Raw genomic sequence first — 144,179 nt, 5'->3', positions numbered from 1 at the left:
AAATAATTTAAAAAAAATAGACGTGGGGCTTCGCACTATATTTGTGTCCAGCCAGGTACAGCAGGCAGGAACGGGCTGCCCCCAACCACCAGCTGCCTATTTGTACCTGGTTGGACACAACAATATAGGGAAGCCCTTTTTTTCTTAATTATTTCATGAATTTCATGAAATAATTTAAAAAAAAAATACGTGGGGCTTCGCCCTATTTTTGTGTCCAGCCAGGTACATCTAGGCAGCTGGGGGCTGGAATCCGCAGCGCAGGGAGGCCCAAGCTTTCTGGGCCCCACCCGCTGCAAATTGCAGTCCGCAGCCACCCCGGAAAATGGCGCGTTCATAGAAGCGCCATCTTCTGGCGCTGTACCCAACTCATCCAGGGCCCTGGTGCGGTGGCTCACTGGGTAATAAAGGGGTTAAGGCCAGCTTGGCATTATCAGCTGGCCCTAAGCCCGAAATTCATGGGGTCACGCCAATATTAGACATGACCACCATGAATTTCTAGTAAAGTATTTAAAAAAAACACAACACCCAGAAAAAAGTCCTTTAATTGAAATAAACACACAATTCTTTATTGTTCTAAATTAAACTATACTTACCATCACGCCCATTCCAGCTGAAGCCAACGATCTCCTGCAATAAAAGAAAAATAGTAAAGCAACCTCATCCTTACCTTTCCATGGTTCCCACGACAGCTTCAGCTCTGCTACATCGAGATGACCGGCTTGACCGCAGCAGAACGCTGCCATCCAGCCTGTCATCCAGCAGACACTGAGAGGCGCAGGCTTGCTTGCGCTCCTCAGTGTCTCTCTGTGACGGCATAAAGATGAGCCGAGGTCATGTCCAATGAACTCGGCTCACCTCATGCACGTCACTGACAGCGTGGGAAAATTCTCCTGCACTCAGCGTTTCAGCGTGAGAATTCTCCCACGCTGTCAGTGACGTCCATGAGGTGAGCTGAGTTCATTGGACATGAACTCGGCTCATCTGAATGCCGTCACAGAGAGACACTGAGGAGCGCAAGCATGCCTGCGCTTCTCAGTGTCTGCGGGATGACAGGCTGGATGGCAGCGTTCTGTTGCGGTCCAGCCTGTCATCTCGATGTAGCAGAGCTGAAGCTGTCCTGGGAACCATGGAAAGGTAAGGATGAGGTTGCTTTATTATTTTTCTTTTATTGCAGGAGATCGTTGGCTTCAGCTGGAATGGGCGTGATGGTAAGTAGAGTTTAATTTAGAACAATAAAGAATTGTGTGTTTATTTCAATTAAAGGACTTTATTCTGGGTGTTTGTGTTTTTTTTTTAACTTTGACTATGGGGTTAGTAATGGGGGTGTCTTATAGACGCCTCTCCATTACTAACCTGGGCTTGATGTCAGCTGGCATTATAAGCTGACATCAACCCCAACCCTATTACCCCACTGCCACCGCTACAGGGCAGTGGGAAGAGCGAGGCTAAGTGCCAGAATTGGCGCATCCTATGGATGCGCCATTTCTGGGGCGGCTGACGGCTGGTGTTTCTAGCCTGGGAGGGGGCCAATATTCATGGCACCCTTCCTGGGCTATTAATATCAGCCCCCAGCTGTCTGCCTAGCCTTTGCTAGCTATTAAATTAGGGGGGACCCCACGTCATTTTTTTGAGGGAGTCCCCCATTTTAATAGCTAGTAAAGGCTAGGTATTCAGCTGGGGGCTCATATTAGTAGCCTGGGAAGCTCCGTGAGTATTACCCCCTCCCCAGGCTTCAAACATCTGCCCCAGCCATCTGCTTAACCTCCGCTAGAGACTAAAATTAAGGGGAACCCCACGCCAATTTTTTTTTAAATAAATCCTTTATTTTAACACTAAATGAGAAGTACAGTAATCAACACTGTCACTGTACTTCATATATATGTGACTGACATGTTTCTATCTATCTAATCTATGTGTGAAGCTCTATTCTGTCTGTTATAAATTGTCGGGTACCGCTGCTGAATTGCTGGCTTTTTTAAAGAGACAGTGCATGAAAACACAATTATTTTTTTAAATAAATCCTTTACACTAAATGACAAGTACAGTAAGCAACACTGTCACTGTACTTCATATATATGTGACTGACATGTTTCTATCTATCTAATCTATGTGTGATGCGCTATTCTTTCTGTTGTAAATTGTCGGGTACCGGTGTATGCCGCTGCTGAATTGCCGGCTTTTCGTGTAATACATTCTACATTATTCTTAGTTGTTTTACTTCATGTAGAATTAACCTACAAGGAAAGAAAGGGTTTATTTTCATTCCGATATTTGTGTCCCATTGACTTGCATTGGTTTCCGGTATCGGAATCGGCGATATCCGATACTTTTTGGGTATCGGTCCGATCCAATCCGATACGATATTTGCTGATATCGGAAGGTATCGCTCAACACTACTCAGTACCAATGCTTTCTGGCTGATGTTCTGGTCACTTTTGAATGTTGGTTGTATTTTCACACTCGTGGTAGCGTGAGACGGACTCTACAACCCACAGAACTTGCTCAGGTAGTGCAGCTCATCCAAGATGGCACATCAATGCGAGCTGTGGCAAGAAGGTTTGCTGTGTCTGTCAGCGTAGTGTCCAGAGGCTGTAGGTGCTGCCAGGAGACAGGCCAGTACACCAGGAGACGTGGAGGGGGCCGTAGGAGTGCAAAAACTCAGCAGCAGGACCGCTACCTCCGCCTTTGTGCAAGGAGGAACAGGAAGAGCACTGCCAGAGCCCTGCAAAATAACATACAGCTGGCCACAAATGTGCATGTGTCTGCACAAACAGTTAGAAACCGACTCCATGAGGATGGTATGAGGGCTCGACGTCCACAGATGGGGGTTGTGCTCACAGCCCAACACCGTGCAGGAAGCTTGGCACTTGCCACAGAACACCAGGATTGACAAAGTCGCCACTGGCGCCCTGTGCTCTTCACAGATGAAAGCAGGTTCACACTGAGCACATGTGACAGACGTGACAGAGTCTGGAGATGCCGTAGAGAGCGATCTGCTGCCTGCAACATCCTTCAGCATGACCGGTTTGGCAGTGGGTCAGTAATGGTGTGGGGTGGCATTTCTTTGGAGGGCCGCAAAGCCCTCCATGTGCTTGCCAGAGGAAGCCTGACTGCCATTAGGTACCGAGATGAGATCCTCAGACCCCTTGTGTGACCATATGCTGGTGCGGTTGGCCCGGGGTTCCTCCTAATGCAGCACAATGCCAGACCTCATGTGGCTGGAGTGTGTCAGCAGTTCCTGCAAGATGAAGGCATCGAAGCTATGGACTGGCCCGCCCTTTCCCCAGACCTGAATTCGATTGAGCACATCTGGGACATCATGTCTCGCTCCATCCACCGTCACGTTGCACCACAGACTGTCCAGGAGTTGGCGGATGCTTTAGTCCAGGTCTGGGAGGAGATCCCACAGGAGACCATCCGCAACCTCATTAGGAGCATGCCCAGGCATTGTAGGGAGGTAATACAGGCATGTGGAGGCCACACACAATATTGAGCCTCATTTTGCCTTGTTTTAAGGACATTACATCAAAGTTGGATCAGTGTGTTTTTCCACTTTAATTTTGGGGGTGACTCCAAATCCAGGCCTTCATTGGTCAATAAATTTGATTTCCATTGATGATTTTTGTGTGATTTTGTTGTCAGCACATTCATCCTTGTACAGAACAAAGTATTCAATGAGAATATTTTATTCATTCAGATCTAGGATGTGTTATTTGAGTGTTCCCTTTATTTTTTTGAGCAATGTATATATATATATATATATATATATATATATATATATACTGTATATATATATATATATATATACAGTACAGACCAAAAGTTTGGACACACCTTCTCATTTAAAGATTTTGCTGTATTTTCATGACTATGAAAATTGTACATTCACACTGAAGGCATCAAAACTATGAATTAACACATGTGGAATTATATACTTAACAAAAAAGTGTGAAACAACTGAAAATATGTCTTATATTCTAGGTTCTTCAATGTAGCCACCTTTTGCTTTGATGACTGCTTTGCACACTCTTGGCATTCTCTTGATGAGCTTCAAGAGGTAGTCACCGGAAATGGACTTCCAACAATCTTGAAGGAGTTCCCAGAGATGCTTAGCACTTGTTGGCCCTTTTGCCTTCACTCTGCGGTCCAGCTCACCCCAAACCATCTCGATTGGGCTCAGGTCTGGTGACTGTGGAGGCCAGGTCATCTGGCGTAGCACCCTATCACTCTCCCTCTTGGTCAAATAGCCCTTACACAGCCTGGAGGTGTGTTTGGGGTCATTGTCCTGTTGAAAAATAAATGATGGTCCAATTAAACGCAAACCGGATGGAATAGCATGCCGCTGCAAGATGCTGTGGTAGCCATGCTGGTTCAGTATGCCTTCAATTTTAAATAAATCCCCAACCAGCAAAGCACTCCCACACCATCACACCTCCTCCTCCATGCTTCACGGTGGGAACCATGCATGTAGAGTCCATCCGTTCACCTTTTCTGCGTCGCACAAAGACACGGTGGTTGGAACCAAAGATCTCAAATTTGGACTCATCAGACCAAAGCACAGATTTCCACTGGTCTAATGTCCATTCCTTGTGTTCTTTAGCCCAAACAAGTCTCTTCTGCTTGTTGCCTGTCCTTAGCAGTGGTTTCCTAGCAGCTATTTTACCATGAAGGCCTGCTGCACAAAGTCTCCTCTTAACAGTTGTTGTAGAGATGTGTCTGCTGCTAGAACTCTGTGTGGCATTGACCTGGTCTCTAATCTGAGCTGCTGTTAACCTGCGATTTCTGAGGCTGGTGACTCAGATAAACTTGTCCTCAGAAGCAGAGGTGACTCTTGGTCTTCCTTTCCTGGGGCGGTCCTCATGTCGCACTGACTGACCTTCATTTCTTAACGTAATGATGGCCACTCATTTTTCTTTACTTAGCTGCTTTTTTCTTGCCATAATACAAATTCTAACAGTCTCTTCAGTAGGACTATCAGCTGTGTATCCACCAGACTTCTGCACAACACAACTGATGGCCCCCCAACCCCATTTATAAGGCAAGAAATCCCACTTATTAAACCTGACAGGGCACACCTGTGAAGTGAAAACCATTTCCGGTGACTACCTCTTGAAGCTCATCAAGAGAATGCCAAGAGTGTGCAAAGCAGTCATCAAAACAAAAGGTGGCTACTTTGAAGAACCTAGAATATAAGACATATTTTCAGTTGTTTCACACTTTTTTGTTAACTATATAATTCCACATGTGTTAATTCATAGTTTTGATGCCTTCAGTGTGAATGTATAATTTTCATAGTCATGAAAATACAGAAAAATCTTTAAATGAGAAGGTGTGTCCAAACTTTTGGTCTGTACTGTATATTTTGACAGCATGCAATAAAAGGTTTAAAAAGTCTAATTCCAGTTATGGTCAAACTTCATAGAACATCATAATTCAAATCCTTTAAGTGAAGGGTGTCATGTAGATATGTCAACGGTGGGGGTCTAATCCCTGGGGCTCAAATTGTTTGCTAAGATGATGGGCTGCTTTTTGTACCTTGCTCTTTTATCCTTTGCCAATGTTCTAGTTTTTATAGGACATTGATTATATTAAGAAACCTTTCAGTCACTGATAGGATCTCCCAAAATCCCGGAAAGAGCAGAGGTTTAAATGATTAAAACAAATTTTATACTGAGTCCTTTATCAAAAAATATATATCAAGCACACCCTGCTCTATAATATGGTGCTTGAAGGTTGGATTGCATTTTCATGGTGACAGGTTCCCTTTCAATGCAGCAATATTAATATTTTAGCTATAGACAAGTATTACTTATACTAATATTTCTTTCATTTAATTTTGTTTATCCAATCTGATCATACAATCTAAGCTGTCCATGATTTGTATCTAAGTCATCAAGAAAAACAAACATAACAGAAACTGACTGGAGACTTTATTGATCTGATTCATCAAAGATTTTATGCCAGTATTCTGGTGTAAAAAGATTTGAAAAGTCACAAAATGTTGGCGCAACTCAAGGCTGCGCTAAAATTTTGCGACTTTTGACGAATCCACGCCATTTTCACCCAACTCCTATAAAGTGGGTGGAGCTGAAGAGGCACGAGGACATGTCGATCGCCGCTTGTCAAATTCATTAATGAATAAGGAGCCTGTGACTCCAGCATGCTTTTTCTTCAAGACTAGCATGAACAATCCTGGCCTTGATGAATCGGGTCTAAAGTGCTTAGTCAGTCTTAGCTCTTAATAGTTAATATATGTTTTATGTACAGAGACAAGAATTCTTATTTTAATTATACTGTAATATGGGGTATCACAAAAGCTCATTCTAGTAAACTATTTAAAGGGTTATTACCACTATACTTATTGATGGCAATTGATGGCACAGTGCTAGAATCCTTACATTAAAGGTGTCAGAGTGCTAGAATCCTTACAGCTCGGTTTATTCTAAAGTTCCCTGTTGATCAAGAAACTGAGGATGCAAATGTGATAAAAATGATTGTTATTGTTATCTATTTTATCTTTTGGTTTATGTTATCAGCAGAATGCTATGGTATATAGCAGTGACATGACACACCGTTATATTAAAGAGAACCTGTCACCAGGTATGACCAATATGAGATACGGCCACAACCTTTCAGCCCTCATATACAGCATTCTATAATGCTGTATATAAGCCCCGATCCGACCTGCAAGACAAGAAAAAGAGCTTTTATTATACTCACTTGGGTGGCGGTCCGGTCCCAGGGGTGCCCATCGTCTTGGTTCGACGCCTCCCTTCTTCTTGCATTGCCGTCCTTCTTCTTGCTTTGTGTGGATGCATCATCCACACAGTTTCCCCGGCACCCCGCTCCTGTACAGGAGTACTTCTCTGCCCTGACGAGGGCAGAGCAAAGTACTGTGGTGTGCAAGCATCGGGAAAGGTCAAAGAGCTCCGGCACATTCGCACTGTTATACTTTACTCAAACCCTAGTCAGAGCAGAGAAGTACGCCTGCGCAGGAGCGTGATGCCGAGGAGATGGTGTGAATGATGTAGAGATGGGTCATCCACACAAAGCAAGAAGGAGGACAGCATCGAAAGAAGGAGGGAGGCACCAGACCAAGACGAGCAACACCCCTCGGACCGGACTGGCCCCCAGGTGAGTATAATGAAAGCTCATTTTCTTGTCTTGCAGGTCAAATCAGGGGCTTATATACAGCATTATAGAATGCTGTATATGAGGGCTGAAAGGTGGTAACCGTACCCAGTGTCGGACTGGGGTGTCTGGGGCCCACAGGAGGACTTGATCCTCAGGGCTCACCTACAGCAATATGCACATAACTGTTAGCCGATATACCCGTTATAGTGGAGCGTCGACTGTAAATCACAGGCGTCTCCTGCACATATACTGTGCACATGCTATAACTGGGATATACAATTATGGTAGTTTGCATTAAAGGGGTTCTTTGGTTAAAACAAGTTATCACCGATCCATAGGATCCACAGGATCGGTGATCACTTATTAATCGTTTGGGTCCGAACATTGGAAAACGCACCTATCGGAAGAATGGGGAAGTTTTATCCCTGACAGGACACTTATCCCCATTTTAAAATGCAGCGGCAGATGGGATAGCTCCATTCATACTCTTTGGGGCTTCCAGAAAAAAAACAAGAACAGCCACTGAGGGAATGAATGGATCAGTGGTCAAGTCGCACATGAGCTCCAGTCTAATGGGGATAAAACATTCTACCAATCGTTGCATGTCCCATCATTCAGACCCCCACTAATCAATAATTTATCACTTATCCTGTGGAGAGGTGATTACTTGTTTTCCCCAGAGAACCCCTGTAGGTGCATGTTGTTCCAAGTATTTAATCACTAATGGAAATAAAGAATCTTCTCCTAATTATTATCAGAGAGAACAAATAACCATCATACACAGCACAATCCACTATACCAAGGCCAATAGTACCACATACAAGGGAGAAATACTGTCACACCATGACTGGACTACATATTACCACCACATAGTGACCGAATAATACTACATACAAGGGAGAAATACCACCACACCATGACCACACCACATATTACCACCACGTAGTGACTGAATAATACCACATACAAGGGAGAAATGCCACCACACCATGACCAGACTACATATTACCACCATATAGTGACTGAATAATACCACGTACAAGGGAGAAATACCACCACACCATGACCAGACCAGATATTAACAGCATATAGCGTTCAAATAATTCCCCATCATTTCTCTACCCACCTCCATCATTGCTCTCCCCTACCTTCTCATCATTGCTCTCCCCCACCTCCTCCATCATTGTCGCATCTCCTCCATCATTGCCAGATCTCCCCCCACCACCTCCTCCATCATTATTGCCATATCTTCCCCCACCTCCTCCATCATCATTGTCGTATCTCCCCCACCTGCTCCATCATCATTGCCATATCTCCCCCACCTTCTCCATTATCATTACCATGCCATATCTCCCCATCTCCTCCATCACCATGCCATATCTCCCCCACCTCCTCCATCACCATTGCCATGTCATATCTCCCCCCACCTCCTCCATCACCATGCCATATCTCCCCCCACCTCCTCCATCACCATGCCATGCATATCTCCCCCCACCTCCCCCATTGCCATGCCATATCTTACCCCACCTCCTCCATCATCATTGCCATGCATATCTCACCCACCTCCTCTCTCACCATGCCATGCATATCTCCCCCACCTCCCCCATTGCCATGCAATATCTTCCCCCACCTCCTCCATCATCATTACCATGCCATATGTCCATCTCCTCCATCACCATGCCATATCTTCCCCACCTCCTCCATCACCATTGCCATGTCATATCTAACCCCACCTCCTTCATCACCATGCCATATCTCCCCCCACCTCCTCCTTCACCATTGCTCTCCCTCATCTCCCCCCACCTCCTCCATCACCATGCCATAACTCCCCCTCCTCCTCCATCACCATTGCTCTCCATCATCTCCCCCCACCTCCTCTATCACCATTGCCCTCCCTCATTTCCCCCTACCTCCTCCATCACCATTGCTCTCCCTCATCTCCCCCCCACCATCACCATTGCTCTCTCTCATCTCCCCCCACCATCACCATTGCTCTCCCTCATCTTCTCCACCATTGTTCTCCCTCATCTCCCCCACCTCCCCCATCACCATTGCTCTACGTCATCTCCCCCCGCCTCCTCCATCACTATTGCTCTCCCTCATCTCCCCTCACCTCTTTCATCATCATTGCTGTCCCCATTTTCCCCCATCTCCAGTCCAGTGTATTAGTTTAAAAAAAAAAACACTTATCTCTAAGCCCGCTCCCCCGCAACATCGTCCTCTGCTTCCTGCCCGTCATCTTTCTCCCTGACACAGGCTGCGCTGCATGATGACGTCATCAAGCAGCACGAGCCTGTGTCAGGGAGGAAGCGCCGGGCAGGAAGCATAGGACAGATCCCTCCGCTATGCTGTCATTTTCTTCCTGTCGGCAGCAGAGCTGGAGGGATCGCTCCCTGCCTGCCGCACAGGATGAGGGCAATCTGGCCATGGGCCCCCCCCCGGAGCCTGGCGTACCGAGAAGCAGGCCAGATTGCCCTAATCAGCCGCACTGCAAGGGCCCTCCTGACCCTCCAGCAGCCATGTTAACCAGGGGCCCCGTGTATCCTGCTCGGGGGCCCGCTGAGGACCCGGACCCACCGAAGTATTCTCCGGTGTCCTGGTGCCCCAGTCCGACCCTGGCCATATCTCATATTGGTCAAACCTGGTGACATGTTAATTTTAAAGGAATTTCTATTATTTACCTGTATCTTATCTATTGTGGCAGCATGTTTGCCCCACATATGCACATGCAGTTTTTATTGTTTCATTTCCGAGACATGTTTATAGTAAAGCAAATAAATAAATAAAAAAATAACATAATTGTTAAAGTATCAGCTGAAATACTTACTACATTTTTGGTTTATATATTTTTTTTAAGCCATAACCATTGTAATTTTTAAGGTCAGCTTAACAGTATTACGAAATTACCTTGAATACTAAAATGTACAAGATAGTGGCGATTTCTTTTTTGTCAATGATGTAAATAATAACGTATGGCGAATATCTGCAGCTCTAGAAGTTGCTTGTGAGCGGTGCTGCAAGTGTTACTTCTCTGAATGTGCATAAGGCATCTCTCCAGCAACTTCACAAAAACAAAGCCCTTAGAAAACAGAGATTATTAATTAAATAACCACAAGAAACAGCACGTACATCTCATGTTCTAATGTGTAAAATGTCTACCGGAGGAAAATAAACATATTTGTTCAGCACACTTTATTAATCAGTACAAACAAGAAAAATAACAGATAATTATATTGATACAAACAACATTTCTATGAAGCCGTAATGTTCTCTCAACCTTACATTAGATCAGAGAGATTTTCATTTTCATTTATTTTTCCACTGTGTGTTTTATATATGTTTAATTTTCATAATTAATTCCTTAAAGAGGATTTTCTGCTAAATATACTGTATGTCTAGGAAATATAAGCCCTTAAAGGGATATTCTCAAGTTCTTATATTGTGTTAACTAGTTAGACAGCATGAGAATAAGCAAATTTGCTATTGACTTGCTTTTCTATCTGCTGTCATTCTTCTGCAATGAGAGAGCTTATATTTTGTAATATACAGTTAGCTTCCTTGGAGCTCGGCCACCAGTGACTTCCCAGACCATGTACAAGAGTATGCAGTAATTACATTCCAGAAGAGGGGATAACTCCTAAAATCCCAGTCAGCTCTCTACAGTCCATTGATTTCTATACAGTAGTTAGTGGCTCCCCTTGTCCATCTTCCTCCTTTCCCTCTAAATTTCTGAAGAGATACAGTTATAAATCACCAGCTTTCTCTCTGTTGCTGTCCAGACCTGTGTGCTTGTTTAAATACCTTCTTATCTCTATGTAAATACAGGGATAACATTGTAGGTTCAGAACAAATCACTGATAGCTAAATGTGTTATAGCAGAACTTGTACTGGGCTTTATAGTCTTATTAATACTACAATTGAATTACCAGAGTTGTCACTCAATGAAGAGAGCCCACCCTGCTTGAAACCAGGAAACTATAAGGAGATTGCATTGCACTGAACTGCTCAAGAGGCAACTTGAAAATTCCTCTTTAAGTTGTCTTTTCTGTAAAGTTAAAAATGTATTATGATATTTTTTAGCTACATCTTTCACTGAGAATGCCAGGTAACAAGTAATATGTGCTACCAATACAGATACTGCACCTAGCATTCCAAAGCCTAATGGCATACAAACCATAGAGAGATACAATGGGCACATGCGATTCCTGCCCAGGTGAGTTGATGTTACACACCTGTCATGAGTATCCCTGGGTTTTCTTTCTTCCCTTGGGTCTACTGCACTTTGTTGTGTTCCATGTCTGTTTTTGGAAGTTGCCCAGCAGGGAGCTATGACATTATTTTCCTAGACCTATTTAAGGCCCATTAAGACACACACCTGTGTCTTGGGATTGAGACTCTATGTTTGGTGTGCTTCTGTAAATATTGTGCTTTAACTTGCTTCAATTCCTGTTGGGTTCCATTTTCATTCGTCCTGCTGCTTCTGAGGTTCCTGAGTATGCCAAGTCCTTCCTACATGCCTTCCTGCTATCTGCATCAATGCTCGGGGCCCATGTACCCACCCGAACGTGGCGCTTAGTAGATCCACCTCACAATGTGAGCCTAACAGTCGCATTCCTTTTCCTACCGGGTGGTTACAACTTGACTATATATGACTCCCCATTCAAAAGGAAATTACATTTTTATCCAAAAAGAAGGTTGGCATTTCCTGAGGTGTCATGTAAAGGATGGAGGGGAAAAACACCAGGCCCTTCTGTACAAGGTGGCAAAGCCTGACAACTAGCTTTCTGTTCTTGAATAATGCTAAATGTGCTTCCTTCCTCCTGAATCTAGTTTACTTTCCCTTCTTCTGCCTTCTCAGCCTGTTTTGCATACTTTGGGGAACTCTGTAGTATTTTAATGATGGGAGAACACATGCAAAAAATGAAATTGCCAACAAGTTTTATGTACAGCACCATGGAATCACGGCACTATATAAATAAATAATAATAATAAAAGAGTTCACAAAGAATACTAATGTGCAAATTTAAAACATACATGTAAGAGGTTAGGATCGATACCAGTTATATTACCCACTTGTGTACCTGCTGTCTGTGGTGATGGCATGGCATGGTTAAGAACTACACTGTTAGAAATTAGAAGGTTTTTATGAATATTTCATTGTACTCTGTGATTCGTTTTTGTCCTATTTTAATCATTAAATAAGGAATTTTTACTCACACATGGGCTAGATTGCGTTTTGGAGTCTCCCAGAATCCTAGATGTTTTCTCCCCCTTCACTGCTCCATTTAAACAGTGTACTCCAGAACCCCATTATTGCAAACTGTGGGATCATAGTTGTAAGAACCCCAGCAATCAGCAACTTTTCACGTATCCCATCAATAGATACTAAGTTAAACTCTTGGAAATACTTTTGAGAAAATGGCTAAATTACATTGCCAAAAGGAGAGTCATAATTGTTGTTATTTATCAAAAAGAAAAGACAATTAAGAGGGTTACCTGATAATAAATATTTGAAAGGTCTTTTTATAGATTTTTTTCATACATACAGCAGGTTTGTAACCATAACAAAGGAGTATCCACTAGAGCTAGAATCAGCATAATAGAAGGACGTTTTTCCTGTAAGCCCGTTAAAGTCATAAAACATTCCTTTGTAATGTGAACTGTAATGATGGGTAAATCATTACCATTGATAAATCATTAAGAAAATAAAGCTGAAAGGATTGTCGGAGACTTGGATGAATCTCCAAACAGTCAAAACCTGTAACAAGTAAAATGTTTTGATAAGTGTCATCTAGTTGGTACTATTCCTTGTAATGGCTACACCAACTATGTACTGCTCTCAGGATATTCTCATTTCAGAGTGGGATACTGTTTCATTTAAAGTCTATGACACTGATGGGAAAACAGAGGACTGCACTTAACTGTCTTCATCAATGCCATATTCTTTGAATAGGGTGCTTGCTCAACCATCGCTTTATTTAACCCCTTAATGACCGAGCCAATTTTGACCATAACCCTTCCACCCCAAAACCTGTTTTCACCTACCTGACCAGGCCAATTTTTTGAATTCTGACCACTGTCACTTTATGAGGTAATTACTCTGGAACACTTCAACGGATCCTGGTGATTCTGAGACTGTTTTTTCATGACATATTGTACTTCAAGATAGTTGTAAAATTTATTTGATATGAATTATGTTTATTTGTGAAAAAAATCAGAAATTGGCAAAAATTGTGAAAATTTTGCAATTTTCAAAGTTTTAATTTTTATGCCTTTAAATCAGAGTTATGTCACACAAAATAGTTAATTAATAACATTTCCCACATGTCTAATTTCCATCAGCACAATTTTGGAAACATATTTTTTTTTTGTTAGGAAGTTATAAGGGTTAAAATTTGGAAATTTGGCCTGCAATTTCTCATTTTTACAAAACCATTTTTTTTTAGGGACCACATCATATTTGAAGTGACTTTGATGGGTTTATATGACAGAAAATACCCAAAAGTGACACCATTCTAAAAAACTGAACCCCTCAAGGTCCTCAAAACCACATTCAAGAAGTTTGTTAACTCTTCAGGACCTTCACAGGAATTAATGGAATGTGGAAGGAAAAAATAAACATTTAACTTTTTTTCACAAAAATTTTACTTTAGAACCATTTTTTTTTGCTTTATTAATGGTAACAGGAGTAAATGGAACCCAAAATTTGTTGTGCAATTTCTCCTGAGCACACTTATACCCCATATGTCATCAAAAACTACTTTTGAGGTGTAGTGCAAAGCTCAGAAGGGAAGAAGCGCCATATTGGAGTTCAGATTTTGTTGGACTGGTTTGAGGGTGCCATGTCACATTGGTAGAGCCCCTGAGGTGCCAGATCAGCCAAACCCCCCATAAGTGACCTCATTCTACAAACTACACCTCTCAATGAATTCATCTAGGGGATCATATTGGCACCACAGGTGTGTCACAGCATTTTATACCATTGGGCAGTGAAGAAAAAAAAAATTAATTTTTACCACCAAAATTTTGTTTAGTCCTAGATTTTATATTTTCACACTGGGAAATGGTCTAAAAATGGCAACAAAATTTGTCCCACAATTTCTGCTGAATTTAGAAACACCCCATATGTGGCTTTGCAGTACTGCCTAGCCATACAGCAAGACTCGGGAGGGACGGAGCGCTTTTTGCCTCCTGGAGCGCAGATTTTCCTAGAATAGTTTGCAGATTCCATATACAGAGCCCCTATGTGCTAGAAGAGCAGAATCCCCCTCAAGTGACCCCATTTTGGAAATTATACCCCTCTGTGAATTATTCTACAGGTGTAGTGATGATTTTTACTCCATGGGTGTTTTCCAGAAACAAGCAGCAGTGGATTTGCTAAGTGAAGATTGCAAACTGCCATTGTAGTGACCAGTACGTTGTAGTTACCAGTATGAAGCTCGTGCTTCTGGAGACATGCACCAATAAATTTGGCAGGCTCTCATCGTCACAGGAATGCCAAACATGTGGACGCTAACTGCGGTTTAGGGGCACACTGGGGTTCAGAAAGGAAGGGGGAATTTGGATTCGGGAGCACAGAATTCGCTGGATTTCTTTTGGAGGGCGAGGTGCCATTTTGTTTTTCCAGAGCCTTTTTGCTACCAGTAATGTGAAAGCCCCCTATATTTCCTTTAACAGATGACGAACCTGAGTGGGGACTTGCTTTTTTGTGCATGGAGTTGGAGCTTTTATTGGGAACATTTAACGCAAAATTTGGGATCACATTTATCCTGCGCTCTACTGAGCACTTATATTGGGGTTTCCATCTAAATCTCGGAGTGACATGATTCAGATGAAATCCCCGAGAGATCTATTCACTATTATGAGACAGCAGAGTTACTCTGGACTCCGTCTGGCCTCTGTTCAGCTCCGTCCTTCTTTTCAGAAGTGCACAAAACTGTGGCCGACGGCACTTTTATGCACTCCTAATAAAAAGAGAGACATCGCCGGATCACAGGTCAGACGGCGTCCACAGTGCCTCCATCTGCCTCATTATAGGGAATCTTCTGCCGGGGTTCCATCTGAATCACGTAATTCTGATACTTACACCGAAACCCTGGTATAAGCGCTTGGTGTAGAGCGCAGGATACAGTTGTGCTCAAAAGTTTACATACCCCGGCAGAATTTTTCATTCCTTGGCCTTGTTTCAGAGAATATGAATGATAACAAAAAAAAATTTCTCCCCTAATGGATATTAGTTGGGTGAAGCCATTTATTGTCAAACTACTGTGTTTTCTCTTTTTGAATCTTAATGACAACCAAAAACATGAATCAAAAGTTCACATACCCCAGTTTTTAATACTGTGTATTGCCCCTCTAACATCAATGACAGCTTGCTTGAAGTCTTTGTGGTAGTTATGGGTGAGGTTCTTTATTTTCTCAGACAGTAAAGCTGCCTATTGTTCTTGGCAAAAAGCCTCCAGTTCTTGTAAATTCTTGGGTTGTCTAGCATGAACAGCATGCTTGAGATCTTCCCAGAGTGGCTCAATGATATTGAGGTCAGGAGACTGAGATGGCCACTCTAGAACATTCACTTTGTTCTACTGTAGCCAATGACAGGTCGACTTGGCCTCGTGTTTTGGATTGTTGTCATGTTGGAGCGTCCAAGTACATCCCATGCGCATCTTCTGGGCTGATGAGTGCAAATTTGCCACCAGTATTTGCTGATAACATGCTGCGTTCATCTTTTCTTGAACTTTTACCAAGTTTCCTGTGCCTTTGTAGCTCACACATCCCCAAAACATCAGCGATCCACCTCCATGCTTTACTGTAGGAATGGTGTTCCTTTCATCATAGGCCTTGTTGACCTCTCTCCAAATGTAACGTTTATGGTTGTGGCCAAAAAGTTCACTGTCACTTTCCAGCGCCTGCACAATAGAAACCGGTGGCGCAGAGCACAGGTAGACGAGGCCGGGATGAAGCAAAGCGCGCTCTATGTGAGCTGCACTTTGCGCATGCCTGGAAGTCAGGGAGCGCAGTGCATGTCACAGGGCCTGTCACAGGGCCTTGTAACGTTCAGGGGAGGGGGGATATGCTAATTAAGCAGAGAGGTGGGATTTAGGGGAATAATAAGCAGAGAGGTGGGGATTTAGGGGAATAATAAGCACATAGGCAAGGATTGCTTGGCGTTCCCTGGACACCAAGCCTGTGGAGAAAAGAATTGATTAAAGTGCTTTTCTCTTCAATCAGACCTCTGCTATGGGCCATACAGGTATGTATAGATTTACTTTTCTATACCCTGTATGGCCATAGTAGAGGTCTGATATCGCCCAGGGGGGTGACAGATTCCGTTTAAGATTTAAAAAGAGAAAACACAGTAGTTTGACAATAAATGGCTTCACCCAACCAATAATAATGAGTGGAGAAAAAGTTTTTTTGGTGATCATTCATATTCTCTGAAGCAAGGCCAAAAAAGGAAAAATTCTGCCGGGGTATGTAAACTTTTGAGCACTGCTGTAAATGTGAGCCAAACCTTACTTCGATCTTTGAGAGGCAGTATGAATAAATCAACAGAAGGTGAAGAATTAGCTTTATTTATTTTTTACACTGTTCTTCGTGTGGTATAAATGATTAGACGACTTTATTCTTCGGGTCAATGCGATTACAGTGATACCAGATTTATATCAGGTTTTTATGATTGGCAGCTGTCACACACTAAAAGATGCTTTTTATTGTAAAAACAAATTTTTGCATCACCATATTTTGATAGCTATATTTTTTCCATATTTCTGTCAACAGAGTCATGTGAGGGCTTGTTTTTTTGTGAGACAATTTAACGTTTTTATTTGTACTATTTTCGGGCACGTTACATTTTTTGATCGCTTTCTATTCCATTTTTTGGGAGGCAGAATGAACAAAAACCAGCAATTCAGTAATTGTTTTTTGGGGATTTTTTATGCTGTCCCGAGTGTGATAAAATTGATAAGGCAGCTTCATTTTTCGGATCAGTACGATTACAGCGATACCACATATATATGTTTTTTTATGCTTTGGCGCTTTCACAAGCTAAAAACTATTTTATAGAAAAAATTATTTTTGCATTGCTTCATTCTGAGAGCTGTAAGTTTTTGATTTTTCCGCTGATGGAGCTGTATGGCAGCTTTTTTTTGCGGGACAAGATGACATTTTTGTCGATACCATTTTTTTTTACATTAATGATGATTAGTGTTGAGCGAGCATGCTCAACACTGCTCAGTACTCGCCCGAGCATCACGCTACTCGGGATGTTTGGCGAGCACCGAGCATTTCCGGGTTACTCGGGCGGGAGCTCGGGTGTCCGCCCTGCATGTTTGGCGCTCTTTACAGAGCCAATGAACATGCAGGGATTGCCAGCCAGTCACTCTAATGCCGCAGCCATGTTGTTTGTGGGCATTACAGTGATTGGCTGGCCGCACAGCGTCACCTCGAGTATTTAAAACCGGGCGCCGCCATCTTGGACACAGCCGCTCCGGATCAGACAGTGTAGGGACAGCGCTGCTGAGCTAGGGAGAGATTTTTGCTGCGATATAGTTAGTGTAGAGTCTGTAAAGGCTGCCAGAACAAACAAACAGTCCTTCTCAGGACTAATATCCATCCCAGATATCAGGCAGGCAGGCTGTATAGGAGACGCAGTGGGGTTATATCAGCAAACGCTGCATTACAGTCCTGTGTGCTCCTGTTTCTGAAATTTCTGGACTTAGCTGCACGTCTCGGGGGCCAGTAAAAATCCTTTTTTTTTTCCCCCTACACACTGTACAAATACCCATCTTATTAACCTATTGGTTTCCCCCCCCCCAAAATAAAAAGTGTGTCTCTGATTTTTCAGACACAAATATATCTGTTGAAAAGAGTCTGGTATAGGCCACAGAAATAGAGGTGTGGTTTTGCAGTTCAACGGGTAAAATCTGTGTAGAATCCAGTTTTGGGCCTTTGGTATCTAAAAAAAAAACAGTTTGAGTGTGTCGCTCACTGTTCAGCCGCAAATCTATATATTTTAAAAAGTCTGGTATACACCAGTAAATTAAAACTGTGGTTTTGCTGTTCCACGGTAAAAAATCTTTATTATCCTGCTTTTTGCATTTTTTGCAGTAAAAAAAAACAGTAGTGTCTCCTGAGTGTTCTGACACAAAAATATATCTGTTGAAAATAGTCTGGTGTACGCCTGACAAATCCCAGTGTGGTTTTGCAGTTCAACGGGTAAAATCTGTGTAGTATCCAGTTTTGGGCCTTTGGTATCCAAAGAAAAAACAGTTTGAGTGTGTCGCTCACTGTTCAGCCGCAAATCTATATATTTTAAAAAGTCTGGTATACACCAGTAAATTAAAACTGTGGTTTTGCTGTTCCACGGTAAAAAATCTCTATTATACTGCTTTTTGCATTATTTGCAGTAAAAAAAAACAGTAGTGTCTTCTGAGTGTTCTGACACAAAAATATATCTGTTGAAAATAGTCTGGTGTACGCCTGACAAATCCCAGTGTGGTTTTGCAGTTCAACGAGTAAAATCTGTGTAGTATCCAGTTTTGGGCCTTTGGTATCTAAAAAAATAAACAGTTTGAGTGTGTCGCTCACTGTTCAGCAGCAAATCTATATATTTTAAAAAGTCTGTTATACACCAGTAAATTAAAACTGTGGTTTTGCTGTTCCACGGTAAAAAATCTCTATTAACCTGCATTTTGCATTTTTTGCTGTAAAAAAATACAGTAGTGTCTCCTGAGTGTTCTGACACAAAAATATATCTGTTGAAAATAGTCTGGTGTACGCCTGACAAATCCCAGTGTGGTTTTGCAGTTGAACGGGTAAAATCTGTGTAGTATCCAGTTTTGGGCCATTGGTATCTAAAAAAAAAAACTGTTTGAGTGTGTCGCTCACTGTTCAGCCGCAAATCTATATATTTTAAAAAGTCTGGTATACACCAGTAAATTAAAACTGTGGTTTTGCTGTTCCACGGTAAAAAATCTCTATTATCCTGCTTTTTACATTTTTTGCAGTAAAAAACAGTAGTGTCTCCTAAGTGTTCTGACACAAAAATATATCTGTTGAAAATAGTCTGGTGTACGCCTGACAAATCCCTGTGTGGTTTTGCAGTTCAACGGGTAAAATCTGTGTAGTATCCAGTTTTGGACCTTTGGTATCTAAAAAAATAAACAGTTTGAGTGTGTCGCTCACTGTTCAGCCGCAAATCTATATATTTTAAAAAGTCTGGTATACACACGTAAATTAAAACTGAGGTTTTGCTATTCCACTGTAAAAAATCTTTATTATCCTGCTTTTTGCATTTTTTGCTGTAAAAAAAAACAGTAGTGTCTCCTGAGTGTTCTGACACAAAACTATATCTGTTGAAAATAGTCTGGTGTACGCCTGACAAATCTCAGTGTGGTTTTGCAGTTCAACGGGTAAAATCTGTGTAGTATCCAGTTTTGGGCCTTTGGTATCTAAAAAAAAAACAGTTTGAGTGTGTCGCTCACTGTTCAGTCGCAAATCTCTATATTTTAAAAAGTCTGGTATACACCAGTAAATTAAAACTGTGGTTTTGCTGTTCCACGGTAAAAAATCTCTATTATCCTGCTTTTTGCATTTTTTGCAGTAAAAAAAAACAGTAGCGTCTCCTGAGTGTTCTGACACAAAAATATATCTGTTGAAAATAGTCTGGTGTACGCCTGACAAATCCCAGTGTGGTTTTGCAGTTCAATGGGTAAAATCTGTGTAGTATCCAGTTTTGGGCCTTTGGTATCTAAAAAAAAAAACAGTTTGAGTGTGCCGCTCACTGTTCAGCCGCAAATCTATATATTTTAAAAAGTCTGGTATACACCAGTAAATTAAAACTGTGGTTTTGCTGTTCCACTGTAAAAAATCCCTATTATCCTGCTTTTTGCATTTTTTGCAGTAAAAAAAAACAGTAGTGTCTCCTGAGTGTACTGACACAAAATTATATCTGTTGAAAATTGTCTGGTGTACGCCTGACAAATCCCAGTGCGGTTTTGCAGTTCAACAGGTAAAATCTGTGTAGTATCCAGTTTTGGGCCTTTGGTATCTAAAAACATAACTAGTTTGAGTGTGTCGCTCGCTGTTCAGCCGCAAATCTATATATTTTAAAAAGTCTGGTATACACCGGTAAATTAAAACTGTGGTTTTGCTGTTCCTCGGTAAAAAATCACTATTATCCTGCTTTTTGCATTTTTTTGCAGTAAAAAAAAACAGTCAACAGGCTGTGCTGAAACTCATAAGCTTAGGTGATAAACCTCACACTGCTTGTGAGTTGTGGACAGCTGTGAAAGAGCAGGCAGATCTGTGGCTGAGACCGCTGAACCTACATCCAGGCATGGTCATGTGTGACAATGGCCGTAACCTGGTGGCGGCTCTGAGACGAGGCGAGATCACACACGTACCATGCCTGGCTCATGTGCTTAACCTCGTGGTTCAGCGGTTTCTTAAATCGTACCCCGAGTTGCCAGATCTGCTAGTGAAAGTACGCCGCCTGTCAGCTCATTTTCGCAAGTCAGCTACAGCTTCCGCTGCCCTTGCTGTGTTGCAGCAGCGTTTGCAGCTTCCGGCAAACAGACTGGTGTGTTATGTCCCCACATGTTGGAACTCTGCCCTCCACATGTTGCAAAGGATTTGTGAGCAGAAGAGAGCAGTTGTGGAGTACCAGCTGCAACAAGGCCGTCGATATTCAGGTCAGACTCCACACATAAGACCTCAGGAGTGGACCTGGATGTCTGACATATATACCATCCTGACAAACTTTGAGGAGGCCACCAAGATGGTGAGTGGCGATGATGCCATCATTAGTGTGAGCATCCCACTTGTCTGTCTTTTGCAACGCTCTCTGCAGAGAATTAAAGAGGAAGCATTGCAGCCAGAGTATGATGAGATGGATCAAGAAGCCATAGTGGGCGATTACACACAGCCCAGCCTCATCTCATCCCAACGTGCATTGGGGGACAGTGAGGGAGAGGAGGAGGAGGAAGAACAGGAGCTGTTATCATGCGCTGTAGACGGTAGTACCTGTACAAGTGTCATACCGTCGGTTCAGCGAGGGGGGCCTGAGGACAGGGGGGAGGAGGAGGAGGAGAGCATGGTCAGTCGTCATCTTGGTGAGGACACGGAAATCTTGCCGGTTACTAGTCTAGCACGCATGGCTGAATTTATGTTACGCTGCCTTAACCATGACCCTCGCGTTGTCAAAATGTTGGGTGACAGTCATTACTGGTTGGTGACACTTGTAGACCCCCACTACAAGGAGAACTTTCACGCTCTTATTCCTGAGGTGGAGAGGTCTGCAAATTTGGGCCAGTACCAGAAGGCTCTTGCTGCAGAACTGTTAAAAAAATTCTCATCTGAACACTCTAGCGGCAGAGGTCACAGTTCGTTGACCAACCAAAGCGTACAAGCAAGAGAGAGGCAACTCCAATCCAGCAGAGGCAGGGGAACACTGTCAACGTTCTAGGACAATTTTCTCAGTCCCTCCCTTCGGACAGACCCTGAGGCGTGGGGTACTCTCACAAGGAGTGGAAAGTTTCAAAAGATGGTGAGGGAGTACCTTGCCGACCGTTCCAGCGTCCTCCGTGATTCCTCTGTGCCTTTTAATTATTGGGTATCCAAGCTGGACACTTGGAATGAACTCGCTCTGTACGCCTTGGAGGTCCTGGCCTGCCCTGCCGCTAGCGTGTTATCGGAGCGTGTTTTTAGTGCCGCTGGGGAAATTATAACTGATAAGTGCACTCGCCTGTCAACTGACAGTACTGACAAGCTGACCCTTATCAAAATGAACAAGGGCTGGATTGGGCAAGACTTCTCATCACCACCAAATGACAGCAGAGTAACATTAAGTCAAATCCACTGTGTTATTTCGGGAGGTGTATTCCCATGCACTGCTTCACACCCACACATGGGTATACGCTTCCTCATTTCGGCTGTTTTATGTTCTTCTCCTTATCCTCAGACTCCACCACCACTATACCACCAGGGTGACCATGGTCCGTGTTGCCATTATTGAAAGTTCCTCTGTCCTTATTTTTGTCAGCTTTTGCTTGGAAGGCATAAGCAAAGACTGTGGGAGACCCACTCCCCAATAATGGGAATAATATTTTTAAGATGCTGTACTTTATTGCTCTTGTAAGGGGCATTAAAAGTGTCTTGTTATACCACTCTGACCTCCACGTCTCTTGTAAGGGGCATTAAAAGCATCTTGTTATACCACTCTGACCTCCACGTCTCTTCTGAGGGGCATTAAAAGCATCTTGTTATACCACTCTGACCTCCACGTCTCTTCTGAGGGGCATTAAAAGCATCTTGTTATACCACTGTGACCTCCACGTCTCTTGTAAGGGGCATTAAAACCGTCTTGTTAAGCTACTGGGACCACCACGAGTCTTCGAACGGGCACTGCATTTCCTCCTAATTTTTTGAAGCTTTTGCTTGGAAGGCATAAGCAATGACTGTGGGAGACCCATTCCCCAATAATGGGAATAATATTTTTAAGATGCTGTACTGTATGGCTCTTGTAAGGGGCATTAAAAGCGTCTTGTAATACCACTCTGACCTCCACGTCTCTTGTAAGGGGCATTCAAAGCGTCTTGTTATACCACTCTGACCTCCACGTCACTTCTGAGGGGCATTAAAAGCGTCTTGTTATACCACTCTGACCTCCTCGTCTCTTATGAGGGGCATTAAAAGCATCTTGTTATACCACTCTGACCTCCACGTCTCTTGTAAGGGGCATTTAAAGCGTCTTGTTATACCACTCTGACCATAGGCGGATTATAATGAGGGCAATCCGGGCTACCGCCCGGGGCCCCGAGCCTACAGGTGGCCCGCGGCTCCGGCCGGGGTGTCTAATGCTGGATTGCCCTCATTATATGTGCGGGCCGCCGCGGCACATACCCGTAGCAGTGGCGGGAGGGGGGGCCTCGGACCGCTCCCCCAGCAGCGGCCGCCGCTACTTCTCCATCGGCCGGGCCAGCACTGCAGCAGTTAACTTCCCTGTACTGGCCCGGCCGCGTCACTGCTAGGAGACACGGCCCTGTGCGCGGCCGTGTCTCCTAGCTGTGACGTCACGCAGTGCGCACCCGGCTTGCACTGCTGCAACGGAGAAGTCAGAGCAGGCAGGAGGAATGGAGCTGGGGGATGGTGAGTCTGTGTGTGTATGTGTATGTGTGTGTATGTGTGTGTGTGTGTGTGTGTGTGTGCAGGCAGATATCATTGTGTGATGTCTGTTTATATTTATTTTTGTGTTTCAAATGTGTTTATGCATGTACTGTATGTATATGTCTGTATATGTTTGTGTGTGTGCGTGACTGCGTGCGTGACTGCGTGCGGCCTCCTGCTGAGTATAGTTGGCGCCGTGCGGCCTCCTGCTGTCTCTGGGGGGGTGCGCCGTGCGGTCTCCCACTATGTATAGATGGTGCCGTGCGGCCCCCGCTGTGCAGAGATGGCACCGTGCGGCCCCCTGCTGTGTATAGATGGCGCCGTGCGGCCCTCTGCTGTGTATAGATGGCGCCGTGCGGCCTCCTGCTGTGTATAGATGGCTACGTGAGGCCTCCTGCTGAATATAGATGGCGCCGTGCGGCCTCCTGCTGTCTCTGGGGGGGCGCCGTGCGGTCTCCCGCTGTGTATAGATGGCGCCGTGCGGCCTCCTGCTGTGTATACATGGCGCCGTGCGACCTCCTGTTGTGCATAGATGGCGCCGTGCGGCCCCCTGCTGTGTATAGATGGCGCCGTGCGGCCCCCTGCTTTGTATAGATGGAGCCGTGCGGCCTCCTGCTGTGTATAGATGGCGCCATGCGGCCTCCTGTTGTGTATAGATGGCGCCGTGCGGCCCCCTGCTGTGTATAGATGGCGCCGTGCGGCCCCCTGCTGTGTATAGATGGTGCCGTGTAGCCTCCTGCTGTGTATAGATGGCGCTGTGCGGCCTCCTGCTGTGTATAGATGGCGCCGTGCGGCCGCCTGCTGTGTATAGGTGGCGCTGTGCGGCCTCCTGCTGTGTATAAATGGCGCCGTGTGGCCTCCTGCTGAGTATAGATGGCGCCGTGCGGCCTCCTGCTGTCTCTGAGGGGGGCGCCGCGCGGCCTCCCGCTGTGTATAGATGGCGCCGTGCGGCCCCCTGCTGTGTATAGATGGCGCCGTGCGGCCTCCTGCTGTGCATAGATGGCACCGTGCGGCCTCCTGTTGTGTATAGATGGCGCCGTGTGGCCCCCTGCTGTGTATAGATGGCGCCGTGCGGCCTCCTGCTGTGTATAGATGGCGCCGTGCGGCCTCCTGCTGTGTATAGGTGGCCCGTGCGGCCTCCTGCTGTGTATAGATGGCGCCGTGCGGCCTCCTGCTGTGTATAGATGGCGCCGTGCGGCCTCCTGCTGAGTATAGATGGCTCCGTGCGGCCTCCTGCTGTCTCTGGGGGGGCGCCGTGCGGCCTCCCGTTGTGTATAGATGGTGCCGTGCGGCCTCCTGCTGTGTATAGATGGCTACGTGCGGCCTCCTGCTGAGTATAGATGGCGCCGTGTGGCCTCCTGCTGTCTCTTGGGGGGGCGCCGTGCGGCCTCCCGCTGTGTATAGATGGCGCCGTGCAGCCTCCTGCTGTATATAGATGGCTACGTGCGGCCTCCTGCTGAGTATAGATGGCGCCATGCGGCCTCCTGCTGTCTCTGGGGGGGGCGCCGTGCGGCCTCCCGCTGTGTATAGATGGCTACGTGCGGCCTCCCGCTGTGTATAGATGGCCACGTGCGGCCTCCCGCTGTGTATAGATGGCTACGTGCGGCCTCCCGCTGTGTATAGATGGCACCGTGCAGCCTCCCGCTGTGTATAGATGGCTACGTGTGCTCAATATTGAGTCATACAATTAATGTAAGGCTATGTGCCCACGATACAGAAATGTTCCGGATTTTTTTTGAGCGTTTCTGCATCTCCCTGGCAGAAAAAACGCATGCGGATTTTACATGCGGATTGTACATGCGTTTTCCTGCCAGGGACATGTGGATGTGAAGCGTTCTTCACTTGCATTTCTGCATGCGGGATGACAAGCGCTTTCCAAGCGATTTTAGCATCACTTGGAAAGTGCTTGACAACTTGGTTACACTATATAAATCCATGCAACCAGCATGGATTTATATAGTGTGACCGTAAAAGAATGGTAAAAAATAAAAAATATATACTTACCTTCTGATGGCCTGCCGATGTCAGCGGTCGCGTGACCCGTCACATGACTAAATGACGTCACGGCAGGACCTTTTCAGACCATCGCGAGCTGCCGGCAAGCCAGGACGCATCGGATAAAGACACCGGGGGCCATCAGAAGGTAAGTATAATATTTATTTTTTATTTTATTCTTTTTTTACAAGTTCTATGGTACCCGGGTCCGGAGGAGAGTCTCCTGTCCTCCACACCCGGGTACCATCCGCATATTGAAACGCATGGATTCCGCATCTACAGATGCAGGGATGCGGATTCCATGCGTTCTAATGCAAGTCAATGGCGGCGAAAACGCCGAGCTTCCGCAAAATAATTGGTAATGCTGCGGATTTTTCCGCAATGATAATCCGCAGCGGAAATTTCCGCAGCATGTACACAGCACATGCGGATTATCATTGGGGAACATGGCAGACCTTATACCAAGCGTTTTTTAAGCGTTTCTGCAGCAGAATTGCCGCTGCGGAAATGCTTAAAAAACGCATAGTGGGCACACAGCCAAAAAAAAAATATTATAATTAATATTGTGCCAAATTAATTTCACGTGAACAGTCACATGATCTATCACAGGGGATCATGTGACATGTCACGTGATAAATCAGGTGTGTGTGTGTGGGAAGGGGGGCCCGTGCCTTCTAAACTGCCCGGGGCCCTTGCTACTCTTAATCCACCCCTGACTCTGACCTCCACGTCTCTTCTGAGGGGCATTAAAAGCATCTTGTTATACCACTCTGACCTCCACGTCTCTTCTGAGTGGCATTAAAAGTATCTTGTTATACCACTCTGACCTCCACGTCTCTTGTAAGGGGCATTAAAACCATCTTGTTAAGCTACTGGGACCTCCACGAGTCTTCGAATGGACACTGCATTTCCTCCTAATTTTTTTAAGCTTTTGCTTGGAAGGCATAAGCAAATGCTATGGGAGACCCACTCCCCAATAATGGGACTTATGTTTGTAATATGCTGTACTGCATGGCTCTTGTAAGGGGCATTGCAAGTTGGTCCGTCCTAATTTTTGGAAGCTTTTGCTTGGAAGGCATAAGCAAATACTATGGGAGACTCACTCCCCAATAATGGGACTTATGTTTGTAATATGCTGTACTGCATGGCTTTTGTAAGGGGCATTGCAAGTTGGTCCGTCCTAATTTTTGGAAGCTTTTGCTTGGAAGGCATAAGCAAATACTATGGGAGACTCACTCCATAATAATGGGACTTATGTTTGTAATATGCTGTACTGCATGGCTCTTGTAAGGGGCATTGCAAGTTGGTCCGTTCTAATTTTTGGAAGCTTTTGCTTGGAAGGCATAAGCAAATACTATGGGAGACCCACTCCCCAATAATGGAACTTATGTTTGTAATATGCTGTACTGCATGGCTCTTGTAAGGGGCATTGCAAGTTGGTCCGTCCTAATTTTTGGAAGCTTTTGCTTGGAAGGCATAAGCAAATACTATGGGAGACCCACTCCCCAATAATAGGACTTATGTTTGTAATATGCTGTACTGCATGGCTCTTGTAAGGGGCATTGCAAGTTGGTCCGTCCTAATTTTTGGAAGCTTTTGCTTGGAAGGCATAAGCAAATACTATGGGAGACCCACTCCCCAATAATGGGACTTATGTTTGTAATGTGCTGTACTGCATGGCTCTTGTAAGGGGCATTGCAAGTTGGTCCATCCTAATTTTTGGAAGCTTTTGCTTGGAAGGCAAAAGCTAATACTATGGGAGACCCACTCCCCAATAATGGGACTTATGTTTGTAATATGCTGTACTGCATGGCTCTTGTAAGGGGCATTGCAATTTGGTCCGTCCTAATTTTTAGAAGCTTTTGCTTGGAAGGCATAAGCAAATACTATGGGAGACCCACTCCCCAATAATGGGACTTATATTTGTAATATGCTGTACTGCATGGCTCTTGTAAGGGGCATTGCAAGTTGGTCCGTTCTAATTTTTGGAAGCTTTTGCTTGGAAGGCATAAGCAAATACTATGGGAGACCCACTCCCCAATAATGGGACTTATGTTTGTAATATGCTGTACTGCATGGCTCTTGTAAGGGGCATTGCAACTTGGTCCGTCCTAATTTTTGGAAGCTTTTGCTTGGAAGGCATAAGCAAATACTATGGGAGACCCACTCCCCAATAATGGAACTTATGTTTGTAATATGCTGTACTGCATGGCTCTTGTAAGGGGCATTGCAAGTTGGTCCGTCCTAATTTTTGGAAGCTTTTGCTTGGAAGGCATAAGCAAATACTATGGGAGACCCACTCCCCAATAATAGGACTTATGTTTGTAATATGCTGTACTGCATGGCTCTTGTAAGGGGCATTGCAAGTTGGTCCGTCCTAATTTTTGGAAGCTTTTGCTTGGAAGGCATAAGCAAATACTATGGGAGACCCACTCCCCAATAATGGGACTTATGTTTGTAATGTGCTGTACTGCATGGCTCTTGTAAGGGGCATTGCAAGTTGGTCCATCCTAATTTTTGGAAGCTTTTGCTTGGAAGGCAAAAGCTAATACTATGGGAGACCCACTCCCCAATAATGGGACTTATGTTTGTAATATGCTGTACTGCATGGCTCTTGTAAGGGGCATTGCAATTTGGTCCGTCCTAATTTTTAGAAGCTTTTGCTTGGAAGGCATAAGCAAATACTATGGGAGACCCACTCCCCAATAATGGGACTTATATTTGTAATATGCTGTACTGCATGGCTCTTGTAAGGGGCATTGCAAGTTGGTCCGTTCTAATTTTTGGAAGCTTTTGCTTGGAAGGCATAAGCAAATACTATGGGAGACCCACTCCCCAATAATGGGACTTATGTTTGTAATATGCTGTACTGCATGGCTCTTGTAAGGGGCATTGCAAGTTGGTCCATCCTAATTTTTGGAAGCTTTTGCTTGGAAGGCATAAGCAAATACTATGGGAGACTCACTCCCCAATAATGGGACTTATGTTTGTAATATGCTGTACTGCATGGCTCTTGTAAGGGGCATTGCACGTTGGTCCGTTCTAATTTTTGGAAGCTTTTGCTTGGAAGGCATAAGCAAATACTATGGGAGACCCACTCCCCAATAATGGGACTTATGTTTGTAATATGCTGTACTGCATGGCTCTTGTAAGGGGCATTGCAAGTTGGTCCGTTCTAATTTTTGGAAGCTTTTGCTTGGAAGGCTTAAGCAAATACTATGGGAGACCCACTCCCCAATAATGGAACTTATGCTTGTAATATGCTGTACTGCATGGCTCTTGTAAGGGGCATTGCAAGTTGGTCCGTCCTAATTTTTGGAAGCTTTTGCTTGGAAGGCATAAGCAAATACTATGGGAGACCCACTCCCCAATAATGGGACCCATGTTTGTAAAATGCTGTACTGCATGGCTCTTGTAAGGGGCATTGCAAGTTGGTCCATCCTAATTTTTGGAAGCTTTTGCTTGGAAGGCATAAGCAAATACTATGGGAGACCCACTCCCCAATAATGGGACTTATGTTTGTAATATGCTGTACTGCATGGCTCTTGTAAGGGGCATTGCAAGTTGGTTCGTCCTAATTTTTGGAAGCTTTTGCTTGGAAGGCATAAGCTAATACTATGGGAGACCCACTCCCCATTAATGGGACTTATGTTTGTAATATGCTGTACTGCATGGCTCTTGTAAGGGGCATTGCAAGTTGGTCCGTCCTAATTTTTAGAAGCTTTTGCTTGGAAGGCATAAGCAAATACTATGGGAGACCCACTCCCCAATAATGGGACTTATATTTGTAATATGCTGTACTGCATGGCTCTTGTAAGGGGCATTGCAAGTTGGTCCGTCCTAATTTTTGGTAGCTTTTGCTTGGAAGGCATAAGCAAATACTATGGGAGACCCACTCCCCAATAATGGGACTTATGTTTGTAATATGCTGTACTGCATGGCTCTTGTAAGGGGCATTGCAATTTGGTTCGTCCTAATTTTTGGAAGCTTTTGCTTGGAAGGCATAAGCAAATACTGCGGGAGACCCACTCCCCAATAATGGGACTTATGTTTGTAATATGCTGTACTGCATGGCTCTTGTAAGGGGCATTGCAAGTTGGTCCGTCCTAATTTTTGGAAGCTTTTGCTTGGAAGGCATAAGCAAATACTATGGGAGACCCACTACCCAATAATGGGACTTATGTTTGTAATATGCTGTACTGCATGGCTCTTGTAAGGGGCATTGCAAGTTGGTCCGTCCTAATTTTTGGAAGCTTTTGCTTGGAAGGCATAAGCAAATACTATGGGAGACCCACTCCCCAATAATGGGACTTATGTTTGTAATATGCTGTACTGCATGGCTCTTGTAAGGGGCATAGCAAGTTGGTCCATCCTAATTTTTGGAAGCTTTTGCTTGGAAGGCATAAGCAAATACTATGGGAGACCCACTCCCCAATAATGGGACTTATGTTTGTAATATGCTGTACTGCATGGCTCTTGTAAGGGGCATATCAAGTTCCTTATAATTTTTGGAAAGCCTTCCATTCACTGCTTAGGCACACAGTGTACGGGAGACCCAGTTGGTATAAATGGAAAAAACGGTTTAGTTAAGGCCCTCTGACCTCCATGTCATTTCCAACAGGCATTGGAGTGCCTCAAAATTTTTGGTAGGCATTGCACTCACTGTATGCCCTATAACTGTGTAGCCGAACCACTCCTTTTGTTACAGAAACATATCCTACAAGACATATGTGGTTGACTGGCCTGATATTGATGTGAATGGTCCCTGTTCCTCCTGCTCTTTCTCCCTTGCCACTACCTCATCCATCATTTATCACCTGAAGCTTTGTTTGAACGGGAGTCATAGAACTGGGATAGTAGCAGGAAAACATCCAGCAATCCTCGGAGGAGGTAGGATATGCGCCAAAACGCTGACCACCTCAGGCCTAGCCGCTACTACATACATGCGCTAGCTTTCCAAGAAAACAAAGCAGATGCTAACTTGTATCATCATCATCATGGTCCTTACCTTGGCACTCTCAACTCCCCTGATGGAGAAGCCAGGGCCCACCAGAGGAGTCTGGTTCTCTGGTGGTCTCGTCCAATGCTGCCCTAAAGCAGGCCAGGCTAAGAAAAGTGTGTGGGGGGAACTTGAAAGGAGAAATAGGGGCGGCTGGGGACCGTTTAGGTGCACCCGGCTGCCCCCAGGCGGCTGGGGATCATGTGTGGACACCCGGCCGCGGGGCGCCTGGGGACCGAGTATGGACACCCGGCCGCCCCCTGGTGGCTGGGGACCGAGTGTGGACACCCGGCCGCCGGGCAGCTGGGGACTGAGTATGGATTCTAGGCCGCCAACACAGCCATGACGTGGTGGCCAGATTCCACCTCCACGTGCCTAAAAGGCTCAATTTCAAGTGCAAGCAAGCAAGCAGTATGGTATTGCAGCCTGGGGGTGGGTGGGTGGCAGGCTGCAAACTTGCGCTTGCATTGCAAGGAATGGGAGAGGTACAATTGAACACTGCCCTGGGACATGGACTTGAACGGGGATAGTTGCAAGTCTGCAACGACAGGTGCAGGGTGGGAGGCATCTTCGCATGTACCATGAACAGGGGTTTGGCATGCACACAATACAGTGGAATAGGCTGTCCTTCCCACTAAATGCACTGGGGAGGGCACAGGTAATGTTTTGGTATACACGCTTAATCTTATGTATAAGGCACACCGGGACAAATAGGGGTGGCTGGGGACTGAGTATGGATACCTCGCTGCCGAAGCAGCCATGAGGTAGTGGCCAGCTTCGGCCTCCTCCAAACTAAAAGGCCCCATTTCAAGTGCAAGCTAGCGGTATGGCATTGCAGCCTGCGGGTGAGCGGGTGGCTGGCTGCACACTTATGCTTGCATTAAAAGAAAAGAAAGCAGATGCTAACTTCTATCATCATCATCATGCTCCTCACCTTGGCACTCTCAACTCCCCAGATGGAGAAGCCAGGGCCCACCAGAGGAGTCTGGTTCTCTGGTGGTCTCGTCCAATGCTGCCCTAAAGCAGGCCAGGCTAAGAAAAGTGTGTGGGGGGAAGTTGACAGGAGAAATAGGGGCGGCTGGGGACTGTTTATGGACACCCGGCTGCCCCCAGGCGGCTGGGGACCATGTGTGGACACCCGGCTGAGGGGCGGATGGGGACCGAGTATGGACACCCGGCCGCCCCCTGGCGGCTGGGGACCGAGTGTGGACACCCGGGCAGCTGGGGACTGAGTATGGATTCCAGGCCGCCAACGCAGCCATGACATGGTGGCCAGATTCCGCCTCCACATGCCTAAAAGGCCCAATTTCAAGTGCAAGCAAGCAAGCAGCATGGTATTGCAGCCTGGGGGTGGGTAGGTGGCAGGTTGCATACTTGTGCTTGCATTGCAAGGAATGGGGGAGGTACAATTGAACAGTGCCCTCGGACAAGAACTTGCACGGGGATAGTTGCAAGTCTGCATCTTTTGATGCAGCAAGGATGACTTCTGATGGGCACACTTTTAGGCAGTGACCTGGGTGTCAGAGATGCTTCCAGGGGTCTTCCCCATGCTGTTCTCATGTCTTTTCAGCACTGTATGCATGTGTCACACAGCACCTGGCAAGATAAGGTTGTAAAATGTTAAAATGACATTGCCCGGTGAATGCATTTGTCACGGTTGAAAGCAATACATAAGTGCAAAAATGCATAAAAAATGCTACTTGTTAACATAGCCCAAGGTGTGGAGGAGTATTTTTTGGGGGGGGTATTTATTTTACCTTATACACAAGTCTTTACCCTGGAAAGGATGTTCCTTAACATATTTCACAGGAAAGCAGTTTCAGTTTCGTTTTTGAACGTTTTATTGTGAGCCCTTAAAAGTGGCTTAATACCTCTGACCATGTTGTTGACAGCAGTGACCTGGGCATCAGAAATGATTCCTGGGGCGATCCCCATGCTGTCCCCATGTCATTTGAGCACTGTCACTATCGTTTTGGGCACTTGTTAGGCTTTTAAAAGACTGCCAGGGGTGCCGCGCCAAAAATGCTCGGGTCTCCCATAGACTAACATTGGGCTCATTGCTCGGGTCGAGCACCCGAGTATCACAGCGAGCTCGGGCTGAGCTTCGAGCACCCGAGCATTTTAGCGCTCGATCAACACTAATGATGATAAAACATAGTTTTTTGCCTAGTTTTTCATTTATTTATTTTTACGATGTTCACTGAAGGGGTTAACTAGTGTGACAGTTTTATAGAATGGGTCGTTCTGGACACGGCAGTACCAAATATGTTTACTTTTTTTGATTTTGTTAAACCAATAAATGTATTTATTGGATTAATATATATTTTTTCTGTTCTTCATTTTGTGATTTTTTTTTTAAAAAATGTATAATTTTTATTAACATTTTTTTTACTTTATTACATTGTCTCACTATGGGACATCAACTTTCCCTGCCATGATCACTGATCTAATACTCTGCAGTACATCTGACAGGCAGGAAGGAGTCGTCTCAGCTACTGCTCTCTGAGCTGATGTCGACAGGCCACCTGCCTGAAGGACACTGAAGGACCCCGCGGCCATCTTGGTTCCAGGGGTCACCATGGAGACGATCAGCACAATGTGATCGCTTTGTGTTGTGCTGATGGAAGGAGACAGGGAGCTCACTCCCTATGCGATGCCCTGCGATGTCACTGTCACTATTAACAGCGGCATCACAGGGGTTAAACACCCGTAATTGTTGCTAGGACCGATTGTGGGTGCATGTCGGGAAACGGTTAAAGCGAACCTGTGATCAGGATTGTGCAAAGTACACTACATGCAGTGTCAGGTTTGTGCCATTACACTGATTAAAATGATACCTGGGTTGATGAAATCCATCCTGTGGTTATTGTTTAATCTTTATTTGCAGTTTTTAGATAATTAGATCCTCATGCTCCAAGGTGGGCCTGGGGGTGGGACTTTTGTTGGTGCCTCTCACCCTGTTTTAATCTTTTTATATGTTGAGATAATAAATAAAATATATTTTAGTAATTATCTTGTGGCTATATGTCCTGTGTGAATAGGTTTTCCCTAATGCTTTAGCTAATAGCAGATTGCATAGATTTAAAGGAGTTGTCCAGTTAAAACTAGCTGATCGGTGGTTGACTGACAGCTGGGACCCACCCTAATTAGGAGAATAGACTGGTAGTGCGCATGCTCGATCTGCTCTCCATTCATTCCCCATGGGACTGCCAAGTGCTGCACTTGGCTTTTTCCTGCTGCCTAATAAACAATGAATAGAGTGGCAGTTGGGCATCTTACCTTCCGTACCATATTGCAATGGGAATAAAAGTGCCTTGGTGGGAATAAAAATATTATGATCTGACAATTAGTGCAGGGCCAAGCAGTGGGATATCCACAGATCAGCAAGTTATCACCTATCCAATGGATTGGTGATGATTTGTTTTAATTGGACAACCCCTTTAAGGACTATATACACATTACATGAACATTGGCTGGAATCACTTTGGCTGGTGTGGGATTCTCCCTACTATCGGCATCAGATGATTTCGGAGAAGAGACGGATGCAATTGTTTCAGTTTAAATTCTGATTCTTTATGTTCTCATGATGGATAGGCGGAGCGTCAGCCAGCAGCTCATAGCTCATGTGTGGGGGCAACTTTATGCATTGTAATAGCCCAGAACCAGTTTTCAGTCTCTGAATATACAAATCGTATGAATTCAATGAAAGCAAGACGAAAGCTTATAAATTGAAACCTAAAAGATATTAAAAGGTTGTTAACCTCATTATAAAAAGTCATAGTTTTAACTGTAAGAGTCTTCTCAACCGTTTAAAATGAATTTTAAAGGTATTTGCATAAATCCTTTCAAAAATGTGATATCAGTTGTTATTATCTTTAGATCCATTGATCTGGCTCTTTCATCCTTTGATTTATTATAATTATCATATTTTGAATTAATAGAGAAATTTCCTCTTATAGCACAAATGCCACAGAGCTCAATATCCTCTGGATAAACACTGTTTGACAAACAATTAACCTGCTGTTTGTGGTCTTTTTTTAACCCTAGCAATAAAATATGTAAACTGATAAATAACAGATAAGACGACTGTTCAGACTTGACCCTACACATGTCCCATGGCTGCTATACTACAAAATGGTTCAGATGGAGGGGGCACTGCGTGTTTGCCCTCACCAGTATTACTATGATTTTACATCAATGTTTCCAGATATTACATTGCATTGATGTTAATCTCTAAAGATGTAATTTCTATGAAGTATCAAGTATTAAATGTATTGTTCTTTAAATTTAATAACCTGAAGAATATGAATTTGGAATGAATTTTTGTCAAAAGCCGATTTTTATTGTCTGCAGAATCACTCGGCTCTTGCATGGTCTCGAAATGAATAAAAGCAGTCAGCCATGTTAGTACTTGTAATTGAAATTCACTAGGCTATAACAAGTCTTGACTCTGTATCTTCTCACATTCTCCAGTCATAACACAAGTACAAACTTTATAAACCAGAACATTGACTATGTAGACAATGAGTGACTATGTATCCGTGAAAGTATTAAATGAAAGGTGGAAATGTATTTTCATGGGGTTTTTTTTGCTTATTGACACAGAATCGCTGACCAAAAACATTTTTTTATTGGATTATTATAAGTGTAAGTAGATTGGCTCGGTGAAACATATTTAGTGGATTATTATAAGTGTAAGTAGATTGGCTCGGTGAAACTTAGAATAATTGTTGTTTCCATCTCATAAAGTGATGACATCTGGGTAGTTTATGCCATCGCTTTAAAATCAATGGGGATCTGACCTCTGGAACCCCCACCAATCCAGAGAGTAAATCAGCACTGCAAACACTTCATAGTCTTCTCTTGTAAAGTATTGCCCGTCTACCCAACCATGCTGGGAATCTGTAGAATAGCTTTACTCAAGTGAATGTGACTAGCAGCAGTTCCCTGCACAGCAGGGTGGCTGGCAGGATCATATGGAGGGAAAAACAGTGACAGGGTTGCAGTATTGAATAACGGTGTGACCTCTTTCATTCTCAGGATCGTGGGGGCACCAAAGGTCAGAGCCTCGCCAATCACAAAGTGATGGTATATCCTAGCTATGTGCAATCAATTTATGAGATGACATCACACTAAAGTAATGACATCTGGCTAGGTTATGCCATTGCCTTAAAATCAATGGGGATCTGACCTCTGGAACCTCCGGTTAGTAAATCAGTGCTACAAACACTTCATAGTCTTTTCTTGTAAAGTGTTGCCCTTCTATCCAGCTTTGGTGGGAAACTGTAGAACATCTCTAATCAAGTGAATTTGGCCAGTGGCAGGGTAACTGGCAGCATGTAGGGAAAAACAGGGAAGGACTGTTTAATAACTGTGTGGCTCCTTCATTCTCAGGATCCTTGGGGCCCAGAAGTCAGACTCCACCAAAAACAAAATGATGGTATATCCTATAAATGTGCATGTGACTCCTTCATTCTCAGGATCATGAGGGGCCCAGAAGTCAGACTCCACCAAACACAAAGTTATGGTATATCGTAGAAATGTGCATGTGATTCCTTCATTCTCAGGATCGTTGGGGGCCCAGAAGTCAGACTCCACCAAACACAAAGTTATGGTATATCGTAGAAATGTGCGCATGACTCCTTCATTCTCAGGATCGTTGGGGGCCCAGAAGTCAGACCCCACCAAAAACAAAATGATGGTATATCTTAGAAATGTGCATGTGACTCCTTCATTCTCAGGATCGTTGGGGGCCCAGAAGTCAGACTCCACCAAACACAAAGTGATGGTATATCCTAGAAATGTGCAATCACTTTATGAAATGAGACTAAGCCTTTAAAATATATTGAACATTTCACCTTTAGGAATATTATTTTGGGTCTTGGTATCCTGTTAAAAGATAGAGGTTATCCAGTTAATCTCTGGGTAACAATTTAGGGGCAGAGACAGGATAATGTAGTGCCTTCTATAGTCAGACTCAGCACCTTGCAACTTGACTATGAGATTTCTGTAAATAGAGGTAACGCCAAAGCTTAGAGCAAACACTGGCATAGGTCGGATTGGAGAAATAGAAGAAACAGAAAAAGTTGAAGGGGACATAAACGAAATAATATGCAAATCACATACTTGTGGTCATATTTCTGCCCACTCTGGCCACCGGCACCAGAGAACCCTGACAGCATGCAGCGCACGCGCTGTGAGGATTCAGAAGTCTGCAGTAACATAGTGTGACTGAAGACTTTCATCACAAACCTGGACAATCCCTTTAAGAAATAGAGTAAATATAACACAATTTCTGCAGTGAATCATTAAGAGATAGATGATGATGAGCATAAAAGTGCTTTTAGGCAGAAAAATAATTGCTCCAACAGACTAAAGGACCTGCGGATGTCAGTGAGTAGCAAGAATCCGCTGTTCTCTCTATGTCTCTGACTTCAGATTTAACTGCTAATTTTAGAAAAAACTAACCAGTAGACACACGTGTCAATAACGTGTTTTGTCTATCGGCAACCCCAGGTTTGTAAATGGAGATGTGATAATCCCTGGTTCTGTTAGCAGCACCCAGAGGAGAATCTAATAGACAACATACTGACTAATTAGACAAGACCGAATGTTTGATCATTTGGCAGATCCAGTTTCCTGGGTGACACAAAAACCCAGCCGCAGTCTGCATCCTACTTCAAATGAATTGTCTGATTCAATTAGTCAAGAAAACATTGCAGTTCCAGCCAGACACTCACCACAACAATAATACGGAGACTTTAACTCTTTCCCCAGTAGACCTGCTAATACTGATAGAGCCAGTTATAGAAATAATCAGGAATGACCATCAATATTACAGAATCTTGTTATATGTGAATCTGCATCTTCTACGTTTTCATATTTCCACATTGTCATTGTCAAGAGTTGTTACATGTATAGTGAGACGCAAAATATATCTAAAGTCATTAACCTTCTACATGGGAAAGTGTTAATATAGGAAACAAGTCTGGGTCATTGAAATACTCATTAAATTGACATCATTTTATGAAAAGCTTGCTAAAAATCGTATTAGTAAACACAGTGTCTGTACTGGGTAATGTAGATGGGTCATGTGTGGATTTTCAGCTGCATGCGTCACAGTGGTAGACGGCTCCTTCGTCACACTGTAGAAATTTTTAGCACATATAACAGTAGGAACATTTCTATCTTTTGTCATTTCCAAGCTCATTCTGATGTATTTAGTATTCTGTGGTAACATACGAAACTTGGCCGATAAAGAAACAAGACAGAGCAAGAATTGACACCTTCGAAATGTGGTGCTGGAGAAGGATGTTATCAATACCATGGATGGCAAGAAGAAGAAATAAATCAGTTTTGGGACAAATCAAGCCAAACATGTCACTCAAAGCAAGGATCACCAAGCTACGACTTACCTACTTTGGACACATGATATGAAGAGAGCAATCACTGGAGAAGGACATCATGATTGGAAGAATAGAAGGAAAAAGGCGAAGAGGAAGACCAGCAATTCGATGGCTTGATACAATCAAGATAAGGGCAGAGAAGACTCTGGTGGACCTATCTAGGCTTGCACAAGATCGATCTTCGTACAGTTCTTCCATCAAATCGACATGCCTCGAGATCAAGCCGAAGGCCGCTAAATAATAATTATAATAATAATAATAATATGAACATAGGCTGATAGGTAAATCTGAAAACTTCATGCTAGTTCTTAGTCCTTCACCATGCCCATTTAAATATGCAAAGCCCACAACTTATGCCGTATTAACAAATAGTATATATGACCTCTTCATTACACTTCAAAATCAATACAAGCCCCCTAAAGAAATGTAGGTCCCCTTTTGCATAAACATTAGACAAGAACGTCAATTTATACAGACTTTAGGCAAAACCTTCAGCTATGCAGATACCAGTCCAGAACTCCTACCTATATAGAAGTTAATAGACCCCTCAAGTTAGATAATCGACCACCTGGATCTTCCTCTATGTTAGACCTTGGCTGTTTTGGGCGTCACACCAGTGTTTTCCATAAATATTTTGCCTTGTCATGGCGTGCAGCCTGGGCAGTAAATCTTGGATATAAAGGGGTGGTCCATTACTGTATAATCCTTTGCTATATGCTTAAATGACCACATAAAATATTCCTGTGATGTTGACACCATGATTGCTACTGATTTGCTCCAGCCGTCATGTGATTTAATAATGTCAAGGTACTGGCAGGAATCTCAGCACCATCATCATAGGTTCAAGAGATAAGTACTTGTTTTTTTAAAGAGATTCCTCCATATTAGGACAGGAGTCACAGTAGCATCTGTTGTGGACAAGCAGTGAACTTTTGTAGGATGATATTCAAGAGGTGATTCTAAACTGCTTGTATAAAAGTGAGTGTTCATCTTTTGAACATTAAGTACTTTTTTACCACTTTTACAGGAGCTATATATACATTCTAGCAACTCTTAAAAGAGTTTCCATAGTCTTTGCATTAGCTATTGTGACTAGCCGGTCCCATGGTACACTTTGGTGTTAAAGGGGTATTCTTATCTCCAAGATCCTATCCCAATATGTAGTAGGTGTAATAATGATAATAATATTAGCAAACACCTCCAATTACAAATGTAGTATAGTTCTTCTGATTCACTATGTCGTTTACCCCATGTGCAGAGCATTGCAGTAGCTTAGGTATCCATGGCTAACACCACACATATAGTAATAGTTAGTTAGTTAGCTGTTAGTAGACCTAACCATGGATACCTAACTACTGCAATGTCCTGCATATGGGATAAAAGATATAGCGAATCAGAAGAACTATACTACATTTCTAACTGCAGGTATTTGCTATTAGTATTATTATTATTAAACCTGCTACATATTGGGATAGGATGTTGGATATGGAAATACCCCTTTATATTTTTTACCTCTATACAGCAATCATGCACAGTGTACCTTCTCCCCAGTCAAGCAATTGGCAAAGGGATCATGGACAAGATTGGTCAAAACTAGATAGACGGTATCATGAAAGAAATCAGCAAGCCATAGAAGAATTTCAGTTTCAAGTGCAAATATTATTCAGAGTCACAAAGGAGAGTACTAGTAAAAACCTGGTTCAGATGTCAGAATTAGCAGTGAGGAAAATTAAAAGGGGTTAATATTATTATGTATAAAAGCAATTTAAAGGGGAAACCTACATAGAACAACTCTTTACATACAAAAAAAAAGTAAATTTGATAGTCCACAGATCTAGAAAAAGGAGAGGGCTCTTATCTTAATTAAAGGGGTATTCCCAATTTAGAAAGTGATGGCATTTTGCTAGGCTATGCCTGCGCTTATTGATTAGTGGGGATGCACCCTTTTAAGCAGTACTAATCTTACATATTAATTACAGACCAGGAATACAATGAAAAAACAAAGTAGTTTTACCTAAATTATACTTTATATCTAATCTGTAGCTAGCACAAGACAGACTAAGAATACATGATAACATGTCCTGCACCTTCATCCAGACTGACAGGAAGAACATCAGATATGGGGCATGGAAAATGTCCATCAATGACTTGCATTCTCATTGTGTTCTTGTATTCCATACTTCCGTTTGTAAATCTTCTTCTCAACATAAAATGAATGCTTACTTGATTTTCCATTAACCTTTAATCCCCTGGTACTATTTAGACACCATCTGTGCTTGAAACTCTTGAATGCTGAATAATTTTTGCAGCCTTCTGTAGCCATATGGAAATAAGCTTAAAAATAAGCGGTTTTCATCACTAGGATAATAAATTGAAACATCATGAACATTAGGCATATTGATCAACATATACAGGAATTGGAAGAAACAATATTTCAACATGTTGTATAAAGCTCAAAGTAATGTGGGAGCCCTTCATACTTTCATCTCCTGCTATTATGGAAGGTATTATGTGGCCTTGGAATATAATAACAATAGCACTGGAAATTTGTATGTATAGACTTTGATTACAGTGCGGATCCTGGAAACCACAGAACAAAGAGCGGCAGATACTTACTTGAAACTAAGCAGAGCAGTCATGGACAATAACGTTCTAGAGCATCATAATCATAATTCAGATGACCGCTCTTTAGTGAAATACTATGGAGATTATTAAAGTATACTTTGGTGTTCTGTAAGTTAATTAGTGAAAAGATACATCATCCTAAGCAGCTTAAGCATCATCAACCTGTGACTTTGAACTATCCGTGATGGCATTACACAAAGTGTGCTTCCATAACATAGACATGACCTTTCTTCTTAAATCTATCCGTATAAACTCCTTAGCCTCCGAGACTGAGCATTAATGCTATTTTCATATATTCCCCTAATGAAATGTACTTTATAATCCAAATATCAAAACAGCTCATGGTTCTAGTCTACAGGATACTGCTCATATTCTTAAGTACTTTTTGTATGAAGGAAATAAGCAATTAAAAACTGTAACCTTTTCAATAATAAGGCATGTCCTCTTTTGTGCATTTTGAGCCTGTCCATTCATAGATAAAAGATGTTATATCAGAATAGGGAAACATATTTTTCTATATGCAAGGGTTCGCTTGAGGAGTATTATATGTGACATGTTCTGTTAAAAAAATATCATTAAAACATAAAAAGAACCAGAATACAGTAATATAACATGACATCCTTTTCCATGATAGTGTTCTGTTTCTTATAAAAAAAAAGTATTCTATATATTTCTTTGATGTCATTCATTATGTCTCTATTTCCCTTTCTAAAATTTGGAGCATGACTAAGGCTATGTGCACACGAAGCGTTTTTGATGCTTTTTCGCAGCGATTTTTTTCCCCACGGAAACGCTGTGGAAATGCTTGTTAATAGGTCTGCCAGCTATAGCAATGCAAATCCTGATGTGCTGTGCCCATGATGCGAAAAGTTCCGCTCAGGATTAGCATTGCAGAAAAAAACACAGCATGACCATTATGCCCAGCGTTTCCATAGCGTTTCCCGTCCATTGACTTTAATTGAAACGCAACAAATGCAGATTTGCTGCATTTCAATTAAAGAGAGCGGCGCTGCTGAGGGGAGCAGTAGTTCTCCTCAGCAGAGCCGGGAACCACCGGCAGTGAAAAAAGTAAAAAATAAAAAAACATCCTTATACTCACCTGTTCGGTGGCACCTGGTGTCCTCGGTCCCAGAGATCCTCTCCTCCCAGCGGCTGGCGGTATACTGCGGGGAGCAGGCTCGCTCCCCGCAGTATACTGTTATTCCAGGACCTTCGGTCACATGAGCGGTCAGCTGATCGCTCACGTGACCTCACCCTGGGAACATTCTGAAGAACGTTCCCAGGGTGATGGTGGTGAGAGCTCACCGGGGCTGATCAGCTGATCTTCAGCTGATGAACCCCAGTGACCTCCTGCACAGCAATGTACACTGACAGGAGTGATTTTACACCCATCAGTATACACTGCTGTCTTCTACAGCAGTGACATCAGTGATTGCTGATGTCACTGCTGTAGAAGTGACCCAGATCGCCGTGGGACAATCATTGGCAGTACGTCGACTGTGTCGTTGACGACGGAGAGGTGAGGGATATGGTTGTTTGTTATTTTACGTTTTTTTCAGGAGATAGATGGATTCTCGGACCAGTACAATAAAAAAAAAATTTAAAACCGTGTGTATTTTAATTCATTAAAATACTTTATTCTGTCCGTATTGAAAAAGCAGGGACCATTTTACTACGCAGTTAGTAATGGGGGAGTCTTATAGACTCCCTCCACTACTAACCTCGGCTTCACATCAGCCGCCAATACAAGGCTGACGTGAAACCTAACCCCATTACCCCACTCGCCACCGCTACAGGGCAGTGGGAAGAGCGGAGGCTAAGCGCCAGATTTGGCACATCTTATGGATGCGCCGTTTCTGGGACTGCTGAGGGGTGATATTAATAGCCGCGGAGGGGGCTAGTATTCATGACCCCTTCCCTGGCTATTAATATCAGCCAGCAGCTGTCAGTTTAGCCTTTGCTGGCTAGATTTTAAAAGGGGGACCCCACTTCAATTTTTTCTGGAGTCCCCCTGTAATCTAGCCAGTAAAGGCTAAACCAACAGCTGTGGGCTGATATTAATAGCCAGGGAACATTGTTGTCTAATGGCCCCTTCCCCGGCTACTAATATCATCCCCCAGCGGTCGACTTTGCCTTTGCTGGTTATAAAAATGACGCTGGAGCCCACACCATTGTTTTTAAAAATTTTAGGCTCTGTGCCCACGATCCGGACGTAGCAGCACTTTGGACGCATATTTTTTGCTGCATCCAGAACGTTGTATTCTATTGAACGCAGGTAAATCCACATGTGTTCACTGAACCATGCGACTTACCGCATTCAATACATTCTAGCGGTCAAATTTCTGTTGCGGAGACTAGTCACTCCGCAAGAGAACTTGACATGATGCGGTCCTGAAAGACGCGCTGCATGTCAGTGTCCACAGGTGATTTGCAGCCTCTGATACACGCATAGTGGACATGGGATTTCTAGAGATCCCATCCACTATGCTCTAACATCTGGACGCTGCGGGTTTGATGCTGTATGAACAAGCAGCATCAAGCCTGCAGCGGCTCCTGATAGTGGCAACCAACCCAAACTCACCCACAGCATGTCAATTTCTATAACGGACACGCAGATTTTGACCAATTGAAGTGTCATTATATGGAGTGGATTCACATGTACCAACAACAAAAGGTCAGCATTAGAACACCGCGTTTTGGACGCAACAAAAATACGCTGCACCCAAAGCGCTGCTGAGTGCTGATTGGGGGACGTAGCGGCTAGCAAAACAGCTGTGAGCTGTTATTAATAGCCAGGGACCATGTTTGCAAATGGCACTTTCCCAGGCTAAAAATAGCAGCTCACAGCAGCTGCATAAATTACATGAACAGAAATGCTAATGAAGATCGGGTGAATGGGACTAGCTGACACCTAGCTCTTTTGTTTGGTGATGTCAAGGTGTCAATCAGACCTTTTCATGACCAAACCTAATTAAAGTAATGTAAAGAGTTAAATAAATACACAGACACAGAGTAAACACTTTATTTGAAATACAACAGATACATTCTTTATTCATTTACATTAACCAATATACTCACCCAGTTCTGAAGGTAATCCAAGGGTTTAAGCAATGTCACATTAAATGACTTTATTTAGCTCCAAAAAGCATTCATTGATGTACAAAAATGCTTAAAAAAATGCTTCAAGAAACGCATAAAAAACACATCAAAAACACATAAAAAACACGTGGAATTTCCGCAGCGTTTTTCCTGCCAAGGAGATGCAGAAATGCTCAGGAAATTTCTGCTTCAAATCCTGATCATGTGTGACGCCTCTTACTCGAAAAAGCCCTTTTCTTTACCCTGGGAGATGGGGGACTCGGAGTCGGGTCCAGTGATGGAGAGATGGGGTGCAGCCGTGGCCCGGACCCGACCCGTGCTCAGGGCCGTCACATTAAAAAGGAGATGGTGTGGGCTTATCCGGGTTGAGTGGCTGATTTACGACTATGCCACCTGTGGCACCTGGTGAAGGCCACCAGCGCCGCCGCAGCCCGCAGATGCATGGTGTCATGGCGGCCAAAGTTCTTACTACTCCCCACAGGCGGAGCAAGGCCTCAGGGCAGAGGTACAGGATGGAAGGGGTAGTAGTAGAGGAGAACGGGCGCCGTGTCGTGCGGTGTAGCGCAGAATAAACAGTCCGGAGGCCATAGGGGTAAACTTCCAAGGCTTTACTCACTTTAGAGATGGTAGAAGGAAGGCGACTCCCTGCTCCCCGCGGAGTCCTGCGGTCACCAGGGACGGGGGTCCGACAACCTCCGAGTAAGTCCAGCATTCAATCAATTCCTGAACTACAGACCGAATCCTTTCCTGTCTGTGTGTGTGCAAATAGGCCGGGTCTCCCTCTGTTCTCTCTCAGAACAAGGGCACGGGTGGCAGCTCCGCTCCGTCCGATACCCGGTGGGATCCTCTTGGCCTACCGGGCTTTCCCGACCAGGACATGGAGTAGCAAGGTCGGCTGTCGGGGGCTGGTACCCCTCTTGCAGCCAGAGTCCCTCTGAATATTTCAGCATGGCGAGGACAGGTGGCGTACACCGCTCCGTCTGCATCCTGCCTGGGATCCATTTGCTATGGAGCCACACTCTTAAGCTCCGGGCCTTCTTGGTCTTGGTCATTGGCCGGGTTGAGATATTCCCCGTCTGCAACCTGCCCCTCGTCCCAAGGCCGGGGTACGAGGGCCATGCCTCCCTCCCCTGCAGGTCCACACAGGATCCATGCTCAGGGTGGGAGATCACAGTTACACACAGTATTTGACAGCACAAAAGACTGCTTGACAGACAAAAGACCAAGAACCAAAATGGCTTTTTATTAAATATGAAATTTAAAGTGTAACTAACTTGAAAGTCCTCCACCCTCACCCACTAACTGGTTCCCCTAGCTCTTGGTTCCCCAGTCTCCCTGTAACCAGGGGAGCAGCACCTAGTGCATACTAGCCCCCTCTGGTGGAGAAATGTGGTGTTTGATGCAAAGGAAGGGTCCTGACTAATACACTGTTCTTACCTCAGAGGAGGAACACTACACTCCATTAAAGAAGTGCAGTATCCCTGTGGCGGTCGAACCCTCAAGGGCGCCACATTCCCCCCTGGTAAAACACAGCACGTCCGCGGGCTGCAAAAGAAGTAACACCCAGGAAATTTTCTTTTTAATATAAACATGAACTATCTTCCCTTTATGGGAGGCACATCTTCTTAAACGTTGCATAACAGGTTATACAGTACAAAAATACAAAAGTATAAAATTATAAAAGTGCTAGCATTTTCCAGAGACATTAGTGCAAACAGACGGGTTAAGGTGCAAAGACGCAGAGTCAGTTCAGAAGTGTGAGGGACCTGCCATAAACCCTCAACGTGGGCCCTGGGGTGGCTGCAGGGCATGAAGATCCCGAGTTGGACCTCCCAGAGAGCCACCCTGACAGGTTTTCTTTCTGAGGTCTTGAGGTAGAAAATATCCGCGGTTTTGTATAGAACCAATATGGAGCACCTAAAAAGATGCAAACTATTTACAAAGGAAAGATTCTGTCTGCTGCCAGTCCGCAGGGACACATGTCTCTAGAAACTGGGGATTATAAAATAAGCAAAAATAGGAAAGTCAACACTTAAACTTATAAACCAATTGCAACAGCCGGGGGCTGCTTTAGACCTCGGGCTCCCTCCTGGGAAAAGGCTCGTTCCTCCCGACGGAGGCTAACCTATCCCCTGAGGCTGATCGCGGGGTGGCGTCGCTCCCGGACACTTTGTGTACATCCAGGGCGTACCACCCTCACACCCCCTGGTGGCGAGAAAAGGTCACTGTGTCGCCCGGGAAGAGGTTCCGACCAGGGTGTTCCTTCTTTAGACGCGGCTCGACGTCCCGCCGGCTGACAAAGACGTCGTCCTGGTACTGGGGACTTCTAATGAACCCCCACCCCGCCTCATGGTGGAAGCGGATGACTTGCCCTTCCACTCGGGGACTGGGACGGGTGGCCTCCTCCTGACAAGCCCAGGATTTGGCAGCTTTGGCCCGTACCTCTAGACGTTCACAGCGGAGCTCCCGTTGACGTTGCTCCCGAGCGAGCTGGAAGATCTGGTCGCTGCACCACTGGATCCTCCTCCACGCTTCAGCCCGCGTTTCCCAGGGGAAGCCCATTAAGTCCCCCCCCTGGTTGTCCCAGGCCCACTCCTCAGCCTCGGGCCAGGTTACTGCTGGTGCGGGTAGCGGGGTCAACACAGGTTGCTGCGGGTCCTCTACAGGCGCTGACCAGTCCGGGTTGGAGCCGGAGGATTCCTCCGCAACTTCAGGCACTTCTGTTTCAGGGTTAGGGCGGCATCGCAGGTCCCCACTCATAGCTGCCGCTTGCAGCTCCGGAGCCAAGACTTGCTCCCAGGTGGCCGCGTGGGGTATTAAATACTCCGTCATAAAGTCCAGCAAGGTAGGCTCTGCAGCCGGGGCAGGGGTTGCACATTCACCTGCCGCTGGGCCGCTCTCGACCTCTGTCACCACGTCTCCTTGTCCTGGGACCTCAACTCCTTGGCGGCGGTCCCGGATATGCAGCAGCATCTCTTCCCGCCACGCAGCCGTCACCGCCTCCTGGGCCTCTCTCTGTCTCCGCAAGAGATCCGGAGCTTCCTGCCGGAGAAATTCAAAATCTCCCGATGTGAGGATACTGCTGCCTCGCTCTCTGCCGGGTGAAGGGCCTGAACCGGGTTCAGAAGGTGCATTGGTTTGCTCTCCTGAAGCGTCCATGTCTGCCTCTGACGAATGCCAAGATCCGACTGCAATGGCCGCACCTTGTTGCTTTTCTTCTTCCTCCTCTTTCGGGGCGGTTCCTGGGCGACATGCTGACAGGCCCGCCTTCGTTAAGCCCATCCGGTTTGACGGGCATTACCCCGCGGACAGTCTCTGATGGAAGGGGCAGTCCACATTTTTGGCGCCAAGTGGGAGCCCAGCCCACGATGGGAGGCATTCAGAGACAGTCTTTTCACAGCATTATGGCGCCTGTTCGTCTTGGGCGGGCGCCATTTTAAGAGTAAAATGACAGTTCAAGGTGTAAGGCACACAGTACCCGGTAGCAATGGGTACTTCCTTCCTTTGCTGCGGGCACGCGATCCTGCCGACTACGCCAGGTTGTGACTTGTGACGCCTATTACTTGAAAAAGCCCTTTTCTTTACCCTGGGAGATGGGGGACTCGGAGTCGGGTCCTGTGATGGAGATATGGGGTGCAGCCGTGGCCCAGACCCGACCCGTGCTCAGGGCCGTCACATTAAAAAGGAGATGATGTGGGCTTATCCGGGTTGAGAGGCTGATTTACGACTACGCCACCTGTGGCACCTGGTGAAGGCCACCAGCGCCGCCACAGTCATGTGGTATCATGGCGGCCAAAGTTCTTACTACTCCCCACAGGCGGAGGAAGGCCTCAGGGCAGAGGTACAGGATGGAGGGGGTAGTAGTAGAGGAGAACGGGCGCCGTGTCGTGTGGTGTAGTGCAGAATAAACAGTCCGGAGGCCATAGGGGTGAACTTCCAAGGCTTTACTCACTTTAGAGATGGCAGAAGGAAGGCGACTCCCTGCTCCCCGCGGAGTCCTGCGGTCACCAGGGACGGGGTTCCGACAATCTCGGAGTAAGTCCAGCATTCAATCGGGACCCAGCAGCAGAGTGTTCCTGAACTACAGACCGAATCGTTTCCTGTCCGTGTGAGTGCAAATAGGCCGGGTCTCCCTCTGAGCTCCTCTTAGAACAAGGGCACGGGTGGCAGCTCCGCTCCGTCCGATACCCGGTGGGATCCTCAGGGCCTACCGGGCTTTCACGACCAGGACATGGAGTAGCAAGGTCGGGTGTCGGGGGCTGGTACCCCTCTTGCAGCCGGAGTCCCTCTGAATATATCAGCATGGCGAGGACAGGTGGCGTACACCGCTCCGTCTGCATCCTGCCTGGGATCCATTTGCTATGGAGTCACACTCTTAAGCTCCGGGCCTTCTTGGTCTTGGTCATTGGCCGGGTTGAGACATTCCCCGTCTGCAACCTGCCCCTCGTCCCAAGGCCGGGTTACGAGGGCCGTGTCTTCCTCCCCTGCAGGTCCACACAGGATCCACACTCAGGGTGGGAGATCACAGTTACACACAGTATTTGACAGCACAAAAGACTGCTTGACAGACAAAAGACCAAGAACCAAAATGGCTTTTTATTAAATATGAAATTTAAAGTGTAACTAACTTGTAAGTCCTCCACCCTCACCGACTAACTGGTTCCTCTAACTCTTGGTTCCTCAGTCTCCCTGTAACCAGGGGAGCAGCACCTAGTGCATACTAGCCCCCTCTGGTGGAGAAATGTGGTGTTGGATGCAAAGGAAGGGTCCCGACTATCACACTGTTCTTACCTCAGAGGAGGAACACTACACTCCATTAAAGAAGTGCAGCATCCATGTGGCGGTCGAACCCTCAGGGGCGCCACACATGCGCACATAGACTAAGAGATATTTTGTTGCCCGTTGTTATGGCTTTAAACTTTAGGTAAGGCCAACCTTTTCTGATTGTATTGACTATAATGGAAAGGACCAGGAGGTAATGGTGTACTGCTTCTCAGTCATTTGTTTACTGTGTCAAGGGCTTTAAAAGCCATAAAATAAAAGTATGGTTAATTATTATTTTGAGCGAGCATGCTCGACACTGCTCGGTACTCGCCCGAGAATCTCACTACTCGGGATGTTCGGCGAGCACTGAGCATTTCCGGGTTACTCGGGCGGGAGCTGGGGTCTCCGCCCTGTATGTTTGGCGCTCTTTACAGAGCCAATGAACATGCAGGGATTGCCAGCCAGTCACTGTAATGCCACAGCCATGTTGGTTGTGGGCATTACAGTGATTGGCTGGCCGCACAGCGTCACCTCGAGTATTTAAAACCGGGTGCCGCCATCTTGGACACAGTCGCTCCGCATAAGACAGTGTAGGGAGAGTGCTGCCAAGCTAGGGAGAGATTTATACTGCGAAATAGGTAGTGTAGGGTCCCTAAAGCCTACAAAATCAAACAAACAGTCCTTCTCAGGACTAAAATCCATCCCAGATATCAGGCAGGCAGGCAGGCTGTATAGGAGACGCAGTGGTTATACCAACAAACACTGCATTACAGTCCTGTGTGCTGCTTTACAAATTGCCAGAGTTAGCCCCAGGTCTCAGGGGCCAGGAAAAATCCTTTTTTTTTCATCTAAATCCTCTTTTTTTTTTTCCCTCAGTCAGACTGTACAAATACCCGTCTTATTAACCTTTTGGTAATTCCCCCCCCCCAAAAAAAATTGAGTGTGTCTGTGAGTGTTCAGACACAAATATATCTGTTTAAAAGACACAGTCTGTAGCGTCGGCGTCCCTGCCCTCTGCTAGGCAGGAACGCTGTTCCCCTCACCTCTCTGCTCCGAGCCCGGCGTCCTCCTCCCGCTCTGCTGGCAGCGCGCGCTCCTTCCCGGCCACTGTGCTTAGGGCGCGCGCGCGCTCCCTCCCTCTTAAAGGGGCCGCGCGCGCCGTCCTAAGGTGTCCCCGGCCAATGGCCGGAGGACTTCACCATATATAAGGCACCTCCTCCAAAATGGAGGTGCCCGAGCAATGTTGTTGCACTGTTCACTACTCTGCTTCAGCCCTCAGGTCCCGTTGCCAGTTACCTGTCAGTTACCTGCCTGATTCCTGCCAGAGTCCTGCCAGTTTGCTGTCTGTTTCCTGCCTGATATTCCTGCTACCTGCTTGCTAGCCTGAGGTCCGACGGTCTGCCTTCCTACTCCTGTCAGTCTGTCTATGGACCAGCTTGGCCGCTCACCTGGGAGCGCACATCTGCTACCTGCCTGCTAGCCTACCTGGAGGCTCCGCCGTCACGTGCTGTGACAACCTGCTATTCCAGAGACTCCTGCCCGCTCACCTGGGAGCGCTCCTCCGCTACCTGCCTGCTTGCCTACCTGGAGGCTCCGCCGTCACGTGCTGTGACCACCTGCTATTCCAGAGACTCTTGCCCGCTCACCTGGGAGCGCTCCTCTGCTACCTGCCTGTTTGCCTACCTGGAAGATCCGCCGTCACATGCTGTGACCACCCGTTCATCCAGAGACTCTCGCTTGCTCACCTGGGAGCATGCATCTTCCATCTGCCTGCTAGCCTACCTGGAGGTTCAGCCATCACAGGTCGTACCTACCCTTTACCCAGAGACTGCCCCGGTCACTTGCCGTGACCTCCAGCCCGTTCTTCCAGAGACTGCCCCGGTCACTTGCCGTGACCTCCAGCCCGTTCATCCAGAGACTGCCCCGGTCATTTGCCGTGACCTCCTGCCCGTTCACCCAGAGACTGTCCCGGTCACCTGCTGTGACTGCCTGCCCGTCTTCCCTGGTCGCCACCCGCTCCCTTACAAGGACCGCCCCCTTGTATAGTAGCTCTGAGGTTCCGCCTCCCAGACCCGTTACAGTTTGCTCGGGCCATGGAACCCGGTGGCACCCAAGCTCCCTCGCTCTCGGACCTCTGTCATGAACTGTCCCGTCAGAGGTCCCAACAGGAGTCCATCCTGGGTCACCTGCGGAATGTCAATTCTCGCCTGGACACTCTGACTGCTCCACCAGCAACCACCGCCAGTGGCATGACTCGCAACCCGGCAGCTCCGCTGCCCACCAATACCATGGTATCCTACCCCGGACCCCGGCTTTCTGCACCTTCTCGCTTCGGAGGCGACTCCGCTCAGGCTCGGGGCTTCATAAATCAGTGCACCCTGCACTTTGAACTCCTGTCCCACCAGTTTAACTCCGACCGGGCCAAAATTGCCTTCATCATGTCCCATCTCACCGGGGAGTCCCTGGCCTGGCTAAATCCTCTATGGGAGAGAGGAGACCCCCTGGTGTCCGACTTGCCTGCCTTTCTCAAGGCTTTCCGGAAAGTCTTCGACGAACCCGGACGGAAGACCTCATCCGCATCATCTCTGCTACGCCTCCACCAGGGAAATCTCACCGTGGGCCAATATGCCATACGGTTCCGTACCCTTGCCTCGGAGCTGGCTTGGGATAACGACGCTCTGGTGTCTGTTTTCTGGGAGGGTCTGTCCGGCCGTATTAAAGATGAACTTGTCGGTCGAGACATTCCTACCACTCTCGATGAACTAATAAGTCTTGCCACCCGGATTGACCTACGGTTCCAGGAGCATGCCAAAGAGGTCACCCGTGAGAGGAGGTTTCCACGTCTAGCTCCTACTTTTCAGAAACCCGTCACTCCCTCCGTCTCTCCCCAGGTACACTCTCCTGAGCCTATGCAGGTGAACCAGACCAAGATGGTCAAAACCCGTCAGGACTTACGCCGTGCCGAAGGGAGCTGCTTCTACTGTGGCAGTAAGGAGCACCGGATCCGTACCTGTCCGGAGAGGTCGGGAAACGCCAGTGTCTAGGTTCGCTCAGAGAGGTCGACCTAGACAAGAATAAATCCTCTCCACCTCTGCTACTGTCAGTCTCTATTATCTGCGGGGAGAATCGTTATTTCGAACTAGCCCAACTTGACTCTGGAGCGGCCGGGAATCTTATTTCACAGTCCCTGGTAGAAAAATACCGCATTCCCACCAAACCTCTGGCTGTACCATTATCTGTCGCTGCTGTGGATGGGGGCCTCTTACCACGTCCCATCCAACTCATCACCGAATCCATAACTCTGCAGGTGGGAATGCTGCATTCTGAGAGCATCTCTTTTCATGTTCTGCCTGGACTCTCTCACGCCCTCTTACTAGGTCTACCTTGGCTCCAGAGACATGCACCCGTGCTTGACTGGCAGACCGGAGAAGTCCTTCGCTGGGGACAGGACTGTCATAAGACTTGTTTGGTTCCTGTTCATCCCGTCCGTCCTTCTCCTACCCCAACTAATCTACCTGGACTTCCGATTCCCTATTGGTCATTTGCTGATGTCTTTAATAAAAAGGAGGCAGAGACATTACCCCCTCATAGACCATACGACTGTCCTATCGACCTGTTACCCGGTACTACTCCTCCCCGTGGGCGTATTTACCCATTGTCCGCTGCTGAGACCCGGTCGATGTCCGAATATATTGAGGAGAATTTGGCCAGGGGATTCATCCGGAAATCTACCTCCCCGGCGGGAGCAGGCTTCTTCTTCGTAAAAAAGAAGGACGGCTCTCTCTGTCCCTGTATAGACTATAGAGGCCTTAACCAGATCACGGTGAAGAATAAGTACCCCCTTCCGCTCATTCCAGAATTATTTGATCGCCTGAGGGGGGCTAGAGTCTTCACCAAACTGGACCTCCGTGGGGCGTACAACCTGGTCCGTATCCGTCAAGGGGATGAATGGAAGACTGCATTCAACACCCGGGACGGCCACTATGAATATCTGGTAATGCCCTTTGGTCTCTGTAACGCTCCTGCCGTCTTTCAAGAGTTGGTCAATGACATCTTCCGGGACCTTCTCTACTCCTGCGTTGTGGTGTACCTGGACGACATCTTGGTCTTCTCTCCGGATCTCCAGACTCACCGGAGGGACGTTCGTCAGGTCCTGCTCAGGCTCAGGCAGAACCACCTCTTCGCTAAATATGAGAAGTGCCTCTTTGAGCAGACCTCGCTTCCGTTTTTGGGCTACATTATTTCTCAGACCAGCCTACGAATGGATCCAGAGAAACTGTCTGCCATCGAGAAATGGCCCCGACCGGAGGGGTTGAAGGCCATTCAGCGGTTCCTGGGCTTCGCCAACTACTACCGCCTCTTCATACCACACTTCTCTTCCCGGACTGCCCCAATTTCCGCGCTCACCCGTAAGGGTACTAATCCCAAGGAGTGGCCGTCCGAAGCAGAGGAGGCCTTTCTTTCCTTAAAACAGGCCTTCTCTTTCGCCCCGGTGCTGCATCGTCCGGACGGCAACAAGCAGTTCTTTCTGGAGGTTGACGCCTCCTCCTCTGGAGCCGGAGCTGTACTTACTCAAAAATCTTCTTCCGGGAGGATGGTAACTTGCGGCTTCTTCTCCAAACTCTTCTCCTCTTCTGAGCGCAATTATTCCATAGGAGACCGAGAGTTATTGGCCATCAAGCTGGCATTGGAGGAGTGGCGTTACCTACTCGAGGGGGCTCTTCATCCGGTAATAATTTACACTGACCACAAGAACTTGACTTATCTCCAGCATGCCCAGAGACTTAATCCGCGCCAAGCCCGGTGGTCCTTGTTTTTTGCTCGCTTTGATTTTGTTCTACATTTTCGCCCGGCTGACAAGAACATCAAAGCGGACGCCTTGTCCCGATCCTTTCTGGTATCTGACCTCGAGGAAGAACCTAAACATATCATCGATCCCGCCAGAGTAATGCAGGTGGCTCCCGTGAGTCTAAATCGTCTCCCTCCCGGTAAGACGTTCGTATCGGTACCTGATCGGGAGAAGATCCTACACTGGGGTCATTCGTCTAAACTAGCTGGCCACGCCGGTCAGAAAAAGACCCTCCAGCTTATTACCCGGCACTACTGGTGGCCTAACCTGCACAAGGATGTAATAGACTTTGTTTCTGCCTGTGTGTCCTGCGCCCGCAATAAAGTTCCGAGACACCTGCCAGCCGGTCGCCTCCTTCCTCTGCCAGTACCTGCTGCCCCCTGGCAGCATATAGCGATGGACTTCATAACTGATCTTCCCGTCTCTGCCAGTTGTACGGTCATTTGGGTGGTCGCTGACCGCTTTTCCAAGATGGCTCACTTCATTCCCCTGCCAGGCCTCCCGTCTGCACCCGAGCTGACTAAAGACTTTATCCGCCACATCTTCCGTCTTCATGGCCTGCCCCGTCACATCGTGTCGGATCGTGGGGTACAGTTCACTTCTCGTTTCTGGAGAGCCACTTGTAAATTGCTAGACGTCACCCTGGACTTCTCCTCCGCTTACCACCCACAGTCTAATGGTCAAGTGGAGCGGATCAATCAGATCCTGACCAGTTACCTCCGGCACTTCGTTAATGCCCACCATTCTGACTGGGTGGATCTCCTGCCATGGGCCGAATTCTCGTACAACAATCACGAGAGCGAATCTTCCTCCAAATCCCCGTTTTTTGTAGTCTTCGGTCAGCATCCTCGGATCCCGTTTCCCGTCTCCACCTCGGTGGACAATCCGGCTGCGGAATCTCTTGTTAACAAATTTTCCTCCATATGGGAGAGTACCCGGTCCGCACTCCTTCTGTCATCCGAGCGTTTGAAAAGACATGCTGACAAAAAACGTCTGGATCCTCCTCAATTCCGTCCAGGGGATAAGGTCTGGCTCTCGTCTAAGTATGTCCGGCTCAAGATTCCTTCCTATAAGTTAGGGCCTCGGTTCATCGGTCCTCTGGAGGTCATCAGTCAGATCAACCCGGTGGCCTATAAATTGAAACTCCCGGCCAACTTGCGGATCCCTAACTCCTTCCATGTATCTCTCCTCAAACCTGTGGTACTTAACTCTTTTTCCAAGTCTACAGGCACGCCTCCTGCTCCGGTTTCCGCTGAAAACGAATTTGAGGTAGAGAACATTCTGGCCACCAAAAGGGTAAGAGGGAAGACCTTTTTTCTAGTAGATTGGAAGGGGTTTGGTCCTGAAGAGAGAACGTGGGAGACCCGGGAGAACATCCATGCCCCTCTCATCCTTGCTAAATTTCTGTCTGGCCTAAAAAAGGGGGGCCTAAAGGGGGGGGTACTGTAGCGTCGGCGTCCCTGCCCTCTGCTAGGCAGGGACGCTGTTCCCCTCACCTCTCTGCTCCGAGCCCGGCGTCCTCCTCCCGCTCTGCTGGCAGCGCGCGCTCCTTCCCGGCCACTGTGCTTAGGGCGCACGCGCGCGCGCTCCCTCCCTCTTAAAGGGGCCGCGCGCGCCGTCCTAAGGAGTCCCCGGCCAATGGCCGGAGGACTTCACCATATATAAGGCACCTCCTCCAAAATGGAGGTGCCCGAGCAATGTTGTTGCACTGTTCACTACTCTGCTTCAGCCCTCAGGTCCCGTTGCCAGTTACCTGTCAGTTACCTGCCTGATTCCTGCCAGAGTCCTGCCAGTTTGCTGTCTGTTTCCTGCCTGATATTCCTGCTACCTGCTTGCTAGCCTGAGGTCCGACGGTCTGCCTTCCTACTCCTGTCAGTCTGTCTATGGACCAGCTTGGCCGCTCACCTGGGAGCGCACATCTGCTACCTGCCTGCTAGCCTACCTGGAGGCTCCGCCGTCACGTGCTGTGACCACCTGCTATTCCAGAGACTCCTGCCCGCTCACCTGGGAGCGCTCCTCCGCTACCTGCCTGCTTGCCTACCTGGAGGCTCCGCCGTCACGTGCTGTGACCACCTGCTATTCCAGAGACTCTTGCCCGCTCACCTGGGAGCGCTCCTCCGCTACCTGCCTGTTTGCCTACCTGGAAGATCCGCCGTCACATGCTGTGACCACCCGTTCATCCAGAGACTCTCGCTTGCTCACCTGGGAGCATACATCTTCCATCTGCCTGCTAGCCTACCTGGAGGTTCAGCCATCACAGGTCGTACCTACCCTTTACCCAGAGACTGCCCTGGTCACTTGCCGTGACCTCCAGCCCGTTCTTCCAGAGACTGCCCCGGTCACTTGCCGTGACCTCCAGCCCGTTCATCCAGAGACTGCCCCGGTCATTTGCCGTGACCTCCTGCCCGTTCACCCAGAGACTGTCCCGGTCACCTGCTGTGACTGCCTGCCCGTCTTCCCTGGTCGCCACCCGCTCCCTTACAAGGACCGCCCCCTTGTATAGTAGCTCTGAGGTTCCGCCTCCCAGACCCGTTACACAGTCGCTCCGGATAAGACAGTGTAGGGAGAGTGCTGCCAAGCTAGGGAGAGATTTATACTGCGAAATAGGTAGTGTAGGGTCCCTAAAGCCTACAAAATCAAACAAACAGTCCTTCTCAGGACTAAAATCCATCCCAGATATCAGGCAGGCAGGCAGGCTGTATAGGAGACGCAGTGGTTATACCAACAAACACTGCATTACAGTCCTGTGTGCTGCTTTTCAAATTGCCAGACTTAGCCCCAGGTCTCAGGGGCCAGGAAAAATCCTTTTTTTTTTCATCTAAATCCTCTTTTTTTTTTTCCCTCAGTCAGACTGTACAAATACCCGTCTTATTAACCTTTTGGTAATTCCCCCCCCCCAGAAAAAAATTGAGTGTGTCTGTGAGTGTTCAGACACAAATATATCTGTTTAAAAGAGTCTGGTGTAGGCCAGATAACTAGAACTGTGGTTTTGCAGTTCCACGGTTCAAATATCTGTATTATCCACTTTTTTGCCTTTTTTTCATTAAAAAAACTGTTTGAGTGTCTCGCTGACTGTTCAGACACAAATATGTCTATTTAAAAGATTCTGGTGTAGGCCAGAGAACTAGAACTGTGGTTTTCCTCTTCCACCGTTCAAATCTGGGTGTAATCCACCTTTTCGCATAAAAAAAAAAGTTTCAGTGTCTCGCTGACTGTTCAGACACAAATATATCTGCTTAAAAGATTCTGGTGTAGGCCAGATTATTGGAACTGTGGTTTTCCTCTTCATGGTTCAAATCTGGGTGTTATCCGCCTTTTTGCCTTTCTTCCATAAAAAAAAAACAGTTTGAGTGTCTCGCTGACTGTTCAGACACAAATATATCTGTTTAAAAGATTCTGGTGTAGGCCAGAGAAATAGAACTGTGTTTTTCCTCTTCCACGGTTCAAATCTGGGTGTTATCCGCCTTTTTGCATAAAAAAAAAACAGTTTCAGTGTCTCGCTGACTGTTCAGACACAAATATATCTGTTTAAAAGATTCTGGTGTAGACCAGAGAAATAGAACTGTGCTTTTCCTCTTCCACGGTTCAAATCTGGGTGTTATCCGCCTTTTTGCATAAAAATAACCAGTCTCAGTGTCTCGCTGACTCTTCAGACACAAATATATCTGTTTAAAAGATTCTGGTGTAGGCCAGAGAAATAGAACTGTGGTTTTGCTCTTCCACCGTTCAAATCTGGGTGTAATCCACCTTTTTGCAAAAAAAAAACAGTTTGAGTGCCTCGCTGACTGTTCAGACACAAATATATCTGTTTCAAAGATTCTGGTGTAGGCCAGAGAACTAGAACTGTGGTTTTCCTCTTCCACGGTTCAAATGTGGGTGTAATCCACCTTTTTGCATAAAAAAAACAGTTTCAGTGTCTTGCTGACTGTTCAGACACAAATATATCTGTTTTAAAGATTCTGGTGTAGGCCAGAGAACTAGAACTGTGGTTTTCCTCTTCCACGGTTCAAATGTGGGTGTAATCCACCTTTTTGCATAAAAAAAAACAGTTTCAGTGTCTCGCTGACTGTTCAGACACAAATATATCTGTTTAAAAGATTCTGGTGTAGGCCAGAGAACTAGAACTGTGGTTTTCCTCTTCCACGGTTCAAATCTCCTTTTTATTACCCTTTTGCCATTCATAGTGCGAGTGTAAGCTATTTTACTTAATTTACAATGGGCAAGGCGCGTGGCAAGGGACGTGGAACTGGAAGTTCTGGTGATGGTGCGTGCAGAGGATGGGGCCGTGGTCAAGGTGAAAATGGGGCACAACCAACAGCCACATCTTTTTGCTCCCAGTTCATGACCGAATTACTAGGGAAGCACACAACAGCACCACTATTGTGAACTGATCAGTGTGAACAGGTTATTAATTGGATAGCAGATAATACTTCCAGTCACCTGGGCACCACCACCTCCGGTCTGTCTTCCACACGGTCAAGTGTTAGTAGCCGTGAGTCTCGACTGCATACTTCTCCTCACCCTGATGCTCCTTCCTCCCACCATGCTGAGTGTCGTCAGACAGCAACTGATCCCAAAGTTGGATACTATGAAGAGCTGTTCACTGGTCCATTTCCATATTTGTGCCCCTCGCCTGCTCCGCTTGAAGTGGTGGAAGAGGAGATCCCATGTAGCAATGGCCAAATATTTGAACAGCCACGGCCACAGGAAGGCGACGCTGGCAATATGTCACAAGAGGTGGACGATGACAAGACACAATTGCCACGAAGTGAGGAGCAGGACTGTGGTGAGGAAGTGGAAGAGGAGGAGGTGGTGGATGATCTAGTAACTGACCCAACATGGCTGGAGGACAAGCAGAGTGAGGCCAGCAGCACACAGGGGGAGGGAGGCAGAGTACCCCAACAGGCAGGAAGAAGCAGTGTGGTGGCCGCAGACAGAAGGCGGGCAACTGTTCCCCGTAACACCAACACGAGGGACGTTGCCAGTACAAACGGTAGGTCTTCCAGAGTCTGGAATTTTTTTAAAAACTCTGCTGATTTCCCCAAAAAGGCCATTTGTACCATCAGCTAGGCCATCATCAGCAGGGGTGACAAAACTACCAGCCTGACCACCACCAGCATGATCAGGCACATGTCAGCAAAGCACCCGACTTTGTGGGGCGAACCCCAGGATCCACGACCAGTGTCAGCGGGTGTCACCATTGCTTCTTCCGCTGTTGTGCGTGTAAGAGAACCCCCTGTTGTGCGTGCAAGGCAATCCCCTGTCCATACAGCATGCAAAGATGCCCCCTCCTCTCAGTTTTCACTTGTTATGGCAGTTTCTCAAGAAACAGCATCAACAACCATGTCCACGTCCCACCGCAACATTCAATTGTCCATATCCCAGACCTGTGAACGAAAGCGCAAATTCTCAGCCAACGCCCCATGGGCCACAGTCCTAAATTCGCACATTTCATGACTTCTTGCGTTGGAAATGCTGCCTTTTTTGGCTGGTGGAGACAGAATCCTTCCACAACCTTATGGTGGTGGCCGTCCCTCGGCACTCAGTCCCCAGCCGACACTATTTTGCCCGGTGTGCCATCCCCGCACTACACAAGCATGTGTCCCAAAACATCTGCCGTGCCCTCAACAACGCAGTTACTGGGAGAGTCCACCTGACAACGGACACGTGGACAAGTGCTTGTGGCCAAGGACGGTACATCTCCCTGACGGCACACTGGGTAAACATAGTGGAAGCCGGGACCCAGTCGGACCTTGGGACGGAACACATCCTCCCCACACCGAGGATTGCGGGCCCTATGTCAGTCAGAGTTGCCCCCACAGTGTTCAGCTCCTGCGCATCATCCTCCTCCTCCTCATGTTCAGCCTCCATCTCAGATGTCACCACATCAGTTACAAGCTGGAAGCACTGCAGTACTGCCTCAGCCAAGCAGCAACAGTCTGTGCTGAAACTCATAAGCTTAGGTGATAAACCTCACACTGCTTGTGAGTTGTGGACAGCTATGAAAGAGCAGGCAGATCTTTGGATGAGACCGCTGAACCTACATCCAGGCAAGGTCGTGTGTGACAATGGCCGTAACCTGGTGGCAGCTCTGAGGCGAGGCGAGATCACACATGTACCATGCCTGGCTCATGTGCTTAACCTCGTGGTTCAGTGGATTCTTAAATCGTACCCCGAGTTGCCAGATCTGCTCGTCAAAGTACGCCACCTGTCAGCTCATTTTCGGAAGTCGGCTACAGCTTCCGCCGCTCTTGCTGTGTTGTAGCAACGTTTGCAGCTTCTGGATCACCGACTGGTGTGTGATGTCCCCACACGTTGGAACTCTACCCTCCACATGTTGCAAAGGATTTGTGAGCAGAAGAGAGCAGTTGTGGAGTACCAGCTGCAACAAGGTCGTCGATATTCAGGTCAGACTCCACACATAAGACCTCAGGAGTGGACCTGGATGTCTGACAAATGTACCATCCTGACAAACTTTGAGGAGTCCACCAAGATGGTGAGTGGCGATGACGCCATCGTTAGCGTCAGCATTCCACTTGTCTGTCTTTTGCAACACTCTCTGCAGAGAATTAAAGAGGAGGCATTGCAGCCAGAGTATGATGAGATGGATCAAGAAACCGTAGCAGGCGATTACACACAGCCCAGCCTCATCTCATCCCAACGTGCATTGGGGAACAATGAGGGAAAGGAGGAGGAGGAAGAACAGGAGCTGGTATCATGCGCTGTAGACGGAAGTACCTGTACAACTGTCATACCGTCGGTTCAGCGTGGGTGGCCTGAGGACAGGGGGGAGGAGGAGGAGGAGGAGAGCATAGTCAGTCGTCATCTTGGTGAGGACACGGAAGTCTTGCCCGTTACCAGTCTGGCACGCATGGCTGACTTTATGTTACGCTGCCTTAACCGTGACCCTCGCGTTGTCAAAATGTTGGGTGACAGTCATTACTGGTTGGTGACACTAATAGACACCCGCTACAAGGAGAACTTTCACTCTCTTATTCCTGAGGTGGAGAGGTCTACAAAAATGGGGCAGTACCAGAAGGCCCTTGCTGCAGAACTGTTAAAAAAATTCCCATCTGAACACGCTAGCGGCAGAGGTCACAGTTCGTTGCCCAACCAAGGCGTACTGGCGAGAGAGACGCAATTCCAATCCAGCAGAGGCAGGGGAACACTGTCAACGTTCTGGGACAGTTTTCTGAGACCCGCCCAGCTTTCAGGCCCTGAGGCGCGGGGTACTCTCACAAGGAGTGGAAAGTTTCAAAAGATGGTAAGGAAGAACCTTGCCGACTGTACCAGTGTCCTCCGTGATTCCCCTGTGCCTTTTAATTATTGGGTATCCAAGCTGGACACTGGGAATGAACTCGCTCTGTACGCCTTGGAGGTCCTGGCCTGCCCTGCCACTAGCGTGTTATTGGAGCGTGTTTTTAGTGCTGGGGGAATTATAACTGATAAGCGCACTCGCCTGTCAACTGACAATGCTGACAAGCTGACCCTTATCAAAATGAACAAGGGCTGGATTGGGCCAGACTTCTCATCACCACTAAATGACAGCAGAGTAACATAAAGTCAAATCCACTGTGTTATTTCGGGAGGTGTATTCCCATGCACCGCTTCACACCCACACATGGGTATACGCTTCCTCATTTCGGCTGTTTTTTGCTCTTCTCCTTATCCTCAGCCTCCACCACCACTATACAACCAGGGTGACCGTGGTCTGTGTTGCAAGTTACTCCGTCCTAATTTTTGGCAGCTTTTGCTTGGAGAGCTTAGGCAAAGACTATGGGAGACCCACTCCCCAATAATGGGAATAATGTTTTTAATATGCTGTACTGCATGGCTCTTGTAAGGGGCATTGCAAGTTCCTCAGTAATAATTTTTGGCAGCTTTTGCTTGGAAGGCGTAGGCAAAGACTATGGGAGACCCACTCCCCAATAAAGGGAATAATGTTTTTAATATGCTGTACTGCTTGGCTCTTGTAAGGGGAATTGCAAGTTACTCCGTCCTAATTTTTGGCAGCTTTTGCTTGGAAGGCATAGGCAAAGACTATGGGACACGCAATCCCCAATAATGGGAATAATGTTTTTAATATGCTGTACAGCATGGCTCTTGTAAGGGGCATTAAAACCGTCTTGTTAAGCTACTGTGACCTCCACGTCTCTTCCAAGGGGCATTGATATTGTCTTTTTGTTCCACTGCAACTTCCACCACTCTTCCAAGGGGCATTAATATTGTCTTTTTATTCCACTGGGACCTCCACCACTCTTCCAAGGGGCATTGATATTGTCTTTTTATTCCACTGGGACCTCCACATCTCTTCCAATGGGCATAAAAACCAACTTGTTAAACCACTCTGAACGCCACGTCTCTCCCAAGGGGCATTAAAACCGTCTTGTTAAGCGACTGTCACCTCCACGTCTCTTCCAAGGGTCATTGATATTGTCTTTTTATTCCACTACGACCTCTACCACTCTTCCAAGGGGCATTAATATTGTCTTTTTATTCCACTGCGACCTCCTCGTCTCTTCCAAGGGGCATTGAAATTGTCTTTTTATTCCACTGGGATCTCCACGTCTCGTCCAAGGGGCTTTAAAACCTTATTTTTAAACCACTCTGAAATCCACATCTCTCCCAAGGGGCATTAAAACCGACTAGTTAAGCTACTGTGACCTCCATGTCTCTTCCAAGGGGCATTAAAACCGTCTTGTTAAACCACTCTGAACTTCACATCTCTTCCAAGGGGCATTAAAACCATCTTGTTAAGCAACTGTGACCTCCACGTCTCTTCCAAGTGGCATTGATATTGTCTTTTTATTCCACTGCGACCTCCACCACTCTTCCAAGGGGCATTGATATTGTCTTTTTATTCCACTGTGACCTCCACCACTCTTCCAAGGGGCATTGATATTGTCTTTTTATTCCACTTGGACCTCCAAGTCTCTTCCAAGGGGCATTAAAACCGTCTTGTTAGACCACTCTGAACTCCACGTCTCTTACAAGGGGCATTAAAAACGTCTTGTTAAGCTACTGTGACCTCCACGTCTCTTCCAAGGGTCATTGATATTGTCTTTTTATTCCACTGCGACCTCTACCACTCTTCCAAGGGGCATTAATATTGTCTTTTTATTCCACTGCGACCTCCACATCTCTTCCAAGGGGCACTGATATTGTATATTTATTCCACTGAAACCTCCACCACTCTTCCAAGGGGCATTGATATTGTCTTTTTATTCCACTGGGACCTCCACGTCTCTTCCAAGGGGCATAAAAACCAACTTGTTAAACCACTCTGAACGCCACGTCTCTCCCAAGGGGCATTAAAACCGTCTTGTTAAGCTACTGTCACCTCCACGTCTCTTCCAAGGGTCATTGATATTGTCTTTTTATTCCACTGCGACCTCTACCACTCTTCCAAGGGGCATTAATATTGTCTTTTTATTCCACTGCGACCTCCACGTCTCTTCCAATTGGCATTGATATTGTCTTTTTATTCCACTGGGACAGCCACGTCTCATCCAAGGGGCATTAAAAGCATCTTTTTAAACCACTCTGAAATCCACATCTCTCCCAAGGGGCATTAACACCGACTAGTTAAGCTACTGTGACCTCCATGTCTCTTCCAAGGGGCATTAAAACCGTCTTGTTAAACCACTCTGAACTTCACGTCTCTTCCAAGGGGCATTAAAACCGTCTTGTTAAGCAACTATGACCTCCACGTCTCTTCCAAGTGGCATTGATATTGTCTTTTTATTCCACTGCGACCTCCATCACGCTTCCAATGGGCATTGATATTGTCTTTTTATTCCATTGTGACTTCCACCACTCTTCCAAGAGGCATTGATATTGTCTTTTTATTCCACTGGGACCTCCACGTCTCTTCCAAGGGGCATTAAAACCGTCTTGTTAGACCACTCTGAACTCCACATCTCTTCCAAGGGGCATTAAAAACGTCTTGTTAAGCTACTGTGACCTCCACGTCTCTTCCAAAGTCATTGATATTGTCTTTTTATTCCACTGCGATCTCTACCACTCTTCCAAGGGGCATTAATATTGTCTTTTTATTCCACTGCGACCTCCACGTCTCTTCCAAGGGGCACTGATATTGTCTTTTTATTCTACCTAAACCTCCACCACTCTTCCAAGGGGCATTGATATTGTCTTTTTATTCCACTGGGACCTCCACGTCTCTTCCAAGGGGCATTAAAACAATCTTGTTAAACCACTCTGAAATCCACGTCTCTCCCAGGGGGCATTAAAACCATCTTGTTAAGCTCCTGTGACCTCCACGTCTCTTCCAAGGGGCATTAAAACCGTCTTGTTAACCCACTCTGAACTCCACGTCTCTTCCAAGGGGCATTAAAACCATCTTGTTAAGCTACTGTGACCTCCACGTCTCTTCCAAGTGGCATTGATATTGTCTTTTTATTCCACTGCGACCTCCACCACTCTTCCAAGGGGTATTGATATTGTCTTTTTATTCCACTGGGACCTCCACCACTCTTCCAAGGGGTATTGATATTGTCTTTTTATTCAACTGGGACCGCCACGTCTCTTCCAAGAGGCATTAAAACCGTCTTCTTATACCACTCTGAACTCCACGTCTCTTCCAAGGCGCATTAAAACCGTCTTGTTAAGCTACTGTGACCTCCACGTCTCTTCCAAGTGGCATTGATATTGTCGTTTTATTCCACTGCGACCTCCACCACTCTTCCAAGGGGCATTGATATTGTCTTTTTATTCCACTGGGACCTCCACATCTTTTCCAAGGAGCATTAAAACTGTCTTGTTAGACCACTCTGAACTCCACGTCTCTTACAAGGGGCATTAAAAACGTCTTGTTAAGCTACTGTGACCTCCACGTCTCTTCCAAGGGTCATTGATATTGTCTTTTTATTCCACTGCGACCTCTACCACTCTTCCAAGGGGCATTAATATTGTCTTTTTATTCCACTGCGACCTCCACATCTCTTCCAAGGGGCACTGATATTGTATATTTATTCCACTGAAACCTCCACCACTCTTCCAAGGGGCATTGATATTGTCTTTTTATTCCACTGGGACCTCCACGTCTCTTCCAAGGGGCATAAAAACCAACTTGTTAAACCACTCTGAACGCCACGTCTCTCCCAAGGGGCATTAAAACCGTCTTGTTAAGCTACTGTCACCTCCACGTCTCTTCCAAGGGTCATTGATATTGTCTTTTTATTCCACTGCGACCTCTACCACTCTTCCAAGGGGCATTAATATTGTCTTTTTATTCCACTGCGACCTCCACGTCTCTTCCAATTGGCATTGATATTGTCTTTTTATTCCACTGGGACAGCCACGTCTCATCCAAGGGGCATTAAAAGCATCTTTTTAAACCACTCTGAAATCCACATCTCTCCCAAGGGGCATTAACACCGACTAGTTAAGCTACTGTGACCTCCATGTCTCTTCCAAGGGGCATTAAAACCGTCTTGTTAAACCACTCTGAACTTCACGTCTCTTCCAAGGGGCATTAAAACCGTCTTGTTAAGCAACTATGACCTCCACGTCTCTTCCAAGTGGCATTGATATTGTCTTTTTATTCCACTGCGACCTCCATCACGCTTCCAATGGGCATTGATATTGTCTTTTTATTCCATTGTGACTTCCACCACTCTTCCAAGAGGCATTGATATTGTCTTTTTATTCCACTGGGACCTCCACGTCTCTTCCAAGGGGCATTAAAACCGTCTTGTTAGACCACTCTGAACTCCACATCTCTTCCAAGGGGCATTAAAAACGTGTTGTTAAGCTACTGTGACCTCCACGTCTCTTCCAAAGTCATTGATATTGTCTTTTTATTCCACTGCGATCTCTACCACTCTTCCAAGGGGCATTAATATTGTCTTTTTATTCCACTGCGACCTCCACGTCTCTTCCAAGGGGCACTGATATTGTCTTTTTATTCTACCTAAACCTCCACCACTCTTCCAAGGGGCATTGATATTGTCTTTTTATTCCACTGGGACCTCCACGTCTCTTCCAAGGGGCATTAAAACAATCTTGTTAAACCACTCTGAAATCCACGTCTCTCCCAGGGGGCATTAAAACCATCTTGTTAAGCTCCTGTGACCTCCACGTCTCTTCCAAGGGGCATTAAAACCGTCTTGTTAACCCACTCTGAACTCCACGTCTCTTCCAAGGGGCATTAAAACCATCTTGTTAAGCTACTGTGACCTCCACGTCTCTTCCAAGTGGCATTGATATTGTCTTTTTATTCCACTGCGACCTCCACCACTCTTCCAAGGGGTATTGATATTGTCTTTTTATTCCACTGGGACCTCCACCACTCTTCCAAGGGGTATTGATATTGTCTTTTTATTCAACTGGGACCGCCACGTCTCTTCCAAGAGGCATTAAAACCGTCTTCTTATACCACTCTGAACTCCACGTCTCTTCCAAGGCGCATTAAAACCGTCTTGTTAAGCTACTGTGACCTCCACGTCTCTTCCAAGTGGCATTGATATTGTCGTTTTATTCCACTGCGACCTCCACCACTCTTCCAAGGGGCATTGATATTGTCTTTTTATTCCACTGGGACCTCCACATCTTTTCCAAGGAGCATTAAAACTGTCTTGTTAGAGCACTCTGAGCTCCACGTCTTTTCCAAGGGGCATTAAAACCGTCTTGTTAAGCTACTGTGACCTCCACGTCTCTTCTAAGGGTCATTGATATTGTCCTTTTATTCCACTGCGACCTCTACCACTCTTCCAAGGGGCATTAATATTGTCTTGTTATTCCACTGCGAACTCTACGTCTCTTCCAAGGGGCATTGATATTGTCTTTTTATTCCACTGTAACTTCCACCACTCTTAAAAGGGGCATTGATATTGTCTTTTTATTCCACTGGGACCTCCACGTCTCTTCCAAGGGACATTAAAACCATTTGTTTAAGCCACTCTGAAATCCACGTCTCTCCCAAGGGGCATTAAAACCGTCTTGTTAAGCTACTGTGACCTCCACGTCTCTTCCAAGGGGCATTAAAACCGTCTTGTTAAACCACTCTGAACTCCATGTCTTTTCCAAGTGGAATTTAAACCTTCTTGTGAAGCTAATGTGACCTCCACGTCTCTTCCAAGTGGCATTGATATTGTCTTTTTATTCCACTGCGACCTCCACCACTCTTCCAAGGGGCATTGATATTATCTTTTTATTCCACTGGGACCTCCACCACTCTACCAAGGGGCATTGATATTGTCTTTTTATTCCACTAGGACCTCCATGTCTCTTCCAAGAGGCATTAAAACCGTCTTGTTATACCACTCTGAACTCCACGTCTCTTCCAAGGGGCATTAAAACCGTCTTGTTAAGCTTCTGTGACCTCCACGTCTCTTGCAAACGGCATTAAAACCATCTTGTTAAACCACTCTGAACTCCACCTCTCTTCCAAGGGGCATTAAAATCGTCTTGTTAAGCTACTATGACCTCACCGTCTTTTCCAAGGGTCATTGATATTGTCTTTTTATTCCACTGCAACCTCTACCACTCTTCCAAGGGGAATTAATATTGTCTTTTTATTCCATTGCGACCTCCACGTCTCTTCCAAGGGTCATTGATATTGTCTTTTTATTCCACTGCAACCTCTACCACTCTTCCAAGGGGAATTAATATTGTCTTTTTATTCCATTGCGACCTCCACGTCTCTTCCAAGGGGCATTGATATTGTCTTTTTATTCCACTGGGACCTCCACGTCTCTTCCAAGGGGCTTTAAAACCATCTTGTTAAGCCACTCTGAAATCCACGTCTCTTCCAAGGGGCATTAAAACCGTCTTGTTAAGCTACTGTGACCTCCACGTCTCTTCCAAGGGGCATTAAAACCGTCCTGTTAAACCACTCTGAACTCCACGTCTCTTCCAAGGGGCATTAAAATCGTCTCGTTAAGCTACAGTGACCTTCACGTCTCTTCCAAGGGGCATTAAAACCGTCTTGTTAAACCACTTTGAACTCCACGTTTCATCAAAGGGTCATTGATATTGTCTTTTTATTCCACTGCGACCTCCACCAGTCATTCAAGGGGCATTGATATTGTCTTTTTATTCCACTGCGACCTCCACGTCTCTTCCAAGGGGCATAGATATTGTCTTTTTATTCCACTGGGACCTCCACCACTCTTCCAAGGGTTATTAAAACCGTCTTGTTAAACCACTCTGAACTCCACGTCTCTTCCAAGGGGCATTAAAACCGTCTTGTTAAGCTACTGTGACCTCCACGTCTCTTCCAAGGGGCATTAAAACCGTCTTGTTAACCCACTCTGAACTTAATGTCTCTTACAAGGGGCATTAAAATCGTCTTGATAAGCTACTGTGACCTCCACGTCTCTTCCAAGGGGAATTAAAACCGTCTTTTTAAACTATTCTGAACTCCACGTCTCTTCCAAGGGTCATTGATATTGTTTTTTAATCCACTGCGACCTCCACCACTCTTCCAAGGGGCAATGATATTGTCTTTTATTCCACTGCGACCTCCACCACTTTTCCCAGGCGCATTGATATTGTCTTTTTATTCCACTGGGACCTCCACCACTCTTCCAAGGGGCATTGATATTGTCTTTTTATTCCACTGCGACCTCCACCACTATTCCAAGGGGCATTGATATTGTCTTTTTATCCCAAGGGGCATTAAAACTATCTTGTTAAACCATTCTGAACTCCACGTCTCTTCGAAGGGGCATTAAAACCGTCTTGTTAAGCTACTGTGACCTCCACGTCTCTTCGAAGGGGCATTAAAACAGTCTTGTTCAACCACTCTGAACTCCTCGTCTCTTCCAAGGGGCATTAAAATCATCTTATTAAGCTTCGGTGACCTCCACGTCTTTTCCAAGGGCCATTAAAACCGTCTTGTTAAGCTACTGTGACCTCCAAGTCTCTTCCAATGGGCATTAAAATCGTCTTGTTAAACCACTCTGAACTCCCCATCTCTTCTAAGGGGCATTAAAACTATCTTGTTAAGCTACTGTGACCTCCACGTCTCTTCCAAGGGGCATTAAAACCGTCTTGTTTTACCACTCTGAACTCCACATCTCTTCCAAGTGGCATTAAAACCATTTTGTTAAGCTACTGTGACCTCCACGTCTCTTTCAATGGGCATTAAAACCGTCTTGTTAAACCACTCTGAACTCCACGTCTCTTCCAAGTGGCATTAAAATCCTCTTGTTAAGCTACTGTGACCTCCACGTCTCTACCAAGGGGCATTAAAACCGTCTTGTTAAACCTCTCTGAACTTCACGTCTCTTCCAAGGGGCATTAAAACGATCTTGTTAAGCTACTGTGACCTCCACGCCTCTTCCAAGTGGCATTGATATTGTCTTTTTATTCCACTGCGACCTCCACCACTTTTCCAAGGGGCATTGATATTGTCTTTTTATTCCACTGTGACCTCCACCACTCTTCCAAGGGGCATTGATATTGTCTTTTTATTCCACTGGGACCTCCATGTCTCTTCCAAGGGGCATTAAAACCGTCTTGTTAGACCACTCTGAACTCCACGTCTCTTCCAAGGGGCATCAAAACCGTCTTGTTAAGCTACTGTGACCTCCACGTCTCTTTCAAGGGTCATTGATATTGTCTTTTTATTCCACTGTGTCCTTCACGTCTCTTCCAAGGGGCATTAATATTGTCTTTTTATTCCACTGTGTCCTCCACGTCTCTTCCAAGGGGCATTGATATTGTCTTTTTATTCCACTGAACCCTCCACCACTCTTCCAAGGGGCATTGATATTGTCTTTTTATTCCACTGGGACCTCCACGTCTCTTCCAAGGGGCATTAAAATCATCTTGTTAAATCACTCTGAAATCCACGTCTCTCCCAAGGGGCATTAAAACCGTCTTGTTAAGCTACTGTGACCTCCACGTCTCTTCCAAGGGGCATTAAAACCGTCTTGTTAAACCACTCTGAACTCCACGTCTCTTCCAAGGGGCATTAAAACCGTCTTGTTAAGCTACTGTGACCTCCACGTCTCTTCCAAGTGGCATTGATATTGTCTTTTTATTCCACTGCGACCTCCACCACTCTTCCAAGGGGCATTGATATTGTCTTTTTATTCTACTGGGACCTCCACCACTCTTCCAAGGGGCATTGATATTGTCTTTTTATTCCACTGGGACCTCCACGTCTCTTCCAAGAGGCATTAAAACCATCTTGTTATAAAACTCTGAACTCCACATCTCTTCCAAGGGGCATTAAAACCGTCTTGTTATACCGCTCTGAACTCCACGTCTCTTCCAAGGGGCATTAAAATCGTCTTGTTAAGCTACTGTGACCTCCACGTCTCTTCCAAGTGGCATTGATATTGTCTTTTTATTCCACTGCGACTTCCACCACTCTTCCAAGGGGCATTGATATTGTCTTTTCATTCCACTGTGACCTCCACCACTCTTCCAAGGGGCATTGATATTGTCTTTTTATTCCACTGGGACCTCCACATCTCTTCCAACGGGCATTAAAACTGTCTTGTTAGACCACTGTGAACTCCACGTCTTTTCCAAGGGGCATTAAAACCGTCTTGTTAAGCTACTGTGACCTCCACGTCTCTTCCAAGTGTCATTGATATTGTCTTTTTATTCCACTGGGACCTCTACCACTCTTCCAAGGGGCATTAATATTGTCTTTTTATTCCACTGCGACCTCCACGTCTCTTCCAAAGGGCATTAAAATCATCTTGTTAAATCACTCTGAAATCCACGTCTCTCCCAAGGGGCATTAAAACCGTCTTGTTAAGCTACTGTGACCTCCACGTCTCTTCCAAGGGGCATTAAAACCGTCTTGTTAAACCACTCTGAACTCCACGTCTCTTCCAAGGGGCATTAAAACCGTCTTGTTAAGCTACTGTGACCTCCACGTCTCTTCCAAGTGGCATTGATATTGTCTTTTTATTCCACTGTGACCTCCACTTTTCCAAGGGGCATTGATATTGTCTTTTTATTCTACTGGGACCTCCACCACTCTTCCAAGGGGCATTGATATTGTCTTTTTATTCCACTGGGACCTCCACGTCTCTTCCAAGAGGCATTAAAACCGTCTTGTTATACCACTCTGAACTCCCCGTCTCTTCCAAGGGGCATTAAAACCGTCTTGTTATACCACTCTGAACTTCACGTCTCTTCCAAGGGGCATTCAAATCGTCTTGTTAAGCTACTGTGACCTCCACGTCTCTTCCAAGTGGCATTGATATTGTCTTTTTATTCCACTGCGACTTCCACCACTCTTCCAAGGGGCATTGATATTGTCTTTTTATTCCACTGTGACCTCCACCGCTCTTCCAAGGGGCATTGATATTGTATTTTTATTCCACTGGGACCTCCACATCTCTTCCAACGGGCATTAAAACTGTCTTTTTAGACCACTGTGAACTCCACGTCTTTTCCAAGGGGCATTAAAACACGTCTTGTTAAGCTACTGTGACCTCCACGTCTCTTCCAAGTGGCATTGGTATTGTCTTTTTATTCCACTGCGACCTCCACCACTCTTCCAAGGGGCATTGATATTGTCTTTTTATTCTACTGGGACCTCCACCACTCTTCCAAGGGGCATTGATATTGTCTTTTTATTCCACTGGGACCTCCACGTCTCTTCCAAGAGGCATTAAAACCATCTTGTTATACCACTCTGAACTCCACGTCTCTTCCAAGGGGCATTAAAACCGTCTTGTTATACCGCTCTGAACTCCACGTCTCTTTCAAGGGGCATTAAAATCGTCTTGTTAAGCTACTGTGACCTCCACGTCTCTTCCAAGTGGCATTGATATTGTCTTTTTATTCCACTGCGACTTCCACCACTCTTCCAAGGGGCATTGATATTGTCTTTTCATTCCACTGTGACCTCCACCACTCTTCCAAGGGACATTGATATTGTCTTTTTATTCCACTGGGACCTCCACATCTCTTCCAACGGGCATTAAAACTGTCTTGTTAGACCACTGTGAACTCCACGTCTTTTCCAAGGGGCATTAAAACCGTCTTGTTAAGCTACTGTGACCTCCACGTCTCTTCCAAGGGTCATTGATATTGTCTTTTTATTCCACTGCGACCTCTACCACTCTTCCAAGGGGCATTAATATTGTCTTTTTATTCCACTGCGACCTCCACGTCTCTTCCAAAGGGCATTAAAATCATCTTGTTAAATCACTCTGAAATCCACGTCTCTCCCAAGGGGCATTAAAACCGTCTTGTTAAGCTACTGTGACCTCCACGTCTCTTCCAAGGGGCATTAAAACCGTCTTGTTAAACCACTCTGAACTCCACGTCTCTTCCAAGGGGCATTAAAACCGTCTTGTTAAGCTACTGTGACCTCCACGTCTCTTCCAAGTGGCATTGATATTGTCTTTTTATTCCACTGCGACCTCCACCACTTTTCCAAGGGGCATTGATATTGTATTTTTATTCTACTGGGACCTCCACCACTCTTCCAAGGGGCATTGATATTGTCTTTTTATTCCACTGGGACCTCCACATCTCTTCCAAGAGGCATTAAAACCGTCTTGTTATACCACTCTGAACTCCCCGTCTCTTCCAAGGGGCATTAAAACCGTCTTGTTATACCACTCTGAACTTCACGTCTCTTCCAAGGGGCATTAAAATCGTTTTGTTAAGCTACTGTGACCTCCACGTCTCTTCCAAGTGGCATTGATATTGTCTTTTTATTCCACTGCGACTTCCACCACTCTTCCAAGGGGCATTGATATTGTCTTTTTATTCCACTGTGACCTCCACCACTCTTCCAAGGGGCATTGATATTGTCTTTTTATTCCACTGGGACCTCCACATCTCTTCCAACGGGCATTCAAACTGTCTTTTTAGACCACTGTGAACTCCACGTCTTTTCCAAGGGGCATTAAAACCGTCTTGTTAAGCTACTGTGACCTCCACGTCTCTTCCAAGGGTCATTGATATTGTCTTTTTATTCCACTGCGACCTCTACCACTCTTCCAAGGGCATTAATATTGTCTTTTTATTCCACTGCGACCTCCACGTCTCTTCCAAGGGGCATTGATATTGTCTTTTTATTCCACTGGGACCTCCACGTCTCTACCAAGGGGCACTAAAACCATTTGTTAAACCACTCTGAAATCCTCGTCTCTCCCAAGGGGCATTAAAACCGTCTTGCTAAGCTACTGTGACCTCCACGTCTCTTCCAAGGGGCAATAAAACCATCTTGTTAAACCACTGTGATCTCCACGTCTCTTCCAAGTGGCATTAAAACCGTCTTGTTAAGCTACTGTGACCTTCATGTCTCCTCCAAGTGGCATTGATATTGTCATTTTATTCCACTGCGACCTCCACCACTCTACCAAGGGGTATTAATAATGTCTTTTTATTCCACTGGGACCTCCATGTCTCTTCCAAGAGGCATTAAAATCATCTTGATATACCACTCTGAACTACACGTCTCTTCCAAGGGGCATTAAAACCGTCTTGTTAAGCTACTGTGACCTCCACGTCTCTTCCAAGGGGCATTAAAACCGTCTTGTTCAACCACTCTGAACTCCACGTCTCTTCCAAGTGGCATTAAAATCATCTTATTAAGCTACGGTGACCTCCACGTCTTTTCCAAGGGGCATTAAAACCATCTTGTTAAACCACTCTGAACACCACGTCTCTTCCAAGGGGCATTAAATTCGTCTTGTTAAGCTACTGTGCCTTCCACGTCTCTTCCAAGGGGCATTAAAATCGTCTTGTTAAACCACTCTGAACTCCACATCTCTTCCAAGGGGCATTAAAACCATCTTGTTAAGCTACTGTGACCTCCACGTCTCTTCCAAGTGGCATTAAAACTGTCTTGTTAAGCTACTGTGACCTTCACGTCTCTTCCAAGTGGCATTGATATTGTCTTTTTATTCCACTGCGACCTCCACCACTCTACCAAGGGGCATTAATATTGTCTTTTTATTCCACTGGGACCTCCATGTCTCTTCCAAGAGGCATTAAAACCATCTTGATATACCACTTTGAACTACACGTCTCTTCCAAGGGGCATTAAAACAGTCTTGTTAAGCTACTGTGACCGCCACGTCTCTTGCAAAGAGCATTAAAACCGTCTTGTTAAACCACTCTGAACTCCACATCTCTTCCAAGGGGCATTAAAATCGTCATGTTAAGCTCCTATGACCTCAACGTCTCTTCCAAGGGTCATTGATATTGTCTTTTTATTCCACTGTAACCTCCACCACTCTTCCAAGGGGCATTGATATTGTCTTTTTATTCCACTGCGACCTCCATGTCTCTTCCAATGGGCATTGATCTTGTCTTTTTATTCCACTGTAACCTCCACCACTCTTCCAAGGGGCATTGATATTGTCTTTTTATTCCACTGGGACCTCCACGTCTCTTCCAAGGGGCTGTTAAACCATCTTGTTAAACCACTCTGAAATCCACGTCTCTTCCAAGGGGCATTAAAATCATCTTATTAAGCTACTGTGACCTCCACGTCTCTTCCAAGGGGCACTAAAATCGTCTTGTTAAACCACTCTGAACTCCACATCTCTTCCAAGGGGCATTAAAACCATCTTGTTAAGCTACTGTGACCTCCACGTCTCTTCCAAGCTGAATTAAAACCGTCTTTTTAAACTAATCTGAACTCCATGTTATTTCCAAGGGTCATTTATATTGTTTTTTATTCCACTGCGACCTCCACCACTCTTCCAAGGGGCATTGATATTGTCTTTTTATTCCACTGCGACCTCCACCACTATTCCAAGGGGCATTGATATTGTCTTTTTATTCCAAAGGGCATTAAAACCATCTTGTTAAACCACTGTGAACTCCATGTCTCTTCCAAGGGGCATTAAAACCGTCTTGTTAAGCTACTGTGACCTCCACGTCTCTTCCAAGGGGCATTTAAACCGTCTTGTTCAACCACTCTGAACTCCACGTCTCTTCCAAGGGGCATTAAAATCATCTTATTAAGCTACGGTGACCTCCACGTCTTTTCCAAGGGGCATTAAAACCATCTTGTTAAACCACTCTGAACACCACGTCTCTTCCAAGGGGCATTAAATTCGTCTTGTTAAGCTACTGTGACCTCCACGTCTCTTCCAAGGGGCACTAAAATCGTCTTGTTAAACCACTTTGAACTCCACATCTCTTCCAAGGGGCATTAAAACCATCTTGTTAAGCTACTGTGACCTCCACGTCTCTTCCAAGGGGCGTTAAAACCGTCTTGCTTTACCACTCTGAACTCCACATCTCTTCCAAGGGGCATTAAAACTATCTTGTTAAACCACTCTGTACTCCACGTCTCTTCCAAGTGGCATTAAAATCCTCTTGTTAAGCTACTGTGACCTCCATGTCTCTTCCAAGGGGCATAAAAACCGTCTTGTTAAACCACTCTGAACTCCACATCTTTTCCAAATGGCATTAAAACCGTCTTGTTAATCCACTCTGAACTCCATGTCTCTTCCAAGGGGCATTAAAATCGTCTTGTTAAGCTACTGTGACCTCCACGTCTCTTCCAAGGGGCATTTATATTGTTTTTTTATTCCACTGGGACCTCCACCACTCTTCCAAGGGGCATTGATATTGTCTTTTTATTCCACTGGGACCTCCACGTCTCATCCAAGGGGCATTAAAACCATCTTGTTAAACCACTCTGAACTCCACGTTTCTCCCAAGGGGCATTAAAACCATCTTGTTAAGCTACTGTGACCTCCACGTCTCTTCCAAGGGTCATTGATATTGTCTTTTTATTCCACTGCGACCTCTACCACTCTTCCAAGGGGCATTAATATTGTCTTTTTATTCCACTGCGACCTCCACGTCTCTTCCAAGGGGCATTGATATTGTCTTTTTATTTCACTGGGACCTCCACGTCTCTTCCAAGGAGCATTAAAACCATCTTGTTTGAACCACTCTGAAATCCACATCTCTCCCAAGGGGCATTAAAACCGACTAGTTAAGCTACTGTGACCTCCACGTCTCTTCCAAGGGGCATTAAAACCATCTTGTTAAACCACTCTGAACTTCACATCTCTTCCAAGGGGCATTAAAACGTTCTTGTTAAGCTACTGTATCTTCCACGTCTCTTCCAAGTGGCATTGATATTGTCTTTTTATTCCACTGCGACCTCCACCACTTTTCCAAGGGGCATTGATATTGTCTTTTTATTCCACTGTGACCTCCACTACTCTTTCAAGGGGCATTGATATTGTCTTCTTATTCCACTGGGACCTCCACGTCTCTTCCAAGGGGCATTAAAATCGTCTTGTTAAACCACTCTGAACTCCACATCTCTTCCAAGGGGCATTAAAACCATCTTGTTAAGCTACTGTGACCTCCACGTCTCTTCCAAGTGGCATTAAAACTGTCTTGTTAAGCTACTGTGACCTTCACGTCTCTTCCAAGTGGCATTGATATTGTCTTTTTATTCCACTGCGACCTCCACCACTCTACCAAGGGGCATTAATATTGTCTTTTTATTCCACTGGGACCTCCATGTCTCTTCCAAGAGGCATTAAAACCATCTTGATATACCACTCTGAACTACACGTCTCTTCCAAGGGGCATTAAAACAGTCTTGTTAAGCTACTGTGACCGCCACGTCTCTTGCAAAGAGCATTAAAACCGTCTTGTTAAACCACTCTGAACTCCACATCTCTTCCAAGGGGCATTAAAATCATCATGTTAAGCTCCTATGACCTCAACGTCTCTTCCAAGCGTCATTGATATTGTCTTTTTATTCCACTGTAACCTCCACCACTCTTCCAAGGGGCATTGATATTGTCTTTTTATTCCACTGCGACCTCCATCTCTCTTCCAATGGGCATTGATCTTGTCTTTTATTCCACTGTAACCTCCACCACTCTTCCAAGGGGCATTGATATTGTCTTTTTATTCCACTGGGACCTCCACGTCTCTTCCAAGGGGCTGTTAAACCATCTTGTTAAACCACTCTGAAATCCACGTCTCTTCCAAGGGGCATTAAAACCGTCTTGTTAAGCAACTGTGACCTCCACGTCTCTTCCAAGGGGCATTAAAACCGTCTTGTTAAACCACTCTGAACTGCACGTTTCATCAAAGGGTCATTGATATTGTCTTTTTATTCCACTGCGACCTCCACCACTCTTCCAAGAGGCATTGATATTGTCTTTTTATTCCACTGGGACCTCCACTACTCTTCCAAGGGGCATTAAAACCATCTTGTTAAACCACTCTGAACTCCACGTCTCTTCCAAGGGGCATTAAAACCATCTTGTTAAGCTACTGTGACCTCCAAGTCTCTTCCAAGGGGCATTAAAACCGTCTTGTTAACCCATTCTGAACTTAACGTCTCTTACAAGGGGCATTAAAATCGTCTTGTTAAGCTACTGTGACCTCCACGTCTCTTCCAAGGGGAATTAAAACCGTCTTTTTAAACTAATCTGAACTCCACGTTATTTCCAAGGGTCATTTATATTGTTTTTTATTCCACTGCGACCTCCACCACTCTTCCAAGGGGCATTGATATTGTCTTTTTATTCCACTGCGACCTCCACCACTCTTCCAAGGGGCATTAATATTGTCTTTTTATTCCACTGTGTCCTCCACGTCTCTTCCAAGGGGCATTGATATTGTCTTTTTATTCCACTGAAACCTCCACCACTCTTCCAAGGGGCATTGATATTGTCTTTTTATTCCACTGGGACCTCCACGTCTCTTCCAAGGGGCATTAAAATCATCTTGTTAAATCACTCTGAAATCCACGTCTCTCCCAAAGGGCATTAAAACCGTCTTGTTAAGCTACTGTGACCTCCACGTCTCTTCCAAGGGGCATTAAAACCGTCTTGTTAAACAACTCTGAACTCCACGTCTCTTCCAAGGGGCATTAAAACTGTCTTGTTAAGCTACTGTGACCTCCACGTCTCTTCCAAGTGGCATTGATATTGTCTTTTTATTCCACTGCGACCTCCACCACTCTTCCAAGGGGCATTGATATTGTCTTTTTATTCTACTGGGACCTCCACCTCTCTTCCAAGGGGCATTGATATTGTCTTTTTATTCCACTGGGACCTCCACGTCTCTTCCAAGAGGCATTAAAACTGTCTTGTTATACCACTCTGAACTCACGTCTCTTCCAAGGGGCATTAAAACCGTCTTGTTAAGCTCCTGTGACCTCCATCTCTCTTGCAAAGGGCATTAAAACCATCTTGTTAAACCGCTCCGAACTCCACGTCTCTTCCAAGGGGCATTAAAATCGTCTTGTTAAGCTACTGTGACCTCCACGTCTCTTCGAAGTGGCATTGATATTGTTTTTTTATTCCACTGCGACCTCCACCACTCTTCCAAGGGGTATTGATATTGTCTTTTTATTCCACTGTGACCTCCACCACTCTTCCAAGGGGCATTGATATTGTCTTTTTATTCCACTGGGACCTCCACGTCTCTTCCAAGGGGCATTAAAACTGTCTTGTTAGACCACTCTGAACTCCACGTCTTTTCCAAGGGGAATTAAAACTGTCTTGTTAAGATACTGTGACCTCCACGTCTCTTCCAAGGGTCATTGATATTGTCTTTTTATTCCACTGCGACCTCTACCACTCTTCCAAGGGGCATTAATATTGTCTTTTTATTCCACTGCGACCTCCACGTCTCTTCCAAGGGGCATTGATATTGTCTTTTTATTCCACTGGGACCTCCACGTCTCTACCAAGGGGCATTAAAACGATTTGTTAAATCACTCTGAAATCCACGTCTCTCCCAAGGGGCATTAAAACCGTCTTGTTGAGCTACTGTGACCTCCACGTCTCTTCCAGGGGGCAATAAAACCATCTTGTTAAACCACTCTGAACTCTACGTCTCTTCCAAGTGGCATTAAAACCGTCTTGTTAAGCTACTGTGACCTTCACGTCTCTTCCAAGTGGCATTGATATTGTCTTTTTATTCCACTGCGACCTCCACCACTCTACCAAGGGGCATTGATATTGTCTTTTTATTCCACTGGGACCTCCATGTCTCTTCCAAGAGGCATTAAAACCATTTTGATATACCACTCTGAACTACACGTCTCTTCCAAGGGGCATTAAAACCGTCTTGTTAAGCTACTGTGACCTCCACGTCTCTTGCAAAGGGCATTTAAACCGTCTTGTTAAACCACTCTGAACTCCACATCTCTTCCAAAGGGCATTAAAATCGTCATGTTAAGCTACTATGACCTCAACGTCTCTTCCAAGGGTCATTGATATTGTCTTTTTATTCCACTGTAACCTCCACCACTCTTCCAAGGGGCATTGATATTGTCTTTTTATTCCACTGCGACCTCCACGTCTCTTCCAAGGGGCTGTTAAACCATCTTGTTAAACCACTCTGAAATCCACGTCTCTTCCAAGGGGCATTAAAACCGTCTTGTTAAGCAACTGTGACCTCCACTTCTCTTCCAAGGGACATTAAAACCGTCTTGTTAAACCACTCTGAACTCCACGTTTCATCAAAGGGTCATTGATATTGTCTTTTTATTCCACTGCGACCTCCACCACTCTTCCAAGAGGCATTGATATTGTCTTTTTATTCCACTGGGACCTCCACTACTCTTCCAAGGGGCATTAAAACCGTCTTGTTAAACCACTCTGAACTCCACGTCTCTTCCAAGGGGCATTAAAACCGTCTTGTTAAGCTACTGTGACCTCCAAGTCTCGTCCAAGGGGCATTAAAACCGTCTTGTTAACCCATTCTGAACTTAACGTCTCTTACAAGGGGCATTAAAATCGTCTTGTTAAGCTACTGTGACCTCCACGTCTCTTCCAAGGGGAATTAAAACCGTCTTTTTAAACTAATCTGAACTCCACCTTATTTCCAAGGGTCATTTATATTGTTTTTTATTCCACTGCGACCTCCACCACTCTTCCAAGGGGCATTGATATTGTCTTTTTATTCCACTGCGACCTCCACCACTCTTCCAAGGGGCATTAATATTGTCTTTTTATTCCACTGTGTCCTCCACGTCTCTTCCAAGGGGCATTGATATTGTCTTTTTATTCCACTGAAACCTCCACCACTCTTCCAAGGGGCATTGATATTGTCTTTTTATTCCACTGGGACCTCCACGTCTCTTCCAAGGGGCATTAAAATCATCTTGTTAAATCACTCTGAAATCCACGTCTCTCCCAAAGGGCATTAAAACCGTCTTGTTAAGCTACTGTGACCTCCACGTCTCTTCCAAGGGGCATTAAAACCGTCTTGTTAAACAACTCTGATCTCCACGTCTCTTCCAAGGGGCATTAAAACTGTCTTGTTAAGCTACTGTGACCTCCACGTCTCTTCCAAGTGGCATTGATATTGTCTTTTTATTCCACTGCGACCTCCACCACTCTTCCAAGGGGCATTGATATTGTCTTTTTATTCTACTGGGACCTCCACCTCTCTTCCAAGGGGCATTGATATTGTATTTTTATTCTACTGGGACCTCCACCACTCTTCCAAGGGGCATTGATATTGTCTTTTTATTCCACTGGGACCTCCACGTCTCTTCCAAGAGGCATTAAAACCGTCTTGTTATACCACTCTGAACTCCCCGTCTCTTCCAAGGGGCATTAAAACCGTCTTGTTATACCACTCTGAACTTCACGTCTCTTCCAAGGGGCATTAAAATCGTTTTGTTAAGCTACTGTGACCTCCACGTCTCTTCCAAGTGGCATTGATATTGTCTTTTTATTCCACTGCGACTTCCACCACTCTTCCAAGGGGCATTGATATTGTCTTTTTATTCCACTGTGACCTCCACCACTCTTCCAAGGGGCATTGATATTGTCTTTTTATTCCACTGGGACCTCCACATCTCTTCCAACGGGCATTCAAACTGTCTTTTTAGACCACTGTGAACTCCACGTCTTTTCCAAGGGGCATTAAAACCGTCTTGTTAAGCTACTGTGACCTCCACGTCTCTTCCAAGGGTCATTGATATTGTCTTTTTATTCCACTGCGACCTCTACCACTCTTCCAAGGGCATTAATATTGTCTTTTTATTCCACTGCGACCTCCACGTCTCTTCCAAGGGGCATTGATATTGTCTTTTTATTCCACTGGGACCTCCACGTCTCTACCAAGGGGCACTAAAACCATTTGTTAAACCACTCTGAAATCCTCGTCTCTCCCAAGGGGCATTAAAACCGTCTTGCTAAGCTACTGTGACCTCCACGTCTCTTCCAAGGGGCAATAAAACCATCTTGTTAAACCACTGTGATCTCCACGTCTCTTCCAAGTGGCATTAAAACCGTCTTGTTAAGCTACTGTGACCTTCATGTCTCCTCCAAGTGGCATTGATATTGTCATTTTATTCCACTGCGACCTCCACCACTCTACCAAGGGGTATTAATAATGTCTTTTTATTCCACTGGGACCTCCATGTCTCTTCCAAGAGGCATTAAAATCATCTTGATATACCACTCTGAACTACACGTCTCTTCCAAGGGGCATTAAAACCGTCTTGTTAAGCTACTGTGACCTCCACGTCTCTTGCAAAGGGCATTAAAACCGTCTTGTTAAACCACTCTGAACTCCACATCTCTTCCAAGGGGCATTAATATCGTCATGTTAAGCTACTATGACCTCAACGTCTCTTCCAAGGGTCATTGATATTGTCTTTTTATTCCACTGTAACCTCCACCACTCTTCCAAGGGGCATTGATATTTTCTTTTTATTCCACTGCGACCTCCATGTCTCTTCCAAGGGGCATTGATCTTGTCTTTTTATTCCACTGTAACCTCCACCACTCTTCCAAGGGGCATTGATATTGTCTTTTTATTCCACTGGGACCTCCACATCTCTTCCAAGAGGCTGTTAAACCATCTTGTTAAACCACTCTGAAATCCACGTCTCTTCCAAGGGGCATTAAAACCGTCTTGTTAAACCACTGTGAACTCCATGTCTCTTCCAAGGGGCATTAAAACCGTCTTGTTAAGCCACTGTGACCTCCACGTCTCTTCCAAGGGGCATTAAAACCGTCTTGTTCAACCACTCTGAACTCCACGTCTCTTCCAAGTGGCATTAAAATCATCTTATTAAGCTACGGTGACCTCCACGTCTTTTCCAAGGGGCATTAAAACCATCTTGTTAAACCACTCTGAACACCACGTCTCTTCCAAGGGGCATTAAATTCGTCTTGTTAAGCTACTGTGACTTCCACGTCTCTTCCAAGGGGCATTAAAATCGTCTTGTTAAACCACTCTGAACTCCACATCTCTTCCAAGGGGCATTAAAACCATCTTGTTAAGCTACTGTGACCTCCACGTCTCTTCCAAGTGGCATTAAAACTGTCTTGTTAAGCTACTGTGACCTTCACGTCTCTTCCAAGTGGCATTGATATTGTCTTTTTATTCCACTGCGACCTCCACCACTCTACCAAGGGGCATTAATATTGTCTTTTTATTCCACTGGGACCTCCATGTCTCTTCCAAGAGGCATTAAAACCATCTTGATATACCACTTTGAACTACACGTCTCTTCCAAGGGGCATTAAAACAGTCTTGTTAAGCTACTGTGACCGCCACGTCTCTTGCAAAGAGCATTAAAACCGTCTTGTTAAACCACTCTGAACTCCACATCTCTTCCAAGGGGCATTAAAATCGTCATGTTAAGCTCCTATGACCTCAACGTCTCTTCCAAGGGTCATTGATATTGTCTTTTTATTCCACTGTAACCTCCACCACTCTTCCAAGGGGCATTGATATTGTCTTTTTATTCCACTGCGACCTCCATGTCTCTTCCAATGGGCATTGATCTTGTCTTTTTATTCCACTGTAACCTCCACCACTCTTCCAAGGGGCATTGATATTGTCTTTTTATTCCACTGGGACCTCCACGTCTCTTCCAAGGGGCTGTTAAACCATCTTGTTAAACCACTCTGAAATCCACGTCTCTTCCAAGGGGCATTAAAATCATCTTATTAAGCTACTGTGACCTCCACGTCTCTTCCAAGGGGCACTAAAATCGTCTTGTTAAACCACTCTGAACTCCACATCTCTTCCAAGGGGCATTAAAACCATCTTGTTAAGCTACTGTGACCTCCACGTCTCTTCCAAGGGAAATTAAAACCGTCTTTTTAAACTAATCTGAACTCCATGTTATTTCCAAGGGTCATTTATATTGTTTTTTATTCCACTGCGACCTCCACCACTCTTCCAAGGGGCATTGATATTGTCTTTTTATTCCACTGCGACCTCCACCACTATTCCAAGGGGCATTGATATTGTCTTTTTATTCCAAAGGGCATTAAAACCATCTTGTTAAACCACTGTGAACTCCATGTCTCTTCCAAGGGGCATTAAAACCGTCTTGTTAAGCTACTGTGACCCCCACGTCTCTTCCAAGGGGCATTTAAACCGTCTTGTTCAACCACTCTGAACTCCACGTCTCTTCCAAGGGGCATTAAAATCATCTTATTAAGCTACGGTGACCTCCACGTCTTTTCCAAGGGGCATTAAAACCATCTTGTTAAACCACTCTGAACACCACGTCTCTTCCAAGGGGCATTAAATTCGTCTTGTTAAGCTACTGTGACCTCCACGTCTCTTCCAAGGGGCACTAAAATCGTCTTGTTAAACCACTTTGAACTCCACATCTCTTCCAAGGGGCATTAAAACCATCTTGTTAAGCTACTGTGACCTCCACGTCTCTTCCAAGGGGCGTTAAAACCGTCTTGCTTTACCACTCTGAACTCCACATCTCTTCCAAGTGGCATTAAAACCATTTTGTTAAGCTACTGTGACCTCCACGTATCTTCCAAGGGGCATTAAAACTATCTTGTTAAACCACTCTGAACTCCACGTCTCTTCCAAGTGGCATTAAAATCCTCTTGTTAAGCTACTGTGACCTCCATGTCTCTTCCAAGGGGCATAAAAACCGTCTTGTTAAACCACTCTGAACTCCACATCTCTTCCAAATGGCATTAAAACCGTCTTGTTAATCCACTCTGAACTCCATGTCTCTTCCAAGGGGCATTAAAATCGTCTTGTTAAGCTACTGTGACCTCCACGTCTCTTCCAAGGGGCATTTATATTGTTTTTTTATTCCACTGGGACCTCCACCACTCTTCCAAGGGGCATTGATATTGTCTTTTTATTCCACTGGGACCTCCACGTCTCATCCAAGGGGCATTAAAACCATCTTGTTAAACCACTCTGAACTCCACGTTTCTCCCAAGGGGCATTAAAACCATCTTGTTAAGCTACTGTGACCTCCACGTCTCTTCCAAGGGTCATTGATATTGTCTTTTTATTCCACTGCGACCTCTACCACTCTTCCAAGGGGCATTAATATTGTCTTTTTATTCCACTGCGACCTCCACGTCTCTTCCAAGGGGCATTGATATTGTCTTTTTATTTCACTGGGACCTCCACGTCTCTTCCAAGGAGCATTAAAACCATCTTGTTTAAACCACTCTGAAATCCACATCTCTCCCAAGGGGCATTAAAACCGACTAGTTAAGCTACTGTGACCTCCACGTCTCTTCCAAGGGGCATTAAAACCATCTTGTTAAACCACTCTGAACTTCACATCTCTTCCAAGGGGCATTAAAACGATCTTGTTAAGCTACTGTAACTTCCACGTCTCTTCCAAGTGGCATTGATATTGTCTTTTTATTCCACTGCGACCTCCACCACTTTTCCAAGGGGCATTGATATTGTCTTTTTATTCCACTGTGACCTCCACTACTCTTTCAAGGGGCATTGATATTGTCTTCTTATTCCACTGGGACCTCCACGTCTCTTCCAAGGGGCATTAAAATCGTCTTGTTAAACCACTCTGAACTCCACATCTCTTCCAAGGGGCATTAAAACCATCTTGTTAAGCTACTGTGACCTCCACGTCTCTTCCAAGTGGCATTAAAACTGTCTTGTTAAGCTACTGTGACCTTCACGTCTCTTCCAAGTGGCATTGATATTGTCTTTTTATTCCACTGCGACCTCCACCACTCTACCAAGGGGCATTAATATTGTCTTTTTATTCCACTGGGACCTCCATGTCTCTTCCAAGAGGCATTAAAACCATCTTGATATACCACTCTGAACTACACGTCTCTTCCAAGGGGCATTAAAACAGTCTTGTTAAGCTACTGTGACCGCCACGTCTCTTGCAAAGAGCATTAAAACCGTCTTGTTAAACCACTCTGAACTCCACATCTCTTCCAAGGGGCATTAAAATCATCATGTTAAGCTCCTATGACCTCAACGTCTCTTCCAAGCGTCATTGATATTGTCTTTTTATTCCACTGTAACCTCCACCACTCTTCCAAGGGGCATTGATATTGTCTTTTTATTCCACTGCGACCTCCATCTCTCTTCCAATGGGCATTGATCTTGTCTTTTATTCCACTGTAACCTCCACCACTCTTCCAAGGGGCATTGATATTGTCTTTTTATTCCACTGGGACCTCCACGTCTCTTCCAATGGGCTGTTAAACCATCTTGTTAAACCACTCTGAAATCCACGTCTCTTCCAAGGGGCATTAAAACCGTCTTGTTAAGCAACTGTGACCTCCACGTCTCTTCCAAGGGGCATTAAAACCGTCTTGTTAAACCACTCTGAACTGCACGTTTCATCAAAGGGTCATTGATATTGTCTTTTTATTCCACTGCGACCTCCACCACTCTTCCAAGAGGCATTGATATTGTCTTTTTATTCCACTGGGACCTCCACTACTCTTCCAAGGGGCATTAAAACCATCTTGTTAAACCACTCTGAACTCCACGTCTCTTCCAAGGGGCATTAAAACCATCTTGTTAAGCTACTGTGACCTCCAAGTCTCTTCCAAGGGGCATTAAAACCGTCTTGTTAACCCATTCTGAACTTAACGTCTCTTACAAGGGGCATTAAAATCGTCTTGTTAAGCTACTGTGACCTCCACGTCTCTTCCAAGGGGAATTAAAACCGTCTTTTTAAACTAATCTGAACTCCACGTTATTTCCAAGGGTCATTTATATTGTTTTTTATTCCACTGCGACCTCCACCACTCTTCCAAGGGGCATTGATATTGTCTTTTTATTCCACTGCGACCTCCACCACTCTTCCAAGGGGCATTAATATTGTCTTTTTATTCCACTGTGTCCTCCACGTCTCTTCCAAGGGGCATTGATATTGTCTTTTTATTCCACTGAAACCTCCACCACTCTTCCAAGGGGCATTGATATTGTCTTTTTATTCCACTGGGACCTCCACGTCTCTTCCAAGGGGCATTAAAATCATCTTGTTAAATCACTCTGAAATCCACGTCTCTCCCAAAGGGCATTAAAACCGTCTTGTTAAGCTACTGTGACCTCCACGTCTCTTCCAAGGGGCATTAAAACCGTCTTGTTAAACAACTCTGAACTCCACGTCTCTTCCAAGGGGCATTAAAACTGTCTTGTTAAGCTACTGTGACCTCCACGTCTCTTCCAAGTGGCATTGATATTGTCTTTTTATTCCACTGCGACCTCCACCACTCTTCCAAGGGGCATTGATATTGTCTTTTTATTCTACTGGGACCTCCACCTCTCTTCCAAGGGGCATTGATATTGTCTTTTTATTCCACTGGGACCTCCACGTCTCTTCCAAGAGGCATTAAAACCGTCTTGTTATACCACTCTGAACTCACGTCTCTTCCAAGGGGCATTAAAACCGTCTTGTTAAGCTACTGTGACCTCCATCTCTCTTGCAAAGGGCATTAAAACCATCTTGTTAAACCGCTCCGAACTCCACGTCTCTTCCAAGGGGCATTAAAATCGTCTTGTTAAGCTACTGTGACCTCCACGTCTCTTCCAAGTGGCATTGATATTGTTTTTTTATTCCACTGCGACCTCCACCACTCTTCCAAGGGGCATTGATATTGTCTTTTTATTCCACTGTGACCTCCACCACTCTTCCAAGGGGCATTGATATTGTCTTTTTATTCCACTGGGACCTCCACGTCTCTTCCAAGGGGCATTAAAACTGTCTTGTTAGACCACTCTGAACTCCACGTCTTTTCCAAGGGGAATTAAAACTGTCTTGTTAAGATACTGTGACCTCCACGTCTCTTCCAAGGGTCATTGATATTGTCTTTTTATTCCACTGCGACCTCTACCACTCTTCCAAGGGGCATTAATATTGTCTTTTTATTCCACTGCGACCTCCACGTCTCTTCCAAGGGGCATTGATATTGTCTTTTTATTCCACTGGGACCTCCACGTCTCTACCAAGGGGCATTAAAACGATTTGTTAAATCACTCTGAAATCCACGTCTCTCCCAAGGGGCATTAAAACCGTCTTGTTGAGCTACTGTGACCTCCACGTCTCTTCCAGGGGGCAATAAAACCATCTTGTTAAACCACTCTGAACTCTACGTCTCTTCCAAGTGGCATTAAAACCGTCTTGTTAAGCTACTGTGACCTTCACATCTCTTCCAAGTGGCATTGATATTGTCTTTTTATTCCACTGCGACCTCCACCACTCTACCAAGGGGCATTGATATTGTCTTTTTATTCCACTGGGACCTCCATGTCTCTTCCAAGAGGCATTAAAACCATTTTGATATACCACTCTGAACTACACGTCTCTTCCAAGGGGCATTAAAACCGTCTTGTTAAGCTACTGTGACCTCCACGTCTCTTGCAAAGGGCATTTAAACCGTCTTGTTAAACCACTCTGAACTCCACATCTCTTCCAAAGGGCATTAAAATCGTCATGTTAAGCTACTATGACCTCAACGTCTCTTCCAAGGGTCATTGATATTGTCTTTTTATTCCACTGTAACCTCCACCACTCTTCCAAGGGGCATTGATATTGTCTTTTTATTCCACTGCGACCTCCACGTCTCTTCCAAGGGGCATTGATCTTGTCTTTTTATTCCACTATAACCTCCACCACTCTTCCAAGGGGCATTGATATTGTCTTTTTATTCCACTGGGACCTCCACGTCTCTTCCAAGGGGCTGTTAAACCATCTTGTTAAACCACTCTGAAATCCACGTCTCTTCCAAGGGGCATTAAAACCGTCTTGTTAAGCAACTGTGACCTCCACTTCTCTTCCAAGGGACATTAAAACCGTCTTGTTAAACCACTCTGAACTCCACGTTTCATCAAAGGGTCATTGATATTGTCTTTTTATTCCACTGCGACCTCCACCATTCTTCCAAGAGGCATTGATATTGTCTTTTTATTCCACTGGGACCTCCACTACTCTTCCAAGGGGCATTAAAACCGTCTTGTTAAACCACTCTGAACTCCACGTCTCTTCCAAGGGGCATTAAAACCGTCTTGTTAAGCTACTGTGACCTCCAAGTCTCTTCCAAGGGGCATTAAAACCGTCTTGTTAACCCATTCTGAACTTAACGTCTCTTACAAGGGGCATTAAAATCGTCTTGTTAAGCTACTGTGACCTCCACGTCTCTTCCAAGGGGAATTAAAACCGTCTTTTTAAACTAATCTGAACTCCACGTTATTTCCAAGGGTCATTTATATTGTTTTTTATTCCACTGCGACCTCCACCACTCTTCCAAGGGGCATTGATATAGTCTTTTTATTCCACTGCGACCTCCACCACTATTCCAAGGGGCATTGATATTGTCTTTTTATTCCAAGGGGCATTAAAACCATCTTGTTAAACCACTGTGAACTCCATGTCTCTTCCAAGGGGCATTAAAACCGTCTTGTTAAGCTACTGTGACCTCCACGTCTCTTCCAAGGGGCATTAAAACCGTCTTGTTCAACCACCCTGAACTCCACGTCTCTTCCAAGGGGCATTAAAATCATCTTATTAAGCTACGGTGACCTCCACGTCTTTTCCAAGGGGCATTAAAACCATCTTGTTAAACCACTCTGAACACCACGTCTCTCCCAAGGGGCATTAAATTTGTCTTGTTAAGCTACTGTGACCTCCACGTCTCTTCCAAGGGGCATTAAAATCGTCTTGTTAAACCACTCTGAACTCCACATCTCTTCCAAGGGGCATTAAAACCATCATGTTAAGCTACTGTGACCTCCACGTCTCTTCCAAGTGGCATTAAAACCATTTTGTTAAGCTACTGTGACCTCCACGTCTCTTCCAATGGGCATTAAAACCATCTTGTTAAACCACTCTGAACTCCACGTCTCTTCCAAGTGGCATTAAAATCCTCTTGTTAAGCTACTGTGACCTCCACGTCTCTTCCAACGGGCATAAAAACCGTCTTGTTAAACCACTCTGAACTCCACGTCTCTTCCAAGGGGCATTAAAACTGTCTTGTTAATGCACTCTGAACTCCATGTCTCTTCCAAGTGGCATTAAAATCGTCTTGTTAAGCTACTGTGACCTCCACGTCTCTTCCAAGGGGCATTTATATTGTCTTTTTATTCCACTGCAACCTCCACCACTCTTCCAAGGGGCATTGATATTGTCTTTTTATTCCACTGTAACCTCCATCACTCTTCCAAGGGGCATTGATATTGTCTTTTTATTCCATTGTGACCTCAACGTCTCTTCCATGGGGCATTAAAACCATCTTTTTAAACCACTCTGAACTCCTCATCTCTTCCAAGGGGCATTAAAACCGTCTTGTTAAGCTACTGTGACCTCCACGTCTCTTCCAAGGGGCATTAAAACCCCTCTTGTTATACAACTCTGAACTTCACGTCTCTTCCAAGGGGCATTAAAACCGTCTTGTTAAACCACTCTGAACTCCACGTCTTTTCCAAGGGGTATTAAAATCATCTTGTTAAGCTACTGTGACCTCCACATCTCTTCCAAGGAGCACTAAAACCGTCTTGTTAAACCACTCTGAACTCCCCGTCTCTTCCAAAGGGCATTAAAACCCTCTTGTTAAACCACTCTGAACTCCACGTCTCTTCCAAGGGGCATTTAAACTGTCTTGTTAAGCTACTGTGACCTCCACGTCACTTCCAAGGGGAATTAAAACCGTCTTGTTAAAACACTCTGCACTCCACGTCTCTTCCATGGGGCATTAAAACCGTCTTGTTAAACCACTTTGAACTCCACGTCTCTTCCAAGGGGCATTAAAACCATCTTGTTAAGCTACTGTGACCTCCACGACTCTCCCAAGGGGCATAAAAACCGTCTTGTTAAACCATTCTGAACTCCACAGCTCTTCCAAGGGGCATTGAAATGTTGTATTTCATTACCTCTAACCTCCAACACTCTTCCAACTGGCATTGCATTTCCTCCTAATTTTAGTCAGCTTTTGCTTTTCAATGCATAGGTGAACTCTAAGGGAGACCCACTCACCAATAATGGGTAGAAGGTTTTTAGTACGCTGTAATCCACGTCTGTTTCAAGGGGCATTGCAGTTCCTTATAATTTTTGGAAAGCCTTCTATTCACTACTTAGGCCAACAGTGTACAGGAGACCCAGTTGCTATAAATGGAAAAAGCGGTTTAGTTAAGGCCCTCTGACCTCCATGTCACTTCCAAGGGGCATTGGAGTGTCTGGAAATTTTTGGTAGGCATTGCACTCACTGTATTCCCTATAACTGTGTAGCCGAACCGCTCCTTTTGGTACAGAATCATATCCTACAAGACAGGTGTGGTTGCCTACCCTGATATTGATGTGAATGGTCCCTGTTCCTTCTGCACTTTCTCCTTTGCCACCACCTCATCCATCATTCATCACCTGAAGCTTAGTTTTAACGGGAGTCATAGAACTGGGATAGTAGCAGGAAAACATCCAGCAATCCTTGGAGGAGGTAAGATATGCGCCAAAACGCTGACCACCTCAGGCCTAACCACTACTACATACATGCGCTTGCATTCCAAGGAACAGAAAGCTAAGGAGATGGATGGCCTCATGATCATGGATAATTTACTCGTTGTGTAGGAGGCCGACCACTGCTGCTGTCTACCTTCTGAACTTTGTGTTGAAGCCTGATTGACCCAGGACCCGCAATCCTTTATGTCTGGAGGACGTGTTGCATCCCAGTGTCCAACTGTGTCCCGGCTTCCACAATATTAAACCAGTGTGAAGGCGTCAGTGAGATGGACCATCCCTGGCCACATTCACTTGTCCACGTGTTTGTGGTTAGGCTGTCCTTCCCACTAAATGCACTGGGGAGGGCACAGGTAATGTTTTGGTATGTGCGCTTGTGTATAAGGCGCACCGGGACAAATAGGGGACCAAGGGTGGACACCCGGCCGCCGGGCGGCTGGGGACTGAGTATGGATACCAGGCCGCCAATACAGCCATGACATGGTGGCCAGATTCCGCCTCCACATGCCTAAAAGGCCCAATTTCAAGTGCAAGCAAGCAGTATGGTATTGCAGCCTGCATACTTGGGTGGCAGGCTGCATACTTGCACTTGCATTGCAAGGAATGGGGGAGGTACAATTGAACACTGCCCTGGGACAAGGACTTGAACGGGGATAGTTGCAAGTCTGCATCTTCTGATGCGACAAGGATCACTTCTGATGGGCACACTTTTAGGCAGTGACCTAGGTGTCAGAGATGCTTCCAGGGGTCTTTCCCATGCTGTTCCCATGTCTTTTCAGCACTGTATGCATGTGTCACACAGCACATGGCCAGATAAGGTTGTAAAATGTTAAAATGACATTTCCCGGTGAATGCATTTGTCACGGTTGAAAGCAATACAAAAGTGCAAAAGCACATAAAAAATGCTACTTGTGAACATAGCCCAAGGTGTGGAGGAGTATTTTTGTTTTTGGTTATTTATTTTACCTTATACACAAGTCTTTACCCTGAAAAGGATGTTCCTTAACATATTTAACAGGAAAACAGTTTCAGATTCGTTTTTGTATGTTTTATTGTGAGCCCGTAAAAGAGGCTTAATACCTCTGACCACGTTGTTGACAGCAGTGACCTGGGGGTCAGAAATGCTTCCTGGGGCGATCCCCATGCTGTCCCCATGTCATTTGAGCACTGTCACTATCGGTTTGGGCACTTTTTAGGCTTTCTACAGACTGCCGGGGGTGCCACCGCAAAAATGCTCGGGTCTCCCATAGACTAACATTGGGCTCGTTGCTCGGGTTGAGCACCCGAGTATCACGGTGAGCTCGGCCCGAGCTTCGAGCACCCAAGCATTTTAGTGCTCGCTCAACACTATTAATAATATAACTTTCATTACAAAATATTCAGTTTTACTCAAATTAGTTGATGTAAAAATGAACACGCCGCACATCAAAAACTACCACATCTAGCATTTTGCTTGACTTTCATTAATCTTAAGACATGCTTGGCCACTGAATGACTTTCACCATGTGCTTCCTCAGAAATGCAACATATATGTGTTTTGAATCATTGTCATGTTTGAAAAGTGCACATCTACCAAGGGCATGGCAGCATCTTCTATTTCAATATAAGGCAGCACATCTGTGAATTCATGATACCATCAATGAAATGTAATGCCCCCAACATCAGCATCACTCAAGCAGCCTCATATTAGGGCACTGCCACCAGCATTTTTCACTGTACATTCCATGCATTTAAAAAAATGCACATTTACCAAGGTACATGAGGTGATGGTAGTATCTTCTCTTTCAATATAGAGCAGTACATCTTTGAATTCATGATACCATCAGTTAAATGTAGCTCCCTGACACCAACAGCACTCGTGTAGCCATACATTAGGACACTGCTCCAATTATGTTTTACTGTAAGCCCATGCAATTTTCTAAATTCATTTCTTGAAATGCATAATGCCTACACAAAAACATGGTGGTGGCTGAATGAGTGCCCCTAGTATTGGGAAGCTACATTTCATTGATAGTATCTTAAATTCACAGTTGTATTGCTGTATAGTGAAAGAAAAGATGCTACCATCACCACTAGCCCTTGATAGACATGCATGTTTCCTAAATGTATGATGCCTACAGAGAAACGTGGATATGACAGTGTCCGTATGTGGGATTCTTTGAGTGCTCCTGGTGTCAGAGAACTAACCCCATATCTGCAGGTTAATAGCGTTTTTTTAAATGACAGATTCCCTTTAAGGGCCGCAGACAGTAAATGATGGGCACTGTTATTTACATGCATGAACATACATGTAATACTAAGAGAAGTGATAGAATCCATGGTTACCTTTAGTTTCATCAGCACCTTAAGACAATTTACAGTCATCACAGGACCACTAAAACAATTCAGATCTGATTGTAGAATTAAATTAGTAAGTACCTGTCCAGAATTACAAATTAATTCAACACCAGCCCAGGACTTCTTCATAGACAATGGTGCTGCCCACATAAGCAAATCGTGGAAATTAATGAGATGCAACAATCATAGGATATTGGAGTCTATGCTTATGGATTTGAACCTTTCATGACTCACTCATGAGACTTTGACCACTTCTTAGATGAAGTGTCCGCTACTGTCAACTCAAGACCTCTTGTTCCTGTATTTATCGATCCAGAATCCCTTACTATTCTTATTCCAGCAACTCTCCTCTCACAGCAGCATATACACTATATACGGTATACTCGAGTATAAGCCAAGGTTTTCATCACATTTTTTGTGCTGAAAAAGCCCCCCTCGACTTATACTCGGGTATATACTCGAGTATATACATATTCCGTTGGTGGATAGTGGGGGGGGGAGTTGCGGCGGAGGAGCGGGGCATACGCAGTAGCCGGCTGCTGCAGCTACCACGTGTGCCTGCTGCTAAAGGGTAATGAATATGGGCGTGGAGAAGAGTGAATATTCATTCTCTTTAGTAGCAGACACAGAGGAGCGCTGAGCCGCAGCTCCTGCTGACAGTGCCCACTACTAAAGAAAATGCATATTCGCTCCTCTCCATGCCCATAGCCCCAGCATGGAGAGGAGTGAATATGCTGGCAGCTCACATCAGCGTCTGAGAGCGCATGGCTGTGACGCCATGCGCTGCTCAGATGCTGACATGAGCTGCTGAAGCATAACGGGATGCAGCACTGGAGCAGAGGTGAGGAAGGAAGGTGAGTATAAGTATCTTTTTATGTGTGCAGTGATGGGGCCATGTATACCAGGATTGGGGAATGAGGGGTGCCATACATACCAGGATTGGGGGATGTGGAGGTCATGCATACCAGGATTGTGGGATGAGGAGGCCATGCATTACCAGAATTGGAAATGAGGGTGCCATGCATACCAGGATTGGGGATGAGGGTGCCATGCATACCAGGATTGGGGGATGAGGGTGCCATGCATAGCAGGATTGGGGGTTGAGTTGACCATACATCTGAGGATTGGGGGATGAGGGGGCCATGCATTACAAGGATTGGGAGTGAGGGGACAATGCATACCAGGATTGGGGATGAGGGTGCCATACATACCAGGATTGGGGATGAGGAAGCAATGCGCACCAGGATGGGGAAATTTACCAGTAGCTGCTGCATTTCCCACCCTAGGCTTATACTCGAGTCAATAAGTTTTCCCAGTTTTTTGTGGTAAAATTAGGTACCTCGGCTTATACTCGGGTTGGCTCGACTCTTCCTAGTACATGTGAAGATTCTGGCCTTTATTGAAGATTGCCTTACTCTTAGAGTTGAGAAGTACAGTAATGCTCCATCTAGCCAGGAAAAACTTTCAATGAGCTTCTATCCTAATCAGGTGTTCATCTCTGGTTAAGCACATAAAGCCTCATCTATTGGATTACAATGAGGATGAACACAGTTTGGTCTAGTGCATCTTCTCCAAACTGAAGATGGTCTACCAATTGGATTATACCAAGAAAATTGTTATGTTGAGAACTTGCTTAAGGATATTTGTCTACCACTTTCATACAATAATGCTATTGCTGTATTGAATGTAATTTATTTGTCTTTAAGATGGAGGTATCCTTCATTGAACATCATAAAAACACATTTCCTTCCAGGTGGAATTGAAAGAATTCAGATGAGGAGTGTGTTGTCTCAGCCATATGTCTACAGAACTTACCGCCAATACAGGGACCTATTCTTAAAGGGAAAATGTCATGTCTCCAAATGCTATGAACATGCAGATATTGGGCTAAACTGCAGGTTAATAGTGTTCTAAAGCTGAGCAGCTGCTGTACTAAAAGCCCTGCTACCGGGAGGAGATGAACTTTATTCCTCCCAGCAGCCTCCAGCTTTCAGTTATAGAAGCGTGCAAGTGCAACTTCAGTCACCACTCAGCATACAGTAAACGGTACCTGTAAGCATGCCCTGGCACTGACTGACAGTCATCTGATATGGTGCAGAGATGGCTATCAGTTAATGTGCCAGGATGTGGTTACAGCTGCTATTATGTATTGAGTGGTGATTGAATCCGCGCCAGCACTACTCTATCATACTTCCCAACTTTTGAAGATCAGAAAGAGGGACAAATTATGCAGCGCTCCTGGCCACACCCCAATCTATGCCCATTTACCATTTCTTTCAACCCTGGCAGGAGGAGATGTCGGAGGGGTGGTGGCAGTGCGGAATATTCAGCAGACACCAGAGACTGCAGGGCGTAGACCCAAATTCGGGACTGTCCACTGTATCCAGGACGGATGAGACTAGAGATGAGTGGTTTTGTCCTGAGGAAGAGGTCCTTGAGAGACCTCGAAACGTGTTGGCTATAAAAACCTGTACTAATAAACGTATTCTTTTAAGAAATCTTCCAATGTCCTTGGATTTCATCAGCAGTGCAGACATAGACACACCACACCTGGATCAACAAGGACCAGTGTTTTATGTTCCTTTGTGTCGTATTACTGGGTGCCGCACTGGATTTGTTCCTGTTGCCATATTATATACTCTGGGAAATTATATCTATATTATGTGGAATATTCTCCAAGTGATGCAATAAAGTTTGTTGGACTGTTCATCAGTCTGCTGTCCCTTCTTGCTCTGTCATACATCCCATCACAGTCACTGCTTTGTTCTGTTTAAAAAATGGACACAAAGCATAAAACAGATGGACCCATTGAAGTCAATAGGGTTCTTTTCCTTCAGTTTGCATCTGTGCTATAGTGGCTCTATTTTCCACATGAATTCTGTTTCTGTGTTCTTATTTAGGAAATGAAAACACAGGTATGAACAGACCCCAGTAACTGGACTTTTTTAGGTTATCGTGTATCTAAAAATAAACCAGGGCAGAGTATTGCTGACTGCTCTTCTACACTGACATGATATGTGCTCCAATAGCACATGTCCATGTTCAATCAATATTCTAAAAGCTCAGTGTTCATGTATTGCTGATTGGTAGCTATAATCTGGCCAAGCACATCAGATATTTGTCATCCAAATGCTGTTATTTAGACCTTCTAACAATTTAGCAAGTTCCTTTAGCAAAGAATAGTGGCTGCAGAGCAGAGTAAAACATAGTTTTCAATTTTTAATTTCTCCTCTACATTGCAAAGATATTAGCTAGTTAAATTTAGGTTAGAAATTATGATACGCTCAACTTGGTGTTACTAGAGATTTTTCTCTGGGGTCGTGTTCTTCATCCACTGCATGACAATGACCAATCCAAAGGTGACAGAAACATACAGCGGGAAAAGTAGAACACGCCACCACAATACCTTAGACCTTTCTCTTGTGTGAGACATGTAATGACAGACAGTCAGCTCTCCTCACTGCTGATCCCTGTGTGACTACAAAGTGTCAGGAATAGACCAGAGCTTAGTGTGATTATATACACATTTCAGCTTCACCTCAGTATGGTAGAAGGGGAGCACAGCTGGGCTGACTGCACTGTGAGAGGAAAGTTGCAACTACAAAACTGAAGGTAATAAGACAAAGCTCAGCTCTGCTGTACTCACCTCGCCCCACAATGAATTCTGTGAGATGAAAGCAGCTTGAAACCACACTCATCTCTGCTCTACTCCCTATACTTAGTAGTCATACACAGTTCTGCAGTGAAACAAGTTAGGAGAGCAGCTTGTCTGGTATTATATATTTCACACAGGAGAAAGTTTGTTCTAAACTATTTTGAGGAAGGGGGTAAATTTTCTTTTTTTCCCTAGTATGTTACTGCCTGCTTATGTTTGATCATACAGGAGAAGAAGTATAAGCCCCTAGATGAGAATCTCTGGTAATGGCCTATTGGGCTTATCATTAGTGCTGAGCGAATATGTTTGAAAAACGATCGCCAATTTCAAATTCGGCACGAATATGGCACATTTGGATTCGTGATCGGACACATGAGCATTTTTTCTTAAAATTGGCAAAACTCGGTAAAAAGTCGGTAAAAGTACGGGAAATTTTTGCGTTGCCACTAAAGTATTTTTATCACTTTGGCTAGGAAAGTGGTAGTGTGTGATGAGCGGGGGGAGACGTGTTTAAAAAGGGGAGGGGGTGGGGAGAGCTCAGAGGAGCGGCGTTCTTGTAATAATTTTTTTTTCCTAACTTTATGTGTGCAAATTGCAGCTAGCAAATCAGGGCGCAGTAATCATCCACAATGTCCAGACACAAGGGCTTGTGCCACTGGCTGCTGAAATCACGTGTCACTCTCTATAGAAAGAGCAGACATGTTGTTTTAGCATCATTTTGTCAGTGTAACAGCACAGAGAGGATGCTCCTGGTCTGCTCCTGGATTCATTAGAGATTTTAGCTAGTTAGCTAGGTGGTTGCTTCTAAGTCAGATATAGTTTAGATATCTAGTGTCCTGTGTGGCTGTGAAATTGACCTTTCAGCTATTTTTTTTTCTCTTGTGCCATTAGTGAGGTCCAGACAAAGACAGCAGGGCACATTTCATAGAACTCTATTGTGCATGTTCCTTGCCTGGCTCACGTCCTGAAACTGGTGGTACAGTGATTTCTCCTCCACTATCCTGGCCTGGATGAGCTACTGCAGAAAGCATGGAAACTGTGTGCTCACTTCCGCCTTTCGCATCCCTGAGGTCATCAACTTGCATCGATAGAGAGGTCTTTGTCCATGCCAGTTAACAAGTTGATATGCGATGTGCCGACACAGTGGAATTCCACTCTGCACATGTTGCAGCGACTGTGGCAGCAGCCACAAGCCCTGATGCAGCATGTCATGACGTATTGCCTGGGCAGTACGGATGTGTGGCATATGACTTTTACGGAATGGACACAGATTAATGACCTCTGCACTCTTCTGCACAGTTTTCAAATGGCTACTAAGATGGTGAGCCCTGACAATGTCGTCATCAGTATCACTATTCCGGTCATCTACATGCTGGAGCATACTTTGAATAGCCTGCGGGAGGAGATGGTGGTCCCAGAGGATAAGGAGGATGAGGAAAGGATAAGAATGTCTCAAAATTCCAGACTGTCGTCACACAGGCTGGTGCCAAAGGAGGGTGAATTACTGCGATCGAGGGGGGCTAGTGATACCAGACAATCTGTTAGTGAAGGTGCTAGAGCCGAGGAACAAATAGAGAAGGAAGAGGTGACAGGCGAGCAATAGTCAGGAAATGAAGTGGATAATCATCCTCTCTCTGTTGTTCGTGGTTGGCAGGAGGGGATGGAGAAAACAAACATCAGTGTTACCCAGCCACCAACAAAGCATGGGCTTGGACCTTATGGATGAGCCCGACATATGAGCGTCTTCTTGCTGCACTATCTGCAACATGATCCCCGTAAAGTTATGATTCAAAATAGTGCTGACTTCTGAGTTGCCACTCTGTTAGATCCACATTATAAGATTACATTTTGCTAGATGCTTCCTGCCCTGGAAAGGGACCAGCAAATGCAGGAGTATCGAAACACGCTTTCACATGACCTTAAGAAAGGTTTTCCTCAAGACATCAGTGAGGCACACAGTGTGCATCGCTGTTCTAGACTTTCAACCTCCGGCATGTCAATTTGTCAATGCCAAAACCTTAGCAGCAGCAGTGTAAGTGGCAGAAGCAATTTCTGTAAGTGCTTTCACACATTTTTTACACCAGCTTGTGCACCAGCACAACAGAGTACAAGTCTGACAGGTGGTGAACGACTGGAAAGAATGGCGCAAGAGTATGTAGAGCTCAATATTAATACCATCAGGGAGGGTTTGGACCCTTTTAGATTTTGGTCGCCTATCACGCCTTGGAGGTTTTATCATGCCCAGCAGCCAGCATTCTCTCAGAACGTGTCTTCACCTCTGCTGGTGGTGTCCTGACTAGTGTTGAGCCACCCCCGTAGTGTTCGAGTTCGGTTCGGTTCGTCGAACACCCTTGTGTTCGCCAAACTGTTCGTCGAACTGTTCGTTGAACACCTTCGAACACCGTTAAAACCAATGGCAGGCAAACAAAAACACATAGAAACACATAGAAAACACCTTCAAAGGTGTCCAAAAGCTGACAAACTGCTCAGAAGACATAACTAACACATGGAAAAGTGACAAGTACATATAGTCATGCGAAAAGAAAAGAGGTGGAGGACTAAAAGGAGGGGGAGACACAGATATAGGCATGTCATGCCCTTCTAAAATCCAAAAAGTGAGAAGCCGACACGGCCAGTCCGTTCCTGCCCGTGCCACCTCCGTGTCGCCGGGTTTGTGCCAGAGCCGCGGTGGACCCTGACGGCCAGCCCCCCTCTCCCAATACTGGTGCCTGTCCGCTGGTGGGTCGAGCGAGCCCCCTGTGGTGGAGGCAGGTCTAAGCTTTTTAATTTAAATTGTCTCTCTAATTTGAATGAATACACTTTAAATCCTTTTACAAGGATCTATTGAAGGGCAAGTCTCATGCCAGCAGCCGCGTAATTCCAGCTCCAGTAGCGTCCACTAAAGCTGCTGCAGTTAAAAAGCTTTTATAAGGATCGAGCTCGGCGGTCCACCGCAAGGCGTCCTACCGCCAGTCCCAGCCCCTATGCCTTGTGGTGCCTCCTGATGCTCTTCACTGAGTATCCCGGGGTCCCGAAGCATTTCCTTTGAAAAAATTAAATGTCCAAACTACAGGTGGTGTAGCTTGCTTAAAAGCTGGGATAATCCGCTGACTAGCAGACACTGCTACTAGGCACAAAGTATTTCCTGGGCTAGATGCAGTTAAAAATTTGTAATTAGATACTCTCGTTGGATGCTGAGAAAGCATTCCATAGAGTCTCCTGGCATGCCATATATTATTCTCTTAAAAAGCTTGGGGTAGGGGTCTAGGGGACCCTTTTATAGCCAAAATCACGGCCCTGTATCGCAATACATCACCTAGGCTGAAGATAAATGGAACTGTAGCACCCTGAGGGCTTGGTTGCTACAGAGGTATTGCACCTCACCCAGAGGTGGGATATCTCACTCTCAGGTAAGGATGGAGTGTGGATCAGGACCCCGACACCTGCATGCATTACACCACATTGCCGTGGGGCAGGGTGACCAATATGCCTCTGAGATGGGCACGACAGTCCCTGTCCCTGGCTGGAGTGGGGGGAGGGAACACTGAGGAAGCGGAACCCTGTAGTGCAGGAGCAGGAAGGAAGCAGTTCCTGGGTGCATTGAGAAGGAAGTATAAAAGGTGGGCACCATCTTAGTTCAATGCAGAGAAGTCTGAGCCGAAGTGACAGGGAGCAGGGGCTCTACATGAGCTCTGCTCCGGAGGCGGGCCTAGTAACAGAGGCCCAGGCCTGGAAGAGGGAGAAGGAAGGAAGAGGAGCGGAGAAGGCTCCAGGAACGAGGAACGAAGGGATCCCAGGGGTGCGGACGGGCGAGTCGCCACCGCACGCCCGAATCCACCTGCGTGGAGGGGTCAGGCCAATGGGGGAGGCCAGGCCCTGAAACTAGTGGAGGCGGGAAACGACCCTCAGCTAGAAACCGGAGGCTGTGACATTTTATGTGGTGCAGCCCCTCGCTACACCCGCTAGGAAGGCACCACATAGGGTCAGGGAAACTGGCGCCAAGTTTACCAAGAGGAGGCCCGAGGCAGCCAGACAGAAGCGTTGGTAAGAAAGGCCAGACAAAGGAAACACAAGGGGGTCCTGTGAAGCGCTCCAAAGTTATCTAGGAGTTGTCTGAGCCCCTCACCTGGTAAGCACAGTACGACGTGGACAGACGTTACCTGCAGAAGTGGTCTGGATAATAAGAACTGTGAGTAAAGGCCCTGGACTGTATCACTGACTCCGTGTCGTTACTGCTGCTGCCCTGCACCATCACCCCATCCTCCGCATACACTGCCCTGAGGCTATACTCCTCCCGTGGGGAGTTATGCTATGCTCTGCTGCACCCACAACACCAGCCTCAGCGGTCTGCCCTGCAGCGGCGGTTCACTCTGACCGCAATCCACGGGTGGTGTAGTCGGACATTTAAACATCAAAACCACATAAATAGTTCCGCCACTGGTTTGACCGCCCTGAGCCACGGAACCGGGTCACCGCCACGGAGACTACAACCACCAGCATCCACCAAAAAGGGTCCGGCTCCGGGTGTCACAAGGCCCAGGGGGCGCGTCAGAACATTTTCATCACCTTTCATAATCACCAATGGGACAAGGCAGGGATGTCCTCTGTCCCCCCTCTTATACATCCTAGTGACGAGCATCTGCTCTCATCAATTCGCCATAACCCCAATATTAGGTGGATTGAGGTGGGAGGCACCGAGTACAAGTGCTCTCTATTTGCTGATGATGTCCTAGTATATATCACTCAATCACATATATCCATCCCTGCTGTTATGGCTGAAATAGATCACTTTGTTACATGGTCAAATTTTAAAATCAATGCAGGGAAGTCTGAGGCCCTCGATGTCTCCCTCCCAAAATCCATACAGGATTCCATCCAGTCCAACTTTCCCTTTGCCTGGCCCTCACAGGGTATCAAATACTTAGGAATTCCTATTCATAGAGACCTCTTCCGTCTATGTTATCTTAATTTTGGGCCCTTTATTGAACAACTCCATACAGACCACGGTTGGCAAGTTAGAACTGTAAGATTCACTACGTGAACCACTGGTGTTTTGTGGAAAAGCACATGTACACTGTGTTCCAAATTATTATGCAAAAAGTGTTTAGGAGTGATAAGGGAAGAATTTGTTTGTTTGTCAGTTAAACTCATTGATGGTGATGTGTGTCATGGCTCTTTATATCACTGTAAGCAATTGCAGACACCTGTGCTAATTAGTTTGGCAGGTGTGTCCAATGAAAGGCAAGACTACTTAAGAAGGCTGTCCCACATTATTAAGCAGCCTACATTTTCTGCCAAAATGGGAAACAAAAAGGATGTGTCAGCTGCTGAGAAGCAACAAATTGTGGAGTGTTTAGGTCAAGGCATGACTACAATCAACATTGTGCCATGATCAGGATGAAGTGTCTTGGCAATCAAGAAGTATGTAGCTGATTCACAGTACACACGTGTGCGTGCTGATAAGGGCAAATTGAGGACTCTTTCCTACAGGCAATTACGTCAGGTTAAAAGAGCGGCGGCAAAAAAGCCTTGTCATAGCAGCAGACAAGTTTTTGAAGCTGCTGGTGCCTCCAACGTCCCCCGAACAACAAGATGCAGGGTCCTTCAGAGGTTTGCAGCTGTGCGTACGCCATCCTGTCGACCACTTCACACAAGCAGAAACGGCTCCAGTGGGCCGAACATTACATGAAGGCTGATTTCAAAACTGTTTTGTTCACGGATGAGTGCCGTGCAACGCTCGATGGTCCAGATGGATGGAGTGGAGGATGGCTGGTTGATGGACACCCCACGCAAACACGGCTACAGCGCCGACAAGGAGGAGGTGGAGTAATGTTTTGGGCTGGAATCATGGGGAGAGAGATTGTCAGCCCCTTTAGGATCCCTGAAGGGGTAAAGATGAACTCCATAATGTATGTGGAGTTTCTCAAACAGCACTTCCTGCCATGGTTCAAGAAGAAGAACTGTGTATTCCACAGCAAGATCATTTTTATGCATGATAATGCACCGTCTCATGCTGCACATAACACATCTGCATCTCTGGCTGATATGGGCATAAAAGGGGACAAACTTATGGTGTGACCCCCCCATGCTCCCCTGACCTCTACCCCATTCAGAACCTCTGGAGCAGCATCAAAAGGAGTGTCTATGATGGCGGGAGGCAGTTCACATCTAAGCAACAGCTCTGGGAGGGTATTCTGTCCTCATGCAAAACAACTGAAGCAGAAACCATCCAAAACCTGACAAATTCAATGGACGAGAGAGTTCAGAGTTTCGAACAAGGGGTCCTATGTGCAAATGTAACATCACCTAGAATAAAGTTTTGAGTTGAAAACTGTTTGATTTAAGTTTCTAATAACCTGCTAATGCTTATAATTTCAAAAATGACCATTTTTTTGGTCTTTATTAAAATGAAAAGGTTGATCGAGGAGTGTGGGGGATCTAAGAGTGTGGCAACCCAGTAGTCAGGATTACTTCGAATTCTGACAATCTGAGGGTCATGTTGCAGGTAGTGCAGCAAGAAGGCACTTATGTGTCTTGCGCATCTCGGAGCCCCAAAATTATTTTCCGGGCTAGATGCAGCTAAAAATTATTATTAATTTTAAATCTGGTGGAGCTTAGTATAGATGGCCTAATAGAATCAGTACTGCACACTGCTACAAAGCCCAAATTATTTTCCAGCCAAGATACAGATAAACATGATTAGTAATTTTAAATCTGGTGGAGCTTAGTATAGATGGCCTATTAGAATCAGTGCTGCACACTGCTACAAAGCCTAAATTATTTTCCAGCCAAGATACAGATAAACATGATTAGTAATTTGAAAGCTTAAAACGGTTGGTGAGGTGATTTTAACCAATCATCAAGCTTTTACACTCCCCAGGATGACACAGGGGTAGAAAAGTTGTTTCGGATCCATGATTTGTTCATCTTTATGAACGAGAGTCTGTCTACATTATCAGTGGAGAGCCGCGTGCGCTTATCTGTCAGCACACCACCAGCAGCGCTGAACACACGTTCAGACAGAACGCTGGCTGCGGGGCATGACAAGATCTCCAAGGCGTAAGTGGCTAGCTCCGGCCATTTATCCAGATTGGAAGCCCAAAAAGAACAAGGGTCCAGTGACACAGTCATGGCTTCAATGTTTACTTGGAATTACTCCTGTATCATCGTCTCTAGGCATTGACTAAGTGTCAGACTTCTTGTCTCCTGTGGCCTTGCAAAGGATGGGCTAAAAAAGTGGTGAAATTATTCCGCAAAATTGATATTACCAGCAGATACTGTGTTTCTGTTACGGTTTCAGTGCTGAACACTTGACGGTCCCACGGTTGGCAAGTTGGAACTGTGAGATTCACTACGTGCACCACTGGTGTTTTGTGGAAAAGCACATGTAAGATTCTGCAACAGTCTCTGCTGATACTCCTGCATGCGTGCATCCCTTTCTATGGCAGGAATAATTTCTGCAAATTTACTTTTGTACCGGGGATCTAACAGTGTGGCAACCCAGTAGTCAGGATTATTTCTAATTCTCACAATTCGAGGGTCATGTTGCAGGTAGTGCAGCAAGAAGGCACTCATGTGTCTTGCGCATCCAGGAGCACCAAGTCCCTGTTCTGTTGGTGGCGAGGTAACAATCATGCTTCCTTCCTCTGTCCTCTCCCCCCAACCTCACACAACAGAAATGTGATCAAGGTCTCCCTCATCTGATGAGTCTTCCATCAGTTCGTCCTCCACTTCTTCCTGGGCTCCTGCACCTTCCTCACTAGTTTGGCTGCTACCATGCGCCCTGGTAAAACCATCTCCCCCACCCTCACATGCCTGCCGCCTTGGTGCTGCCGACCGTCTGGACCTTGCAGATGTTAGCCCTTCCGCATACAACTCCTCCTCCTCTACTTCCTCCACCTCCTCTTGTGCCACCACCTGACTCCGAATTCTGTTTAACATGTGCTCCAGCATGTAAATCACCGGAATAGTCATGCTGATAATGGCATCGTCAGCACTAAACATCTTCGTCGCCATTTCAAAACTGTGCAGAAGGGTGCATAGGTCTCTGATCTGAGACCACTCCTCCAGCGTGATTTGCCCCACCTCTGGATCTCGTTGGCCCAGGCTATACGTCAGAACGTATTGCACCAGGGCTTGTTGGTGCTGCCACAGTCGCTGCAACATGTGCAGAGTTGAATTCCACCGGGTAGGCACATCGCATTTTAGCCGGTGAAGTGGCAGGCCCAACGACTTCTGTAGAGATGTAAGTCGCTGAGCTGCGGGATGCGAACGGCGGACTTGAGCACACAGCGACCGTGCCCTCTGCAGAAGGCCATCTAGTCCGGGATAGTGGGCTAAAAATTGCTGGACAACCAGGTTCAACACGTGAGCCATACAAGGCACGTGTGTGACATTGCCCCGGCGAAGGGCCGCACCCAGGTTTGCAGCATTGTCGCACACGGCCTTCCCTGGTTTCAGGTCCAGTGGAGACAACCATTCATGAAATTGGTTCTCCAGAGCTGACCACAACTCCTCAGCTGTGTGACTCACATTTCCCAGACATTTCAAAGTAAAAACCGCCTGATGACGTTGAGCCCTACTGCCAGCATAGTAAGGAGGTGTGCAGGATCCCTTCTGCGCAGTTAGAAAGCTTGGGGCATGACCAGACAGGCTTTGGGTGCAGGTGGAGGACCGAGAGGAGGTTGAGGAGGCAGAAGCAGTGGAGGAACTTTGAGATAAAGAGGATTGACACACAACTCGTGGGGACGGCAAGACTTGGACAGCAGCCCCTTGTCCTGCTGTCACCATAGTTACCCAGTGTCCAGTCAGCGACATGTAACGCCCCTGTCCATGCCTACTCGTCCAAGTGTCTGTGGTGAAATGCACCCTGTCACACACAGAGTTTCTCAAAGAAGCGGTGATGTTCTGTGCGACATGCTGGTGGAGCGCAGGCACATGTTTCTTTGAGAAGTAGTGCCGACGGGGCATCTGGCACTGGGGCACTGTGACGGACATAAGGTCTCGAAAATCCTCTGTGTCCACCAGGCGGAAAGGCAGCATTTCTGTAGCCAAGAGCTTGCAGATGGTGAAATTCAACCTCTTAGCTTTCTCATGGCTAGGAGGAAATGGTCTTTTACTTGTCCACATCTGAGGGACCGAGGGCTGGCTATTGTGCTTAGACGGGGTTGATAAGGGTGTCCCCGGCAAACTGCCGGTCTGTGAGGAAGATGCAGGCGGACATGTTAGGTTGCCTTGATCCAAAGGTGGTGCTATCGATGTCGGACAGCGCTCAACACCAGCTGGTGTTACCACCTCCAAAGAAAATGATGACCTGCCAATCACGCTGGCTGTTGCGGGTAAAGAGGTGGCAGGTCTGCGTCCCAAAACAGGTGTGACTGCTGTCCCCCCAGTCACAGAGGATGAAGAGGCCGTGGATGCACAAGATATTGCAGACGGTGGTTGGCCCGGCCGGCTAGGCCGCATTGTAGCACAGTGAGCTTCTCACTGCAACTTATGCTTCATGTCCATGTGCCGGTTCATGCATGAAGTACTCAAACTATGTATTTTTTGGCCTCTACTTAGCTTTTGCTGACAAATGTTACAGATAACACGAGTTGGGTCATCTTTATCGATCTGAAAAAAATGCCCAGGCTATGCAAGGCTTAGCACCCATGCGACCTGAAGAGCCACCACGACTTGTGGTGAGAGGCAGAGTTTTGTTTGAGGATGCAGTTGTTGACGTGCTTCCAGTACTACGTCTCAGTCCAGGAAGGCGCAACCTGACCTCGTCGTCACTAGCATTCTCCTCCACCTCCTCTGCTGACCTCATCTCTTGGCTGACTGTGGGTTGACAGTAAGTGGGATCTCCAACCTCATCATCATCACCCTGTGCGTTATCACACCCGTCGTCCTCAGAGCCAACCTGTTCCTGCCCTGACAAAAAACTAAAGTTGTCGCTCCAATCAGGTATTTGAGTCTAATCATCGTTTTCCTCATTGTCTCCACCAACATGAGTTACAGTTTGGGAATGAGGGTCTACATTATGGTCAGAACCTTCAGTGTCTGGTCCTGGATCCGACTCATAAAGATTCTGGGCATCAGTGCAGATCATTTCCTCGTCTGGATTCACAGAAGCGCTGGAGCCGACCTCTGATTCCCAGGCTATAGTATGAGTAAACAGCTCTGCAGACTCAACCATCTGTTCTTCCTCATACTCAGACGGGCAGCTGGAGATTTGGGAGCTGTGAGGAAGCAAGTGCGATTGGGGTGACACCTTTGAGGACTGGAGTATTTGTGATGTTGAAGTTGATGTGGAGGAGAGCCCACTTAAAGGAGCACTTGATATCCGTTGAAGCACCTGCTGTTTTTGTGCCTCATCTGGAATTTGTAGCGACTGGCGTGGTTGTAAGAAAGGGATCTTATCACATTGTCCGCTAAAAGAAGTAGACATTTTAGTTTGGCTGGAAGATGGTCTTTCTTCTGCAGATGTTACTGTTGCTTTAACACCTACCCCACGGACACAACCTTTTTCCCCTTCCCAACATGCCTATTCACCTTTCCACCAGCAGCAGGCCCCTTTCCACTCATTTTGGTGGTTAACTAATTCACAACTCTGGAGATGTTTGCACAAAAAAACAATGGATGGGAACCGAGCAGAGCTGAGTGGCCAAACTGTGGTATTAGGCCAAAAGAATTGGCTGGGTTAGATGCATAAAAAAATTCTATTTAATTTGCAACCTGATGGAGGTCAGTATAGATGAACTAATAGACCAAGTCCCACACACTGCTAGAAGCCCAAATATTTTTTCAGAGCTAGATGCAGAAAAAAATTATATTCAATTTGCAACCTGATGGAGGTCAGTATAGATGGACTAATAGACCAAGTCCCACACACTGCTAGAAGCCCAAATATTTTTTCAGAGCTAGATGCAGAAAAAAATTATTTTTAATTTGCAACCTGATGGAGGTCAGTATAGATGGACTAATAGACCAAGTCCCACACACTGCTAGAAGCCCAAATATTTTTTCAGAGCTAGATGCAGAAAAAAAATATTTTTAATTTGCAACCTGATGGAGGTCAGTATAGATGGACTAATAGACCAAGTCCCACACACTGCTAGAAGCCCAAATATTTTTTCAGAGCTAGATGCAGAAAAAAATTATTTTTAATTTGCAACCTGATGGAGGTCAGTATAGATGGACTAATAGACCAAGTCCCACACACTGCTAGAAGCCCAAATATTTTTTCAGAGCTAGATGCAGAAAAAAAATATTTTTAATTTGCAACCTGATGGAGGTCAGTATAGATGGACTAATAGACCAAGTCCCACACACTGCTAGAAGCCCAAATATTTTTTCAGAGCTAGATGCAGAAAAATATTATATTCAATTTGCAACCTGATGGAGGTCAGTATAGATAGACTAATAGAACAAGTCCCACACACTGCTAGAAGCCCAAATATTTTTTCAGAGCTAGATGAAGAAAAAAATTATTTTTAATTTGCAACCTGATGGAGGTCAGTATAGATGGACTAATAGACCAAGTCCCACACACTGCTAGAAGCCCAAATATTTTTTCAGAGCTAGATGCAGAAAAAAAATATTTTTAATTTGCAACCTGATGGAGGTCAGTATAGATGGACTAATAGACCAAGTCCCACACACTGCTAGAAGCCCAAATATTTTTTCAGAGCTAGATGCAGAAAAAAATTATATTCAATTTGCAACCAGATGGAGGTCAGTATAGATAGACTAATAGAAAAAGTCCCACACACTGCTAGAAGCCCAAATATTTTTTCAGTGCAAGATGCAGAAAAAAATTATATTGAATTTGCAACCTGATGGAGGTCAGTATAGATGGACTAATAGACCAAGTCCCACACACTGCTAGAAGCCCAAATATTTTTTCAGAGCTAGATGCAGAAAAAAAAAAATTTTAATTTGCAACCTAATGGAGGTCAGTATAGATGGACTAATAGACCAAGTCCCACACACTGCTAGAAGCCCAAATATTTTTTCAGAGCTAGATGCAGAAAAAAATTATTTTTAATTTGCAACCTGATGGAGGTCAGTATAGATGGACTAATAGACCAAGTCCCACACACTGCTACAAGCCCAAATATTTTTTCAGAGCTAGATGCAGAAAAAATTATTTTTAATTTGCAACCTGATGGAGGTCAGTATAGATGGACTAATAGACCAAGTCCCACACACTGCTAGAAGCCCAAATATTTTTTCAGAGCTAGATGCAGAAAAATATTATATTCAATTTGCAACCTGATGGAGGTCAGTATAGATGGACTAATAGAACAAGTCTCACATACTGCTAGAAGCCCAAATATTTTTTCAGAGCTAGATGCAGAAAAAAAATATTTTTAATTTGCAACCTGATGGAGGTCAGTATAGATGGACTAATAGACCAAGTCCCACACACTGCTAGAAGCCCAAATATTTTTTCAGAGCTAGATGCAGAAAAAAATTATTTTTAATTTGCAACCTGATGGAGGTCAGTATAGATGGACTAATAGACCAAGTCCCACACACTGCTAGAAGCCCAAATATTTTTTCAGAGCTAGATGCAGAAAAAAATTATATTCAATTTGCAACCTGATGGAGGTCAGTATAGATGGACTAATAGAACAAGTCCCACACACTGCTAGAAGCCCAAATATTTTTTCCGAGCTAGATGCATAAAAAAATTATATTGAATTTGCAACCTGATGGAGGTCAGTATAGATGGACTAATAGACCAAGTCCCACACACTGCTAGAAGCCCAAATATTTTTTCAGAGCTAGATGCAGAAAAAAATTATTTTTAATTTTCAACCTGATGGAGGTCAGTATAGATGGACTAATAGACCAAGTCCCACACACTGCTAGAAGCCCAAATATTTTTTCAGAGCTAGATGCAGAAAAAAATTATTTTTAATTTGCAACCTGATGGAGGTCAGTATAGATGGACTAATAGACCAAGTCCCACACACTGCTACAAGCCCAAATATTTTTTCAGAGCTAGATGCAGAAAAAATTATTTTTAATTTGCAACCTGATGGAGGTCAGTATAGATGGACTAATAGACCAAGTCCCACACACTGCTAGAAGCCCAAATATTTTTTCAGAGCTAGATGCAGAAAAATATTATATTCAATTTGCAACCTGATGGAGGTCAGTATAGATGGACTAATAGAACAAGTCTCACATACTGCTAGAAGCCCAAATATTTTTTCAGAGCTAGATGAAGAAAAAAAATATTTTTAATTTGCAACCTGATGGAGGTCAGTATAGATGGACTAATAGACCAAGTCCCACACACTGCTAGAAGCCCAAATATTTTTTCAGAGCTAGATGCAGAAAAAAATTATTTTTAATTTGCAACCTGATGGAGGTCAGTATAGATGGACTAATAGACCAAGTCCCACACACTGCTAGAAGCCCAAATATTTTTTCAGAGCTAGATGCAGAAAAAAATTATATTCAATTTGCAACCTGATGGAGGTCAGTATAGATGCACTAATAGAACAAGTCCCACACACTGCTAGAAGCCCAAATATTTTTTCCGAGCTAGATGCATAAAAAAATTATATTGAATTTGCAACCTGATGGAGGTCAGTATAGATGGACTAATAGACCAAGTCCCACACACTGCTAGAAGCCCAAATATTTTTTCAGAGCTAGATGCAGAAAAAAATTATTTTTAATTTTCAACCTGATGGAGGTCAGTATAGATGGACTAATAGACAAAGTCCCACACACTGCTAGAAGGCCAAATATTTTTTCAGAGCTAGATGCAGAAAAAAATATTTTTAATTTGCAACCTGATGGAGGTCAGTATAGATGGACTAACAGACCAAGTCCCACACACTGCTAGAAGCCCAAATATTTTTTCAGAGCTAGATGCAGAAAAAAATTATATTCAATTTGCAACCTGATGGAGGTCAGTTTAGATGGACTAATAGAACAAGTCCCACACACTGCTAGAAGCCCAAATATTTTTTCAGAGCTAGATGAAGAAAAAAATTATTTTAAATTTGCAACCTGATGGAGGTCAGTATAGATGGACTAATAGAACAAGTCCCACACACTGCTAGAAGCCCAAATATTTTTTCAGAGCTAGATGCAGAAAAAAATTATTTTTAATTTGCAACCTGATGGAGGTCAGTATAGATGGACTAATAGACCAAGTCCCACACACTGCTAGAAGCCCAAATATTTTTTCAGAGCTAGATGCAGAAAAAAAATATTTTTAATTTGCAACCTGATGGAGGTCAGTATAGATGGACTAATAGACCAAGCCCCACACACTGCTAGAAGCCCAAATATTTTTTCAGAGCTAGATTCAGAAACATTTTTTATTCAATTTGCAACCTGATGGAGGTCAGTATAGATGGACTAATAGACCAAGTCCCACACACTGCTAGAAGCCCAAATATTTTTTCAGAGCTAGATGCAGAAAAAAAATATTTTTAATTTGCAACCTGATGGAGGTCAGTATAGATGGACTAATAGACCAAGTCCCACACACTGCTAGAAGCCCAAATATTTTTTCAGAGCTAGATGCAGAAAAAAAATATTTTTAATTTGCAACCTGATGGAGGTCAGTATAGATGGACTAATAGACCAAGTCCCACACACTGCTAGAAGCCCAAATATTTTTTCAGAGCTAGATGCAGAAAAATATTATATTCAATTTGCAACCTGATGGAGGTCAGTATAGATAGACTAATAGAACAAGTCCCACACACTGCTAGAAGCCCAAATATTTTTTCAGAGCTAGATGAAGAAAAAAATTATTTTTAATTTGCAACCTGATGGAGGTCAGTATAGATGGACTAATAGACCAAGTCCCACACACTGCTAGAAGCCCAAATATTTTTTCAGAGCTAGATGCAGAAAAAAAATATTTTTAATTTGCAACCTGATGGAGGTCAGTATAGATGGACTAATAGACCAAGTCCCACACACTGCTAGAAGCCCAAATATTTTTTCAGAGCTAGATGCAGAAAAAAATTATATTCAATTTGCAACCAGATGGAGGTCAGTATCGATAGACTAATAGAACAAGTCCCACACACTGCTAGAAGCCCAAATATTTTTTCAGTGCAAGATGCAGAAAAAAATTATATTGAATTTGCAACCTGATGGAGGTCAGTATAGATAGACTAATAGAACAAGTCCCAAACACTGCTAGAAGCCCAAATATTTTTTCAGAGCTAGATGAAGAAAAAAATTATTTTTAATTTGCAACCTGATGGAGGTCAGTATAGATGGACTAATAGACCAAGTCCCACACACTGCTAGAAGCCCAAATATTTTTTCAGAGCTAGATGCAGAAAAAAAATATTTTTAATTTGCAACCTGATGGAGGTCAGTATAGATGGACTAATAGACCAAGTCCCACACACTGCTAGAAGCCCAAATATTTTTTCAGAGCTAGATGCAGAAAAAAAATATTTTTAATTTGCAACCTGATGGAGGTCAGTATAGATGGACTAATAGACCAAGTCCCACACACTGCTAGAAGCCCAAATATTTTTTCAGAGCTAGATGCAGAAAAATATTATATTCAATTTGCAACCTGATGGAGGTCAGTATAGATAGACTAATAGAACAAGTCCCACACACTGCTAGAAGCCCAAATATTTTTTCAGAGCTAGATGAAGAAAAAAATTATTTTTAATTTGCAACCTGATGGAGGTCAGTATAGATGGACTAATAGACCAAGTCCCACACACTGCTAGAAGCCCAAATATTTTTTCAGAGCTAGATGCAGAAAACAAATATTTTTAATTAGCAACCTGATGGAGGTCAGTATAGATGGACTAATAGACCAAGTCCCACACACTGCTAGAAGCCCAAATATTTTTTCAGAGCTAGATGCAGAAAAAAATTATATTCAATTTGCAACCAGATGGAGGTCAGTATCGATAGACTAATAGAACAAGTCCCACACACTGCTAGAAGCCCAAATATTTTTTCAGTGCAAGATGCAGAAAAAAATTATATTGAATTTGCAACCTGATGGAGGTCAGTATAGATGGACTAATAGACCAAGTCCCACACACTGCTAGAAGCCCAAATATTTTTTCAGAGCTAGATGCAGAAAAAAAATATTTTTAATTTGCAACCTGATGGAGGTCAGTATAGATGGACTAATAGACCAAGTCCCACACACTGCTAGAAGCCCAAATATTTTTTCAGAGCTAGATGCAGAAAAAAATTATATTCAATTTGCAACCAGATGGAGGTCAGTATAGATAGACTAATAGAACAAGTCCCACACACTGCTAGAAGCCCAAATATTTTTTCAGTACAAGATGCAGAAAAAAATTATATTGAATTTGCAACCTGATGGAGGTCAGTATAGATGGACTAATAGACCAAGTCCCACACACTGCTAGAAGCCCAAATATTTTTTCAGAGCTAGATGCAGAAAAAAAAAAATTTTAATTTGCAACCTAATGGAGGTCAGTATAGATAGACTAATAGACCAAGTCCCACACACTGCTAGAAGCCCAAATATTTTTTCAGAGCTAGATGCAGAAAAAAATTATTTTTAATTTGCAACCTGATGGAGGTCAGTATAGATGGACTAATAGACCAAGTCCCACACACTGCTACAAGCCCAAATATTTTTTCAGAGCTAGATGCAGAAAAAAATATTTTTAATTTGCAACCTGATGGAGGTCAGTATAGATGGACTAATAGACCAAGTCCCACACACTGCTAGAAGCCCAAATATTTTTTCACAGCTAGATGCAGAAAAAAATTATATTCAATTTGCAACCTGATGGAGGTCAGTATAGATGGACTAATAGAACAAGTCCCACACACTGCTAGAAGCCCAAATATTTTTTCCGAGCTAGATGCATAAAAAAATTATATTGAATTTGCAACCTGATGGAGGTCAGTATAGATAGACTAAGAGAACAAGTCCCACACACTGCTAGAAGCCCAAATATTTTTTCAGAGCTAGATGAAGAAAAAAATTATTTTTAATTTGCAACCTGATGGAGGTCAGTATAGATGGACTAATAGACCAAGTCCCACACACTGCTAGAAGCCCAAATATTTTTTCAGAGCTAGATGCAGAAAAAAAATATTTTTAATTTGCAACCTGATGGAGGTCAGTATAGATGGACTAATAGACCAAGTCCCACACACTGCTAGAAGCCCAAATATTTTTTCAGAGCTAGATGCAGAAAAAAATTATATTCAATTTGCAACCAGATGGAGGTCAGTATCGATAGACTAATAGAACAAGTCCCACACACTGCTAGAAGCCCAAATATTTTTTCAGTGCAAGATGCAGAAAAAAATTATATTGAATTTGCAACCTGATGGAGGTCAGTATAGATGGACTAATAGACCAAGTCCCACACACTGCTACAAGCCCAAATATTTTTTCAGAGCTAGATGCAGAAAAAAAATATTTTTAATTTGCAACCTGATGGAGGTCAGTATAGATGGACTAATAGACCAAGTCCCACACACTGCTAGAAGCCCAAATATTTTTTCAGAGCTAGATGCAGAAAAAAATTATATTCAATTTGCAACCAGATGGAGGTCAGTATAGATAGACTAATAGAACAAGTCCCACACACTGCTAGAAGCCCAAATATTTTTTCAGTACAAGATGCAGAAAAAAATTATATTGAATTTGCAACCTGATGGAGGTCAGTATAGATGGACTAATAGACCAAGTCCCACACACTGCTAGAAGCCCAAATATTTTTTCAGAGCTAGATGCAGAAAAAAAAAAATTTTAATTTGCAACCTAATGGAGGTCAGTATAGATAGACTAATAGACCAAGTCCCACACACTGCTAGAAGCCCAAATATTTTTTCAGAGCTAGATGCAGAAAAAAATTATTTTTAATTTGCAACCTGATGGAGGTCAGTATAGATGGACTAATAGACCAAGTCCCACACACTGCTACAAGCCCAAATATTTTTTCAGAGCTAGATGCAGAAAAAATATTTTTAATTTGCAACCTGATGGAGGTCAGTATAGATGGACTAATAGACCAAGTCCCACACACTGCTAGAAGCCCAAATATTTTTTCACAGCTAGATGCAGAAAAAAATTATATTCAATTTGCAACCTGATGGAGGTCAGTATAGATGGACTAATAGAACAAGTCCCACACACTGCTAGAAGCCCAAATATTTTTTCCGAGCTAGATGCATAAAAAAATTATATTGAATTTGCAACCTGATGGAGGTCAGTATAGATGGACTAATAGACCAAGTCCCACACACTGCTAGAAGCCCAAATATTTTTTCAGAGCTAGATGCAGAAAAAAATTATTTTTAATTTTCAACCTGATGGAGGTCAGTATAGATGGACTAATAGACAAAGTCCCACACACTGCTAGAAGGCCAAATATTTTTTCAGAGCTAGATGCAGAAAAAAATATTTTTAATTTGCAACCTGATGGAGGTCAGTATAGATGGACTAACAGAACAAGTCCCACACACTGCTAGAAGCCCAAATATTTTTTCAGAGCTAGATGCAGAAAAAAATTATATTCAATTTGCAACCTGATGGAGGTCAGTTTAGATGGACTAATAGAACAAGTCCCACACACTGCTAGAAGCCCAAATATTTTTTCAGAGCTAGATGAAGAAAAAAATTATTTTAAATTTGCAACCTGATGGAGGTCAGTATAGATGGACTAATAGAACAAGTCCCACACACTGCTAGAAGCCCAAATATTTTTTCAGAGCTAGATGCAGAAAAAAATTATTTTTAATTTGCAACCTGATGGAGGTCAGTATAGATGGACTAATAGACCAAGTCCCACACACTGCTAGAAGCCCAAATATTTTTTCAGAGCTAGATGCAGAAAAAAAATATTTTTAATTTGCAACCTGATGGAGGTCAGTATAGATGGACTAAAAGACCAAGCCCCACACACTGCTAGAAGCCCAAATATTTTTTCAGAGCTAGATTCAGAAACATTTTTTATTCAATTTGCAACCTGATGGAGGTCAGTATAGATGGACTAATAGACCAAGTCCCACACACTGCTAGAAGCCCAAATATTTTTTCAGAGCTAGATGCAGAAAAAAAATATTTTTAATTTGCAACCTGATGGAGGTCAGTATAGATGGACTAATAGACCAAGTCCCACACACTGCTAGAAGCCCAAATATTTTTTCAGAGCTAGATGCAGAAAAAAATTATTTTTAATTTGCAACCTGATGGAGGTCAGTATAGATGGACTAATAGACCAAGTCCCACACACTGCTAGAAGCCCAAATATTTTTTCAGAGCTAGATGCAGAAAAAAAATATTTTTAATTTGCAACCTGATGGAGGTCAGTATAGATGGACTAATAGACCAAGTCCCACACACTGCTAGAAGCCCAAATATTTTTTCAGAGCTAGATGCAGAAAAATATTATATTCAATTTGCAACCTGATGGAGGTCAGTATAGATAGACTAATAGAACAAGTCCCACACACTGCTAGAAGCCCAAATATTTTTTCAGAGCTAGATGAAGAAAAAAATTATTTTTAATTTGCAACCTGATGGAGGTCAGTATAGATGGACTAATAGACCAAGTCCCACACACTGCTAGAAGCCCAAATATTTTTTCAGAGCTAGATGCAGAAAAAAAATATTTTTAATTTGGAACCTGATGGAGGTCAGTATAGATGGACTAATAGACCAAGTCCCACACACTGCTAGAAGCCCAAATATTTTTTCAGAGCTAGATGCAGAAAAAAATTATATTCAATTTGCAACCAGATGGAGGTCAGTATCGATAGACTAATAGAACAAGTCCCACACACTGCTAGAAGCCCAAATATTTTTTCAGTGCAAGATGCAGAAAAAAATTATATTGAATTTGCAACCTGATGGAGGTCAGTATAGATGGACTAATAGACCAAGTCCCACACACTGCTAGAAGCCCAAATATTTTTTCAGAGCTAGATGCAGAAAAAAAAAATTTTAATTTGCAACCTAATGGAGGTCAGTATAGATGGACTAATAGACCAAGTCCCACACACTGCTAGAAGCCCAAATATTTTTTCAGAGCTAGATGCAGAAAAAAATTATTTTTAATTTGCAACCTGATGGAGGTCAGTATAGATGGACTAATAGACCAAGTCCCACACACTGCTAGAAGCCCAAATATTTTTTCAGAGCTAGATGCAGAAAAAATTATTTTTAATTTGCAACCTGATGGAGGTCAGTATAGATGGACTAATAGACCAAGTCCCACACACTGCTAGAAGCCCAAATATTTTTTCAGAGCTAGATGCAGAAAAATATTATATTCAATTTGCAACCTGATGGAGGTCAGTATAGATGGACTAATATAACAAGTCTCACACACTGCTAGAAGCCCAAATATTTTTTCAGAGCTAGATGAGGAAAAAAAATATTTTTAATTTGCAACCTGATGGAGGTCAGTATAGATGGACTAATAGACCAAGTCCCACACACTGCTAGAAGCCCAAATATTTTTTCAGAGCTAGATGCAGAAAAAAATTATTTTTAATTTGAAACCTGATGGAGGTCAGTATAGATGGACTAATAGACCAAGTCCCACACACTGCTAGAAGCCCAAATATTTTTTCAGAGCTAGATGCAGAAAAAAATTATATTCAATTTGCAACCAGATGGAGGTCAGTATCGATAGACTAATAGAACAAGTCCCACACACTGCTAGAAGCCCAAATATTTTTTCAGTGCAAGATGCAGAAAAAAATTATATTGAATTTGCAACCTGATGGAGGTCAGTATAGATGGACTAATAGACCAAGTCCCACACACTGCTAGAAGCCCAAATATTTTTTCAGAGCTAGATGCAGAAAAAAAAAATTTTAATTTGCAACCTAATGGAGGTCAGTATAGATGGACTAATAGACCAAGTCCCACACACTGCTAGAAGCCCAAATATTTTTTCAGAGCTAGATGCATAAAAAAATTATTTTTAATTTGCAACCTGATGGAGGTCAGTATAGATGGACTAATAGACCAAGTCCCACACACTGCTAGAAGCCCAAATATTTTTTCAGAGCTAGATGCAGAAAAAATTATTTTTAATTTGCAACCTGATGGAGGTCAGTATAGATGGACTAATAGACCAAGTCCCACACACTGCTAGAAGCCCAAATATTTTTTCAGAGCTAGATGCAGAAAAATATTATATTCAATTTGCAACCTGATGGAGGTCAGTATAGATGGACTAATATAACAAGTCTCACACACTGCTAGAAGCCCAAATATTTTTTCAGAGCTAGATGAGGAAAAAAAATATTTTTAATTTGCAACCTGATGGAGGTCAGTATAGATGGACTAATAGACCAAGTCCCACACACTGCTAGAAGCCCAAATATTTTTTCAGAGCTAGATGCAGAAAAAAATTATTTTTAATTTGAAACCTGATGGAGGTCAGTATAGATGGACTAATAGACCAAGTCCCACACACTGCTAGAAGCCCAAATATTTTTTCAGAGCTAGATGCAGAAAAAAATTATATTCAATTTGCAACCTGATGGAGGTCAGTATAGATGGACTAATAGAACAAGTCCCACACACTGCTAGAAGCCCAAATATTTTTTCCGAGCTAGATGCATAAAAAAATTATATTGAATTTGCAACCTGATAGAGGTCAGTATCGATGGACTAATAGACCAAGTCCCACACACTGCTAGAAGCCCAAATATTTTTTCAGAGCTAGATGCAGAAAAAAATTATTTTTAATTTTCAACCTGATGGAGGTCAGTATAAATGGACTAATAGACAAAGTCCCACACACTGCTAGAAGGCCAAATATTTTTTCAGAGCTAGATGCAGAAAAAAATTATTTTTAATTTGCAACCTGATGGAGGTCAGTATAGATGGACTAACAGACCAAGTCCCACACACTGCTAGAAGCCCAAATATTTTTTCAGAGCTAGATGCAGAAAAAAATTATATTCAATTTGCAACCTGATGGAGGTCAGTTTAGATGGACTAATAGAACAAGTCCCACACACTGCTAGAAGCCCAAATATTTTTTCAGAGCTAGATGAAGAAAAAAATTATTTTAAATTTGCAACCTGATGGAGGTCAGTATAGATGGACTAATAGAACAAGTCCCACACACTGCTAGAAGCCCAAATATTTTTTCAGAGCTAGATGAAGAAAAAAATTATTTTTAATTTGCAACCTGATGGAGGTCAGTATTGATGGACTAATAGACCAAGTCCCACACACTGCTAGAAGCCCAAATATTTTTTCAGAGCTAGATGCAGAAAAAAATTATATTGAATTTGCAACCTGATGGAGGTCAGTATAGATGGACTAATAGACAAGTCCCACACACTGCTAGAAGCCCAAATATTTTTTCAGAGCTAGATGCAGAAAAAAAATATTTTTAATTTGCAACCTGATGGAGGTCAGTATAGATGGACTAATCGACCAAGTCCAACACACTGCTAGAAGCCCAAATATTTTTTCAGAGCTAGATGCAGAAAAAAATTATATTCAATTTGCAACCTGATGGAGGTCAGTATAGATGGACTAATAGACCAAGTCCCACACACTGCTAGAAGCCCAAATATTTTTTCAGAGCTAGATGCAGAAAAAAATTATATTCAATTTGCAACCTGATGGAGGTCAGTATAGATGGACTAATAGAACAAGTCCCACACACTGCTAGAAGTGTGTCACCCTGGCCTGGATGCCACAAAATGTAATAAAGCTGTGTCTGAGAGCAAGGGGGAGGTTCTCTAGTCAGGGGAACATTAGCATGCAATGCCTCCTGTCTCAGGCCAGTAGGGGGAGCAGGCTGCCCCTATAAAAGCTGGTACTGGGGGCAGGGTTAGAGAGAACTGGATGACGTGTCTCAGCACTGAGACTGGTCCCGGAGCAGAGCAGGGACAGAAAGTTGTATTGCACCTAAGAGGAAGTGTGGCAGGAGGAGAGCCACAAGCCAGAGACAAGAGGCGAAGTGAGCCTGTCTTGGCAGATAAAGGACTTAATTTACCAGACTTTGGTGTCTGAGGCTGGGAGTATTCCACATCCTACAGCAGATAACCAGTCCGCAGGGGACTGTATGTTCCTTGGCCTAAGAAACCTGGAGGCTCTGCTACAACAGAAGGGACCAGTAAAGCCGTACCAGGCCGGGAGCAGAAAGGAACCCACGTCGCAGGCCATACAGGCGAGAGTACACGGAAAGCTCGGAAACGTGGGCTGTTACCCTATATGGAGGAGATAGCCAGAAGGAGCACAGAAAGCACGGTAGGCCTACACCCTCACCCTGACCAGGGCCAATTTCCCCATTGCTCTCAGACATCCAGGTCCCCTCCTAGCCGGGACTGTTTATGGGTCAGTTTACCTGTTTTAGTAAAGGCCCTGGACTGCAACCTGTTGTCTGTGTGCTCCTTCGCACCTCCAGCACTACCAGTACTGGGACTCTCACCACCGTCACTCCCACCATCCATTATACTGTCCTGGGGCCACACTCTTCCCGTGGGGAGTCACACTACCCTAGCTGCACACCTCATCAGCCCCAGCGGTCTGCATGCAGCGGCGGTTCTTAATAACCGCAATCCACGGGTGGCGTAGTCGGACATAATCATCAGCGCATAACGGACTACCACTGGCCTGACCACCCTTAGCCACGGAACCGGGTCGCCACTACTACTCCCATCGTTCCCCTACTGCCCGGATCCGAGTGCCCCACGGCCCAAGGGGCGAGTAAGCTTTGGCGTAGTCGGCAGGATTGCAACCAACCCGCCACAAACGGGTATTGCATGCCTAGAAAAGACTTTGCACTTACCTGAAAAGAGGTTTCTCGCCATTTCCATATGTCTCCCGCCATCTTCCATCGGTTCCCGCCATCTTCAGCCGTTTTTCCGCCATCGGACGCCATCTTCAGGACGCCGCGCGGGAAGAAGAGGGGCGTGGACGTCCAAACGGCGCGAGACCTGAAGCTCCGCCCCACGCACCGACGCTGCGCAAGGTCCTGGAAGGGAGAGAGAGCGACGCTGACGTCATCAGGACGCGACGCAAGGTCCTCGTCCAGAGCAGCAGCAGCGGAGCCGCGGCCTACAGAAGAGGATCGTCGGAAGGTAGGCCACGCTTAACTAGGGGGGAGGAAGATGTCGGACACGGAGGCGCCCACTACCACCAGCGCAGCTGCAGCAGCGGTGATGCCATTTTCCCTGCCCTACATCCCTGGAGCGGCCTGGCTGCCTAAGTACTCAGGGGAGCCCCATGACCTAACTGACTTCAAGGAAAGGCTCTACAGTTTGTTCCAAGTCTACCCCCTGACAGAGGAACAGAAGGTCAGCATACTAACAGGGCAGTTACCTGGCGCAGCCCAAAGGGAGGTAAAATCATGGCCCACTGAGGAGAAAAGGACCGTGAAGGGTATTCTGGGCCGGCTGCGGGGTACCTTTGACACATGTACCTCCGCTGAAATTAAAATGAGGTTCTATGGCTGTAAGCAGCGGGCACAGGACAGCATCAGAGACTATGCCCTAAATTTGCAGGAAGCCCTGAGGGCCATCCAACAAGCTGACCCAGGCAGCGTGCAGGATACGGATAAGCTCCTAACAGAACAGTTCATAGAAGGTCTGCTGTCTAGTGCCCACAGGACCCAGCTGCGCCTCATGTTCTTTCAGAACTCTGATCTGACCTTTGCCCAATTCAAGGACAGGGCCATAAGGGTGCTCCGTTAATCCACAACAAGTGGCGCTATAAACCCCCGGCGCCTTGCTCTCACCTACCACCAGGAGGCGGCGCCCTCCTCTCTGGACTCCGTGGGGGCTGATGCACAGGCCCTGAACCAAGCCCCGTTGAAAGATCTGCACCACCAAGTCCAGGAGCTGACCAGGAGCATCGCGGCGTTGACCAGGACCGTCCAGGCGTTGCAAGTGGACCCATCAAGACCCATCGAGCTGGCATCAAGTCCGGAGGATGTCCCGTGGCGTCGACAGAGGAGGATCCCGTCGTTCCGAGGGAGGCCCACAGACCGCTACGCAGAGGATAGGCAGCCCATTTGCCGTCGATGCTACCAGCCCGGACACATTCTCAGGTACTGTAATTTAAACGGGTCCAACCTGGGGCAGAGGGCCAACCCCCAGGCAAAAGATCACCAGGCCCTTATAATTGGCGTGATAAGCACGTTGGGGGCGCCCGGTTTTACCCGTGGTGCTGGACGGTATCCCCATGAGCGCCTTGCTGGATACTGGGTCGCAAGTAACCACTATCCCTTATGTACTTTTTAAGCAGTATTGGACGGATGCTGATATCACACGGTATCCAGACAGTAACTTGAGCATCATCGCCAGTAATGGCTTACCCAGATGGGGTTCAAGGAGATGACCATTAAGATTGGTAAAGTTGAACTGCCGGCACAGGGAGTAATTATTGTGGACATTGACCGTCGTGAAAGTCAGCCTAAAATAACTGTGGGTACTAACGTGATTGAAAATTGTCTTTCATAAGTAATTGTAATTCTACAACAGGTGGCGGTGAATGCTAGTTCCAGCCAACAGAGAGTCCTCAACAAGGAGATAAAAGCCCTGGTGAGACGGCAGCAGGTAGAACTGTCTGGTGGTGATATCAGTAGCGTAAGACTGAGTGACCCATTCCCCATTTCCATGCCTCCCAAAAGTGAAATGATGATCTGGTGTCGGACTGCAATCGGGTTGAGAGGTAGAGACTACCAAGCCATGGTAGAACCCGTGTACTCAGACAGCAGGCCCACCATTTTGACAGCCCGGGGGGTGGTTGATGTCCGTCATGGGAGGGTGCCCGTCCGCATCCTCAACATTGGGGATATGGAAGTACACTTACCCAGGTACGCTACACTCGCCAAAGTGTTTGTCGTCGAACACAAAGCTATCAGGGCCGTGGAACCCTTGCCTCCATCTCCACAGGCGGAGGGTAATGGCTCCCAGAAACAAAAGGAGGACTGGTGCCAGAAACTCCATGTGGGTGCTGACTCCACTCCCCTGCACCATAAACAAGGAGTCTACCGGGTGGTCCAGGAGTACGAGAGAATTTTTAGTAAGCACCCACTAGACTTCGGCAGAGTAAAGGGGATAGAACACCACATCCCCACAGGGAGCCACCCACCGATAAAAGAAAGACACAGACCTGTACCCCCTGCACATTATCAGAAAGCAAAGGGCATGCTAAAAGAAATGAAAGAAGCTGGGGTCATTAGAGATAGCTGTAGCCCCTGGGCAGCCCCCTTGGTTCTGGTGAAAAAGAAGGATGGCACCATGAGAATGTGCGTAGACTATAGACAAATCAACCGTATCACCCATAAAGACGCATACCCGCTGCCTAGAATAGAGGAGTCTTTAGCCGCACTAAAATCAGCTAACGTCTTTTCTACTTTGGACCTTACTAGCGGGTACTGGCAGGTTCCTGTGGCAGAGGCTGACAAGGAGAAGACCGCCTTCACCACCCCGATGGGACTGAGCGAGTTCAACTGTATGCCTTTCGGGCTCTGCAATGCACCAGGGACCTTCCAGCGGCTGATGGAATGCTGTCTAGGGCACCGAAGCTTCGAGACGGTCCTCCTTTACCTGGACGACGTGATCGTCTATTCGAAAACCTACGAGGACCATCTAAAGCACCTGGCCGAGGTGTTCGAAGCCCTTTCAGGCTATGGCTTGAAGGTGAAACCCTCGAAGTGTCACCTGCTGAAACCAAAGGTCCAGTTCCTAGGGCACGTGGTAAGCGCGGAAGGAGTAGCCTCCGACCCTGACAAGGTCACCGCAATCAAGAGCTGGCCAAGCCCCTCGAACATCAAAGAGGTGAGACAGTTTCTCGGGTTGGTAGGCTACTACCGAAGGTTCATCCCCAGGTTCACTAAGATGGCAGCTCCTATGCAGGACCTCCTGATCGGACAGTCTAAGTCCAGGAGCCAAAAGCCGCCCTTCAAGTGGGATAAACCAGAAGAGGAGTCCTTCCGCCGGTTGAAGATGGCCCTCACGGGGGATGAGATCCTGGCCTACCCTGACTATGGCCAGCCTTTTATTCTCCACACAGACGCCAGTAATGTGGGACTGGGAGCCGTACTGTCCCAAAACCAACAGGGCAGAGAAAGGGTGATCGCGTACGCCAGGTGGAAGCTGAGACCCACCGAGAGGAACCCGGAGAATTACAGCTCCTTCAAGCTAGAATTCTTGGCGGTGGTGTGGGCCGTGACGGAACGCTTCAAGCATTACCTGGCCTCCGCAAAGTTCACCGTGTACACGGACAACAACCCGTTAACACACCTAGACAATGCAAGACTTGGTGCCCTGGAACAGCGGTGGATGGTCCGTCTCTCCAACTATGACTTCGTGATCAAGTACCGGGCCGGCAAAACCAATGCCAACGCTGACGCCCTATCGAGGATGCCTCACGTACCTGAAGGTGACGAAGACCCAGAAGAGCTGGAGGAGGTAGAACTCCCCACGTTTCACCGGTATGGAGCCGCTCAATACTCCTACCGCGTGAAGGAGGAGGATCTAACAACCGTGATGATCAATCCCCTACCTCACCACAGCTGGGCCGAGACCCAAGATAGTGACCCTGCCATCCGCCTGGTGAAAGATCTGCTGACCCAGGAAGATGCCCGCATGGATCCGGATGCTCCAGAGGAAGCCAAGCAGCTGTGGAAGGAGAAGAGCAAGCTGTTCCTCTACGAAGGCAAGCTGTGCAGAAGGATTGTTAACCACCGGACGCACGAGCTGACCTGGCAAGTCGTGGTCCCGAGGCGGGATGCAGCTATGGTCCTGGGGGCTTACCATGACAGAGCGGGGCACTTCGGTTGGAAGAAACTGGAGTTCCTGCTGAGAGGACGGTTCTTTTGGGTCGGCATGAGAGGGGCTGTAGAAAAGTGGTGCAGAGACTGTGGCCCTTGTCACCTAAGGAGGAAGGACCGTGCCAGCCAAAAGACACCCTTGAGGCCCATCATCACCACGCAGCCTCTTGAGCTGGTAGCTCTGGACCACGTCAAATTGGCTCCAAGCCGGTCAGGATACCTCTATGCCCTGACAATCGTGGACCACTATTCCCGTTTTCTAGTGGTGGTCCCGGTGAAAGATTTGACAGCCCAAACGGCGGCCAGAGCCTTTCAGCAATACTTCTGCCGTCCACACGGGTATCCGGAACAGGTCCTGACAGACCAGGGTCCAGCGTTCGAGGCTGAAATCTTCCAAGAGTTCTGCAACCTCTATGGCTGTAAGAAGATTCGGACAACGCCTTACCACCCACAAACCAACGGGATGTGTGAGAAAATGAACAATATAGTCATTGACCTCCTGAAGACGTTTCCCCTGGAGGAACGCAGCCTGTGGCCAGAAAAACTGCCGGACCTGATAGACCTTTACAACCATATCCCGGTGAATGCTACAAACTGCACCCCGGCTTACCTGATGCGAGCCAGACCAGGTAAGCTGCCCGTAGACCTGGAAATGGGAGTCCTAACACCTGAGGACACCTCCCCGGCTGCGGACTGGGATACAGAAAGGCAACTGCAGTACAAGAAGATACAGGAGAGTGTGGAGAGGAACCTGGCCCAGGTGAGAGAGAGGCAAGAAAAACTCTTCAACCAACACGCCCTGCTGGTCCCCTAGAACCTGGTGAGCAAGTCCTGAAGCGGACGAGAAGGCTACATAAGTTGGACGACCAGTGGGAAAGGGAACCCTACACCGTACTGCAGTCTGACCACGCCAACCCAAAGGTGTGCGTGATCACCAAGGACGGAGGAGAAACCACTAGTACCGTCTCCAGGGACCACCTCAAAAGATGCCCCGAGCAACTCCGTAGTGCAGAAGAGGATCAAAGTGACCTTGAACCCGCAGAGGACAAGGAAGAAATGATCAGCACCGTTCTCGGAGAGTTCCCTCAGTCCTGGACTCGCATAAATGATGCCATAGTGGTACCCGTCCTGCATTTCCTGCAACCGGCACAGCAACAACCAACACCAGAGCCGGAAGGTGAAGAGGAGCAAGCGGTTCCAGAGGCAGAAGAGCCTGTACCAGCAGCCCAGGAAAGTCAAACCTCTGCTGACAGTGAGCCTGCCATGCCTGCGGTAAGACAAAGAACCCGCAGACAGCTGCCTGCCCTACCTGTACACCCAGCTGGTAGCTGTACCCCTAACGCTAGTGGGGAAAGCCAGGTCAGTCCACCACCAGACAGTGGGTTAAGGAGGTCAACCAGGAGCACAAAGGGGCAGATACCCTCTCTCTGGAAAATATAGAGCGCGCTAAAATTGTAAATAACCCTGTTGCCAAATGTTGAATTGTTTGCCAAGTTACATGCATGTTTGGTAATTGTGTGTTTCAGTTCCTTACAGTTGCCGTACAGACTCGAAGGTTATGGACTTTTTATAACCGGAATCTTGTATGGACTGCGTTCGGAGCCTAACCAAGGAATGAACTAACACTGTGAAGGACTAGGGGTAGGACAGACCCCCACCTGGTTAAGGCTCCCCGTTGTATTGGTGATATGGACACCCGGTCACAGACCACACTGTGACCTTAAGAACTCAATCTGTGCGTCGTCTGTCTGTTAATGTTTTATGGCATATTGTCTTTGTTTATTGTTTAGTCCCGGAGTACTAAATATCACTAGGGGGGAATGTGTCACCCTGGCCTGGATGCCACAAAATGTAATAAAGCTGTGTCTGAGAGCAAGGGGGAGGTTCTCTAGTCAGGGGAACATTAGCATGCAATGCCTCCTGTCTCAGGCCAGTAGGGGGAGCAGGCTGCCCCTATAAAAGCTGGTACTGGGGGCAGGGTTAGAGAGAACTGGATGACGTGTCTCAGCACTGAGACTGGTCCCGGAGCAGAGCAGGGACAGAAAGTTGTATTGCACCTAAGAGGAAGTGTGGCAGGAGGAGAGCCACAAGCCAGAGACAAGAGGCGAAGTGAGCCTGTCTTGGCAGATAAAGGACTTAATTTACCAGACTTTGGTGTCTGAGGCTGGGAGTATTCCACATCCTACAGCAGATAACCAGTCCGCAGGGGACTGTATGTTCCTTGGCCTAAGAAACCTGGAGGCTCTGCTACAACAGAAGGGACCAGTAAAGCCGTACCAGGCCGGGAGCAGAAAGGAACCCACGTCGCAGGCCATACAGGCGAGAGTACACGGAAAGCTCGGAAACGTGGGCTGTTACCCTATATGGAGGAGATAGCCAGAAGGAGCACAGAAAGCACGGTAGGCCTACACCCTCACCCTGACCAGGGCCAATTTCCCCATTGCTCTCAGACATCCAGGTCCCCTCCTAGCCGGGACTGTTTATGGGTCAGTTTACCTGTTTTAGTAAAGGCCCTGGACTGCAACCTGTTGTCTGTGTGCTCCTTCGCGCCTCCAGCACTACCGGTACTGGGACTCTCACCACCATCACTCCCACCATCCATTATACTGTCCTGGGGCCACACTCTTCCCGTGGGGAGTCACACTACCCTAGCTGCACACCTCATCAGCCCCAGCGGTCTGCATGCAGCGGCGGTTCTTAATAACCGCAATCCACGGGTGGCGTAGTCGGACATAATCATCAGCGCATAACGGACTACCACTGGCCTGACCACCCTGAGCCACGGAACCGGGTTGCCACTACTACTCCCATCGTTCCCCTACTGCCCGGATCCGAGTGCCCCACGGCCCAGGGGGCGAGTCAGAAGCCCAAATATTTTTTCAGAGCTAGATGCAGAAAAAAATTATATTGAATTTGCAACCTGATGGAGGTCAGTATAGATGGACTAATAGACCAAGTCCCACACACTGCTAGAAGCCCAAATATTTTTTCAGAGCTAGATGCAGATAAAAATTATTTTTAATTTGCAACCTGATGGAGGTCAGTATAGATGGACTAATAGAACAAGTCCCACACACTGTTAGAAGCCCAAATATTTTTTCAGAGCTAGATGCAGAAAAAAATTATATTCAATTCGCAACCTTATGTAGGTCAGTATAGATGGACTAATAGAATGATGCTATGCCCAAAATGTTTTACTTCACTAGGTGCAGTAAAAAAATTGGTATTCTATACACAGGTGGTGTAGCTTGCAACACAGATAGGCTACTCCACTGACTAACACACTCTGCAATAGGCCAAAAAGGATTATCTTTGCTAGATTTAGCCAAATGCTGTGAAAAAAACTTGCACAGCACTGGCACAGACCTGCCTGGCAAAAACTGATAGGAACTGATGTAACTTAATCCTGAAAAGGACTGCAATTACAATTAGTCTTTACTCCCAACCTATCTATTTAAGAGCACAGACCTGCCTGATAAAAGTCGTAGGAAATGCTGTAACCTAGTCTTTAAAAGGACTGCAATCACAACTCTTCCCTACTCCCAAGCTATCTGTAGATTTGTGCAAAAATTGGCTTTAAATTAACAAGGTATAGCGCACACAGCAACAGCGGTGCCATCTAACACGCAGCTGCAGCAGTGAGAAAATGGTGGCGACGGGGAAAATGGCTGGGTCTTATAGGGCAAGGACATGTGACATACACTGCCAATGACACATGCCCTTGCTTGTGTGAAAAAAAGCAGTTCGCTCCGTGTGTGCTCTGCTGATAGGCTGACAGATTGCACCTCCCCACTGTAAATGCGGGAAAGAGAAAAGAAAATGGAGATCTTCATTATTCCTGCAGAGATCCATCCCCTGCCCCTCCCCCCGCCCCGCTGAACACTCAAACTGCGTATTAACATTAATTTTCAGCATTACTGAGAAAAAATCCAGTTATGATTTTGGTGCACGAACAGTTATCGAACATAACCTCGAACAGCCGAATTTTTTTCAAATTGTTCGTGTTCGCCGAACGGCTCAAACACCGCCCAAAAGAGCTCGAGTTTGAGATTGGCGAACATTCGAGTAAAACAACACTCTTCTCTAGTCCTGACGGATAAGCGCAGCCGGCTGTGCCCTGAAAGAGTAGACCACCCAACTTTCATCAAGATGAACAAGTCATTGATCTCCAAGGACTTTTGCACCCCAATAGCAGACTGTACAGACTAGGCGATGTTCTAGTTTTTAGTGTGCTGCATTGATCTTGCGTAATTGCAGTCTGTGATATCTTTAGTAGTGTTGAGCCACCCCCGTAGTGTTCGAGTTCGGTTCAGTTCGTCGAACACCCGTGTGTTCGCCGAACTGTTCGTCGAACTGTTCGTCGAACACCTTCGAACACCGTTAAAACCAATGGCAGGCAAACAAAAACATATAGAAACACATAGAAAACACCTTCAAAGGTGTCCAAAAGCTGACAAACTGCTCAGAAGACACAACTAACACATGGAAAAGTGACAAGTACATATAGTCATGCGAAAATAAAAGAGGTGGAGGAGTAAAAGGAGGGGGAGACACAGATATAGGCATGTCATGCCCTTCTAAAATCCAAAAAGTGAGAAGCCGACACGGCCAGTCCGCTCCTGCCCGTGCCACCTCCGTGTCGCCGGGTTTGTGCCAGAGCCGCGGTGAACCCTGATGGCCAGCCCCCCTCTCCCAATACTGGTGCCTGTCCGCTGGTGGGTCGAGCGAGCCCCCCTGTGGTGGAGGCAGCTCTAAGCTTTTTAATTTAAATTGTCTCTCTAATTTGAATGAATACACTTTAAATCCATTTACAAGGATCTATTGGAGGGCAAGTCTCATGCCAGCAGCCGCGTAATTCCAGCTCCAGTAGCGTCCACTAAAGCTGCTGCAGTTAAAAAGCTTTTATAAGGATCGAGCTCGGCTGTCCACCGCAAGGCATCCTACTGCCAGTCCCAGCCCCTATGCCTTGGGGTGCCTCCTGATGCTCTTCACTGAGTATCCCATGGTCCCGAAGCATTTCCTTTGAAAAAATTGTGTCTAAACTACAGGTGGTGTAGCTTGCTTAACAGCCGGGATAATCCGCTGACTAGCAGACACTGCTACTAGGCACAAAGTATTTCCTGGGCTAGATGCAGTTAAAAATTTGTAATTAGATACTCTCGTTGGATGCTGAGAAAGCATTCCATAGAGTCTCCTGGCACGCCATATATGATTCTCTTAAAAAGCTTGGGGTAGGGGTCTAGGGGACCCTTTTATAGCCAAAATCACGGCCCTGTATCGCAATACGTCACCTAGGCTGAAGATAAATGGAACTGTAGCACCCTGAGGGCTCGGCTGCTACAGACGTATTGCACCTCACCCAGAGGTGTGATATCTCACTCTCAGGTAAGGATGGAGTGTGGATCAGGACCCGACACCTGCATGCATTACACCACATTGCCGTGGGGCAGGGCGACCAATATGCCCCTGAGATGGGCACGACAGTCCCTGTCCCTGGCTGGAGTGGGGGGAGGGAACACTGAGGAAGGGGAACCCTGTAGTGCAGGAGCAGGGAGGAAGCAGTTCCTGGGTGCATTGAGAAGGGAGTATAAAAGGTGGGCACCATCTTAGTTCAGTGCAGAGAAGTCTGAGCAGAAGTGGCAGGGAGCAGGGGCTCTGCATGAGCTCTGCTCCGGAGGCGGGCCTAGTAACAGAGGCCCAGGCCTGGAAGAGGGAGAAGGAAGGAAGGGGAGCGGAGAAGGCTCCAGGAACGAGGAATGAAGGGATCCCAGGGGTGCGGACGGGCGAGTCGCCACCGCACGCCCGAATCCACCTGCGTGGAGGGGTCAGGCCAAAGGGGGAGACCGGTCCCCGAACTAGTGGAGGCAGGAAACGACCCTCAGCTAGAAACCGGAGGCTCTGACATTTTATGTGGCGCAGCCCCTCGCTACACCCGCTAGGAAGGCACCACATAGGGTCAGGGAAACTGGCGCCAAGTTTACCAAGAGGAGGCCCGAGGCAGCCGGACAGAAGTGTTGGTAAGAAAGGCCAGACAAAGGACACACAAAGGGGGTCCTGTGAAGTGCTCCAAAGTTATCTGGGAGTTGTCTGAGCCCCTCACCTGGTGAGCACAGTACGACGTGGGCAGCCGTTACCTGCAGACGTGGTCTGGATAATAAGAACTGTGAGTAAAGGCCCTGGACTGCATCACTGACTCCGTGTCGTTACTGCTGCTGCCCTGCACCATCACCCCCATCCTCCGCATACACTGCCCTGAGGCTATACTCCTCCCGTGGGGAGTTATGCTACGCTCTGCTGCACCCACAACACCAGCCTCAGCGGTCTGCCCTGTAGCGGCGGTTCACTCTGACCGCAATCCACGGGTGGCGTAGTCGGACATTTAAACATCAAAACCACATAAATAGTTCCGCCACTGGTTTGACCGCCCTGAGCCACGGAACCGGGTCGCCGCCACGAAGACTACAACCACCAGCATCCACCAAAAAGGGTCCGGCTCCGGGTGTCCCAAGGCCCAGGGGGTGCATCAGAACATTTTCATCACCTTTCACAATCACCAATGGGACAAGGCAGGGATGTCCTCTGTCCCCTCTCTTATACATCCTAGTGACGGAGCACCTGCTCTCATCAATTCGCCATAACCCCAATATTAGGTGGATTGAGGTGGGAGGCACCGAGTACAAGTGCTCTCTATTTGCTGATGATGTCCTAGTATATATCACTCAATCACATATATCCATCCATGCTGTTATGGCTGAAATAGATCACTTTGTTACATGGTAAAATTTTAAAATCAATGCAGCGAAGTCTGAGGCCCTCGATGTCTCCCTCCCCAAATCCATATAGGATTCCATCCAGTCCAACTTTCCCTTTGCCTGGCCCTCACAGGGTATCAAATACTTAGGAATTCCTATTCATAGAGACCTCTCCCATCTATGTTATCTTAATTTTGGGCCCTTTATTGAACAATTCCATACAGACCACGGTTGGCAAGTTAGAACTGTAAGATTCACTACGTGAACCGCTGGTGTTTTGTGGAAAAGCACATGTACACCGCGTTCCAAATTATTATGCAAAAAGTGTTTAGGAGTGATAAGGGAAGAATTTGTTTGTTTGTCAGTTAAACTCATTGATGGTGATGTGTGTCAGGGCTCTTTATATCACTGTAAGCAATTGCAGACACCTGTGCTAATTAGTTTGGCAGGTGTGTCCAATGAAAGGCAAGACTACTTAAGAAGGCTCTCTCACATTATTAAGCAGCCTACATTTTCTGCCAAAATGGGAAAGAAAAAGGATGTGTCGGCTGCTGAGAAGCAACAAATTGTGGAGTGTTTAGGTCAAGGTATGACTACAATCAACATTGTGCGATGATCAGGATGAAGTGTCTTGGCAATCAAGAAGTATGTAGCTGATTCACAGTACACACGTGTGCGTGCTGATAAGGGCAAATTGAGGACTCTTTCCTACAGGCAATTACGTCAGGTTGAAAGAGCAGCGGCAAAAAAGCCTTGTCATAGCAGCAGACAAGTTTTTGAAGCTGCTTGTGCCTCCAACGTCCCCCGAACAACAAGATGCAGGGTCCTTCAGAGGTTTGCAGCTGTGCATACGCCATCCTGTCGACCTCCTCTATCCACTTCACACAAGCAGAAACGGCTCCAGTGGGCCAAACATTACATGAAGACTGATTTCAAAACTGTTTTGTTCACGGATGAGTGCCGTGCAGCGCACGATGGTCCAGATGGATGGAGTGGAGGATGGCTGGTTGATGGACACCCCACGCAAACACGGCTACAGCGCCAACAAGGAGGAGGTGGAGTAATGTTTTGGGCTGGAATCATGGGGAGAGAGATTGTCGGCCCCTTTAGGATCCCTGAAGGCGCTAAAGATGAACTCCATAATGTATGTGGATTTTCTCAAACAGCACTTCCTGCCATGGTTCAAGAAGAAGAACCGTGTATTTCACAGCAAGATCATTTTTCTGCATGATAATGCACCATCTCATGCTGCACATAAAACATCTGCATCTCTGGCTGATATGGGCATAAAAGGGGACAAACTTATGGTGTGACCCCCATGCTCCCCTGACCTCTACCCCATTCAGAACCTTTGGAGCATCATTAAAAGGAGTGTCTATGATGGCGGGAGGCAGTTCACATCTAAGCAACAGCTCTGGGAGGGTATTCTGTCCTCATGCAAAACAATTGAAGCAGAAACCATCCAAAACCTGACAAATTCAATGGACGAGAGAGTTCAGAAGCTCCTTTCGAACAAGGGGTCCTATGTGAAAATGTAACATCACCTAGAATAAAGTTTTGAGTTGAAAACTGTTTTATTTCAGTTTCTAACAACCTGCTAATGCTTATAATTTCAAAAATGACCATTTTTTTGGTCTTTATTAAAATGAAAAGGTTGATCGAAAAGTTTGGGGGATCTAAGAGTGTGGCAACCCAGTAGTCATGATTACTTCGAATTCTGACAATATGAGGGTCATGCTGCTGGTAGTGCAGCAAGAAGGCACTTATGTGTCTTGCGCATCTCGGAGCCCCAAAATTATTTTCCGGGCTAGATGCAGCTAAAAATTATTTTTAATTTTAAATCTGGTGGAGCTTATTATAGATGGCCTAATAGGATCAGTGCTGCACACTGCTACAAAGCCCAAATTATTTTCCAGTCAAGATACAGATAAACATGATTAGTAATTTGAAAGCTTAAAACGTTTGGTAGGGTGATTTTAACCAATCATCAAGCTTTTACTCTCCCCAGGATGACACAGGGGTAGAAAAGTCGTTTCGGATCCATGATTTGTTCATCTTTATGAACGTGAGTCTGTCTACATTATCAGTGGAGAGCCGCGTGCGCTTATCTGTCAGCACACCACCAGCAGCGCTGAACACACGTTCAGACAGAACGCTGGCTGCGGGGCATGACAAGATCTCCAAGGCGTAAGTGGCTAGCTCCGGCCATTTATCCAGATTGGAAGCCCAAAAAGAGCAAGGGTCCAGTGACACAGTCGTGGCTTCAATGTTTACTTGGAGATACTCCTGTACCATCGTCTCTAGGCGTTGACTATGTGTCAGACTTCTTGTCTCCTGTGGCCTTGCAAAGGATGGGCTAAAAAAGTGGTGAAATGATTCCGCAAAATTGATGTTACCAGCAGATACTGTGGTTCTGTTACGGTTTGAGTGCTGAACACTTGACGGTCCCACGGTTGGCAAGTTGGAACTGTGAGATTCACTACGTGCACCACTGGTATTTTGTGGAAAAGCACATGTAAGATTCTGCAACAGTCTCTGCTGATACTCCTGCATGCGTGCATCCCTTTCTATGGCAGGAATAATTTCTGCAAATTTACTTTTGTACCGGGGATCTAACAGTGTGGCAACCCAGTAGTCAGGATTATTTCTAATTCTCACAATTCGAGGGTCATGTTGCAGGTAGTGCAGCAAGAAGGCACTCATGTGTGTTGCGCATCCAGGAGCACCAAGTCCCTGTTGTGTTGGTGGCGAGGTAACAATCATGCTTCCTTCCTCTGTCCTCTTCCCCCAACCTCGCACAACAGAAATGTGATCAAGGTCTCCCTCATCTGATGAGTCTTCCATCAGTTCGTCCTCCACTTCTTCCTGGGCTCCTGCACCTTCCTCACTAGTTTGGCTGCTACCATGCGCCCTGGTAAAACCATCTCCCCCACCCTCACATGCCTGCCGCTTTGGTGCTGCCGACCTTCTGGACCTTGCAGATGTTAGCCCTTCCGCATACAACTCCTCCTCCTCTACTTCCTCCACCTCCTCTTGTGCCACCACCTGACTCCGAATTCTGTTTAACATGTGCTCCAGCATGTAAATCACCGGAATAGTCATGCTGATAATGGCATCGTCAGCACTAAACATCTTCGTCGCCATTTCAAAACTGTGCAGAAGGGTGCATAGGTCCCTGATCTGAGACCACTCCTCCAGCGTGATTTGCCCCACCTCTGAATCTCGTTGGCCCAGGCTATACGTCAGAACTTATTGCACCAGGGCTTGTCGGTGCTGCCACTGTCGCTGCAACATGTGCAGAGTTGAATTCCACCGGGTAGGCACATCGCATTTTAGCCGGTGAAGTGGCAGGCCCAACGACTTCTGTAGAGATGTAAGTCGCTGAGCTGCGGGATGCGAACGGCGGAAGTGAGCACACAGCGACCGTGCCCTCTGCAGAAGGCCATCTAGTCTGGGATAGTGGGCTAAAAATTGCTGGACAACCAGGTTCAACACGTGAGCCATACAAGGCACGTGTGTGACATTGCCCCGGCGAAGGGCCGCACCCAGGTTTGCAGCATTGTCGCACACGGCCTTCCCTGGTTTCAGGTCCAGTGGAGACAACCATTCATGAAATTGGTTCTCCAGAGCTGACCACAACTCCTCAGCTGTGTGACTCACATTTCCCAGACATTTCAATGTAAAAACCGCCTGATGACGTTGAGCCCTACTGCCAGCATAGTAAGGAGGTGTGCAGGATCCCTTCTGCGCAGTTAGAAAGCTTGTGGCATGACCAGACAGGCTTTGGGTGCAGGTGGAAGACCGAGAGGAGGTTGAGGAGGCAGAAGCAGTGGAGGAACTTTGACATAAAGAGGATTGACGCACAACTCGTGGGGACGGCAAGACTTGGACAGCAGCCCCTTGTCCTGCTGTCACCATAGTTACCCAGTGCCCAGTCAGCGACATGTAATGCCCCTGTCCATGCCTACTCGTCCAAGTGTCTGTGGTGAAATGCACCCTGTCACACACAGAGTTTCTCAAAGAAGCGGTGATGTTGTGTGCGACATGCTGGTGGAGTGCAGGCACACCTTTCTTTGAGAAGTAGTGCCGACTGGGCATCTGGTACTGGGGCACTGCGACGGACATAAGGTCTCGAAAATCCTCTGTGTCCACCAGGCGGAAAGGCAGAATTTCTGTAGCCAAGAGCTTGCAGATGGTGAAATTCAACCTCTTAGCTTTCTCATGGCTAGGAGGAAATGGTCTTTTACTTGTCCACATCTGAGGGACCGAGGGCTGGCTATTGTGCTTAGACGGGGTTGATAAGGGTGTCCCCGGCAAACTGCCGGTCTGTGAGGAAGATGCAGGCGGACATGTTAGGTTGCCTTCATCCAAAGGTGGTGCTATCGATGTCGGACAGCGCTCAACACCAGCTGGTGTTACCACCTCCAAAGAAAATGATGACCTGCCAATCACGCTGGCTGTTGCGGGTAAAGAGGTGGCAGGTCTGCGCCCCAAAACAGGTGTGACTGCTGTCCCCCCAGTCACAGAGGATGAAGAGGCCGCGGATGCACAAGATATGGCAGACGGTGGTTGGCCCGGCCGGCTAGGCCGCATTGTAGCACACTGAGCTTCCCACTGCAACTTATGCTTCATGTCCATGTGCCGGTTCATGCATGAAGTACTCAAACTATGTATTTTTTGGCCTCTACTTAGCTTTTGCTGACAAATGTTACAGATAACACGAGTTGGGTCATCTTTATCGATCTGAAAAAATGCCCAGGCTATGCAAGGCTTAGCACCCATGCGACCTGAAGAGCCACCACGACTTGTGGTGAGAGGCAGAGTTGTGTTTGAGGATGCAGTTGTTGACGTGCTTCCAGTACTACGTCTCTGTCCAGGAAGGCGCAACCTGACCTCGTCGTCACTAGCATCTTCCTCCACCTCCTCTGCTGACCTCATCTCTTGGCTGACTGTGGGTTGACAGTAAGTGGGATCTCCGACCTCATCATCATCACCCTGTGCGTTATCACACCCGTCGTCCTCAGAGCCAACCTGTTCCTGCCCTGACAAAAAACTAAAGTTGTCGCTCCAATCAGGTATTTGAGTCTTATCATCGTCTTCCTCATTGTCTCCACCAACAGGAGTTACAGTTTGGGAATGAGGGTCTACATTATGGTCAGAACCTTCTGCGTCTGGTCCTGGATCCGACTCATAAAGATTCTGGGCATCAGTGCAGATCATTTCCTCGTCTGGATTCACAGAAGCGCTGGAGTCGACCTCTGATTCCCAGGCTATAGTATGAGTAAACAGCTCTGCAGACTCAACAATATGTTCTTCCTCATACTCAGACGGGCAGCTGGAGATTTGGGAGCTGTGAGGAAGCAAGTGCGATTTGGGTGACACCTTTGAGGACTGGAGTATTTGTGATGTTGAAGTTGATGTGGAGGAGAGCCCACTTAAAGGAGCACTTGATATCCGTTGAAGCACCTGCTGTTTTTGTGCCTCATCTGGAATTTGTAGCGATTGGCGTGGCCGTAAGAAAGGGATCTTATCACATTGTCCGCTAAAAGAAGTAGACATTTTAGTTTGGCTGGAAGATGGTCTTTCTTCTGCAGATGTTACTGTTGCTTTAACACCTACCCCACGGACACAACCTTTTTTCCCCTTCCCAACACGCCTATTCCCCTTTCCACCAGCAGCAGGCCTTTTTCCACTCATTTTGGTGGTTAACTAATTCACAACTCTGGAGTTGTTTGCACAAAAAAACAATGGATGGTAACCGAGCAGAGCTGAGTGGCCAAACTGTGGTATTAGGCCAAAACTATTGGCTGGGTTAGATGCAGAAAAAACATATTTTGAATTTGCAACCTGATGGAGGTCAGTATAGATGGACTAATAGAGAAAGTCCGACACACTACTAGAAGGCCAAATATTTTTTCAGAGGTAGATGCAGAAAAAAATATATTCAGTTTGCAACCTGATGGAGGTCAGTATAGATGGATTAATAGAACAAGACCCACACACAGCTAGAAGCCCAATATTTTTTCAGAGGTAGATGCAGAAAAAAATATATTCAGTTTGCAACCTGATGGAGGTCAGTATAGATGGACTAATAGAACAAGTCCCACACACTGCTAGAAGCCCAAATATTTTTTCAGAGGTACTGTAGATGCAGATAAAAATTAGTTTTAATTTGCAACCTGATGGAGGTCAGTATAGATGGACTAATAGAGAAAGTCCGACACACTACTAGAAGGCCAAATATTTTTTCAGAGGTAGATGCAGAAAAAAATATATTCAGTTTGCAACCTGATGGAGGTCAGTATAGATGTACTAATACAACAAGTCCCGCACACAGCTAGAAGCCCAAATATTTTTTCAGAGGTACTGTAGATGCAGATAAAAATTATTTTTAATTTGCAACCTGATGGAGGTCAGTATAGATGGACTAATAGAGAAAGTCCGACACACTACTAGAAGGCCAAATATTTTTTCAGAGGTAGATGCAGAAAAAAATATATTCATTTTGCAACCTGATGGAGGTCAGTATAGATGGACTAATACAACAAGTCCCACACACAGCTAGAAGCCCAAATATTTTTTCAGAGGTACTGTAGATGCAGATAAAAATTAGTTTTAATTTGCAACCTCATGGAGGTCAGTATAGATGGACTAATAGAGAAAGTCCGACACACTACTAGAAGGCCAAATATTTTTTCAGAGGTAGATGCAGAAAAAAATATATTCAGTTTGCAACCTGATGGAGGTCAGTATAGATGGATTAATAGAACAAGACCCACACACAGCTAGAAGCCCAATATTTTTTCAGAGGTAGATGCAGAAAAAAATATATTCAGTTTGCAACCTGATGGAGGTCAGTATAGATGGACTAATAGAACAAGTCCCACACACTGCTAGAAGCCCAAATATTTTTTCAGAGGTACTGTAGATGCAGATAAAAATTAGTTTTAATTTGCAACCTGATGGAGGTCAGTATAGATGGACTAATAGAGAAAGTCCGACACACTACTAGAAGGCCAATATTTTTTCAGAGGTAGATGCAGAAAAAAATATATTCAGTTTGCAACCTGATGGAGGTCAGTATAGATGGACTAATAGAACAAGTCCCACACACTGCTAGAAGCCCAAATATTTTTTCAGAGGTACTGTAGATGCAGATAAAAATTAGTTTTAATTTGCAACCTGATGGAGGTCAGTATAGATGGACTAATAGAGAAAGTCCGACACACTACTAGAAGGCCAAATATTTTTTCAGAGGTAGATGCAGAAAAAAATATATTCAGTTTGCAACCTGATGGAGGTCAGTATAGATGGACTAATACAACAAGTCCCACACACAGCTAGAAGCCCAAATATTTTTTCAGAGGTACTGTAGATGCAGATAAAAATTATTTTTAATTTGCAACCTGATGGAGGTCAGTATAGATGGACTAATAGAGAAAGTCCGACACACTACTAGAAGGCCAAATATTTTTTCAGAGGTAGATGCAGAAAAAAATATATTCAGTTTGCAACCTGATGGAGGTCAGTATAGATGGACTAATAAAACAAGTCCCACACACAGCTAGAAGCCCAAATATTTTTTCAGAGGTACTGTAGATGCAGATAAAAATTAGTTTTAATTTGCAACCTGATGGAGGTCAGTATAGATGGACTAATAGAGAAAGTCCGACACACTACTAGAAGGCCAAATATTTTTTCAGAGGTAGATGCAGAAAAAAATATATTCAGTTTGCAACCTGATAGAGGTCAGTATAGATGGATTAATAGAACAAGACCCACACACAGCTAGAAGTCCAATATTTTTTCAGAGGTAGATGCAGAAAAAAATATATTCAGTTTGCAACCTGATGGAGGTCAGTATAGATGGACTAATAGAACAAGTCCCACACACTGCTAGAAGCCCAAATATTTTTTCAGAGGTACTGTAGATGCAGGTAAAAATTAGTTTTAATTTGCAACCTGATGGAGGTCAGTATAGATGGACTAATAGAGAAAGTCCGACACATTACTAGAAGGCCAAATATTTTTTCAGAGGTAGATGCAGAAAAAAATATATTCAGTTTGCAACCTGATGGAGGTCAGTATAGATGGACTAATAGAACAAGTCCCACACACTGCTAGAAGCCCAAATATTTTTTCAGAGGTACTGTAGAAGCAGATAAAAATTAGTTTTAATTTGCAACCTCATGGAGGTCAGTATAGATGGACTAATAGAGAAAGTCCGACACACTACTAGAAGGCCAAATATTTTTTCAGAGGTAGATGCAGAAAAAAATATATTCAGTTTGCAACCTGATGGAGGTCAGTATAGATGGATTAATAGAACAAGACCCACACACAGCTAGAAGCCCAATATTTTTTCAGAGGTAGATGCAGAAAAAAATATATTCAGTTTGCAACCTGATGGAGGTCAGTATAGATGGACTAATAGAACAAGTCCCACACACTGCTAGAAGCCCAAATATTTTTTCAGAGGTACTGTAGATGCAGATAAAAATTAGTTTTAATTTGCAACCTGATGGAGGTCAGTATAGATGGACTAATAGAGAAAGTCCGACACACTACTAGAAGGCCAATATTTTTTCAGAGGTAGATGCAGAAAAAAATATATTCAGTTTGCAACCTGATGGAGGTCAGTATAGATGGACTAATAGAACAAGTCCCACACACTGCTAGAAGCCCAAATATTTTTTCAGAGGTACTGTAGATGCAGATAAAAATTAGTTTTAATTTGCAACCTCATGGAGGTCAGTATAGATGGACTAATAGAGAAAGTCCGACACACTACTAGAAGGCCAAATATTTTTTCAGAGGTAGATGCAGAAAAAAATATATTCAGTTTGCAACCTGATGGAGGTCAGTATAGATGGATTAATAGAAAAAGACCCACACACAGCTAGAAGCCCAATATTTTTTCAGAGGTAGATGCAGAAAAAAATATATTCAGTTTGCAACCTGATGGAGGTCAGTATAGATGGACTAATAGAACAAGTCCCACACACTGCTAGAAGCCCAAATATTTTTTCAGAGGTACTGTAGATGCAGATAAAAATTAATTTTAATTTGCAACCTGATGGAGGTCAGTATAGATGGACTAATAGAGAAAGTCCGACACACTACTAGAAGGCCAATATTTTTTCAGAGGTAGATGCAGAAAAAAATATATTCAGTTTGCAACCTGATGGAGGTCAGTATAGATGGACTAATAGAACAAGTCCCACACACTGCTAGAAGCCCAAATATTTTTTCAGAGGTACTGTAGATGCAGATAAAAATTAGTTTTAATTTGCAACCTGATGGAGGTCAGTATAGATGGACTAATAGAGAAAGTCCGACACACTACTAGAAGGCCAAATATTTTTTCAGAGGTAGATGCAGAAAAAAATATATTCAGTTTGCAACCTGATGGAGGTCAGTATAGATGGATTAATAGAACAAGACCCACACACAGCTAGAAGTCCAATATTTTTTCAGAGGTAGATGCAGAAAAAAATATATTCAGTTTGCAACCTGATGGAGGTCAGTATAGATGGACTAATAGAACAAGTCCCACACACTGCTAGAAGCCCAAATATTTTTTCAGAGGTACTGTAGATGCAGGTAAAAATTAGTTTTAATTTGCAACCTGATGGAGGTCAGTATAGATGGACTAATAGAGAAAGTCCGACACATTACTAGAAGGCCAAATATTTTTTCAGAGGTAGATGCAGAAAAAAATATATTTAGTTTGCAACCTGATGGAGGTCAGTATAGATGGACTAATAGAACAAGTCCCACACACTGCTAGAAGCCCAAATATTTTTTCAGAGGTACTGTAGATGCAGATAAAAATTAGTTTTAATTTGCAACCTGATGGAGGTCAGTATAGATGGACTAATAGAGAAAGTCCGACACACTACTAGAAGGCCAAATATTTTTTCAGAGGTAGATGCAGAAAAAAATATATTCAGTTTGCAACCTGATGGAGGTCAGTATAGATGGACTAATAGAACAAGTCCCACACACTGCTAGAAGCCCAAATATTTTTTCAGAGGTACTGTAGATGCAGATAAAAATTAGTTTTAATTTGCAACCTGATGGAGGTCAGTATAGATGGACTAATAGAGAAAGTCCGACACACTACTAGAAGGCCAAATATTTTTTCAGAGCTAGATGCAGAAAAAAATTATATTCAGTTTGCAACCTGATGGAGGTCAGTATAGATGGACTAATAGAGAAAGTCCGACACACTACTAGAAGGCCAAATATTTTTTCAGAGGTAGATGCAGAAAAAAATATATTCAGTTTGCAACCTGATGGAGGTCAGTATAGATGGATTAATAGAACAAGACCCGCACACAGCTAGAAGCCCAATATTTTTTCAGAGGTAGATGCAGAAAAAACTATATTCAGTTTGCAACCTGATGGAGGTCAGTATAGATGGACTAATAGAGAAAGTCCGACACACTACTAGAAGGCCAAATATTTTTTCAGAGGTAGATGCAGAAAAAAATATATTCAGTTTGCAACCTGATGGAGATCAGTATAGATGGATTAATAGAACAAGACCCACACACAGCTAGAAGCCCAATATTTTTTCAGAGGTAGATGCAGAAAAAGCTATATTCAGTTTGCAACCTGATGGAGGTCAGTATAGATGGACTAATAGAACAAGTCCCACACACTGCTAGAAGCCCAAATATTTTTTCAGAGGTACTGTAGATGCAGATAAAAATTAGTTTTAATTTGCAACCTGATGGAGGTCAGTATAGATGGACTAATAGAGAAAGTCCGACACACTACTAGAAGGCCAAATATTTTTTCAGAGGTAGATGCAGAAAAAAATATATTCAGTTTGCAACCTGATGGAGGTCAGTATAGATGGACTAATAGAACAAGTCCCACACACTGCTAGAAGCCCAAATATTTTTTCAGAGGTACTGTAGATGCAGATAAAAATTAGTTTTAATTTGCAACCTGATGGAGGTCAGTATAGATGGACTAATAGAGAAAGTCCGACACACTACTAGAAGGCCAAATATTTTTTCAGAGCTAGATGCAGAAAAAAATTATATTCAGTTTGCAACCTGATGGAGGTCAGTATAGATGGACTAATAGAGAAAGTCCGACACACTACTAGAAGGCCAAATATTTTTTCAGAGGTAGATGCAGAAAAAAATATATTCAGTTTGCAACCTGATGGAGGTCAGTATAGATGGATTAATAGAACAAGACCCGCACACAGCTAGAAGCCCAATATTTTTTCAGAGGTAGATGCAGAAAAAACTATATTCAGTTTGCAACCTGATGGAGGTCAGTATAGATGGACTAATAGAGAAAGTCCGACACACTACTAGAAGGCCAAATATTTTTTCAGAGGTAGATGCAGAAAAAAATATATTCAGTTTGCAACCTGATGGAGATCAGTATAGATAGATTAATAGAACAAGACCCACACACAGCTAGAAGCCCAATATTTTTTCAGAGGTAGATGCAGAAAAAACTATATTCAGTTTGCAACCTGATGGAGGTCAGTATAGATGGACTAATAGAACAAGTCCCACACACTGCTAGAAGCCCAAATATTTTTTCAGAGGTACTGTAGATGCAGATAAAAATTAGTTTTAATTTGCAACCTCATGGAGGTCAGTATAGATGGACTAATAGAGAAAGTCCGACACACTACTAGAAGGCCAAATATTTTTTCAGAGGTAGATGCAGAAAAAAATATATTCAGTTTGCAACCTGATGGAGGTCAGTATAGATGGATTAATAGAACAAGACCCACACACAGCTAGAAGCCCAATATTTTTTCAGAGGTAGATGCAGAAAAAAATATATTCAGTTTGCAACCTGATGGAGGTCAGTATAGATGGACTAATAGAACAAGTCCCACACACTGCTAGAAGCCCAAATATTTTTTCAGAGGTACTGTAGATGCAGATAAAAATTATTTTTAATTTGCAACCTGATGGAGGTCAGTATAGATGGACTAATAGAGAAAGTCCGACACACTACTAGAAGGCCAAATATTATTTCAGAGGTAGATGCAGAAAAAAATATATTCAGTTTGCAACCTGATGGAGGTCAGTATAGATGGACTAATACAACAAGTCCCACACACAGCTAGAAGCCCAAATATTTTTTCAGAGGTACTGTAGATGCAGATAAAAATTAGTTTTAATTTGCAACCTCATGGAGGTCAGTATAGATGGACTAATAGAGAAAGTCCGACACACTACTAGAAGGCCAAATATTTTTTCAGAGGTAGATGCAGAAAAAAATATATTCAGTTTGCAACCTGATGGAGGTCAGTATAGATGGATTAATAGAACAAGACCCACACACAGCTAGAAGCCCAATATTTTTTCAGAGGTAGATGCAGAAAAAAATATATTCAGTTTGCAACCTGATGGAGGTCAGTATAGATGGACTAATAGAACAAGTCCCACACACTGCTAGAAGCCCAAATATTTTTTCAGAGTTACTGTAGATGCAGATAAAAATTAGTTTTAATTTGCAACCTGATGGAGGTCAGTATAGATGGACTAATAGAGAAAGTCCGACACACTACTAGAAGGCCAATATTTTTTCAGAGGTAGATGCAGAAAAAAATATATTCAGTTTGCAACCTGATGGAGGTCAGTATAGATGGACTAATAGAACAAGTCCCACACACTGCTAGAAGCCCAAATATTTTTTCAGAGGTACTGTAGATGCAGATAAAAATTAGTTTTAATTTGCAACCTGATGGAGGTCAGTATAGATGGACTAATAGAGAAAGTCCGACACACTACTAGAAGGCCAAATATTTTTTCAGAGGTAGATGCAGAAAAAAATATATTCAGTTTGCAACCTGATGGAGGTCAGTATAGATGGACTAATACAACAAGTCCCGCACACAGCTAGAAGCCCAAATATTTTTTCAGGGGTACTGTAGATGCAGATAAAAAATATTTTTAATTTGCAACCTGATGGAGGTCAGTATAGATGGACTAATAGAGAAAGTCCGACACACTACTAGAAGGCCAAATATTTTTTCAGAGGTAGATGCAGAAAAAAATATATTCAGTTTGCAACCTGATGGAGGTCAGTATAGATGGACTAATACAACAAGTCCCACACACAGCTAGAAGCCCAAATATTTTTTCAGAGGTACTGTAGATGCAGATAAAAATTAGTTTTAATTTGCAACCTGATGGAGGTCAGTATAGATGGACTAATAGAGAAAGTCCGACACACTACTAGAAGGCCAAATATTTTTTCAGAGGTAGATGCAGAAAAAAATATATTCAGTTTGCAACCTGATGGAGGTCAGTATAGATGGATTAATAGAACAAGACCCACACACAGCTAGAAGTCCAATATTTTTTCAGAGGTAGATGCAGAAAAAAATATATTCAGTTTGCAACCTGATGGAGGTCAGTATAGATGGACTAATAGAACAAGTCCCACACACTGCTAGAAGCCCAAATATTTTTTCAGAGGTACTGTAGATGCAGGTAAAAATTAGTTTTAATTTGCAACCTGATGGAGGTCAGTATAGATGGACTAATAGAGAAAGTCCGACACACTACTAGAAGGCCAAATATTTTTTCAGAGGTAGATGCAGAAAAAAATATATTCAGTTTGCAACCTGATGGAGGTCAGTATAGATGGACTAATAGAACAAGTCCCACACACTGCTAGAAGCCCAAATATTTTTTCAGAGGTACTGTAGATGCAGATAAAAATTAGTTTTAATTTGCAACCTGATGGAGGTCAGTATAGATGGACTAATAGAGAAAGTCCGACACACTACTAGAAGGCCAAATATTTTTTCAGAGGTAGATGCAGAAAAAAATATATTCAGTTTGCAACCTGATGGAGGTCAGTATAGATGGACTAATACAACAAGTCCCGCACACAGCTACAAGCCCAAGTATTTTTTCAGAGGTACTGTAGATGCAGATAAAAATTATTTTTAATTTGCAACCTGATGGAGGTCAGTATAGATGGACTAATAGAGAAAGTCCGACACACTACTAGAAGG

The sequence above is a fragment of the Phyllobates terribilis genome, unplaced genomic scaffold (assembly GCF_046119375.1).
Source record: "Phyllobates terribilis strain yellow unplaced genomic scaffold, ASM4611937v1 Scaffold_11__3_contigs__length_659146591, whole genome shotgun sequence".
In the NCBI taxonomy this organism is placed as follows: Eukaryota; Metazoa; Chordata; class Amphibia; order Anura; family Dendrobatidae; genus Phyllobates; species Phyllobates terribilis.
The sequence above is the reverse complement of the archived record's forward strand: the minus strand, read 5'-3'. Positions refer to the sequence as shown.